Genomic DNA, 144,179 nt, shown 5'->3' with positions numbered 1-144,179 from the left:
AGTATCCTAAGACATGACGTCTAGGTGAGTATCAAAACACGATAGATATACAGATTCATTTTATAACTCAGAAGTAGGGGCCCTAATTAGTTTGTCTACTAATTTTAAGCCTGTTAATCATTAAGCAGTACACACAAAGGGGCAGTTTCCAATTTTATAAGAAATTGGATTATCGAAGGCTTGCCTAGGCGTAAGATAATACACAATTATTACCAGAACTATTAGAACAATGAACGAGTTATTTTACCTAAAGTGTACTATTCTAAGTGTTACAAAATGCAGGGATTATTACCACTTATTTCAAACAGGATAATCAAATGTGAAGCTGTTTTTACATCTTCCATAATCAGTAGTTTACACTAGGTATGACTGCGCAAGTACGAATGAGATCCTAAAGTATGGTATCTAAGATGCATGTATTAAGTTCATAATGGTTTATATGCAGAATTCCTAAAACAGGATTTCTAAATGCACAGCAGGTTAAAACATGATTTCAAAACTCATAGGTGACAGTTTATCTTTAATGTCATTTATCCTAGAAACAGGATTTCTAAGTGATAATAGAGATGTCAAAATGAAATGCTGAAGGTAGTAGACATGGAACCTAGGAGCATGGTTTCTAATACATGATATGCTTTGCATGCATGGATTCTATTGCACATACAGGAAATATAGACCTAAAACATGGTTTCTACCCTTTTGATATCTATAACATGCATAGCTACCCTCTCATTTCACTATCCAAACCCCAATGTTCGTTTACAAATTATTACAAGCCAATATCGAATGAATTACATAAGTAGATAAGAAAAATAAGAAATTACTCTATAGGGAGCCTACCAATAGGCCCAGATTTCCAAATTTTCCAATGCTAGATTGCCTTATAGCCTTTCATATAATTCGGGTGTGTCAGAGTTCCCTAAGGACCTCAAGGGATCCCGGGCAGTGCTCACACCTAGATTTCATGAGTAAGTGCATGGACGGGCCAACTTTAATGTATCAGAGTTCATAGGGATCTCATAGGGATCCCTAAGCAGTCACACATTAGAGGGGCAGAACTTAAAACCTAAGAGTAGAGGTGAGAGTGCTTGAAAAGATTTGAGTAGGGAAACAATTTGAAAAAGGGACTTGTTTGAAATAGTTTTGTAAAAGACAACAAAGACAATTTTGAAAAGAGAGTGGAGTAGTAAACAATAGTCGAAACACAACACTCCCAAAACAGGTTCATACACAGCCAGAGATCATAGAACCAAGGTAGGTTCAACAGCCACAAACATGGGTCAAGGGATTTGGGGACACATAAGTCATGTAGGTAAACACATAGTTACAGGAGCATAGCAATCCTTGTAAGGGTTTATGGGATTAGGAAATAGCTAGTGATATCAACACAATATAGATTTCAGAGACAATCATTGAATCAGACATCTAAAGTGACAATTCAGTTTGCAAAGTAAATGCATGTCAAAACTGGACAATAAGTAGACAAGTATTCAAAGCAGGACAGGGTCATATTAAAACAGACTACCAGGAGAGTATACCTAGCATGCTAGATGAAGCCATAATGCAAGCATGTCAATTACACATTGAAAAACATAACCATAGATATAAACAAATCAGAAAGATGATAAGCTGAAGCAGTAAATGAAGCATATTGGTTTTGGAACTTGAATTGAAATCAGGACATACCAGTAAAGTGACAGTAAGCAAAAAAAGTGAAGAATATGAGAGTACAATAGTTAGCCTTGGCTTGCAGCCGACTAACTTAGAACAATAGTAAGTAATCACAAAAGAGGGTAGAGAGATTTTAGTGTGAGAGAGAGAGTTTTGAACCAATGTGTTCCGTCTATGTGTGTTAATGAGAGAGCGTATATATAGCTTGAAACTATGGAACTAGGTATCAATTATTATAAAATCAGCATAAGTACTCCCTTAATTAAGGGAGTTAACTTCAAACTGTGCAAAAAAATAAAAAATAAGGAAAGAATCAATGTGAGATTAAACATGAAACATAAGGAAATAAGCATAGTATAGAGCATGTAATAGAGGCTAGGTTCGACAAATTCAGAGCAGGTAATAGAGGCTAGGTTCGACAAATTCTAATTAAGGAGAATGTCTAAGAATCAATTTGATAACATAATCCAAAACAAAATAAGGCAAGAAAATATTTAGATTGAAATCAGTAGGGAATAAAGTATACCAATCACAGGGAATCAGGGATTCCATTAGAAGGTAACACTGACCAAAGGAAAGTATCACAACTGAACGAAGCAAACATAACACACATAAGAATAGTGTAAAAGAATCACATAAATCCGGGGTTTAAAGTAAATGATGGAATTGATGAGATGAAATAGCCACAAATTTTATGGGAATAAACACATAAAAGGCAGGCATAGTCGAAGTCAAAAAACCTAACAAGAAAACATAGGGTAAAGATCTCAGAATCATGGAGTGTTCATGAGAAACTTACAGATTAGTTGAACATATTATCAAAAACAAACTTAGAAACCCAGGATCAAAACTAAGAAATTAGGGTTTTCGACATAATGAATTGGATAAAAGGAAAACTTAAACAAAATTTTTAAACATAGTAGAAATTATAGAATAATACTAAAAATCAGAGGAGAAGTCATGTTGAAAAGGGGTTAAGAAACCCTAGTTTTGAAGATGAAGAGACGTTTTTGAAAAATCGGAAAGATTATCAAGAAAATAGTAAAGATCACTCAAAATATACTCAGATTTGTTACATATCTAAGAAATCGTGAGCTAGTAGTTAGGGCTCCATAGAGACAACCCAGACAGAAAGAGAACCGGCGTAGAAAGCACAGGCTCTAGCCGAAGACGGTAGAATCTTACTCGGGCGGCCATGGACGGCCTGAGAACGACATAGAAACCATGGGAGGTGAGTGAACCGCCTTCTAGTTCCTTTGAGAGCCTCAATGTAGAAAGTATCCGGCATGTGAGGGAGCCAGGAAGTCTAGGGGTGGTGGTGGAACCACCATTGATACCGGCGAGCTAACGATAGTAGAAGCTTAGGTTTAGCAGAGGGCTTGAGAGAGAATGAATGAGTGAACAACAGAGTGAAAGAGAGGAAAATGAGGGTTTTGGGGGTGGGGTGTAGTCGACTAGGTTAAATTACGAAGGAATTAACCTCGACCGTTGATAAAAAATGATCAACGGCCAGGATCTGGGCGGACTTGGGTCGGGTAGAATTTAGGTTTGGGCCTGGGGTATTGGGCTGATTTAATTGGGGTTTTGGGGCTGGCTTAGTTGGGTTAAAATTGAAATAAAATGAAGCTATTTGTTAAATACCCAATTAATTGAATAAAATAATTTATAAAAATAGCTAATAATTGTACAAAATGATTTTTATGCATAGAAAATAGTTGAAAAAGATTACTTGGTATTTCAAAATACAAACGATTAATTTTCGGTCAAAAAATAGTATGAAATCATATGATTGGGCTATAATTGCAAAGTTATTGCAATTATAGCCAAAAGATGCCAATTTGGCCAATTATGCAATAATTTGTTTCAAATAAGACCATAAATAATAAGTTAAATCAAAAGATGCTTCTGAAATCATTTGTAATGCCATTTTGTAATTATTTATTGGAAACCAAAATGCTGGATAAATTAATAAAAATATAGAAAAATTGTAAAAAAATACTAATTGCTATTAATACATGGTTTTGAAGGTATATATGCAATTTTAAATATTTTGGGAAAAATTGGATAACAACAGTTGGTCGTCCTCGACCCTGAATTTTGATTGATATCAGTTGTGAACGTCCGACCAGGTCACAACGGGATATTCAACCAAATTCTGTTTTAGCTGCTTCGAAGCCACAGAGCTTCTTTCATTCAGACCTTGCGTGAAGGCCTGTACTTTCCAGTAGTCTGAGACTGGTGGTAGTTCCATTCGTTCCATCTGAAAGCGAGATATGAATTCTCGCAGCATGCCATTCTCTCTCTGCTTGATCTTGAAGACGTCGGATTTCCTTGTTGCTACTTTGATGGCACTGGCATGTGCCTTTATGAAATAATCTGCCAGCATGGTAAATGAGTCTATAGAGTTAGGAGCTAGGTTGTGATACCACATCATGGCCCCTTTCGAGAGTGTTTCCCCGAACTTCTTTAGTAAGACAGACTCGATCTCGTCGTCCTTTAGGTCGTTGCCCTTCTCTGCACAAGTGTAAGCATTAACGTGCTCATTGGGTCTGAGATTCCATTGTATTTTTGAAGGTATGGCATTATGAACTTCTTTGGAATGGGTTTCGGAGCCACTTCCTCTGAGAACGACCTTTGTATGAACTTTTTCGAATCCACACCTTTTAGGATCGGGGGTGCGCCCGAAATTTGGTCGACCTTGGAGTTATAGGTCTGACCTTTTTGTCATTGGCTTCTATCTTCTTCTTGCCCAATTCGATCCTCTTTGTGAGGTCCTCAAGCATATTTATGATGGCGGGATCGTCTATCGACCCGTTGTTGCTTGATCTCTCCAGTACCTGCTCGGCTGTGGGAGCCGTCCCCGGCGCTACCTTGCTGGGAGGTTTTTGGTGACTTTGCAGCTGAGAAATCACTAGCTGTTGTGCCTGCATTATTTCAAAAATAACGTGAAGGCTAACCTCCCGTTCTTCCCTAGCCAGGGTTTCTTGAGCTTATTGCTGGTCTCCTTGGTGCACGCTTCTGTTAGTGTGGGAGCTTACATTGACGTGTTTAGCATCACGTGAGACCGCGTCCACGGGAATCAGTTCTGGTGCGTTCTCAGGGTTTCGCGGTGGTACACCAACACCTGGAACATCCACACCATTTTCTCCATGATTCTCAAGATTGTTGTTTACTGAGTTAGACATTTTGACCTGAAATCAAAGATCATGGGCAAGAAAAAGTGTGAAAGATAACTTGCGTTATGTAGTTAAACCAACAAGAAAATAATCACTATTATTTTTATCCCCACGGTGGGCGCCATACTGTTTACCGTGAAAATGTAATAATAATTAAATTTGATTTAATGGTTCTAAAAATACATGATCTATTTTTATGCTAGTTGTTAGGCAGTTGATGCTATATGAAAGACTTATAAACGAGATAAGAGCTTTAGAGTAAGGCGATAACCAAACTGAATGATCAATAATCGGGGCCTCGAGCTTGCCTATTCGAGGGTCTTATGGTCGAGGCTGATGCTCAGTTATGAGCTATCGAGGGTGGTCTATGGAGACTAATAGTTTCAAATAAATCAATAACGGCTCTTTATGGCCAATAATAATCAATAAATGAAGAACAATAAATAGAACACAATAAATATGAGCAATAAATGAATTAATGAGATCAAGAGAATGTGTTAGAGAGCAGAGAGGACGTTCTTGTGTATTTAGTATTGAGAAACAGATATCTATAAAATGACAAGGATCCCTTTTATATATGAGGGGAAATCCCAACATAGTACAAGTGCATTTATTACAAAGATATGGAGATGGTACAACTAGTTGATGCCATGATGCGGGCTCAGACTAGCCTGACAGACTTTATCGGCTCTAGCTACATGCCTTGGGAACTTCCCACTTTCTCCCCCTAATAGTCAGTCCGTGCTGCTCCGAGGTCGAGCGTCGATGGACCTCGAGGGATGAAATTTGACCATGGTCTTGAGCCTTTGAGACGTGCCTACGAGGCATTGTAACGAAGGAAAATTGGACCCTCCAATTTTACCATACACAGTAATATTGACGCATATGCGACAGTATAAGGCTATGGTTTAATGTGCATTCGGTGGCATAAGGTGAGACTTATGCGCGTGTTGCTTGTAGGGGAACTACGTGCAGCCACGCGACATCGTAAAGTGGGCTAAAGTGCGTGTAGCTATTTTGGTAAAAATATTTTAAAAGCCTATTTAAATATAAGGCTTACGCAGCGGTATAAGGAAATATTATGATTGAGATTGTGAATTGTGATACGAGGCGGTACCTCCGTTGAGAATCTTATTGTACATGAGGCGGTACCTCGTTGTGATTCTTGTTTTTTATATCATGTTAAAAAGGGTTTCTTAGTGGGAATACTTCTTGTTGTTTTGTTCTTTCTTGTTCTATCAATCATTGTCCGTATATGATCATTGTGGTTTTCTTTAATTGATTTATTCATGTTATTTCCATTCTTAAATTCTAGTATTGTTCATGCTATTAACTTGCTTCGTATCAGTTATTTCTCCGCCTTCCATTATTTATCCTTATTATATTTCCATAAATAATAAGTTACCGCCGTATCAGTTATTTACTCTACCAAGGTTAGGCTTGATACTTACTAGTTACCATTGTTGTGTACTCATACTACGCTTCTGCACATCTTTTTGTGCAGATCCAGGTACGGCTGCTCATGCCGGACCTTAGTGATCGACTGTCACCTGCTTCCGGAGACTTCAAGATATATCTGCTCGGTGCCCGCAGGCCTCGGAGTAAACTTCCTTTACCTTTACTCATGTTGTATTTTTCATTCAGGCAGTGATGTAGTAGACATTTTAGCGTACTATGTAGAGCTTATGACCCAGTTCCACCGGTTTTGGGGAGTGTATTGTTGAGATTCTGTTTCAGGAGATGTTATGAGTTTATTTGACTTGTTTTAGTGTTTCTGTTAATTATTTCTTTCAAGCTATTTTTGAATCTTAGGCTTACCTAGTCGAGGACTCGGTGCCATCACGACATCCCACAGAAGGTAATTGGGGCCGTGATATATCTCCTTCATTTGGGCAGTTTACTGAGACTACCACTGGGCCTGAGGGTTCTTCCAGAGCTGCATCAGGGCCATATGACTTCATTAGACCACTTCCATTCGAACCTCCCACTATGTGCCACCTCTCCAGTCAAATCTACAGCCTCGATGCACATATTCGCTGATTTGTAGTTGGCCTTCCTCCTTGTCAGTGTAGGGAGGACACTTCTACTAGGACCGAGGACACACCATATCTAGGTGATTTAGTTAAAGAGCAAAAATCGATCAAAAGCAGGTTGGAGGACATAAGCCAGAGGCATTGAAATATTGAGAGGCAACATCTAAAGTTCAAAGAGCATGAGAAAAAAGAGAACAAATTTCAGACCAAAACGATGAAAAATCTGAGTTCATTCTGTGGTACACATGACTCAGATGATGATGAGAAGGAGGTTTTGGAGCTCAAATTTTCCTCCACATCCATCTCCGAGTGATACCGATTTCAGGGAGCACCTCCCACCATTTTACCATATTTTGTTTTGTTGCATTGAGGACAGTGCAACACGTTTTGTTAGGGGTGGCTGATTTATATGCAACGGATGTATGTGGAGCATGGCTATTTTTTGAACTTAATAGATTAGTTAAATTTTGTAGTTTATTGGTAATATTTTGTAGTTTATTTCTAGCATGTTAGTATAGTTTTTTGTAGCATGTTAACTCTAGTTTTTCACTTTTTCTTACATTCTTTACTTGTTAGTAATATTAATGAAACTCCTTAGTTTTTCTTTATGTTGCGGTTCTTTTCCAAGAAAATAATTTACTTTAAACCGGGTGACTTTCCTTATAATGGATGGCATGACAACTTTCTTAAGGGAATTAGTCTTGTTTATTTTTTATCTCTTAAGAATTATTTTTAGTTAGTGTAGTAGCTAGTAGTGAATAAAATCATTATTGGGTGTGATCTTTTTGTCCACAAACTAATGTTTGACTTGTTTGGTACCGACATATTTACACTTTAGCATATGAATTTTTGGTGGTTTGAAATGAAAAATGATTAAAGTGATAATCCTTTTTGTGACTATTAGGTTCTATTTTTGGCTCCTTGATTCATTGAATAGTCTTTTAGGCTATATGTGAATTTTTTGCATTCGTTTGTTTCAATTGGACCTTGAATAAGTATTTTACTTGAGCTTTAGATGTGCCATGAGTGGTGTGAATTTTTGTGAGTTCATTTTCTTCTTTTGTGGTATAGAACTTGCCCTAAGTATGTTTTCAAGCAAAATCCTAGTTTGCACTTGGTTTAAAAAATGATATTAGGATTTCCTTTGATCGTTTGAGCTTTTTAATTGCCTACCCTTATACATGTTCCCTAGTCAACCCCTTTGAACCTTTAGTCCTTTTATTTGACAACCATATTACAAGCTCTTTCCCATTTGTTTTTATCCTCGTTCCATGCCTCAACCTTCTCAAGCAACTTGAAGTTACAACCTAAGCTAAGAGCATAAGTTTGGGGGAAGAGATGAGAATATTGTGATGTGGAAGTTAAAGGATAGTGATGCAACAAGGTGATGTTAAAAAAAGATGTATATATACTTCTAAAAACAAATATTGGTGTTTCAATGTTTGCATTGTAAGAATGAGTATCCCCCATGATTCTTTTGGTGGGAATCGTTTTGGTGTAAAATAAAGGGAAGACTAGAAGCAGAATTAATGGAGACTAATAGCATCAACGACAAGGATAGAGTTTTGGAAGCTCCAAGAAGGCCAGTTACGAGGTATTAAGTTAAAGAATTGCAGACTATGGTTGCTGGACTTCAATCGCAAATAAAGAAGCTTTTAATTGTATAGGAAGAGCTCAAGCCCCAAAAAGATAAATTGTTCAAGTTTTTTATTTATTTGGTGGCCAAATTAAAGTCAGAGAGGAGGACGATCTGGGTCTCAAAATTAACCTTTGTAGTCCACCAAAAGGACACCCAGGAGAGCTCAAAATGAAATTTAAAGAGGTCCAAAAGAGGTTGTTTCAAAAGGAGCCCAATTAGAGTCCTAACTAATATCCCAAACTAGTGGGTTTAAGGCTCAAACCAGCCAAAGAGATTTGGCTGCACACCCTCTTATTTTTATTAGTTTTTATTATGTTTTCTAATCTTTAGCTTAGCGTCCAAGTTTGGGGTTTTATTCTAGAATAATCTTTTAGGGTTTCTTTTATACCTTGGCATCCAACCTTCTTATTTTTAAGGAATTTTTGCTCCTATAAATAGGAGTTCTTTTCATTCATTGTGTATTGCACTATTGATTAATAATATTATACTTTGAGAGTTCTTTTGAACCTGTGTTACTTATGCTTTGAGATTTATCTTTCAACCTTTACTAGTTCCTAGTTCAAGGTAATAAGATAACTTCTTTGTTGTGATATCATTATAACTTCTTTATTGTTATATTATTGATTCCTTTGTGGTATTCTTAGAAGGCGATTAATACTAGTTATTAATTGTTGTCTCATGTTATTCGTGAAGCGGTCAAGATCTGAATCTATTATTTTGATTAGTTTTTAAGTAAAGGCGTTTGATTTCTTCAATAAATCAAAAACGCTTGTTTACCGTGAAAATGGTAATAACAATTAAATTTGTTGATGGGACTCTAAAAATACGTGATCTAATTTTATGCTAGTTTGTTAAGCAGTTGATGCTAGATATGTGAGACTTAGAGACGAAATAAATTAAAGAAGAGAGCTATAATAAAATCGATAGGTCAGTTACTTTGGGTCTCGGGCTTGTCGATTCCGGGCCTCGAGATCGATCCCGGAGCTTGATTATGAGCTATCGAAGGCAATTGCTATGTGACTAACAGTTATAATAAAATCAATGGAGGCTCTTTATGGCCAATGATATGCAATAAATGATGAACAAACATGGAGATAATAAATGAAAGCAATAATATCAAGAGAGTGTATGAGAGCAAAGAAAAGATTCTTGTATATTTCGTGTGGAGTAGCTGAAGCAACCAGAGAGATTACAAAATGCCAAAGATCCCCTTTATATAGGAGGGGAATCCCAACATAGTACAAAAACATTAATTACAAAAATAGGGGGATGGAACAACTAGATGGCGCCAGGCTCTGCCAGTACTAGCTGCATGCCTAGGGAACTCCCCATTCCCGTCATGACCGTGGCCAACATTGTCCTTAGGTCGGGCGTCAACAAACCTCGAGGGAGGGAGCTCGACCACAGCCTCGCAGCGTCAAGTTCTCGAGATGATTTCTTGAAATGCCTTAATAATGAGAAATTGGACCCTTCGATTTCTCGGTATACAACGTTGTTTCTTGGATCTTGTCAAAGCTATAGATCTTGAGTTCTTGGAATTCCTTCCCTGAATTTTCCGATATCCTTTATTTTCTGTACTTAAATTCTAGTCATTGAATTACTTATTGTTATTCCTTCCACATATACTTTTCAAATTCTAAATCTTGTTTGAATTCCCGACCCTGTTATTATCAAGTGGTATTAGAGCAGTTATGTCAAGATTTTATTTTTGATAATTCTTGAGATTTCTTGAACATTAAGAGCAAAAGAAAAGAAAAAAATGTTACTGTTGCATCATGAATAGTAACTTGAACAAAAAAGTAAAAAAAAAAAAATGAAAATTAGTTTAAAAAAAAGATTGTTTGCTCTCCAAGAAATTTCTTTTGTATATAATTTATTTCTAAAAATTAACTAAGGAAACAAGAGGGGGATCCTAGATTTCAAAGATAAGAAAAAATTTAATTTTTCTTACTTTTTCTGATATAAATATATAATCCTTTTCTCTTTGTTCGTGTCTTGTTTCAAACGAGCCTACTAATGCCAGGATTTGGTTCTTCTTTCATTCATTCCCTAAAAATCTATATTTTACAACTAAGAGCTTCATACGAGTTGGGTTTAACTATAAATCTACAATGTCTTTTGTTGAAACCAACTTGTCACGATCCAATTTTTCCTCTATTAGGTATCATGATGGCACCTAGCCTTAAGGACTAGGTAAGCCTAATATTTACTGATTATCAACAATAATAAAGAAAATCTAACAATCTTGATATAGAAATCTTTACAGAATTTACAATATCACAAAACTAGTAGTACAAGTTATAAGCTCTACAAAGTTTACTACAACTTCTAAATACAACTGTTTGGAATTAAGTAAAACAGTGTGAATGCCAAAAATAGGAAGGTGACTCCGAAGCCTGCGAACATCGCAACAGGTTTACCTCGAGTATCCACAACAACGATCCGCACATCTACTAACGAGCCAAAACCTGGATCTGTACAAAAATGTACAAAAGTATAACATGAGCACACCACAACGGTGCCCGGTAAGTACCAAGACTAACCTCAGTAGAGTGGTGATGAGGAAAAGTCAAGACACCTACTTGTCTAATAAACGGAACAAGTATGAGTATAGAACAACAATTTATGATTTCTACATAAAGGCTACACAATATGACTAACGATACAGTTATTGCAATAGAAAGGAAACAACAAGTAACAACGGAACACTATAATAATAATACAAAAGAGTGAGCGAAAATGCAACCTAAATTCGAAATCACAGATACAACAAGGACAAGTAATAACTCTGCAAGTACGACAGTTTTCACATCAGGTCTTATTCAACAAACTCCACGAATTAACGAACCTCGGACAAATCATAACTTATGGGTCTCAATACCTGAACCCTAACACTTGGCATCATGTGCCCTCATCACACCTCATAATCATGCTGACAACTCACATGCCAAATAGAACCGATCTCACATAGAGGTCAAGTAAACAAGGGTGTACATCTATACTCAACAATATCAACAAAACTTCTTATTCGGTAAGAGTGTTAACTACGTGTATGATTGTGCAAGTGTCCTAACATGATTCATACCAGCTGGTAAGCATAAGGAAAAGAATGGACAACACGTAGAGTGTTTTCTCACAACTTCCAAAAAATAAAGCTCACATAGGTACGTACCACTACACAGATATCAAAAACAAGAATGCCCCCAGGCTATCACAAATCATCACAAATCAATCCCTGACATAGCCCATGTCACGACCCTAAACCTGGACCCGGTCATGATGGCGCCTCTCGTGAAGACAAGGCCAGCCGACACTTCCCCATTCCAGTTTTAAACGATTAACAATAAGAATTAAGTCTAAAACGTCATAAATAATCCAAAAGGAAGAAGTTAACAAAATAGTTTGCGAAAAATAAACCCAACACAGCCCGATACCGGGGTGTCACCAGTCATGAGCAACTATCAATACACTACAAGTCTGAAATGCCTACCAAACTATTACAGAATAACTGAAAAGAGATACAAATGAGATAAAAAGGGGAGAAACACGGGAGTGCGGACGCCAATCAGCTACCTTGTGGACTCCGAAGTCTGCTGGGAGCTCTCAACTCTCGCTAGCAGGATCAATAACGCCTAAATCTGCACACGAGGTGCAGGGAGTAAAGTGAGTACTCCAACTCAGTGAGTAATAATCATAAATAAAGACTGAGAGCAAGAAATCATGTAAGGCACATTACAGGCTATAATGAAGCAGTAAAAAACCAGTAAAATAGTGAATCAGTAAAGATATGTAAAAATCACTTCAGTTCAGTTTAAACTTCATAAAAGGCCTTTTTAACAATTAAGCAGGTAAATGACATGCAACAAGGAAGATAAGCACATAAGGTTCGCCCCTCGGGCTCAATGTCAACAAATCCGCCCCTCGGGCAATATCTCAAAACAATACCAGCCCCTCGGGCTATATCTTACATCACAATGGGTAACCGCGCTCAATGGGGGTGTGTAGACTCCTAGAGGGGCCCCTTACGGCCCAAGTGCAATATTAAGCCATCTCGTGGCATCATCACTAGGCTCTCGGCCTTATATCAACAAACCACCTCATGGCGTACAAATCTCAGGCCCTCGGCCTCTTAATCATAATCAGGTGCTTCCTCACAACGTAGGCCCTCGGCCTTACTCAGTCAAAATCCTCACAAGCCACTCGGGTAATAATAAAACATGACTTTCAGCCCAAAATATCATTTAAAGATCATTTAAGTGTTAAAATATAGTAAACATGGCTGAGTTATGAAAACAGTAGAATACAACATGATTGAGTTCAAGTATAAAGTTAAAACAGTGAGGAAATATCAATAAAAATCCCCTAAGGGTTCAAATAGTTGGCACGAGGCCCAAATATGACATTCAACCCAAAACATGACGATGACAAATATTTTTCAGTCAAATACGCGGTAAAATAGTCATTCAGGACGGACTAAGTCACAATCTCAATAGTGCACGACCCTACACTCGTCATCTAGCGTGTGTGTCAGCTCAATATAGCACAACGATGTGCAATCCAGAGTTTCATACCCTCAGGACATTATTTACAATCATTACTCACCTCAATCTGGTCAAATCTCTAGCCCGCGACATCTTTGCCCCTCGAATTGGCCTCCACTCGCGTTGAATCTATCCAAAATCAGAATCACGACGTCAAAATATGCTAAGGGAACGAAGCCCAAGCGAAAACAATCAATTTACAACTTAAATCCCAAAATTACCAAAACCCGACCCCCGGGACCACATCCCGGAAGTCGATAAAATTCACATCAATGGATTTCTTATCATTCCCCGAGTTCATTCATACCAAAAGCACCAAAATCCAACCACAAACGACCCCTCAAATCCCAATTTCTTGGTTTCCAATTTCAAACCCTAGTTCTTCAATCCTCGGCTTAATTTCCATGATTAATTAGGTACATTTCACATTAGAATCGAGTATTAAGTTCATGAATCTTACCTCCAAGTGATTCCCCTTGAATCCCTCTTCAAGCCTCTTCAAAAAGCTCCAAAAATGCTCAAAAATGATAGAAATAAACCCCAAAATTGCGGACAAGACGACTATTTAAACATTCTGCCCAGGCCTCATTTCCTTCTTCGCGAACGCGGTCAACGCCTCGCGTTCGCAAAGTACAAAATAACTTTGACCAAAAAATCTTCTTCGCGATCGCGACCTGCACATTGCGAACGTGATGGCTCCTCAGCTTGATCCTTCACGACTGTGTTACCTCTCTCGTGAATGCGATGAATAAAATACCTCAAGCCTAACTGACCAAATTCCTCTACGCGAACACGGAGCTTTCCCCGCGAACGCAATGCATAAACATCCAGCCCTTTGCGAACGCGGATCCTTCCTCGTGAACGCAAAGGCCAAAATCTCAGCCTTCTCCAGCTAACCCTTCGTGAACGCGAGGACCTACTCGCGAACGCGAAGGTCAAATTCTGTGCAACACTTCAGCAGTTTTTCTGCAATTCCAAACATCATGAAATGGTCCGATTGACCACCCGAGACTCACCCGAGGCCCCTGAGACCTCAACCAAACATACCAACATATCCCATAACATCATTCAAACTTGTTCCAACCTTCAGAACTCTCAAAACAAGATCAAAACACCAAATTCGCATCGGATTCAAGCATAAGAATTCCAAAATCTTCTAAATTACGCTTTTGATAAAAAACCCAACCAAACGACATCCGAATGACCTGAAATTTTGCACACATATCCCAAATGACACAACGGAACGACTACAACTCTCGAAATTCCATTCCGACTCCTATATTAGAATCTCACCTATCAACCAAAAATTGCCAAAAATCCAATTTCGCCAATTCAAGCCTAAATCTACTCCAGACCTCCAAAACTCATTTCGATCATGCTCCTAAGTCTCAAATCACCTCACGAAGCTATCCAAACTATCAGACAGGTGCAATAATAGTACTGGTACACACAGTCTGCCATAATAGTACCGGGGTAGATACATGAACAGGTGAAGCAAGAAACTCACAAGGCATACCCAAATAACGAGTAAAGTATGATGACACATAAGAAAAGGTGGAACCGGGATCAAATAATACAGAGGCATCTCTGTGGTAGACTGAAACAATACCTGTGATAACAACATCAGCAGCAATAGCATCAGGTCTAGCTAGAAGTGCATAGAAACGGGCATGACCGCCACCTGATCAACCTTCTCCTCTAGGGCGACCCTAGATGACTGACCTCCACCCCTAACTAGCTGGGCGGGTGGTGGTGAAGTAACTGGCGCTGAAGCCAATGACTGACCCCTCTACTAAGATGAACCTGCAAGACGACGAGGACACTGCCTCCACATATGGCCCACTCTCTACACTCATAACAACTCCAGGTGCTGGAGAAGGGGACTGAAGGGGACCCCTAGCACCAGAATGATTAGCAGATGCACTCAGCATAGAAGAGCCCGAAACTGATGGACCATGGGACGAACTCTGATCTGGAAGGGCAATAAGTGATGACTGACCCTGATGAAAACTGTGAGAACCATGACCCGATGACGCCCCACGATAACCTGGGCGAGCTGGATGAGCATGCCTGAATGGATGGCCTTTGGCATGCTGAAACTGACCTCTCAAAGGAGCACCACTATAACTACTAGATCCTCAAGGCCTCTTGGCCTCCCTCTCCTTTCGCTCCTGGATACGAACAGACTCAATCTCACGAGCAATGTCTACAACCTCCTCAAAGGTAGCACCAATCACCCTCTCCCTGGTCATGAGAATACGAAGCTGATAGGTAAGGCCATCAACAAACCTCCTAATCCTCTCTCTATCTATCGGAACCAACCAAATAGCATGATGAGCTAACTCGGAGAACCTTATCTCATACTGCGTCATAGTCTTCTCTTCCTAACGCAACCACTCAAACTGCCTGCGAAGCTCCTCTCTGCAAGACTACGACACATACTTCTCCAGAAAGAGAATGGAGAACTGCTGCCAGGTAAGGGGTGCTGCACCAACAGGCCTACGCCTCTCAAAAGTCTCCCACCAAGTGAAGGCAGCTTCCGAAAACTGATAAGTAGTGAAAGCGACCCCACTGGTCTCTAGAATACCCACTGTACGAAGCATCCTCTAACACTTATACAAGAAACTCTGGGCATCTTCGCCCTCTGCACCACTAAAGGTCAGAGGCTGAAGTCTATCAAACCTCTCCAACCTCCGCTTCTCGTCCTCTGGATCAGGAACTACATAGTCTTGAGCAGCTGCAACCGGTTGGGCTGGATGTGCCCCCGACATCTGAAGTCCCTGCACAACCTGCTCAAATGTGCGAGCGGCGGGAGTCTGAATGCCTCCGCTGGTCTGAGAAGTAGCTGCGGTTGTAGTAACTGAGACCGCCTGAGCTAGGCTAGTGCAAACTGATAGGATCTGAGCCAAGGCCTCCTGAAGACCCGGAATCACAACGGACACAACTGGTGCCTGAGCTGGTGCTGTTGGAGCATCCACAACTGGGACCTGATCCTGAATTGGGGAGGCTGGTAGATTTGTAGGTGCTGCCCTAGCTGCTATGCGAGCCACACCTCTGCCCCTACCGCGACCACGACCGCATCCTCGGACTCTAGTGGCCATAGCTGGTGGCATTGGTGGTCATCCATCCTGATCGGTAGCGCATGACCTCACCATCTGTGAGAGAATAGAATAGCAAAAGTTTAATACTCGGATCAATAAAGTCGCACGACAAGAATTTCAAGAATATGAAGTTTTTTCCTAAAGGTTCTATAGCCTCTTAAAGATAAATACAGACTTCTCTGTAGCGATCCACGAAACTCTACTAAACCTACTCATGACTCGTGAGACCTATGTAACCTAGGCTCTAATACCAACTTGTCACGACCCTAAACCCGGACCCGATCGTGATGGCGCCACTCGTGAAGACAAGGCCAACCGACACTTCCCCATTCCAGTTTTAAACAACTAACAATAAGAATTAAGTCTAAGATGTAATAAATAATCCAAAAGTAAGTAGTTAACAAAACAGTTTGCGGAAAATAAACCCAACACAACCCGATACCGGGGTTTCACTAGTCATGAGCATCTATCAATATACTACAAGTCTGAAATGCCTACCAAGCTATTATAGAGTAACTGAAAAGAGATAGAAATGAGATAAAGGGGGAGAAACATGGGACTGCAGATGCCAAGAAGCTACCTCGTGAACTCCGTAGTCTGCCGGGAGCTCTCAACTCTCGCTAGCAGGATCAACAACGCCTGAATCTACACACAAGGTGCAGGGAGTAAAGTGAGTACTCCAACTCAGTGAGTAATAATTATAAATAAAGACTAAGAGCAAGAAATCATGTAAGGCACATTACAGGCTATAATGAAGCAGTAAAAAGTCAGTTTAAACTTCATAAAAGACCTTTTAACAATAAAGCAGGCAAATGATAGGCAATAAGAAAGATAAACACATAATGGTTCATCACTCGGGTTCAATGTCAACAAATCCGCTCCTCGGGCAATATCTCATAACAATACCAGCCCCTCGGGCTATATCTCACATCACAATGGGTACCCGCGCTCATTGGGGGTGTGCAAACTCCTGGAGGGGCCCCTTACGGCCCAAGCGCAATATCAAGCCATCTCGTGGCATCATCACTAGGCTCTTGGCCTTATATCAACAAGCCACCTCGTGGCATACAAATCTCAGGTCATCAGCCTCTTAATCATAATCAGGTGCTTCCTCACAACATTGCCCCTCGGCCTTACTCAGTCAAAATCCTCACAAGCCACTTGGGCAATAGTAAAACATGATTTTCAACCCAAAATATCATTTAAAAGATCATTTAAGTGTTAAAATAGAGTAAACATGGCTGAGTTATGAAAACAGTGGACTATAGCATGACTGAGTTCAAGTATAAAGTCAAAACAATGAGGAAATATCAATAAAAATCCTCTAAGGGTTCAAATAGTTGGCACGAGGCCCAAATATGGTATTCAGCCCAAAACATGACGATAACAAATAGTTTTCAGTCAAATACGTAGTAAAATATTCATTCGGGACAGACTAAGTCATAATCCCCAATAGTGCACGACCCCACGCTCGTCATCTAGCGTGTGCGTCATCTCAATATAGCACAACGATGTGCAATCCGGGGTTTCATACCCTCAGGACATCATTTACAATCATTACTCACCTCAATCCGGTCAAATCTCTAGCCCACGACATCTTTGCCCCTCGAATCGGCCTCCACTCACATCGAATCAAACCAAAATCAGAATCATGACATCAAAATATGCTAAGAGAACGAAGCCAAGGAGAAAATAATCAATTTACAACTTAAATCCTGAAATTACCAAAACCCGACCTGCGGGCCCACGTCTCGGAAGTCGATAAATTCACATCAATGGATTCCTTATCACTCCACGAGTTCATTCATACCAAAAGCACCAAAATCCAACAACAAATGACCCCTGAAATCCCAATTTCTAGGTTTCCAATTTCAAGCCCTAGTTTTTCAATTTTAGGCTTAATTTACATGATTAATTAGATATATTTCACATTAGATTCGAGTATTAAGTCCATGAATCTTAGCACCAAGTGATTCCCCTTGAATCCCTCTTCAATCCTCTTAAAAAAGCTCCAAAAACGCTTAAAAATGGTAGAAATAAACCCCAAAATTGCGGACAAGACGACTATTTAAACATTCTGCCCAGTCCTCATTTCCTTCTTCGTGAACGCGGTCAACGCCTTGCGTTCGTGAAGCACAAAATAACTTTGACAAAAAATTCTTCTTCGCGATCATGACCTGCCCATCGCAAATGCGATGAATAAAACACCTCAAGCCCAGTTGACCAAATTCCTCTATGCGAACGCGGAGCTTTCCTCGCGAACGCGATGCATAAATATCCAGCCCTTCGCGAATGCAGAGCCTTCCTCATGAATGCGAAGGCCAAAATCCCAGCCTTCTCCAGCTAACCCTTTGCGAACGCGAGGACCTACTCGCAAACACGATGGTCTAATTCTCTGCAACACTTCAACAGTTCTTTTGCAATTCCAAACATCATGAAATGGTCTGATTGACCACCCGAAACTCACCCGAGGCCCCCAAGACCTCAACCAAATATACCAAAATATCCCATAACCTCATTCAAACTTGTTCCAACCTTCAGAACGCTCAAAACAAGATCAAAACACCAAATTTGCATCGGATTCAAGCCTAAGAATTCCAAAATCTTCTAAATTAAGCTTTTGATAAAAAACCCAACCCAACTACATTTGAATGACCTGAAATATTTAACACACATCACAAATGACACAACGGAACTACTGCAACTCTCGAAATTCCATTCTGACCCCTATTTAAAAATCTCACCTATCAACCGGAAATCGCCAAAAATCCAATTTCGCCAATTGAAGCCTAAATCCACTCCAGACCTCCAAAACTCATTCTGATCACGCTCCTAAGTCCCAAATCACCTCCCGAAGCTATCAAAACTATCAGAAATCACTTCCGAGCCCTCTAATACGTAAGTCAATATCCGGTTAGCTTTTTCCAACTTAAGTTTCCTCAAAAGTGAGTAAGTGTCTTAAACCTTACCAAATCCTTTCCAAACTCGAGCCAACTAACCCGATAAGATATAAAATCGATAAACAAAGTAAATAAGAAGAAAAAATGGAGGAAACAGAGTGGCAACTCATGAGACAACTGGCCAGGTCATCACAATCCACCTTGTCTCGCCATGTGTGCAATAATAATGTCGTAAGTGCCTGCCTTGTCTCGCCACATGTGCATTTTAATGTTCCCACCTTGTCTCACCACATGCACAACCCACACACACACATACACACACACACACACACACACACACATATATATATATATATATATCCCGCCTTGTCACGACGCATGTGCAAATATCAATAGAAACAAGGGCACGATAGAAACCTCGTGCAACCCCAATAATACTTGTACAATACAACAACAACAATGACAATAAATACAAGAGTGCGGCAATTAAATCAACTCGACAACTTTAGATCACAAGAAATGGTAGAACTAGCTCACAAGGAATAGCCACACTAGATAATGCTAGGCGTAATCAGAACAACTCAATAAGGAAGAGAATAATATGTAACCATGATCCCACAATATACAATTCAACAATAATAAGGGAGCTAACACGAATCGAACAATTCCAAATAAGGACATGTGAACTAAATATAGGATATCTAAACTTCTTTTAAGATTGGTTGAATTCAGTAAATATACAATAATTTCAAATAAGGATAGGCAGAGGAAAGATAATTATAACTTCAATTAAGACTAAACAATTTTAGGAGAGATAATAATGATTCCCAAATAAGACAAACAATTATGAAAAGATAGCATGACAATAGGATAGGTAAAAATCTTCAGTTAAGTCAAATAAGAGTCAAATGAGCAATAAGAGTGAATCATAAAGGAATTAATTCCAATTAAAGCATGTAGAGGTGAATCCAGTAGATAAAAACTCAATCATATCAAGAACAACTTCATACTTAATGAATATAAGGATCTAAGAATGCTAAAAGGCCAACTTTCCACAGATAAGTCCGAGCACGCACTTGTCACCCCGCGTACACGGACAACAATCAACATAGAAGACTCAAATTCTAAGGAGAAATCCCCCACACAAGTTTAAGCAAGAGACTTACCTTAAAGAAGATAAACCGATACTCTAAAATGAACTTCTCAAATGAAAAGACCTCCAGACGACTCAAATCTAACCAAAATAACTTTAAACTATAAATAAAACTCATAAGAAACTATTCTGGATCATGAAGTCTCAATCTTTAATAAAATTCAAAATCGGTTCAAAAGTCGACCCCCGGGCCCGCACCTCAGAACCCGATAAATTTTACAAAATCCGAACACCCTTTCCGATACGAGTTCAACCATACAAAAATTATGAAATTCCAATACCATTTCGTTCCTCAAATCATGATTTTTCATTTGGAAAACTTATATTATGCCTAGATGTTAAAGCATCACGAACCAAAAAAGGAAAGTGTGTGTGAGAACAATTGAGGGAAAAGCCAATTTTTTTGATACATTTTAATTATTTTATTTAAGATGTCATGTACAGGTAGTGATGATGAACAAAGGGTTCTCCAAGAGGCCGAAATCAAATCAAGAAATGATTTTACCTTGCAAGCTATTCATCAACAATTCAAAAGGTGAAATTTGCAATTCCAAGTGATGAGGGACACCATTGCTGAACAAAATGATACAATAGCTTGGCTTACGAGGGGAAATAATGTTAGGCCCCAAAGCTAGGAGAAATGTACCCCTTATTCCATTGTAAATCAAGAAAACCCTATAGATGATTTTAGTGATATTGATTTTGATAGGGTGGGAAGAGATAGGAAGGGACAAAAAGGTAGCCTAGAAGATTATAATATAAGTAGTATAAAGATGAAGATGCCATCTTTCAAGGGAACAAGGGATATAGACTTGTACGTTGATTGAGAGAGAAAGGTTGAAGCCATCTTTGACTGCCACAACTACTTTGAGGGTAAGAAGGTTAAACTTGTTGTAAAGTTTTCTGACTATGCTATTATTTGGTGAAAAAAGCTTACCAGGAACAAATTGCAAGAAGGACAAGCACCAATTGCTACTTGGGCTGAGATGAAGAGGGTTATGAGGAAGAGATTTGTGCCATCACACTTTCAATGAGGATACAATAACATCTTCAAACATTGAAGCAAAGGTTCATGTCTGTGGATGAATAATTTATATCTATGGATATGGCTATGATCCAAACTAATTGTATGGAGGAAGAGAAGGCTGCAATGTATAGGTTTTTAAATGGTTTAAATAAGAAAATAGCCGACGTAGTAGAATTACAACAATATGTAACAATAGATGAGTTAGTTGACTTGTCTGTAAAGGTAGAAAAGAAAAATAAAAGAAAACAAACTATCTCGTGGAAAGGTCAGTCAAACACCATCTCCCAGAAGCCATGGCCGAATCAAGAGATGAATAGTTCTTCTAGACCTTAAGAAGACAAGGGTAAAGGTAAATTTAAGAACAAAGAGGGAGGTAAAACCTTTAACCCTTAACCTTCTACACCTTCTAGTTCTATTCATTGTCATAAATATAAAGGAAGGGTACACTTGATGCATGAATGTCCAAGTAAAAGAAATATCATTCTTAGAGAAGATGGATGATATTAGAGTGAAAAAAGTGAGGGAGATGTGAGTGATCAAGGCGATATAGAGATACCTCATACTGGTATGATTGGGTGGATAGGAAGATTATGAGCGGAGAATACGAGAGTAAAAAAATGAGGAAGATGAGAGAAGTGTGAGTGATGATGAAGATGAAGTAGAACTACCTTTTAATGATGTCATGATTGGCGTAGCTAGGAGGATTATGACTATCAACTTGGGAAGCAATAGTGAAGAAAAAAAGGAGAATATGTTTCATACTAGGTGTGGGATAAAGGAAAAAACTTGTTCTATGATCATTAATAGTGGTAGTTGTCCTAATGTTGTGAGTTCATACTTCATGAAAAAAATTGGGACTTGCATGCATGAAGTACCATACTCCATATAGACTCCAATGGTTAAATAATAGCAGTGAACTAAAGGTGAAGAAACAATGCATGATTTCATTCAATGTTGGTAGATATAAGGATGACATTCTTTTGGGACATAATCCCTATGCAAGATTGTCATATCTTATTGGGTTGTCCTTGGCAGTATGATAGGAATATTTTTCATGATAGAAGGAAGAATAGATATTCTCTTGAGCTTAATGGCATGAAATATTCTCTTGCACCTTTATCTCCTTCTCAAGTATTTTAAGATCAAAAGAGATTATGGGAATGAATGGGAAAACCAAGGGGAGGGATAAAAGTGAGCTTGAAAGAAAAGAAAGGAAATGATATCAAGAGTTAGAAAAACAAGAGATGGCTAAGAGAAATAGAGAGAGAGAGAGAGAGAGAGAGAGAGAGAGAGAGAGAGAGAGGGCAACAATTTGAGAAAAGAGATAAAAAAGGGTTTGAGTAAAAAAATAGAAAGTCCTGGTGAGAGGAAAGAAGCTAAGGAAAGGGAAAAGAGAGTTTCTATATAAAAGCCAAAGAGTGTTTAAATGAAAGAAAGAGGGGTTGCCCATAATACTACTTACTTACGAAGAAGTTTTGGTTAATTCTGAGTTACTAACTTCTTCTCTACCAAGTAGTATTTCTTCTCTTTTGCAGGATTTTGAAGATGTCTTTCCTAAAGATATTCTTAATGTATTGACACATTTATGTGGAATTAAGCATCAAATTGATTTTGTACCTGGATCACAAATCCCAAGTAGGCTTGCTTATATGAGTAATCTAGAAAAGATAAAAGAGCTTCAAAGGCAAGTTGAGGAGTTGCTCGAGAAAGGATTTGTGATAGAGAGCATGAGCTTTTGCACTGTTCCCGTCCTATTGATACCCAAAAAGGATAGAACATGGAGGATGTGCATGGATAGTTAAGCAATCAACAAGATAACAGTAAAGTATCGCTAACCTATTCCTCGTTTTGATGACATTTTGGATCAATTACATGGATCCAAAATCTTTCTTACAATTGATCTAAAAAGTAATTACCATTATATTTGATTGAATCTTGAAGATGAATAAAAAACTGCATTTAAGACCAAATATGGGCTTTATGAGTTGTTAGTTATGCCTTTTGGCTTAATTAATGCACCTAGCACTTTCATGAGATTAATGAATCATATCTTTAAGGATTTTCATGGAAAATTTGCGGTGGTGTACTTTGATGATATGTTGATCTTTTCTAACACTTTAGAAGATCATGTAGAACACCTAAAACAAGATTTTGAAGTTCTTAGAAATTAAGTTTTATTTTGTAATCTTAAAAACTGTCCCTTTTGTATGTATCGAGTGATTTTCTTGGGTTTTGTAATTAGTTCTAAATAAGTTGAGGTTGATGAAGAAAAAATCAAATAAAGGAATGGACTAAACCTAAGAGTGTAACTGATGTTTGGAGTTTTCATGGCTTGCTAGTTTTTATAGGAGATTTGTGAGAGACTTTAGCACCATTTCTTCTCCTTTAACTGAAGTTATTAAAAAGGATAAGACTTTTACATAGGGAAAAGAACAATATGATGTTTTTAACTTGTTGAAAGAAAAGTGTTGTACTCCTTTGTTACAATTGCCTGATTTTTCTAAATCTCTTGAAATTGAATGCGATGCTTTTGGCAAAGGAGTAGGTGCTGTTTTGATGCAAAATTCTAAATCTATTGCCTACTTTAGTGAGAATTTGAGTGGAGCCATATTGAACTATTCCACTTATGACAAAGAGCTATATGTTTTGTTAAGGGCTTTAGCCACATGACAACATTACTTGTGGCCAAGAGAGTTTGTTATTAAAACTGACCATGAATCCTTGAAATACTTGAAAAGTCAAGGTAAACTTAGTAGGAGGCATTCTAAGTGGGTTGAATTCATTGAAATTTCCTTATGTAATTTCTTACAAACAAGGGAAAAAGAAAGTTGTTGCTGATGCGCTTTCAAGAAGGTATATCTTAGTTTTACTCTGACTTTTAAATTGATGGGTTTTGATCAAATCAAGGGGCTCTACACTAATGACATTGATTTTGGCAAGATTTTTGCAGATTGTAAGTTGGGTCCTTTTGAACGGTTTAATCTTGAAGATGGTTTTATTTTTATGAAAAATAAGTTGTGTATCTCTAATTGCTCTTTACGTGAAGTATTTGTAAGGGAAGTACATTGTGGTGGGCTTATGGGTCACTTTGGAGTTCCAAAGTCGCTAGACATACTTGCTAAAATTCTTTTGGTCTGGCATGAGAAAGGATGTTGAAAGAGTGTGTGCACAATGTTTGGAATGTAACCAAGCTAAGTCTAAAGTGTTACCACATGGTATTTCCATGGCATTACCTGTTCCTATTACACCTTGGATTGATTTTTCTATGGATTTTGTGTTATTTCCTAGAACAAGGAATTGTAAGGATATTATATTTGTTGTGGTAGATAGGTTCTTCACATGTTGCTGACCTATTTGTAAAAGAAGTTGTTAAATTGCATGGTATACCTAGAACTATTATTTGTGGTAGGGATGATATGTTTTTTAGCTACTTGTGGCATGTATTTTGGAGGAAGTTAGGTACTAGATTGTTGTTCTCTACTTCTCATTACCCACAAACTAATGGACAAACTGAAGTAGTTAATATAACCTTATGAAACATGTTGAGGGCTATTTTGAAAGGTAAGTCAATTTCTTGGGAATATCACTTACCTACTATTGAATTTGCTTACAGTAGAACAATCCATTCTTCTACAGGTATGTCTCCTTTTGAGGTTGCTTATGGTTTTAATCCCCTTGTTCCCCTTAATTTATTAAAATTATCTACTAGTGATATTGATAATCTTGATGGTAGGACAAAGGCTGAGATGATGAAAAATAATCATGAGCAAACAAGGCTTGCAATTTAGAAGAATAATGAGCAAACTGCCTTGAGAAAGAATAAGGGTTGAAAATAAGTTATTTTTAAACCTGGAGATTTAGTTTGGGTTTACTTTAGAAAGGAGAGATTTCATTCCAAAAGGAAGTCAAAGTTGGATCCTAGAGGAGATGGCCTATTTCAAGTCCTTGATAGGATTGGAGACAATGCTTACAAGCTGAACCTTCCTGGTGAGTTTCAAGTAAGTACTACACTCAGTGTTGCTGACTTGTCTTTGTTTGATGTAAGATCGAATTTGGGGACGAATTCTTTTCTATGAAGAGAAGAATAATAGCATCAAGGACAAGGATAGAGTTTTGGAGGCTCCAAGAAGGCTATATACAAGATCTCAACCTAAAGAATTGTAGACCAAGATTGCTGGACTTCAATGGCAAATAAAGAAACTTTTAAATGTAGAGGAAGAGCTCAAGCCCAAAGGAGATGAATTGTCCAAGTTTTATAATTATTTGGTGGCCTAAATTGAAATCAAATAGGAGGAATATTGGGTCTCAAAATCAGCCCTTGAAGGCCACCAAAAGGTCACCAAGAAGAGCTTAAAATGAGCTTAAAAGATGTCCAAAAAGAATGTTTCAAAAGGAGCCCAATTAGAGTCCAAACAAATGGCCAAACTAGTAGTTTTAAGCCCCAAATCAGCCAACGGGATTTGGCCTCCCACACTCTTATTTCTATTGTTTTTTATTAAGTTTTCTAGTCTTTAGCTAAGCTTCCAAGTTTTTCATGACCCAAATCTCGCATGCCGTGATGACGCCTAGCAATACTAGGCAATTTAAAAATTACAATAAACCACACATCTTTAAATTTGAAAACATAACAAAATAAGTTTAAGAGTGAAACCTCATAAATACTGATAAGAAAATACTGTGACATAATACAATATCCCCCAAAATTCGGATGTGACAGAGTACATGAGCATCTAAATAATAACATAGCTGAATACTAAAAACGCTATCTAGAAAGATAGAATAGTACAAGTAAATGAAAAGAAGAAGAATCAAGGTATGCGGACGCCAAGGCAGCTTCCTCAATAGTCTTCGTGTGACGACCCGGAGTGTCGTCTCATGAGTTACCACCCCATTTTCCCTATTTTCTATTTCTTCATGCTTCGTTATCCGTATCTTGTGTGATCGAGTTGATTTGGAGTGATTTTGGTAGGAAATGAGACACTTAGTCTCTTTTAAGAAGGCTTAAGTTGGAAAAGTCAACCGGGCATTGACTTATGAGTTAGAGGGCTCGGATGTGAATTTCAATGATTCGGTTAGCTCCGGTAGGTGATTTGTGACTTAGGAGTGTGATCGGAAGTGGTTTTGGAGGTTCGGTGTAGAATTTGGCTTGAATTGGCGAAGTTAGTATTTTGGCGATTTCCGGTTGATAGGCAAGATTTTGATCCGGGAGTCGGAATGGAATTCCGAGAGTTGCTGTAGCTTCGTTAGGTGATTTGGGATATGTGTTCAAAATTTAAGGTCATTCGAACGTGGTTTGGTTGGGTTTTTGATCGAATGCATGTTTTGGAAGTTTTAGAAGAACTTAGGCTTGAATTCGATGTAATTTGATGGTTTTGGTATTAATTGAGGTATTTTGATGATTGGGACAAGTTTGGATGATATTTTAGGATGTGTTGGTGCTTTTGGTTGAGGTCCCAGTGGCCTCGGGTGAGTTTCGGGTGGTTAAACGGACTATTTCATCATTGGAAAGTTGCAGATTTTTGTTTAGCTTCAGCTGTGCACCAGAATATTTCTGGTGCGAGGAGTCCAGTTTGGAAGCTCATATCTTGAAATATATAAGGAATCAGAAAATGTTCAAAACATGAAAGTTGTAGCTCTCGAATTCTAGTTTTCATAAAGTTAAACCATTCATGATTTGGATATTCTATCAGAAAGTTATGTTAAATTGAATATGGCTGGTGGATCAGTTTTGACAGAATGTTCTGATGCATTTTAGAAGCTCATATCTCGGAATATATAAAGAGTTATATGGTGTACAACCTATCAAATGAAAGATCTTCGAGTGTAGTTTTTAAATATTCCAACTGTTTGTCATTTGCATATTTTCACAAGGAGTTATAGTCGTTTTAACAGAAGGTGTACAACAGGGAAAATGGTAAGAGGATGTACAACCTGCACAGCGCAAGGTACACCTCGATGAAGCCTGGGCAGAATGTTTTTAAGTACTCTTGTCCGCGATTTGGGTCCATTTTTCAGCCATAGTTGATAATTTTGAGAGCTTTTTGAAGGAGATTGAAGAGGGATTCAAGGAGAAACGTTTGGAGGTAAGAATTTCGGACCTAAAACTCATTTATATTGTGAAATCCACCTAGAAAATCATTGAATTCTTGCTAAAAATGGAAGAAATAGGGCTTGGGATTTTGAAATTTTGATTGGGAATTTGGAGGACCATTTGGGGTCGGATTTGATAACTTTTGGTATGTATGAACTCGTGGGGTGATAAGGAACACGTTGATGTAAAAATTTCTGAATTTTGAGAAGTGGGCCTGGGGCTCGGGTTTTGCCAATTTCAAGAATTTTGATATTTTTCGATTGGGTATTGTTTCTCTAGCATAATGTGACATGTTCATTGTGATTTTGGTCAGATTCAACGCGCGATGAGGCCAATTTGAGAGGCAAGGGCATAGCGAGCTAGAGCTTTGGCCAGTTTGAGGTGGTAATGATTTTAAATGATGTCCTGAAGGTTTGAAACCCCGGATTTTGCACAACGTAGTGCTATACTGAGATGAGACACACGATGCATGATGAGCGTGGGGTTCATTGCTACTGGGGATTGTGACTTGGTCCATCCCAATTGATATTTTCACTACATTTTGACTGAGACTTATGCATTGTCAGCCTGACTTGGGATAGTTGCCATGTTTGGGGCCTTGCGCCGACCTGTAGAACCCTTATGGGATTTTTGACTGGTTTTCCTCACTTATTTGCTAAAAATCATATCCTCAGTCATGTTTCTAATTGTTTAAAAATGATATGAACCGGGTTATGAAATGTTAACCATAAATGAGAGAAATATGTGGGCTGAGATCCCTACCTTATATTATTGTGCCCGAGAGGCTGTGATTATAATGACTAAGAGGGGTTGAGGACCCAATAGTGAGGATATTATATATGATATTGGATCGGGCTGCACGCCGCAGCAAATACATATATTGGATCGGACTGTACGCCGCAACAAATACTTATATGGACCAGGCTGCACACCGCATCAACTATGCAAATACATATATTGGATCGGGCTACACGCCGCAGCAAATACTTATATGGACCGGGCTGCGCACCGCGGAAAATATGTAAATATATATATATATATATATATATGGATCGGGCTGCACGCCGTAGCAATATAGCGCTTGGGCTGTAGGAGCCCTCCGGAGTCTGCACACCCCTAGTGAGCGCAGTTGACTATTATTATTATGGATCGGGCTGTGCGCCACAGCGATATACGGATCGGGCTGTACGCCGCAGCGGTATATATATATGTTTCGATTTCGGTTATTGTGAGAAGTATATGAATTGAGTATTGAGGGTAAGAAATAAGTAAATGAACAGAAATGCTCGAGGAGCGAATTTATACTGGATTAATGCCTGTCAAATTACCTGTTTTCACCTGGTTCAAAGAGTTTCATTCAATTTTTTTACTACTTGCTCTTTAAATGGTTTTATTGCTTTGATATAGAACTGCTTAGTGCCTTTACGTGATTTCATACCGTCAGCCATTATTTATTGTTATTACTCACTGGGTCGGAGTACTCACATTACTCCCTGCACCGTGTGTGCAGGTACAGGTGTCCCTGAGGTGTAGAGGGAGCTTTCCTACCGTTCAGTTTTTCATCAGAGTTATTGAGGTAGCTGCATGGCGTCCACAGACCCGATTTCTCCCTCTATCTTTCTTTACTATTCCGCATTTTAGACATATTTCTGCATTAGGCTGTTGAAACCTTGTATTAGAGGCTCATACTTGTGACACCAGATCATTGGGCATTTGTAGAGATTTCATGTCACGACCCAAACCGATGGACCGAGACGGGTACCCGGTACCTTACTCAACTGAGTACCAACATAACGTATCTTTCTTAATACATCATCATATACATATGCATATAGGCCTAATAGGCCAACATGATCCTTTATAAACTCAAAACATAGGCCGACAAGGCCATACAATCTTTTATGTACACGACATATGTCTACAAGCCTCTAAGAATACATAAATATCATAAGGGTCGGGATAGAGTCCCGCCACACCAAACAATACAAGTCTAAATCATACTAACCAAACGAGCAACTCCGAAGCAAATGGAGCGCACCAACATCTTTCGCTGAGCTGATAGCCTACTTGGAGGGCTCTCGACCTGTCTATCGGGACCTGTGGGCATGAAACGCAGCGTCCCCAGACAAAAGGGACGTCAGTACGAATAATGTACTTAGTATGTAAGGCACATAAATAAATACATGAGAGATATAGAAGACATATAGAGTACATGACTCAACGTGTAAATGTGAATAACTTTGTAAATCATAAATTACTTTTAACGTCATGCATATGCGTATGAATGTCATGTCATGCATAGGTACATATTTCATAATATCATCAGCCTATGAGGGCATCCCATCATATCATATCGGCCACTGTGGGCAAAATCATCATCGTATATCAACTGATCAGGTGGTGGTGCGTATATAATGCCATAACCTTTCCCATATCCCATATACATATATACATACATATATACGCATATATAATGCCGTTTGAATCATACTTACATATATATGCGTATATAATGCCGTTTGAATCATATTTCGGCCACTGTGGGCAACATCATCATCATATACCAGCTGATCAGGTGGTGGTGCATATATAACGCCGTAACCTTTTCCCATATCCCATATACATATATTTACATATATACGCATATATAACGCCATCTAGTCATGGGTCAATGCATATGAATGCAGTACATAAAAAGTACGTCAATAAAATCATTCGGAATGTCATAAGACCATTTTGCCTCTGAGTAATATTATAAAGTAAACTCTTTTCAACTTTCGTATTTTTCTGAGACCCATGAACAGATGATAAGATATTATCACACACGGAAATTCAAGAACAACGATATCTCTAATACTTCTATGAATAGAGTCATTCATGGAATTTGTGCATTTACACGTTCCGTTCGTATCGTATAGATCATGCCAAAAGAAAGAAGGGATAGCCTTAACATACCTGTTCCCGGAATTATTTGAATAAAATTCTGCTTCTATGAAATATGTTGAACACAACAGGATGAAGCTTTTGGTTCTTTAATTGTTGAACGAAATTGTGCTTAATTTTGTTGAAGCTTGGACGAGAATTGCTTCTAAGGGGTTGAAATGAAATGTTTCTGCTTTTCTCACGTTATTGGTCTTAAAGAATGGGTTCAAACTCAACTGCTTTCCAACGTTTTGAAGCTTGGTGGAAGCTTTCAGAATGGGGTTTTGATCTAACAAAACAAATTCCTTATTAAACTTCAAGACTTATCTTGTAAGGTCACATTAGCCACCTATACCTATGTTTGATGATTCACCTTCTTCAATTAGTGGCCTTGTGCCACGTTTTTGGGCATAAGTAGTTAAATTTTGTCCGCTTATTAGTTAACTGGGTAATGTTCTGTTATCCGGTAATTAATCAATTACCCGTATAATTTAAAAATTGTCTCAATTTAATTAAATACTACTCTCTTTTAACATGCTTTGAATCCCTTACTATCATGGCATTGTAGTACTTTGTATGACACTAGTCCATAAATATCGGGTATTTTAGCTCATGCCGTATTTTATCCCAAAATTCCAAACTCTGACCAAATTCATTTTTCTTAGACTTGCTCCCCCTTTCACCTTCATGAATTTACTAATCACTTGTGAAATAGCATAATCCTTATAATCCCCAAATAATATTTTCCTTGGACTGATGTCAATTACCTTACAACGAATTTGACGTAAAATACTGGAGCGCGCAACATTGTCATAACTTAATACTGCAAAGCATAACATCACCGTAATGTAATACTGCAGGACGTAATATCGTCAAAATATACTACTGCATAGGGTAACATCATCGTAATATATTATTGTAGATCATAACGTCAACGTAATACTGCGGGGCGTAACATTATTCCCCCCTTTGGGACATTCGTCCTCGAATATTGATTGATGCACTTATCATTTTTATAACTTATATCTTCCGAATACTTTTAGAACTTCCCTTGCCATCTAGGTGACTGTTCTATGAATAAGTCCAAAGTCCAGGGCATTCCTCCCTTAGGCCTCCTTCTCACACCACAACTTGTAGTCGAAATCCTTTCAATCTCGTAACTGTTGCTACCTTTCATCATGCAGCCTCTACGTTACTGACCTTGTAAGTGTGCCTATGCGACTCTCCTCTCATTTTTCTTCAGCTTTTAGTCAATCTCTAGGCCTTACTTTGTTAACATATACAAGACTTAATAGGATGCCTCTCTGGGCATCTATAGGTGTACTGAAGTTCTTCGCTCGATACTTTGTAGAACTTGCGAATATGGCCATATCTTATTTCATAAATTCGGTTATCCATTCGTATGGCTTTACTGCATCTACATGGGTCATACTATACCATAATAGTAATTTTTTTTCAATTTATCGTTATTGAGGTATGCTTACCAAACTCCCGATTACTTTTGTTGCCTATCCTTTAGGTATAAATCTCAATCCTTTAATGCTCCTTCATTACTGTTCGTCTTAAGAAGGATGGTGTAATCTCATGTCATACATTGTAACTTGTATCTGTCCATTATTGATTCACCTCAATGTTGATCTATGATTCTCCACTTGAAGATTTGAAGCTTCTTATGTAATACATTGCCGCTAGGGCTTACCTTGCATTGAGGAATATTTGAAGTGATTTCGATAATCGTATTTCATAGTGTCTCAATGTAATTCCCCTTATGGAAGGTATCCTAATCTTATGCCATCAGTGAAATCTTTTATCCTTTTTTTTTAAAAAAAAAATCATTATTCAAACGAAGGTTCAAATGTCATTCTTTATCTACCACAATTACACCCTCATCTCTTTCAAATGATATTAGTCTTAGACTTCTTGGAGTTCATTCAGGCTATACTGAGCTTTCTATGACTTAGAGAAACCATTAGCTCAGTTGTTTTCATGGGTTTAATCCTGAGGACTTATCCATTCTCGTCACCTTCTCACTCGCCCTTTCGTATCCTTACTCTTGCCTTCCTAAAACCTTGTCGTTTTGCAATACTTAAGCTTGCGATCCACACATATATATTTATACTTGTTCGCAACCTTCCTTCCTCTTGCTTGCACCATAGATTTCCTTATGTTATTCTAGAACATCAAGCAATACGTCACATCATCTCTAACTCTTCTTTACTCTCTTGACTAGATCTCTCTATACTTAGAAACCATAGGTTGGAAGGTACGACATTGACTACTTTGCTATCATTCTTGGATATTGAGCCCTAGTGCTTTTAGCCTTTTATTCGAGGCATGGACTATTCACGGTCTTCGTCACCTTAGTATCGCGTACGTTGTTCACCTTGAGCTTACTTACCTTAAAATCTCACATCACATCTTCTATCTCTTTCATGACCTCCGTTCCATATAGGTATAATTCATGTTCACAACTTGAAGCTCTATTATAATACTTGCACCTCTGGGTATACACAATTCGGTGGGAGCTTCATACTGACTTCTTATGTGGCGAGTACTTATTCTAACTGCCTTTATTTTAGAGCCGTATAGAATATGGTTGTTGTAATACCTCCCTTGTACCTTTGATAGTAAGAGTACTTCTGCAATATTCTCAATCACAATTTCTATAACTTCTAGGTCCAATAATGTATGCTATTACTTTTCCTAGTCTTTCTGCCCCTTGTTGCGTCCACACTTAGCTTATCGTAGTGCCCACCATGCCAGAGTTTTCGTGTAACTCATATGATCTCGAATATTACTTTTATTTTTACTTCCCATTCATTAGCCATGATAGGCGCCACTTTATTTTTGATTGCTTACAATGTTGTTGCGAGACTGTTGTTACACGACCATTTTTTCTTTAGGTCGTTGTGCTTAGGTTGAAGCCTTCTTCCTTATTTCCTCAGCTAGTCTTTCGTTGTAGTACTTAGGGAGAAACCTTGACTCTCATAAAGTTGTGGGCTTATTACAGACCTTTTTTTGATGTCCTTACTTGTCTATAATCATCCGTAGTTGCTTACTTCCATACCCTTGTGCTTGTATGGTTGCTTCTGAACTGATATTTTGACTGCCTTCCCAGTGGCACTTTCTTTTATCCCCATAACCCTCATACGGTACCTTTAACTATCCCGACTCTTGTTTGAATATATCTCAAGTATTACAATGATATTCTTTGATGCTGAATTCTCCATGTTGGGTTTTACTATGTTTATCTTACACGATCTGATGACTCGTCTGTAACCTCCTATTTAGCCATAACTGGGATCTTCCTTACCAAGTACTAACTACTCGTTGGCCCATTTTCATATCAATATTCCTCATAATCTTTCTTGGGTTATTTCCTTTGCCGTGACTTACGTCTCGCACTGGCTCCTTATTTGTCAAAAACATCTCGGGCAGGAACCCTTACTTCCTTTTCTTGGTGCCGCGCTTACATAATGTTCTAGAATTATAGCATATTTTTAACATTTGAATAAGTACAATCTCACCCCTTTCTCATTCTTATCGCATTCTTCCTTTATCATTCCATAGTTACTAGATCCATTTAATTCTGACTTAATACCACACCATTCCATATTCCCTCTTTAGGGCTGTACTAAGAGTTGGAGCTATGACGACCTGCCTATAGATGTTTTACCTTTTTATCTTTGGCGTCCTCTTACACCATCAATGATCCTTACTCGCCTTGTGGTAATCCTTATGTACCAAAGATAACAAAATTTACTCACTAATTTCTATTATTATGGGGTCTAACTTTTCCTTCTGGTAGTTGTGTTAGAGTCACAAACTTATTTCTCAAAGTGACGATATGACTTTATGGCCTATACCCTTTTGTTGTCTCAAGGCTTGTCACCTCTTGTATTTCCCTTCACTTGACTATAAACTCTGTAATATTGTCATTTTTTTCCTTTTGATCTACCGTTGTCATTCATGTATCAAATTTTACTCATAATGCTTTTCTTGCTAACATTTCTATCAATAACTTTATTCTGAAAACTCGAACAAGACATTCTTTTGCCTTTAACTTCCCTTTGCTCCATCCGTTGGCTCTTCAAGTTACTTAATGTTCTCGCTTTACTAGGGACGCGAGCCACACTAAGGTAATATGTATCCCTTCAAGGCTTATAGTGCATGTCTTTGTAGTACTCATATCTACCTACACTATTTTAAAGTGTACCATCTGGGTGTCTCACAAGGAGATCTATTAGCACATTTGCAACATCCTTTGGAAATGTCAACTGACACAAACAATTCATCCATCCTATCTTCTTATACTACATTGGTTAACCCCTATAGGACATATCTGGAAAGGGTGCGACAAATTATATATACCTCTATTACTATTGAATATAACTCAAAAAGCTTATGTTCCTCTGCCTCAATTATTAATGTTGTTAACCTTTATTAACTGGGCGCCTCGTACCCTTCTTTATCTTGCTTCTTTTGCTTGTAGAAACTTGTATTTATCTTCTTAATCTCTCATTGTCTTTCACCATAAAGATGGATAAGAATTCTTACCTTAAGGCTTCTTATCAGGAAGCTTACACCTTTCAGTACACCCATGATCTGCTAAAGACCTCACATTTACTTATCGTAGACATCATAAAAAAATCCAATTCCTCTGACTTAGCTTTTCCACAACAATCTCTCTTTCCAACCTTTTTTTCGGATATAGGCATCGTCTTATTACGAATAAAATAGAATTTCAGAACTTGGATTCTTATAAGTGAGCTCTACACAACGATCTAGAGTAAGAAGAAAGAGTGACAATCCTAAATGCCCTGTAGCCTCCTGCTTATAAGTGTGGTGCATGACACACCCATAAACAAGACTCTACTAGACACGGCTTGTAGACTCCCTAGGACAGAACTGCTCTGATACCACTTTTGTCACGACCCAAACTGATGGGCCGCGATGGGCACCTGGTGCCTTACTCAACCGAGTACCAACATAACATATCTTTCTTATCGTACTATCATTATACACATGTATACGGGCCTAATAGGCCAACATGATCATTTATAAACTCAAAACATAGACCGACAATGCCGTACAATCTTTTATGTACACGACATATGTCTACAAGCCTCTAAGAATACATAAATGTCATAAGGGCCGGGACAGAGTCTCGCCATACCAAACAATACACGTCTAAATCATACTAACCAAACGAGCATCTCCGAAGCAAATGGAGCGCACCAACATCTTTCGCTGATCTAATAGCCTACTTTGAGGGATCTCGATCTGTCTATCGGGACCTGTGGGCATGAAACACAGCATCCCCAGGCAAAAGGGACGTCAGTATGAATAATGTACTAAGTATGTAAGGCACATAAATAAATACATGAGAATATGGAAGACATATAGAGTACATGACTCAACGTGTAAGTGTGAATAACTTTGTAAATCATAAATTACTTTTAACGTCATGCATATGCGTATGAATGTCATGTCGTGCATAGGTACATATTTCATAATATCATCAGCCTCTGAGGGCATCCCATCATATCATATCGGCCCTTGTGGGCAAAATTATTATCGTATACCAGCTGATCAGGTGGTGGTGCGTATATAACGCCATAACCTTTCCCATATCCCATATACATATATACATACATATATACACGTATATAATGCCGTTTGAATCATACTTACATATATATGCGTATATAACGCTGTTTGAATCATATTTCGGCCACTTTGGGCAACATCATCATCATATACCAACTGATCAGGTGGTGATGCGTATATAACGCCGTAACCTTTGCCCATTCCATATACATATATTTACATATATACACGTATATAACGCCATCTAGTCAAGGGTCAATGCATATGAATGCAGTACATATAAAGTACGTCAATAAAATCATTCAGAATGTCATAAGACCATTTTGCCTCTGAGTAATATTATAAAGTAAACTCTTTTCAACTTTTGTATTTTTCTGAGACCCATGAACAGATGATAAGATATTATCACACACGAAAATTCAAGAACACCGATATCTCTAATACTTCTATGAATAGAGTCATTCATGGAATTTGTACATTTGCACGTTCCGTTCGTATCGTATGGATCATGCCAAAAGAAAGAAGGGATAGCCTTAACATACACGTTCCCGGTATTATTTGAATGAAATGAAATTCTGCTTTTATGAAATATGTCGAACGCAGCAGGATGAAGCTCCTGGTTCTTTAATTGTTGAACGAAATTGTGCTTAATTTTGTTGAAGCTTGGACGAGAATTGCTTCTAAGGGGTTGAAATGAAATGTTTCTGCTTTTCTCACGTTATTGGTCTTAAAGAATGGGTTCAAACTCAACTGCTTTCCAACGTTTTGAAGCTTGGTGGAAGCTTTCAGAATGGGGTTTTGATCTAACAAAACAAATTCCTTATTAAACTTCAAGACTTATCTTGTAAGGTCACATTAGCCACCTGTACCTTTGTTTGATAAGTCACCTTCTTCAATTAGTGGCCTTGTGTCACGTTTTTGGGCATAAGTAGTTAAATTTTGTCCGCTTATTAATTAACTGGGTAATGTTCTGTTACCTAATAATTAATCAATTACCCGTATAATTTAAAAATTGTCTCAATTTAATTAAATACTACTCTCTTTTAACATGCCTTGAATCCCTTACTATCATGGCATTGTAGTACTTTGTATGGCACTAGTCCATAAATATCGGGTATTTTAGCTCGTGCCGTATTTTATCCCAAAATGCCAAACTCTGACCAAATTCATTTTTCTTAGACTTGCTCCCCCTTTCACCTTCATGAATTTACTAATCACTTGTGAAATAGCATAATCCTTATAATCCCCAAATAATCTTTTCCTTGGACCGATGTCAATTACCTTACAATGAATTTGACGTAAAATACTAGAGGGCACAACATTGTCATAACTTAATACTGCAAAGCATAACATCACCGTAATGTAATACTGCAGGACGTAATATCGGCAAAATATACTACTGCATAGGGTAACATCATCGTAATATATTATTGTAGATCATAACGTCAACGTAATACTACGGGGCGTAACATTATTCCCCCCTTTGGGACATTCGTCCGAATGTTGACTGATGCACTTATCATTTTTATAACTTATATCTTCCGAATACTTTTAGAACTTCCCTTGCCATCTTGGTGACTGTTCTGTGAATAAGTCCAAAGTCCAGGGCATTCCTCCCTTAGGCCTCCTTCTCACACCACAACTTGTAGTCGAAATCCTTTCAATCTCGTAACTGTTGCTACCTTTCATCATGCAGCCTCTACGTTACTGACCTTGTAAGTGTGCCTATGCGACTCTCCTCTCATTTTTCCTCCGTCTTTTAGCCAATCACTAGGCGTTACTTTGTAAATATATATACAACTTAATAGGATGCCTCTCTGGGCATCTATAGGTGTACTGAAGTTCTTCGCTCGGTACTTTGTAGAACTTGCGAATATGGCCATATCATATTTCATAGATTCGGTTATCCATTCATATGGCTTTACTGCATCTACATGGGTCATACTATACCATAATAGTAATTTTTTTTCAATTTATCGTTATTGAGGTATGCTTACCAAACTCCCGGTTACTTTTGTTGCCTATCCTTTAGGTATAAATCTCAGTCCTTTAATGCTCCTTCATTACCATTCATCTTAAGAAGGATGGTGTAATCTCATGTCATACTTTGTAACTTGTATCTGTCCATTGTTGATTCACCTCAACGTTGATCTATGATTCTCCACTTGAAGATTTGAAGCTTCTTACGTAATACATTTCCTGTAGGGCTTATATTGCATTGAGGAATATTTGAAGTGATTTCCATAATTGTATTTCATAGTGTCTCAATGTAATTCCCCTTATGGGAGGTATCCTAATCTCATGCCGTCAGTGAAATCTTTTCTTCTTTTTTTCTTTTCAAAATCATTATTCAAACAAAGGTTCAAATGTCATTCTTTATCTACCACAATTACACCCTCACCTCTTTCAAATGATAATTAGTCTTAGACTTCTTTGAGTTCATTCAGGCTATACTGAGATTTCTATGACTTAGAGAAACCATTAGCTTGGTTGCTTTCATGGGTTTAATCCTGAGGACTTATCCATTCTCGTCACCTTCTCACTCGCCCTTTCGTATCCTTACTCTTGCCTTCCTAAAACCTTGTCGTTTTGCCATACTTATGCTTGCGATCCACACATATATATTTATACTTGTTCGCAACCTTCCTTCCTCTTGCTTGCACCATAGATTTCCTTATGTTATTCTAGAACATCAAGCAATACGTCACATCATCTCTAACTCTTCTTTACTCTCTTGACTAGATCTCTCTATACTTAGAAACCATAGGTTGGAAGGTACGACATTGACTACTTTGCTATCATTCTTGGATATTGAGCCCTAGTGCTTTTAGCCTTTTATTCGAGGCATGGACTATTCACGGTCTTCGTCACCTTAGTATCACGTACGTTGTTCACCTTGAGCTTACTTACCTTAAAATCTCACATCACATCTTCTATCTCTTTCATGACCTCCGTTCCATATAGGTATAATTCATGTTCACAACTTGAAGCTCTATTAAAATACTTGCACCTCTGGGTATACACAATTCAGTGGGAGCTTCATACTGACTTCTTATGTGGCGAGTACTTATTCTAACTGCCTTTATTTTAGAGCCGTATAGAATATGGTTGTTGTAATATCTCCCTTGTACCTTTGATAGTAAGAGTACTTCTGCAATATTCTCAGTCACGATTTCTATAACTTATGGGTCCAATAATCGGATTCCTGATTTACTTAGTTGATGTAACTCTTTAGTTTCCTCCTGCTGATCGGCCTTTATGTCGGCATAAGTTATCTCCCGATCTGTGGTTCATGGTATTAGTTATCCTTTTTAACCTTTCATGGCCGCTGAGAAATATGCATGATACAATCCTTTAATAATCTAATCCTTCATTTATGACCTGGGCTCAGTTCTTTCTTTTAACGTATACCAGAATTTTCTATGGTTGTATATGCTGCATGCATAAAAATCCGAACCCTTAAGTGTGTTCATAACGTAACCAACTTTGGATCATTGATCGAATAATTTCTTTCGTTCCATTCTAGCTTTCTTTTAATGTATGCTATTACTTTTTCTGGTCTTTCTGCCCCTTGTTGCGTCCATACTTAGCTTATCGTAGTGCCCACACATGCCAGAGTTTTCGTGTAACTCATATGATCTCGAATATTACTTTTATTTTTACTTCCTGTTCATTAGCCACGATAGGCGCCACTTTCTTTTGGATTGCTTACAATGTTGTTGCGAGACTGTTGTTACACGACCATTTTCTCTTTAGGTCGTTGTGCTTAGGTTAAAGCCTTCTTCCTTATTTCCTCAGCTAGTCTTTCGTTGTAGTACTTAGGGAGAACCCTTGACTCTCATAAAGTTGTGGGCTTATTACAGACCTTTTTTTGATGTCCTTACTTGTCTATAATCATCCGTAGTTGCTTACTTCCATGCCCTTGTGCTTGTATGGTTGCTTTTGAACTGATATTTTGACTGCCTTCCCAGTGGCACTTTCTTTTATCCCCATAACCCTCATACGGTACCTTTAACTATCCCGACTCTTGTTTGAATATATCTCAAGTATTATAATGATATTCTTTGACATTGAATTCTCCATGTTAGGTTTTACTATGTTTATCTTACACGATCTGATGACTCGTCTGTAACCTCCTATTTAGCCATAACTGGGATCTTCCTGACCAAGTACTAACTACTCGTTGGCCCATTTTCATATCAATATTCCTCATAATCTTTCTTGGGTTATTTACTTTGCCTTGACTTACGTCTCGCACTGGCTCCTTATTTGTCAAAAACATCTCGGGCAGGAACCCTTACTTCCTTTTCTTGGTGCCGTGCTTACATAATGTTCTAGAATTATAGCATATTTTTAACATTTGAATAAGTACAATCTCACCCCTTTCTCATTCTTATCGCATTCTTCCTTTATCATTCCATAGTTACTAGATCCACTTTATTCTGACTTAATACCACCCCATTCCATATTCCCCCTTTAGGGGTGTACTAAGAGTTGGAGCTACGACGACCTGCCTATAGATGTTTTACTTTTTTATCTTTGGCGTCCTCTTACACCATCAATGATCCTTACTCGCCTTGTGGTAATCCTTATGTACCAAGGATAACAAAATTTCCTCACTAATTTCTATTAGTATGGGGTCTAACTTTTCCTTCTGGTAGTTGTGTTAGAGTCACGAACTTATTTCTCAAAGTGACGATATGACTTTATGGCCTATACTCTTTTGTTGTCTCAAGGCTTGTCACCTCTTGTATTTCCCTTCACTTGACTATAAACTCTGTAATATTGTCATTTTTTTCCTTTTGATCTACCGTTGTCATTCTTGTATCACATCTTACTCATAATGCTTTTCTTGCTAACATTTCTGTCAATCACTTTATTCTGAAAACTCGAACAAGACATTCTTTTGCCTTTAACTTCCCTTTGCTCCATCCATTGGCTCTTCAAGTTAATTAACGTTCTCGCTTTACTAGGGACGCGAGCCACACTAAGGTAATATGTATCCCTTCAAGGCTAATAGTGCATGTCTTTGTAGTACTCATATCTGCCTACACTATTTTAAAGTGTACCATCTGGGTGTCTCACAAGGAGATCTATTAGCACATTTGCAACATCCTTTGGAAATGTCAACTGACACAAACAATTCATCCATCCTATCTTCTTATACTACATTTGTTAACCCCTATAGGACATATCTGGAAGGGGTGCGACAAATTGTATATACCTCTATTACTATTGAATATAACTCAAAAAGCTTATGTTCCTATGCCTCAATTATTAATGTTGTTAACCTTTATTAACTGGGCGCCTCGTACCCTTCTTCATCTTGCTTCTTTTGCTTGTTGAAACTTGCATTTATCTTCTTAATCTCTCATTGTCTTTCACCATAAAGATGGATAGGCATTCTTAGCTTAAGGCTTCTTATCAGGAAGCTTACACCTTTCAGTACACCCATGATCTGCTAAAGACCTCACATTTACTTATCGTAGGCATCATAAAAAAATCCAATTCCTCTGACTTAGCTTTTCCACAACAATCTCTCTTTCCAACCTTCTTTTCGGATATAGGCATCGTCTTATTATGAATAAAATAGAATTTCAGAACTTGGATTCTTATAAGTGAGCTCTACCACACAATCTAGAGTAAGAAGAAAGAGTGATAATCCTAAATGCCCTGTAGCCTCCTGCTTATAAGTGTGGTGCACGACACACCCATAAACAAGACCCTACCGGAAGGTTATAGAATCTAGTTGGAGCGCTAGCTGGCTTGTCACGACCCAAACCGATGGGCCGGGACGGGTACCCGGTACCTTACTCAACTGAGTACCAACGTAACATATCTTTCTTAATACATCATCATATACACATGCATACGGGCCTAATAGGCCAACATGATCCTTTATAAACTCAAAACATAGGCCGACAAGGCCGTACAATCTTTTATGTACACGACATATGTCTACAAGCCTCTAAGAATACATAAATGTCATAAGGGTCGGGACAGAGTCCCGCCATACCAAACAATATACGTCTAAATCATACTAACCAAACGAGCAACTCCGAAGCAAATGGAGCGCACCAACATCTTTCGCTGAGCTAATAGCCTACTTTGAGGGATCTCGACCTGTCTATCGGGACCTGTGGGCATGAAACACAGCATCCCCAGGCAAAAGGGACGTCAGTATGAATAATGTACTAAGTATGTAAGGCACATAAATAAATACATGAGAATATGGAAGACATATAGAGTACATGACTCAACGTGTAAGTGTGAATAACTTTGTAAATCATAAATTACTTTTAACGTCATGCATATGCGTATGAATGTCATGTCGTGCATAGGTACATATTTCATAATATCATCAGCCTCTGAGGGCATCCCATCATATCATATCGGCCCTTGTGGGCAAAATCATTATCGTATACCAGCTGATCAGGTGGTGGTGCGTATATAACGCCATAACCTTTCCCATATCCCATATACATATATACATACATATATACACGTATATAATGCCGTTTGAATCATACTGACATATATATGCGTATATAACGTTGTTTGAATCATATTTCGGCCACTTTGGGCAACATCATCATCATATACCAACTGATCAGGTGGTGATGCGTATATAACGCCGTAACCTTTGCCCATTCCATATACATATATTTACATATATACACGTATATAACGCCATCTAGTCAAGGGTCAATGCATATGAATGCAGTACATAAAAAGTACGTCAATAAAATCATTCGGAATGTCATAAGATCATTTTGCCTCTGAGTAATATTATAAAGTAAACTCTTTTCAACTTTCGTATTTTTCTGAGACCCATGAACAAATCATAAGATATTATCACACATGGAAATTCAAGAACACCGATATCTCTAATACTTCTATGAATAGAGTCATTCATGGAATTTGTGCATTTGCACGTTCCATTTGTATCGTATGAATCATGCCAAAAGAAAGAAGGGATAGCCTTAACATACCTTTTCCTGGAATTATTTGAATGATATGAAATTCTGCTTCTATGAAATATGTTAAACGCAACAAGATGAAGCTCCTGGTTCTTTAATTGTTGAAAGAAATTGTGCTTAATTTTGTTGAATCTTGGACGAGAATTGCTTCTAAGGGGTTGAAATGAAATGTTTCTGCTTTTCTCACATTATTGGTCTTAAAGAATGGGTTCAAACTCAACTTCTTTCCAACGTTTTGAAGCTTGGTGGAAGCTTTCAGAATGGGGTTTTGATCTAAAAAAAATAAATTCCTTATTAAACTTCAAGACTTATCTTGTAAGGTCACATTAGCCACCTGTACCTATGTTTGATGAGTCACATTCTTCAATTAGTGGCCTTGTGCCACGTTTTTGGGCATAAGTAGTTAAATTTTGTCCGCTTATTAGTTAACTGGGTAATGTTTTGTTACCCGGTAATTAATCAATTACCCGTATAATTTAAAAATTGTCTCTATTTAATTAAATACTACTCTCTTTTAACATTCCTTGAACCCCTTACTATCATGGCATTGTAGTACTTTGTATGGCACTAGTCCATAAATATCGGGTATTTTAGCTCGTGCCGTATTTTATCCCAAAATGCCAAACTCTGACCAAATTCATTTTTCTTAGACTTGCTCCCCCTTTCACCTTCATGAATTTACTAATCACTTGTGAAATAGCATAATCCTTATAATCCCCAAATAATCTTTTCCTTGGACTGATGTCAATTACCTTACAACGAATTTGACGTAAAATACTGGAGGGCACAACATTGTCATAACTTAATACTGCAAAGCATAACATCACCGTAATGTAATACTGCATGACGTAATATCGTCAAAATATACTACTGCATAGGGTAACATCATCGTAATATATTATTGTAGATCATAACGTCAACGTAATACTGCGGGGAGTAATATTTCATTATGGCCTTCCACATATTTCAATCTTTTATTTCAGACTTCTACTTATATTAAATTTGTATCTATTTCTGAAAATTGGTAATGAATTCTAATAAGAAGGGATTGTGAGTGGTAATTGCTCGGGCTTGCCTAGCATCGTGTTGGGCGCCATCACGACCGAGATTGGGGTCGTGACAAGTTAGTATCAGAGCCTAGGTTACATAGGTCTCGTGAGTCATGAGCCGATTTAGTAGAGTCTCGCGGATCGGTACAGAGACGTCTGTATTTATCCTCGAGAGGCTGCAGAACCTTTAGGAAAAACTTCATATTATTGAAATTCTTGTCATGCGACTTTGGTTGATCCGAGAACTAAACTTTTGTTATTCTATTCTCTCGCAGATGGCGAGGACTCGTGCTACTGGACGAGGTGGACGACCACCAGTGCCATCCACTGAGGACACCAGAGGCCGTGGACGCGGTCGTAGTCGTGGCAGAGGCAGGGTAGCGAGGGCAGCACCTGTTGATCCACCAGCTGCCCCAGTTCCAGTCTAGGCACCGACAGTGCCTATTATGATTCCAGGTCTATAGGAGACCTTGGCTCAGATCCTGACAGTTTGCGCTGGCCTAGCTCAGGCAGTTTCAGCTACCACAACAGCGGCTACTTCATAGGCCGGGGGAGGCAACCAGACCCCCGCCGCTCGCACACCTGAGTAGGTGGTACAGGGATTGCAGACCCTGGAGGCACCTCCAGCTTAGCCAGTTGCACCAGCTCAGGAGTTTGTAGTACCAGTTATGCCAGATGATGAGCAGCACCGTCTTGATAGGTTTGGCAGGCTCCAACCTCCATCATTCAGTGGTGCTGAGGGAGAGGATACCCAAGGTTTTCTTGACAAGTGTCAGCGGATGCTCCATATAGCAGGGATACTTGAGACTAGTGGTGTGGCATTTACTACTTTTCAATTTACTGGGGCTGCCTTCACTTGGTGGGAGGCATATGAGAGGCGTAGGCCGGTTGGTGCATCGCCCCTTACTTGGCAGGAGTTCTCCACTCTCTTCTTGGAGAGGCATGTACCGCAGTCCCGTAGGGAGGAGCTGTGTAGGCAGTTTGAGTGGTTAAAGCAGGGAGATATGACTGTGTTTCAGTATGAGGCAAGGTTTTCTGAGTTGGCTCATCATGCTAGTTGGATGGTTCCGACCGATCGTGAGCGGATCAGGAGATTTGTTGATGGCCTTAATTACCATCTCCGTATCTTGATGACTAGAGAGAGAGAGCTTTGGGTGTTTCATTTGAGGAGGTGGTTGATATTTCTCGGGAGATTGAGACAGCTAGCCGGCAGGATAGAGAGGAGAGGGATGCTAAGAGGCCTCGAGGTTCTAGTAGTTTCAGTAGTGCTCCGTCTAGGGGCCAGTTCCAGCATGGAAGAGGCCGTTCTTTCAGGCCCACTCAGTCGGCCCGTCCAGAGTATCGCGGGGGATCTTCAGGTCGTGGTTATCATGGTTCTCAGCAGGGTCAGCCTTCACTAAGCGCCCTCCCAGCTCAGAGTTCATCTCGTGCTCCATCAGTACAGGGTTCTTCCGTGGCAGGTCATTCTACTGGTCCTTCTGGTGCAGAGGTTCCCTTCAGTCCCTACATCCAGCACCGGGTAGTTGTTACGAGTGTGGAGAGTTTTGGCATATGAGGAGACAGTGTCCTCGACTTCATGATGTTCAGTATTAGCAGAGGGGTCAACCCTCGACTTCCGCTCCAGTTGTTTCACCACCCGCCCAGCCAGCTAGGGGTGGAGGTCAGACAGTCAGGGGTCACCCCAGAGGGGGAGGTCGATCAGGCGGTGGTCAGGCCCGTTTCTATGCTATTCCAGGTCGGACAGATGCCATTGCTTCAGATGCTGTCATCACAGGTATTTTCTTAGTCTGCCACAAAGATGCTGCTGTATTATTTGATCCCGGTTCCACCTATTCTTAGGTGTCCTCATATTTTGCTCATTATTTGGGTACGCCCCGGGAGTTTCTTTCTTTACTTGTTCACGTATCTACCCCGGTGGCCGATACTGTTATTGTGGACCGTGTGTACCAGTCATGTGTTGTGATTATTGGGGGTCTAGAGACCCGAGTTGATCTATTTCTATTGAGTATGGTGGACTTTGATGTTATTTTAGGCATGGATTGGTTATCTCCGTGTCATGCTATTCTAGACTGTCATGCTAAGACAGTTACTTTGGCTATGCCGGGTGTACTGCAGATCGAGTGGCGTGGTGTGACTGATTATGTTCCTAGTATGGTGATTTCTTTCTTGAAAGCCCAGCGTATGGTTGGCAAGGGTTGTCTGTCTTATCTATCTTTTGTGCGAGATATTGGAGCTGAGACTTCTAGTATTGATTCTATCCCAACTGTGAGGGACTTTCCCGATGTGTTTCCTACTGACCTGTCGGGCATGCTGCCAGACAGGGATATTGATTTTGGTATTGACCTGGTACCGGGCAGTCAGCCCATTTCCATTCTGCCATATCGTATGGCACTAGTAGAATTGAAAGAGTTGAAGGAGCAGCTTCAGGAACTCCTAGATAAGGGGTTCATTCGGCCTAGTATGTCACCTTGGGGTGCTCTAGTTTTATTTGTGAAAAAGAAAGATGGCACAATGAGAATGTGCATTGATTACATGCAATTGAATAAAGTAACAGTGAAAAACAAGTATCCTTTGCCTCGCATTGATGACTTATTTGATCAACTTCAAGGAGCGAGTGTGTTCTCCAAGATTGATCTCCGTTCGGGCTATCACCAATTGAATATCAGGGATTCAGATATTCCTAAGACTGCTTTCAGGACTAGATATGGTCACTATGAGTTTCTTGTCATATCTTTCGGGCTGACCAATGCCCCAGCAGCGTTCATGCATTTGATGAACAATGTATTTCAGCCTTATTTGGATTCATTCATTATTGTATTCATTGATGATATTCTGGTGTACTCGCATAGTCAAGAGGAGCACGTAGAGCATTTGTGTGTAGTGTTGCAAAGATTGAGGGAGGAGAAGCTTTATGCGAAGTTCTCCAAGTGTGAGTTCTGGCTCGGTTCAATGGCATTCTTGGGACATATAGTGTCCAACGAGGGTATCCAGGTTGATCCAAAGAAGATAGAGGCGGTTCAGAGTTGGCCTAGACCATCCTCAGCCACAGAGATTCGTAGCTTTCTTGGGTTAACAGGATATTATCGCCGGTTTGTTCAGGGATTTTCATACATTGCATCGCCTTTGACCAAGTTGACTTAGAAGGGTGCACCATTTGTATGGTCGGACGAGTGTGAGAAGAGCTTTCAGAAGCTCAAGACAGCTTTGGTCACAACTCTAGTGTTGGTTTTTCCATTAGCTTCAGGTTCATACACCGTATATTGTGATGCTTCGAGAGTTGGGATTGGCTGTGTATTGATGTAGGAGGGTAGAGTGATTGCTTATGCTTCTCGTCAGTTGAAACCCCATGAGAAGAACTACCCTGTTCATGATTTGGAGTTGGCTGCCATAGTTCATGCATTGAAAATTTGGAGGCACTATCTGTATGGCGTATCTTGTGAAGTATTCACGGATCATCGCAGTCTTCAGCATTTATTCAAGCAGATGGATCTTTATTTGAGGCAGCGGAGATGGATAAAGTTGCTTAAGGATTATGATATTACTATTCTGTATCATTTGGGAAAGTCCAATGTAGTGGCCGATGCTTTGAGCCGAAAGGCAGTAAGTATGGGGAGTTTGGCGTACATTCCAGTTGGGGAGAGAACATTTGCAATTGATGTTCAGGCTTCGGCCAATCGGTTTGTGAGACTAGATATTTCGGAGCCCCGTCGGGTGTTGGCTTGCGTGGTTTCTTGTTCTTCCTTATATGATCGCATCAGAGAGCGCCGATATGATGATCCACACTTACTTGTCCTTAAGGACAGAGTTCAGCATGATGATGCCAGAGATGTGACCATCGGTGATGATGGTGTGTTGTGGATGCAGGGCCAGATTTGTGTGCCCAATGTGGATGGGCTTAGAGAATTGATTCTAGAGGAGGCCCACAGCTCGCGGTATTCTATTCATCCGGGGTGCCGCGAAGATGTATCAAGATTTGAGGCAGCACTATTGGTGGAGAAGAATGAAGAAAGATATTGTGGGATTTGTAGCTCGATGTCTCAATTGTCAGCAGGTGAAATATGAGCATCAGAGACCGAGTGGCTTACTTCAGCAGATGGTTATTCTCGAGTGGAAGTGGGAGATGATTACTATGGACTTTGTTGTTGGACTTCCATGGACTTCGAAGAAATTTGATGCTATTTGGGTGATTGTGGATCGACTGACCAAGTCTGCGCACTTCATTCTTGTATGTACTACCTATTCTTCAGAGCGGTTGGCAGGGATTTATATCTGGGAGATTTTTCAGTTGCATGGTGTTCCAGTTTCCATCATCTCAGATAGAGGTACTCAGTTTACTTCACAGTTTTGGAGAGCCATTCAGAGAGAGTTGGGTACTCAGGTGGAGTTGAGCACAACGTTTCATCCTCAGACGGACGGACAGTCCGAGCGTACTATTCAGATATTAGAGGACATGTTGCGTGCTAGTGTCATCGATTTTGGAGGTTCATGGGATGAGTTTTTGCCGCTTCCAGAGTTTGCCTACAATAACAGATACCAGTCGAGTATTCAGATTGCTCCGTATAAGGCTTTGTATGGGAGGCGGTGTAGATCTCCAGTTGGTTGGTTCGAGCCCGGCGAGGCTAGGCTATTGGGGACAGATTTGGTTCAGGATGCCTTAGAGAAGGTGAAGGTGATTCAGGAAAGGCTTCGTACAGCACAGTCGCGCCAGAAGAGTTATGCGGACCGAAAGGTTCGAGATGTATCCTACATGGTTGGTGAGAAGGTCTTACTGAAGGTTTCACCCATGAAGGGTGTTATGAGATTTGGAAAGAAAGGAATGTTGAGTCCACGATTCATTGGACCTTTTGAGGTATTTTGGAGGATTGGGGAGGTGGCTTATATGCTTGATTTCCCACCCAGCTTGTCGAGTGTGCATCAGGTATTTCGTGTTTCTATGCTCCGAAAGTATGTTGGGGACCCGTCCCATGTTTTGGATTTCAGCACGGTTCAGTTGGATGATGATTTCACCTTTGATGTGGAGCCAGTGGCTATGTTGGGTCGTCAGGTTTGGAAATTGAGGTCAAAGGATATATCTTCGGTAAAAGTGCAGTGGAGAGGTCGGCCCGTGGAGGAAGCTACCTGGGAGACCGAGCGGGAGATGCGGAGCAGATTTCCTCACCTGTTTGAGGCTTTAGGTATGTTTCTTGACTCGCTCGAGGACGAGCGTTTGTTTAAGTTGGGGAGGATGTGACGACCCGGCTCGTCGTCTCATGAGTTACCACCCCGTTTTCCCCATTTTCTGTTTCTTCATGCTTCGTTATCCGTATCTTGTGTGATCGAGTTGATTTGGAGTGGTTTTGGTAGGAAATGAGACACTTAGTCTCTTTTAAGAAGGCTTAAGTTGGAAAAGTCAACTGGACATTAACTATGAGTTAGAGGGCTCGGATGTGAATTCTGATGGTTCAGTTAGTTCCGGGAGGTGATTTGTGACTTAGGAGTGTGATCGGAAGTGGTTTTGGAGGTCCGGTTTAGAATTTGGCTTGAATTGGTGAAGTTAGTATTTTGGCGATTTCCGGTTGATAGGCGAGATTTTGATCTGGTAGTCGGAATGGAATTCCGATAGTTGTTGTAGCTTCGTTAGGTGATTTGGGATATGTGTGCAAAATTTCAGGTCATTCAGACGTGGTTTGGTTGGGTTTTTGATCGAATGCGTGTTTTGGAAGTTTTAGAAAAACTTAGGCTTGAATTCGATGTAATTTGATGGTTTTGGTGTTAATTGAGGTGTTTTGATGATTGGAACAAGTTTGGATGATATTTTAGGATGTGTTGGTGATTTTGGTTGAGGTCCCAGTGGCCTCGGGTGAGTTTCGAGTGGTTAAACGGACTATTTTATCTTTGAAAAAGTTGCAGATTTTTGTTTAGCTTCAGCTGTGCACCAGAAAATTTCTGGTGCGATGAGTCCAGTTTGGAAGCTCATATCTTGAAATATATAAGGAATCAGAAAGTTTGGATATTCTATCAGAAAGTTATGATGAATTGAATATGGCTGGTGGATCAGGTTTGACAGAATTTTCTGATGCACTTTAGAAGCTCATATCTCGGAATATATAAAGATTTATATGGTGCACAACCTATCAAATGAAAGATCTTTGAGTCTAATTTTTAAATATTCAAACCGTTTGTCATTTGCATATTTCCACAAGGAGTTATAGGCGTTTTAACAGAAGGTGTACAACAGGGAAAATGGTAAGAGGATGTACAACCTGCAGAGCGCAAGGTACACCTCGATGAAGCCTGGGCAGAATGTTTTTAAGTCCTCTTGTCCGCGATTTGGGTCCATTTTTGAGCCATAGTTGATCATTTTGAGAGCTTTTTGAAGGAGATTGAAGAGGGATTCAAGGAGAAACGTTTGGAGGTAAGAAATTCGGACCTAAAACTCATTTATATTGTGAAATCCACCTAGAAAATCATTGAATTCTTGCTAAAAATGGAAGAAATAGGGCTTGTGATTTTGAGATTTTGAGATTTTAATTGGGGATTTGGAGGACCATTTGGGGTCAGATTTGAGAACTTTTGGTATGTATGAACTCATGGGGAGATTACAAACCCGTTGATGTAAAAATTTCTGAATTTCGAGAAGTGGGCCTGGGGCTCGGGTTTTGCCAATTTCGAGAATTTTGATATTTTTCGATTGTATTCGATTGGGTATTGTTTCTTTAGCATAATGTGACATGTTCGTTGTGATTTTGGTCAGATTCGACGCGCGAGGAGGCCAATTTGAGAGGCAATGGCATAGCGAGCTAGAGCTTTGGCCAGTTTGAGGTGAGTGATGATTTTAAATGATGTCCTGAGGGTTTGAAACCCCGGATTTTGCACAACGTAGTGCTATACTGAGATAAGACACACACTGCGTGATGAGCGTGGGGTTCATTGCTACTGGGGATTGTGACTTGGTCCATCCCAATTGATATTTTCACTACATTTTGACTGAGACTTATGCATTGTCATCCTGACTTGGGCTAGTTGCCATGTTTGGGGCCTTGTGACGACCTGTAGAACCCTTATGGGATTTTTGACTGGTTTTCCTCACTTATTTGCTAAAAATCATATCCTCAGTCATGTTTTTAATTGTTTAAAAATGATATGAACCGGGTTATGAAATGTTAACCATAAATGAGAGAAATATGTGGGCTGAGATCCCTACCTTATATTATTGTGCCCGAGAGGCTGTGATTATAATGACTAAGAGGGGTTGAGGACCCAATAGTGAGGATATTATATATGATATTGGATCGGGCTGCACGCCGCAACAAATACATATATTGGATCGGGCTGCACGCCGCAACAAATACTTATATGGACCGGGCTGCGCGCCGCAGCAAATATGCAAATACATATATTGGATCGGACTACACGCCAATGGAACACAAAGAATAGGAATTTAAGAACAATAGTACTGTAGTTAAAAAAAGGGACGTAAAAAGATCATTGAATTAAAAGATTTGTACAGAGAAAATGTTCTGGATGCTGGAAATCGGGGGTACAAGATTATGACAGAAACTTATTGCAATATGCTAACTGATATGGTTGGAATGACAGCACAAAATATCATGAAAATAATATTTCTTATTTTTTGAGTCCGAAATCTAATTGTGATATTGAGTATTGAGGGTAAGAAATAAGTAAATGAACAGAAATGCTTGAGGAGCGAATTTATACTGGATTAATGCATGTCAAATTACCTGTTTTTACCTGGTTAAAAGAGTTTCATTCAATTTTCTTTACTACTTGCTCTTTAAATGGTTTTACTGCTTTGATATAGAACTGCTTAGTGCATTTACATGATTTCATACCGTCAACCATTATTTATTGTTATTACTCACTGGGTCGGAGTACTCATATTACTCCCTGCACCGTGTGTGCAGGTACAGGTGTCCCTGAGGTGTAGAGCCAGCTTTCCTGCCGTTCAGTTTTTCATCAGAGTTATCGAGGTAGCTGCATGGCGTCCGCAAACCCGATTTCTCCCTCTATCTTTCTTTACTATTCCGCATTTTAGACATATTTCTACATTAGGCTGTTGAAACCTTGTATTAGAGGCTAAGACATGTGACACCAGATCATTGGGCATTTGTAGAGATTTCATTATGGCCTTCCACATATATCAATCTTTTATTTCAGACTTCTACTTATATTAAATTGGTATCTATTTCTGAAAATTGGTACTAAATTCTAATAAGAAGGGATTGTGAGTGGTAATTGGTCGAGCTTTCCTAGCATCGTGTTGGGCGCCATCACGACCGAGATTGGGGCCGTGACACTTTGATAGATAAAGCTCCAAAAGCTAGCAGCCGCCGTACCCGGAAGTACCTGGATCTGCACACAAAGTGCAGAGTGTAGTGTGAGTACAACCGACCCAATGTACTCAATAAGTAACAAGACTAACCTTGGGCTGAAAGCAGTGGCGAGCTCAATAGGTACAGTCCAAATACAGAATTTTGGTAGTACAGAAATGTAGACATGCTTTCAAGTTCAATAGTTAAGCTCAAAACAGATAAAATATGCCAAGTGTGACTGAAATGAGGAATGATACATCTTTATATCTACATGTCGATTATGCATGCCAACTATAATACAACACAGTGAAAAAAATCTTATGCATACTCTCGGAGTATCAATTTACTCAATCCTCCAATTCACTCAATCCTCACAGTCACTCATTCCTCACATCCACTCAGTTTTCATACTCACTTAGTCCTTCCAATCGCTTGGCACTCACACTTAGTAGGTACCTGCGCTCACTGCTGGTAAGTCAGACTTCGGAGGCGCAGATCCTGCCCAAGCGCTAAAATAAGCCAATCATGGCATCAATAAAGCCTGTTGTGGTATGCATCCTGATCACATAAGCATCCTCACACTCTGGCCATCGGCCTCACACAGTCATCATCTCTCCAGTCTCTCAGGCTCACGAAAATCATGACAATCAGTCTAAACAATGATGATATGATATATCAATATATGGCAATAAAGACTGAGATATGATATGCAAATGATAGATGTGACTGAGTATATAATTACAAATTAAGCAAGTAGTTCAACAACAGCTCGACCTTTATGGGTCCCAACAGTACCAGCATATAGCCTAAGCATGGTTCTAACATGAGTCACAACTTAATTTCTCTAACACATGGAGAATATATGGATAATAACAAGATTATTTGACTACAAAATTCCACGGAATTGATCGAGTCACAATTCCAACGATGCACACCCACACGTCCGTTGCCTAGCATGTGTGTCACCTCAACACCAACACGTAACATGTAAATTAGGGATTCATACCCTCAGAACCAAATCTAGAAATGTTACTTACCTCAAACCGCGAAAATCTCTACTCCAACAAGCCCTTGCCTCGCGAATAGGCCTTTGAACGACTTGAATCAAGCCACAAACAACTCGATACAATCAACACAAGCTATAGGAATAAATTCACAATGATAAAGCTAGTTCTTAAGAAAAAATCAACTAAAAAGTGAACCTCGGGCCCACATGTCGGAATCCGACAAAATTAATCGAATTCGAACACCATTTAACAACGAGTCCAACCATACAAAAATTACTCAATTCCGACCATAACTCGACCTTCAAATCCTCAAATTCAAGCCTATGAAGTTTCTATAATCTTCCCCAATTTTTCTAACCCAAAACATTAATTAAATGATGAAAATGATATATTAACATGTATATTTACCAAATTCGAGCTAGAATCAGTTATTCCAATCAATCCCTCCAAGAATCGCCTCAATCCGAGCTCCTAAAATAAAATTATGAAATATAACTCAAAACCTTGTTTTTTAAAACTTATATTCCCCCCGAGATTACACATCGCGATCGTTGAATTTCCTTCGCGATCACGAAGAACAAAATCTGCAGTAACCCAAAAGCTTTCTACGCGAACGTACAAATCAATTTGCGAATGCGGTCACAAATTATCCCTGACCTACATGATCGTGGACAGCCTCGCAAGATCGCAATGAACAATGCGTGGAGCCCATGCGTCCTCTTCCTTCTTCGCGATTGCGCCCCCTACCACGCGATCGCATAACAATGCTTCCCAAGCTACACGATCACGAATACCTTCACGCGAACGCATAGCACAAAAATCCCTGCTGCCCAAAATACTCTTCACGATCGCGATCGAATATTAGGAAATCAGAAGCACAAGCATCAAGAAACGTCAGCAACTCTTCAAGTCATATTTCAATCCGAAAACAACTCGAGGCCCCCAGGACCTCAACCAAACATATCAACAAGTCCGAAAACTTGATACGAACTTAGTCGTGGCCTCAAATTACATCAAACAACATCAAAAACACGAATCACACCCCAATTCAAGCCTAATGAAACTAATGAATTTCCAACTTTTACACATGATGCCGAAACCTATCAAATCAACTCTGATTGACCTTAAATTTTTCACACAATTCATAAAGACATAACTTTCGAAACCAAAATCCGAGACTAGTAACCACAAAAGTCAACTCTCCATTAAACTTCTCAACTCTCCAAACTTCTAATTTTTCAACTTTTGCCAATTCAAGCCAAAATCATCTACGGACCTCCAAGTCAATATCTAGGCACACTCCTAAGTCAAAAATCACCATACGGAGCTATCAGAACCATCAAAACTCTATTCCGGAGTTATTTACTCAAGAGTCAATATTCGATCAACTCTTTCAACTTAGGCTTCCAACCTTGGGACTAATTATCCCAACTCATTCTGAAACATTCCCAGAATCAAACTAACTATCCCAACAAGTTACATAACAACAAACAAACATAGAACAGGAAATAAATGGGGGAACGGGGCTACAACATTCAATATGACCGGCAAGGATGTTACATCCTCTTCCTCTTAAACAAACGTTCGTCCTAGAACGGGTCTACAATAATACCTGGAGTCTCAAATAGGTGTGAATATCTACTCTGCATCTCCCGCTCGGTCTCCCAAGTAGCCTCCTCGACTGGCTGACTTCTCTGCTGCACCTTCACTAAAGCTATGTTCTTTGACCTCAACTTTCGAACCTGCCAATCTAAAATGGCCACGGACTCTAAATCATAAGTCACCATTCAATTGAACCGCGCTGAATCCCAAAACAAGTGACAGATCGCCGACATACTTCCAGAGCATGAAAATTGTTGATACCCAATTTTTCCCTATAATATTTTCAAAACTATGCATTGGCATCAATTAGTATTTCTCATACAATTATTGCATTTTTAAAAGATTTTAATTAATTTATCCCAGTATTTTATTTATAAAAAAATCACTGATTGCATCACAAATAGTTTTATAATAATTTTGTGGCTTAATTTTATCATTTGCATTTGTACTAAGTTTCAATTATTGCATAAATAGCCACATTTTTATTTTTAGGTTACAATTGCCGTTACTTCGCAATTATAGCCTATGCATGCATTATTACATTATTTTACCAGAAAATAGCCTTTTATTTTTTTAAAATATTAAGAAATTATTTTAAAATATTTCTAGGCATGAAAATCATTTTTTTACAATTTATTAGCTATTTTTAAAAAATTGTTTTAGCGATTAAATGTGTATTTAACAAATAGCCCCTTTTATTCGGACCTAGCCAATTAGACAGCCCAATTTCAATCCCAATTCAATTAGCCCAAACACACCCAGACCCAAAGTTTATCTTACCCTAACCCAACTAGACCTACCCGACCCAATAACCCCATTAAATCGTGGCCGTTGATCTTTTAGATCAATGGTCCACGATCAAACTTTCCATTTTAATTCCAAATGACCCTCTAACCTAGCTCATTTGTTCACCTCCCCTGACCTTCGTTCCCTCATCTCTTAAACTCTCTCTGAGACCTAGACCTAACCCTAGACGCTGCCACCCAAAACCAGCCCTAATCCCTCCGATCCTCACTCGATCCATTGGTTTCCATGGGTGTTTGAGACCCATGCTGATATTTTACGTCTCCTGGTTGCTTGTTCTTATGATTTCCTGGAAAATATCGAAGATATCTAACTAGATCTGGTTCAATACTCTCTGAGAGTCCGTCTATGGTTGTGATTCTTACTATTCCGATGCTTTTACGGTCCAAACCTCTTGTTTGAGACTGGATTTCCCTTTACCCTTTCATTATTTCTTCAAAACCCTAATTTTAAACACGGATCCTTCCAGATCTTTTAGGATCTGGAGAGATTCCGAGTTCGTCACCAATTTTTTATTTAATGTTCTCCTGTTTCCCTACTGATTAACCAATTTTAGCACTATATTACTTTATATTTGGGGTTTTTTGTTATCTGTTGTTCGAATCTCTGCATATTTAAAATGTTTTCAAGTTTCTGTGATTTTTCTTTAAGTTTCTCTTATTCCTTTACTACTAACTGATTTTTAGAACTATGATACTTTAGGTTTTTGTTTTCTCTGATTTTTGTTGTTCGAATCTCTATATGTTTGAGATGCTTTCTGTTTCCATGGCTATTTCTTTAAATCTCCCCTAATCTTCCTACTACTAATCAACCCTAAATATCTTTTTAAAACCCAGGGTTTACACTCTGTCTTCGCAAAAGATTTATCTAAAATGTCTTATGTTTGTGTTCAACCCTTTCTTGCATGGTTATGTTTCTGGTTCGATTGTTTAACTATTTATTGTTTTATTTCAACATCTTGTCCGTTATTATTTGAATAATAGATTGATTAATCTAATTATCTAAGGTTTCCTTTGTTTACTAAACTAATTTACAGATCTTTGATTGTTTTCCTTAATCCCTAATTCTTAATTGACATCTCTTGTCTATTTATGGGTTGATTGACCCTTTGATTGTTTTTCCTTATTTGTGAAACCGATTACTGGATTTAAGGGTTCTAACCCTAATTGACTGATAAACCTACCTCTTTCCTTATTTGAAATTCAATTAGAGTTATTTATGGTATAATTCCCTAATTTTCTATCCCCAATCAAGCTTGATTTGTTATTTGGTTACAGCCCTTACCTTATTTACAATATTTACCTGATTTGCCTTAGTAAACTATCCGTATGGTTCAAAGATTCTTACTGATTCCCTATTTTGAGTATGATTTGGATTCTTTACCCCAATTAGTTTTGTTTGTTGTGACCGTTAAGTAGCTATCCCTAATTAAGGGGTCTACTCCGGATTCCCTTACCTGATTTGATTCTATAATTATTTGATTGCCCCTAATTGATTGACTTCTAATTCTCTTTACATTATTTTCTCTACTGTCTAAGTTCTATATATATACTCTCATTCTGATTCTTCTAAAAAAAATAATTCATAAGCACACACACACACACACACATACACAAATTCTGCTCTCATCTCTCCGCTACTTGTGTTCACCTGTTTGTTTAGTCGGCTCAAAGCCAGGACTAGACTGTTGAATCCTGCTACATTACTTTCTGCTTTTGTTTCTCTAACTGGTATGCCCCCACTTTACTATCACGCAAACCTTTATATGAATTTAATTTGTGTACTTCCAATTCCCAGCATGTCTCTTTATGTTACTAAACTAGTAGGATCTTCTAGATTAGCCTGTCTATCTTTAACTAAACCTATGTGTTTCATGCTTCTTGTTCTTAGTCAGCATATGTATTGTCATTCAATTATGTTGCATGCAACCTACTATTCGACTTAACCTGTATGATTCCTTATAATTAAGCATGCCCTTTTGTCTGTCTTGATCGAACCTATATGTCTACTACCATCACAAATTTGCTTCTATAACCTGCCTGCCTCTATCTGGTTAAATCTATAAGTGTCTTGCTCTCAATCTGTTCTTTCTTACTTTAGTGAGACTTTGGTGTATCCATATGAACTAGACTCATGCTTATTTCTTATGACCAATATGATTCCCTAACCCCTGCTTCCCTCTCTGTGTGGTTGTTTGTTCTCAATATGCTATATGCCACCTAGTGTTAACTGATGAACTAAGCTAAATCTGAGTAGTGGGAATCTTTGCTTTGAAACTTTGTGATCATGTTTTCTGCTTGCTGTTTGATGGATGAAACCTTTGCTTTAGAGTGCTGCAACAACTCTGTTTACTTCTAAACTATTTTCTTAAAACTACTTCTATTTTCAAACACTACTCCTATTCTTAGAACACCTAGGGTCTTGTCCCTCTAGTGTAAGCATTGCTTAGGAGTCCCTGAGGCTCCTCTGAACTTTGTCACACTGGAGTTTTATTTCCAAGGTTGCTCACAAGGGGTTACTTTGAACGTTTTCCTGGTGTGAGCATTGCTCGGGGTCCTTGAGGCCCTTGGGAACTTTGACACACCAGGATACTATTGGGTGAACTATGAGATTATGACATTTGTGGACTGGTTGAAGGCCTGGTCTACCAGGTGTACCTTTTGGGCATATATTCAGGATCCCTATAGTTGTAGTAATTCCACTTATGTAATTCATTATTAGTGTTGGTTTGTAATAATAATTTCTTGTAAATAGATATTGGGGAAATTAGTAAAAGGGAGGGGCTTTTATATATCTTTTGTGGGAGTCGGGTAGAAACCATGCTCATAGGACCGTTATGATTGTCTATGTGCATTAGAAACCATGCTCATGGGACCATTTTAATTGTCTACATGCATTAGAAATCATGCTCATAGGACTGTTATGGTTATTTGTATGAGTTAGAAACCATGCCTACCAGATTGTTACGTGCATTAGAAAACATGTTTATAGGATCATTACACTATCTGTTCTAAACTTCCATTATGCATTCTCTTACTTGCATTAAAAATCTGGTTCTTAGGTCTTTTATCTATTATGTCTTAATAATCACGTTCAACAACTGCTCTATCTACATTAGAGACCATGTTTCTAGGTTTTTACTGCAATTGCTTAAAACCATGCCTATAGTTTGAACACGTAAAAATCAGTTGTCACCTAGCCTATAAGGAATATGCATAAAAACAACCTCAACACTTAAACATCATACTCTTAGAGATGAAAGTATGAAACCAGTTCTGTAATGCCTGTGATCGTTCTTCAGCACCTAGACAACATATAGGTTCAATAAAAAACAAAACCTGTCTGCCAATTACTGATTCAGAATTATGGTCTTTCATTAATGTATAGATGACATGTTACTGCTAATCCATGCCTAGGAAAGCCTATAGCTAATCAAGGTGTAATAAACTGGAAATTATGCTGTGCTTATTTGTGAACTACCCAGATTCAACAGATCCTAAAATTAGTAGGCAAACTGATTAGGTCTTTAACACTTTTGCCTTAATTCAGCATTGCATATTCTCTTCTTGTCATGCTCACCTAGATATCCTATTCTAGGGATTTTTTCTCAAATATCTGAAATCTATTGTTTGAGACATGCACTTATTTGCTCTATTTGTGGAGGTAAAATATGAGCCTCTTAATTGTTCTATCTTTGGTCAAATCTTATATGTTTTGTATGTCGCCTAGAGTTTCTCCTTTTAATTAATATAGGAGAGTCTAGATCCACCCTAACTAGAAGTCCCAAATACCTCCGGATTACATAAGTAAAGCGATGAGAAGTGCACGCATAGGATACATCTTAAGGTTGCTAGAACGCTTTAGGCCATGACGAAGGGGATGGTAATGGGGTAGTAGAGGATATGATGACATGTGCACTAATGCCACGTGTAACCCCTCTATTTGTGGAAGGGTTATCGGGTATTGTACAGATGTGATCCTAAAGGCTAACAAACCTAGGACTTCCCTCACCTTATTTACATATATGTGCTTAGACTGCCTATCTGTTAAACTTTCTTTATTTGCAAATGTGTGCTTAGATTGCTTATTTATTAAATGACTTATTCACATAATTGAGTTCGGTTGGGACCCACCGTTATGGACTACGAGGGGTTCCTAACAACTTTCTCTCAAGATTATTTCAAGCCCTTTACCCTAATCTCTGGTAATGCAAACTAGTTATATGAGTTAATTGCTCTAGGTGCCCTAGTGCACCTTAATCCGTTAGGTAGCAACTCTTCAAATACCCAAATTATTTACCGTGAAAATGGTAATAACAGTTAAATTTGATTATGGGACTCTAAAAATATGTGATCTATTTTTATAATAGTTGTTAAGCAGTTGATGCTATGTATGTGAGACTTAGAACGAAATAAGAGTAAGGAACAAAGTGATAACCAAACCGATAGGTTAACAATCGGGGCCTCAAGCTTGTCAATTCGGGGGCCTCGAGGTCGATTCTAGAGCTTGGCTGGGAGCTATCGAGGGGGACAAAGTATGGCTAATAGTTATAACAAAATCAACGAAGGCTCTTTATGGCCAATGATAAGCAATAAATGATGAACAATAATGAAGATAATAAATGAAAGCAATAATATCAAGAGAATATGTTAGAGAGAAAAGAGAATGTTCTTGTATATTTCGTGTGAGCAGCTGAAGCAACTGAGATTTACAAAATGACAAGGACCCCCTTTATATAGGATGGGAATCCCAACATAGTACAAAATGAATTAATGACAAAGAAGCGGATATGGGGCAGCAAAATAACATCCCGATTCAGGGTTAGGGTAGTCCACTAGGCTCTGTCAGTCCTATCCGTGTACCTAGGGAACTCCTCATTTCTGCCATAGCCGTGGTCAACATTTCCCCGAGGCCAAGCATCGACAGCCCTCGAAGGAAAACCTCGACCCCAGTCTCGAGCCTTGGGAAGTATGCTCGTGGGGCATCATAACGACGAGGAAATTGGATCCTCCGATTTCACCGTGCACAGATAGTCTCCATGTTTCTTAGAGTGAAAGTTATAAGAAACGACCTTGAATCTTTTCCCCTTCGATATTCTTGTAATGATGGTAGTCATGAGGTACAAAAAGACGGTGCACACACAGCCCTTAAAGGCCTCCGCATTGATTATGGTAGTTAGCTGCCCCTTGGCCTCCTTCAATGCGCACGCAGAGATTCTATAAATACTCCCCTTCTTGTTCTTCCAAACTCATTAAATTTCCAAACCCCAAAAAGGTTCCTTCTTCCTTTACCCTTGTTCTTTCCTTGGAACACGACTCCCCTTTTTCTTCTGGAATTTTCTAGTAATGGCGAAAACTTTTGCCTCTGTTTCCCAGGAGAATGTGGCCTCATCCTCTTCTATTTTATCTCAAGGTGAAGCGGCAATGCCTCCTTATGCTGAGGAATGCATTCCAAGATTTTTCAAGATGGCTTCTAATTTTAAGGTCGTGAGGCCTTCTTCGAAGTCGGGGCGCAGTGAGCTTGTGACTCAGTATATTAGCTCGATAACGGATGTCGAAAGAGTGAGAGCTGATTGCCGCTGAGGGACGCGGTGCTTGTCGATATCCCTACTTGGGAGAAGGATATTACAACATACAAAGCCTGTTTTCTCAGTGTATATACTTACCCATTTACCCTAGGGCCGGTGGGGTCATCTTCCCCCCCAATCTACCCCGTGATTCTTGACTTATGACAATGGTATCAAGTGACCCTTGGCCAAATTCATCCTTTATTCTTGTGTGTTGTTTACATGCTCAGGTACTACATGAACATGATCCAGGAGATGCCCTTTACCCTCGATCTTCTGATCAGGATGTACAGCCCCCGTCTCTTCCGCAGGGGTCTAATCAAGCCCCGCTATTGAGCCTTGAGGGCCCTCTTCGCCTATAACGAGGAGCTGGGGAATGGGGGATGGATAAGCTTCTTTGTCCAATAAGGACCTCTGACCTGATCCCGGTGGAAAAGATGTCGTTTCCCGAGAGGTGGAACGTGGAACGTTAGTATACATGTTACCTAGTTATTTCCTCGCTTCTTTTTGACTACATTCCCTCAGGCGCTTAATTTATCTTACTAATACAGCTACAACAATTTATCCTGGCGCGGTCACGGACCTCCCAAGATGGGTCGGTCGCCTGGACTCGATTTGCCCGTATGCTGACGAGTGTGGCGTGATTTTTCCCAGGCTCGGTGGAAGCTGAGGATCATGGTGAGCCTCTACCCATGCCGTAGTCATTCTTCTTGACCCAAATTACGACTGACAGCTCTCTCGTTCCGTGTGCTTACCTCTTACATTTGTGCAGGTATGGGGGAAGTCCCCTTGATAAAGGGAGCATTACCTGGCAGGGAGGATGATTTGGTACTCGATGAAGGGAAGAAAAGACAAAGGGATCTGTCAGACAGACCTTTAAAGTCCAAGAAGGTTAAGGCAGAGAGATTTAAGTCCGACCCGACAGCCCTAACTTCGGAAACAGCGGGAAACCCTCGAGTTGAAGGTGAAGGGGAAAATAGCCTCTCGACAATGCCCGAGGGAGGGATAAATCTAGCCGATCCTGGGGCCATAGAGATAGTGGCTTCCGAGCCGGAGTCTAATGTCATTGTGGTCCCACTTCGTAGTAGAGAGGCAACTGTGGGGGTATCGGGTTCTGCCCCCGAGCTGGTCGGTGGTTAGAGTTCCCCTCGGCCTGGGGTGCCTTTGTTAGGTGGTTTGGAGGGGCATAGTTCTGGGGCCCTGAATGGATAGGAGATGGTCTTGACTGACCCTGCCATTGAAGTGGTCATGATTGATTCCCCTTACGTAACGATCCTACCTCCTAAGGGAGTGCAAGATGCCCCGCATGAAGAATCTCCCGATGTGGGAATGCCTATCAAAGATGGAGAAGTGCTCGAAAGGCTTCCAACCATTCCCGAGGGAGCCCTTGAGATTGATGTTTCCCTCTTCTTTGGCGAGATGGGAAGGCTTTGCGAGCAGGTAATCTTTGTGAGCCCTGTCTGTTGCTCGTGCCTTGGTTGCACTAACCTTTGTCTTTCTAACTTGTCTTTTTTTGTGGCTTCAGGCCAAGGCGCTTCACAATCAAACTTTCACTCGGTATTAGGCCGAGGTGACCCGCCATGAGTGTGAGAAGGCTCTTTACTGAACAGGTTATCTAGTTCCCATTTGCCATTATTTGAATGCTTTGCTAGATCCAAGTGTTTTAACATCTTGGATCTGATTTGTGTAGTTTGAGAAGGAAGGTGCCCTGCAGAGGGAGAAGCTCTGGGCCAGAGACTCCGAAGTCTCCGAACTCAAACGACGTGAGAGAGCGATTACTTCCTAGAGGGATGCCCTCCAGGAGAAGGTGACCTTAGTTGGGAGTCAGCGTAGTGACGCAAGGGAAGAATGTAATAAGTACATTGGTCTCCATTTTGAGTTGGTAGCTGCATTATCCGAGATCAAAACTGAAGCAGGGGCGCTTATATCATTGCATGGACAGGATGGTATTACAACAAGCGCTCAAGCCGGGAGGGCTCCCAAGGGGGCCGAGACGAGATTAACTTGGGCAGTGGAGTGTGGTCAATTATGATCTCAGAGGAAATCTTTTGGGGACATACATGCGGGAGATATCATTTTGCCTGCCGAGCCCGAGAGGGTGAAGACCCTAGAGATGAGAGATGCTGCCTTGCTTGCTTTCGGAGGTGCACCTAGCAGTGGCTCATAAGGTGATAAAAATGAAGGCGGAGCCCCCGAAGGGGAAGAGGCCATCGAAGAGGGGCCGCTGAAGGACCCGTAGTTGTTGGGGTGCAACCTTTGGTGGAGACATAGAAGATGTAGGCTCGATAGTAGATTAGGATTCTGTTCGGTTCTCTCTTTGTAAGGGTTTTTTCAAGACTTGTAAACATTCCCATGGGGGTCATAAAAAGGCTTTTTATTTCCTATCCCTTCTTCCCCTTTTGTTTTTCGGAAATAGTCTGTGATGTACTTTGACTTTCGACCTAAGGTCTTAGACTTTGGGTTAGACCCTCGGGCTTTGATATTGTCGGGTGACCTGGCTTTTATGTATCCGATCGACACGACCTATGATCTTAGCACTGGTGACAGTGACTCATACGTATTAGGTCGGTACACCCTTTTAGTGTAAGCTGGCCCTTAGGCTCTTACGCGTCGGGTTAAAGCGACCTTATACGTGTGGCCCTGAGGCTCATTAGGCTGGCGGCAATCGCTCTTATGCCTTTCCCCAAGGCATATTTAGTTAACTATTTTGGGTTCAGTCTTCGAGTCGGGTTTCCATTCGAGCTCATTCGACCCTCAAGTTTTGGATTTGTGTGGGCTGGCGACAATGGCTCTTACACCTTGGGTCGAAGCGACCTTTTACGTGTGGCCGTGAGGCTCATTAGGCTAGCAACAATGACTCTTATGCCTTGGGTCAAAGCGACCTAATGTGTGGGTTGGCGACAATGGCTCTTACGCCTTGCCCTTAGGCATATTTAGCTAAATATTTTGGGTTCAGTCTCCGAGTTGGTTTTCGACTCGAGCTTATTCGACCCTCAAGTTTTGGATTTGTGTGGGCTGGCGACAATGGATCTTACGCCTTAGGTCGAAGCGACCTTTTACATGTGGCCCTGCGGCTCATTAGGCTGGCGACAATAGCTCTTATGCCTTCGGTCGAAACAACCTTTTATGTGGGCTTTATTTTTCCCTCGATAAGTATTTTTTGAAATAGTGTTTGCCTGACTCTTCGACGGCTTAATAAAAAGCCTTGATTGTGAGTCATTATATGGCGATGATCGAGCACCTCAGAAGGTTTGGCTCGGAGGCTGAGTATCTTGAAGCCGATGTTTAGGAGCTGACATGGTCGAAGCTCTTTTGACTGTATTGAGGGTAGCCTGTTTAACCGGTTCTTTTCAATGTAGATTCGAAGTAATTGAAGGCCTGTGATTTTGTAGCGACAGTCGGGCATCCCCGAGCCGCGTTAGTTCGGCTGGTACAGCCTTGTGACCGGAGTCATTTGTGTTTGGCCGTAGCCTTTAAGTACCGATGAAGTAGTTTCGTCATCTATATCGAGGGTATGCCTTTTTAGGGATCTTACAAGTTCAATATATAGCCGAAACTTTGAGATCGAGTTTATGCCTTTAGTAAGGTCTTACAAGTTTTACATGCCTTTGAGGTCTTACAGTTTTAAATACTTGGTACAAGTATTGTTCATGCCTTGCTTGAGGTCTTACAGATATTTTTGTTGCCTTATGTATGTCTTACGAGATCGAGGCTGCCCGCATCTGGCCTTACGATCTTGGGTTTTGATAAGTCGATGGATGTGGTGCTTGACAACAGTCCCCGAGAGTTTCTTGACTCGGGAGCCATTACTTGTAAACTTTGTATTGCCTCATCGAGGGCTTAAGATTTTGGCGATTCCGACCCTGAGGTCATGCGATTTCTGAGATTTTGGCGTCAGTCTCTGGTTGTCCGGGACACCTTCAATTTCGGAGATATTTTATAATTTTGATGTTGCCTTATTAAGTCTTATGAATTTGGAGTTTCGACCTAGGGGTCATTCAGGTATCGAATTATTGGCACCAGTCTCCGAGTGTTTGGGACATTTCTGACAGATGAGTCCTTTTCGCTAAAATGTCGAGTTTCTTTTGAACCGTGAAATGCTTTGATGAAAAGTTTTCTTCGATTACTTGGTACAAGTATACATGTTTTTGCCGTTAAAACCTTGGTTGCTCTATATAGGCACGGTTCATTCGATCGTTTGGCCCGGTACATTACTTTTCCTATCGAGGTCCCATTTTGGGTGTCTTCGCTTTCTTGTGTAGGTGACCTTCCAGGGGGATGCCCCCAAAATTCGAGGTGGATTGTAAAAGAAATCTTTAATACCTGTTGAGTCTCCTTAGGTGCCGTATGGCTGTTGCCTCATTAAAAACCTTACCGGTAAAACCCTTCTAGGGACAAAATCCGGTCGAAGGAAAAGAGTGCAACGCGTGCTCGAGGGTGTTCTCAGAATTTTTAGTCATATGCCCTAGTAATAATATCGTTTTAGCATTGATATGTTCCAGTTACTTGGAAGTTGTTCGCCCTCCATGGTACCGAGCTTGTAAGACACTTTGCCGACTACTCCGAGGACGCGGTACAGTCCTTCCCAATTGTGGCCTAGCTTTCCTTCATTAGGGTTTCCGGTGTTAAGGGTGACTTTCCTCAGAACCAAGTCCCGAACTCCGAAATGTTGGAGGTTTGTTCTCCTGTTATAATACCTTTCGATCCTTTGCTTTTGGGAGACCATTCAGACCAACGAGGCTTCTTGTTTTTCATCTATTAGTTCGAGGGCCGTTGTCATGGCCTTGTTGTTTGAGCTCTCAGTGGTGTGTTGGAATCTGGCGCTCGGTTCCCCGACCTCTACTGGTATCAAAGCCTCGACACCGTATACTACAGATAAAGGTGTTTCCCCTATGCTAGACTTTGAAGTTGTTCGGTATGCACACAACACTTCGGGCAACATCTCTCTCCATTTTCCCTTGGCGCTTTCCAGCTTCTTTTTTAAGTTTTGGATGATGGTTTTATTTGTGCACTTGGACTGGTCGTTTGCACACGGGTGGTATGGCATCGATAGGATTCTCTTGATTTTGTGATCCTCAAGGAATTGTGTTAACTTGCTCCCGATGAACTGTCTCTTGTTATCGCATGTTATCTCGGAAAGAATCCCGAATCGGCACATAATGTGGTCCCAGATGAAGTTAATGACTTCTTTCTCTCTTACCTTCTCGAAGGCCTGCCCTTCTACCCATTTTGAGAAATAGCCAGTCATAAATAAAATGAATTTAGCTTTACCTGGTGCCGTCGGCAGGGGCCCGACGATGTCCATTCCCTATTTCATGAATGTCCATGGCGATAAGACCAAATGTAGTTGTTCACCAGGTTGGTGAATCATAGGGGAAAATCTCTGGCATTTATCGCATTTTTGGACAAATTCCTTAGTATCTTTTTCCGTGTTGTCCCAGTAGTAGCCTACCCTGATTATCTTTCGGACCAAGGAATTGGTGCCGGAGTGATTTTTGCAAGTACCCTCGTGAATTTCTCAGAGTACATAATCTGTATCCCCCGGCCCAGACATACTGCTAGGGGGCCATCAAAAGTTCTTTTGTACAGAGTGTTGTTTTCATCGGGCGAGAACCGGGCTACTTTGGTTCACAGGGCCCTTGATTCCTTTGGATCCGCGGGCAGCTTTCCGTCTTTCAGATAATCAATATATTTATATCTCCAGTCCCATATTAGGCTAGTGGAATTAATCTCCGCATGACCTTTCTCGATCACTAATTTAGACAGCTGAATAACAGCCCCGGGGAGTAGGTCATCTTCTTCAACAGATGATCCTAAGTTTGCGAGGGCATCGACCTCGCTATTCTTCTTCTCGAGGTACATGGACTAAAGTCCATTCTTTAAAGTGACGTAATGCGACTTGGATCTTGTCCAAATACCTCTGCATCCTGTCTTCTCGGACCTCGTAGCTCCCATTCACTTGGTTCACTACCAGGAGTGAATCGTATTTTGCTTCGATGGTCTCAGCTTCGAGGCTTTTGTCCAGTTCTAAACTTGCAATCATAGCCTCGTAATCGGCTTCATTGTTAGTCAATTTTGTAGTTTTTATAGATTGTCTGATCACGCCGCCCGCAGGTGGCTTTAGGACTATACTGAGTCCGGAACCTCTCATGTTTGTGGCGCCGTCAGTGAACAGGGTCCATACCCTGTAAGACGTGCCTAATTTCAGTAAAAGTTTCTTTTCTACCTCGGGCACGAGGGAGGGCGAGAAATAGGCCACAAAGTCCGCCAGAATCTGGGACTTGATGGCCATTCGAGGTTGATACTCGATATCATATCCCCCGAGTTCGATGGCTCATTTGGCCAATTGACCCAATAGCTCGGGTTTGTACAATATGCTCCAGAGGGGGTATGTCGTTAGAACGCAAATATGGTGGCATTGAAAATAGGGTTTGTTTACAGTGAAAGTGGTAATAATAATTAAATTTGTTGATGGGACTATAAAAATACGTGATCTATTTTTATGCTAGTTGTTAGAGCAGTTGATGCTAGATATGTGAAGCTTAACGGCAGAATTACGAACTAAAGCAGAGTTATAATCAATTCGAGGGGTTAACCGTCCGGGCCTCGGGCTAGCCGATGAAGGGCCTCAAGGTTGATGCCCGGGCTCGGGCTTGAGCTATCGGGGGTAACCGAGAAGGGACTTACAGTTAGGATATAATCAAAGTAGGCTCTTTACGGCCAATATCAAGCAATAAATGAAGAACAAGTATGAAAGCAATAAATGAAAATGGTAGTCTCGAGCGAGCAAGTTAGAGAGAAAAGAGAGTGAGAGTTGTTATTGATCTTGTGTAGAATAGTTGCAACAACAACCTTACAAGGAGATGAGGATCCCCATTATATAGGAGGGGAAATCCAACATAGTACAAAGTATATTAATTGTAAAGGAATGGAGATGTGACGGCTAGAAGTGACACCTTGATACAGGTTCCGGATAGGCCGGCTTTGCCAGACTTAGCCAGACTTAGCCACGTGCCTTGGAAGTTTCCCATTCTACTCTAGCCTCGATTAATATCCTTTTTAGGTCGAACCTCGATGGGCTCTGAGGGAGGGAACTCGGTCATAGCTTCGCACCCTCAGGGTCTCGAGGTGCTCTTCTGAAGTGACTTGATAGCAAGAAATTGGACTCTCTAATTTCGCCGCATACAGATAGTCTTCGCGTTTCTCAGAATGAAGCTATGGGAAATGATCCTAATACCTGACCCCTCGGGCTTCCCGTGACGATGTCATACCGATGATGCGACCTATGGCATGAGCTTTTACGATAACCGGGACATCTCATGGACTTGTCTTTTCGACACCACTCAATGCGCTGTCGATTCCCATTCTTCAAAGTGACAATACCGCCGTCGATTCGATTCCTCAAGAAAACATTAATTATACCTGCTGGTCAGTCTTCCAAGGGCATTGATGGTCGTGTCATTATCCCCTATACATGGGGGCGTTCTGGCATCATTTTTCTATCTTTGTGCCTTTCTCCATTCACTTATGCCCTCCTTCTCGCCATCTTTCTATATTGTGAATCACCATGTTTGAATTTCATGGCCTTAAGGTTGTTTGGCTACATTCCCACCGACCAGGAAATGGCCCTTTGCTTGGGTTTCCCTTTGTCGAGAAAGATTATACTTTCTTGTCATCGTTGTCGAGGTTCTTACGATTGCTATTGCTGTCCTTACTGGCTCGGGATGACGATAGATGAGGAATCTACTTTCCTCTTTTCATGAAATTTATTCAGACTATACACAGCTGCTCACTCTCCTACCTTGGCATGGTGTGGCACTTCATCCCTTGGGGTTTTTCTTTTCTGAGGGATAAAATGGCAAAACCGGCCATTGAGGCTGGGGCTCGCCGAATCTTTAACCTTTGGCTTCGGCTGGCTATGTCTCTTTTTTTTGCCTCTTCTGCAACCCCCCCTTTCCTCTTCTTTATCTTCTCCCTCGGTGGGGTTGTGTTCCGCGGGATTTAGCTGGGAACCTAGAGGAGATGGCGGTCGAATGAGTTACCTTCGAGGATGCGAGCTCGATGAGGCGCCGCTTGGAGATGCTGATACCGGAGATGAACCTTCGAGGATGGACTAGGTTCTTAGGTTTTCACTATGGGTGTATACCCCTTTGTTTCTGTGTACGGACCCCTTTAGGGCCACTGTAAGCCAATGTTTATGATATAGAAAGACATCTTCTTTACTTCTGTTTTTGATATTTGCCATATTCTTATATATTCTTGTGCATTTGCGGGGATTTTTAATGTATGCCTCTGTTGACGATCGTCAATATTCTTTTCGGTTTTTGGTCAATAGAAATGGCTCCTTTCCGAGCTCATCGTTGTTCCCCGGATCAAGCCTGGGGCGGTCCGATAGATTTGGGTCACGGGTCCCTCGAGTCTCGTGGAGATAGAGCACCGAACATTGAATTTTTCAAGAGTGGTCTCTGAGTGAAGGTCAACTTCGGCCACCTGGAGATTTACTTTGAACTTAATGTAGATAATCTTTTAAGGCATTGTAGATAGGTTCCTATGGAGAGGTCACTCATATTTAGGTGATTTCCTGAGGTCGATCCCTAATGGACAGGGCTCGAAGTGCTTATCTTTCTCCTTGAGAGGAAACCTCGAGGTCGGGTACCACCTCGAAGCTGGAGACGACATGGCTGGCCTTTCAAAGCCTTACTTCCTTTTGATGGAGGTCCTCGAGGTCGGGTACTACCTCAGAACCTGTACTGAAGTCGTTGGCCTTTCGGGGCCTAACTTGGGTCGGCGGATCATTGTTGTTTCCCCGCATATATATGAGGTTGCTCCCGCTTCCTGGAAGATCCCATTATTTTAGATTGCTATCCTTACGTTTCAACATCGAGTCCTCCGTTACCTTAGTGCCAAAGCGTTCGTGTAGGTTTGAGGGTATCACGAACCTTGCCGATGGATTCCTGAACGTGCAGTTGTAACCTTTCGCACTAGGCCCCCTTGATAGGGTCGTGCTCGATTTATGTTTAAAGTATAGGGTTACTTTGGCGCAGATACATCTGTCGTTTTGGCGAATAGTGTTGATGATGAGGTTCTTTGCGGAGAAGGAAAGGCTTGAATTCATGCTCAGTCACCTCGTCAGGCTGTACCGCCCTTTTTATCATTGAGGTCTGCTAACCTTGCGGTGTTATTCGTCCACGCCCTTTGTTGTCGATGATGAGGAAGATAGAGATCGAGAGTGGGTCAGTCAATTCGTTCGGGTTCGGACGACTGACGTTATACCCGTGGAATTTACACCATTCCCTGAGGAATGTAATTACGTGCACGAGTGCAGCGTCTGGTGCTTTCTCAAATTTGCTCATGGTGGAAGCTAGTTTAGTAATCATGTTTCCTTCTTTTCTGCAGCAATTTCATGGGCGCTCGACGACAATGGCTTTTATGCCTTGCCCTTGGGCACTTGTATTTTAACTATTTTGGATTCAGTCTCCGAGTCGGGTTATGACTCGAGCACAATTGACCCTCAAGTTGTGTATTTTTGTGGGCTTGCCACATCGGCTCTTACGCCTTGGGTCGAAGTGACCTTTTATGCGCATGTCCTTGAGGCTCATAAACCTGGCGACGATGGCTCTAATGCTTTTCCCTTAGGCATGTATTTGTTAACTATTTTGGGTCCAGTCTCCGAATCGTGTTACGACTCGAGCTCACTTTGACCCTCAAGCTTTCAAAATTTTTTTAGATAGCAACAATGTCTCTTACGCTTTTGGTCGTTGTGACCTTTTGGTGTGCGGCCTTGAGGCTCGTGAGGCTGGCGACAATGGCTCTTATGCTTTTGCCCTTGGGCATATATAGGCTTTACTTTCCTCTCGTTAAGGACTTTTGAAATGATTTTCCCTGACCCGTCGTCGGTTTGGGAAGAACCTCGATTTCAAATTATTTGCAGAGATGTTCGAGCACCTCAGAAGGTTTAGCTCGTAGGTTGAGTAGCTCAAAGCCTTTTGATTTGGAGCTGACATAGTCTAAGCTCTTTTGCCTGTCGAGGGTAGCATGTTTAACCAATTCTTTTTGAAGTAGATTCGAAGTAATGACCTATGATTTTATAGTGATGGTGGGGCATCCCCAAGTCACGTTAATTCGGCTGGTACAGCCGTATGACCGTAGTCATTTGTGTTTGGCCGGAGCCATTTTTGATCCCGAGTGTAGTAGTTTAGGCATCTATATCGAGGGTATTCTCTTTTGGGAGTCTTACAAATGCGACATATAGCCTAAACTTTGGGATTGAGTTTATGCCTGTAGTAAGGTCTTACAAAAATTTCATGCCTTTTACAGTATTTTCATGCCTATTGAGGTCTTACAGTATTTTCATGCCTGTTAAGGTCTTACAGCTTTTCATGCCTATTGAGGTCTTACATCATGTCTATTGAGGTCTTATAGTTTTTCATGCCTGTTGAGGTCTTACAGTATTTTCATGCCTGTTGAGGTCTTACAATTTTTCATGCCTGTTGAGGTCTTACAGCTTTTCATGCCTGTTGAGGTCTTACAATAATTTCATGCCCGTTAAGGTCTTATAGTTTTTCATGCCTGTTGAGGTCTTACAGTATTTTCATGCCTATTGAGGTCTTATAGTTTTTCATGACTATTGAGGTCTTACAGTTTTTCATGCCTGTTGAGGTCTTACAGTTGTAGTTGCTGATACTCAGTGCAAGTTTTTATTCGAGACCGTGTCTGCCCGCTTAGGTGTCTTATTGCCCCGGGATTTTTAACGAGTGGCAATTGGTGACAGTCTCAGAGTCATCGAGTTTGCTTAGGCTCGGAGGCTGTTACTCGTGAGTTCGGAGTTGCCTTATTTAGGGCTTATGATTTTGGAGATTTCGACCCTGGGGTCATGTGCTTTCTGAGTTTGCGATGCTAGTCTCTGAGTGTTCGGGACATTTTTCCCTTTTGGAGATGTTTCATGATTTACGTGTTGCCTTGTTGAGGTCTTATAAGCATGGAGTTTTGACCCTGAGGTCATGCGGGTGTCAAATTTGTGACGCTAGTCTCCGATAATTTTGGGGTGTTCCCGATGGAGGGATCCTTGCTGTAAAAATGCTAAATTTTTTTTGAGTAGGAGATGCTTTTGGTGAAAGATATTCTTTGATTGTTTGGCATAAGTACATGTTGTTTTGTTACCGCAAGCCTGGCTTATGTAGACACGGTTCATTTAACCATTTGTCCAGGTACACCATTTCTTATTGGAGCATCGTTGGTCGTTCCCTGGTTCTTCTGAGTGGATGACCTCTATAGGGGTGCCCTCTAGTGTTTGGGGTTGATTGCAAAAGAGGCCTTGTAAGCTTGTTGGGTCCTCCTTAGGTAGCGAGTGGACGTTGCCTCATTAAAAACCTTGTCGATGAAACCCTCTTCGGGATAAAAGCTAGACCGAAAGGAAAGAGTGCAATGGATGTATATGGGTTAGTGTAAAATAATGAAAGAGGGAGGTGGTCTTACCTCATCGTGGGGTTCGCAGGCGATGTTCCGAGGCCTGATGTGTCCTTGTTGTTTGGAGCGAGGTCTCGGTACGTTCCTCTGCCGTGTTTAATCGGGCTTAGCCGAAGACGTAATTTGATTACCCTTTGACTCTTTCGAGAATAGAGATATTGGTGCCGGTACTACATTACGTAACGGGAACACTTCCCTTGTCGCGTGTTGTTCCCCGTAAACGGTTTTAATTCCGTCCATTACTAGGGGTTTCATCATTTGGTGAAGAGGGGATAGTAGCACTCTCGTGCAATGTATCCTTTGTCGCCCAGATAAGGCGTAGTATTTCATGTCTCCTTTTGGTGACATGGAAATTTGATATTTTGGGCTGCACCGGCCATGCTGATTGGGAGAGTGGTCTCTCCTTTCGTTGCTTCGATCACCGTGTTGGATCCATTAAGGACTCGAGAGACAGGCATGATTTGGCCTAGCAGTCTGAGGTGCTCTACAACCCTCGTCCCGATAATAATGGTCGAGCCACCTGGATTCACGAGCACATGTTTTATTTAAAATGAACGAATGAGAAAGAAGGTTACTAGTGTGTTGTTATGAGGTTGAGGCGAGGTTTCAGAGTCTTTCACACCAAACGTGAGGGCATCTTTGGGTACGTATCCCTGGGTCCATTTTTCTCTGGTGATAGATATTTTTGTCCTCCTCATCACAAGTTCCTGGAGGGTGTCGACACCCCTCTAATATCATGGTAACGTGTCGTGGCTCATTTGATTCATTCTTCTTGGCTGCCATTCTTTTTCGAAATTGAACTTGAGCCCGATTGCTCAAAAATTCTCGGCGGTTACTTTTATTGAATAGCTTGGCTATTTCCTTTCGAAGCTTGTGGCAATCTTTGGTCCTATGGCCGCGCTTATTATGAAGTTCACATACCAAGTTGTGATTCCTCTGGGAAGGGTTCGACTGAATAGGCCTGGGCCATTTGGTGTCCTTGGTTTTGTTGATCATGAACACGATGTCCAATACAACGACGTTGAAGTTATATTCTGATAGGCGAGGTTCCCCTGTTGGCCTCGCGTCTTCGTCGAACCTAGCTTTGTTGATGAGCCCTCGAGGATATTGTCCTCAATCCATTCTTCTACCATTGTGAGGTAGGTTGCTTCTCGGGGCATTCCTTCTATCTTTGGTGTACGACTGATATCTTTCTTTGTTTGGTTTTGGTTCCTTTGCTAGGAGCCTGCTTGGGTATACTGAGCCCGAGGGCTTCCAACTGGTCGTCCTCGACCCTAATTTTTGATCGGTACCAGTTGCGGATGTCTGACCAGGTCGTAGCTGAATACTCGATCAGGTTCTGTTTCAACTATTCTGAAGCCACCGAGCTTCGTTCCTTCAGGCCTTTAGTGAAGGCCCTCACCGCCCAGTCGCTAGAGATCGCGAGTAGTTTCATTCGTTCCATTTGGAGACGAGATACAAATTCTCGCAGCATTTCATTCTCCCTTTGCTTAATCCTGAATACATTGGACTTCCTTGTTGCTACTTTGATGGCACTGACATGTGCCTTTATGAGGGAATCTGCTAGCATGGCAAATGAATCTATGGAGTTGGGAGCTAGGTTGCGATGCCACATCATGGACCCCCTTCGAGTGCGTTTCTTCGACTTCTTCAGCAATACAGACTCGATCTTGTCGTTCTTTATATTGTTGCCATTTACCGCACAGGTGTAGGCAGTAACGTGTTCATTGGGGTCTGTGGTCCCATTGTACTTAGGAAGTTATGGCATTCTGAACTTCTTTGGAATGGGTTTTGGGGCCGCTTCTTCGGGGAACGACCTTTGTATGAACTTCTTTGAATCCACATCCTTCAGGACCGGGGGTGCACCTGGGATCTGGTCGACCCTGGAGTTGTAGGTCTCGACCTTCTTGTCATTGGCTGCTATCATTTTCTCTCCCTATTCGATCCTTTTGATGAGGTCCTCGAACATTTTTACGATGGTGGGGTCGCCTATCGATCCGTTATTGCTCGATCTCTTAGGTACCTACTCGGCTGGGGGAGCTGTCCACGGTGCTACCGTGTTGGGAGTCTTCAGGTGGCTTTGTAGCTGAGCGATAGCCAGCTGTTGTGCCTGCAACATTTCAAAAATAACATGAAGGCTAACTTCTCGTTCTTCCCGAGCTGGGGTTCTTTGGGCTTCCTGTTGGTCGCCATGTTGTATGCTCCTATCGGTGTGTGAGGTTTCGTCAACCTGCTGTATGTCTTGCAAACCCACGTCTGCTAGAATTGGTCTAGGCGCGTTTTCGGGGTTTTTGGTAGCGCGTCAATAATTGGAACAACCACACCATTTTTTTCATGGTTTTCAAGGTTGTCGTTCTCAACTATATTCATTGAGCCGGACATTTTGACATAAAATCGAAGATCTTGGACAAGAAAATGTATGAAAGATAACTTGCATTGTGTAATGAAACCAGCAAGAAAATAATCACTATTATTTTTAGCCTCATAGTGGGCGCCAAATTGTTTACCGTGAAAATTGTAATAATAATTAAATTTATTAATGGGACTCTAAAAATATGTGATCTATTTTTATGCTAGTTGTTAGAGTAGTTGATAGATATGTGAAGCTTAATGGCAGAATTACGAACTAAAGCAGAGTTATAATCAAACTGGGGGGTTAAACGTCTGTGCCTTGGGCTAGACGATGAATGGCCTCGAGGTCGATGCCTGGGCTCGGGCTTGAGCTATCGGGGGGTAACCGAGAAGGGACTTACAGTTAGGATATAATCAAAGGAGGCTCTTTACGGCCAATATCAAGCAATAAATGAAGAACAAGTTCGAAAGCAATAAATGAAAATGGTAGTCTCGAGCGAGCAAGTTAGAGAGAAAAGAGAGGAAGAGTTGTTATTGATCTTGTGTACACTAATTGGAGCAATAGTAGCCTTACAAAGCGATGATGATCTCCTTTATATAGGAGGGGAAATCAAACATAGTACAAAGTATATTAATTGTAAAGGAATGGAGATGGGATGGCTAGACGTGACACCTTGATACAGGTTCCGGATAGGCGACTTTGCTAGACTTAGTTGCGTTCCTTGAGAGTTCCCTATTCTACTCTAGCCTCGATCGGTATCCTATTTAGGTCGTACCTCGACGGGCTCCAAGGGAGGGAACTCGGTCACAACTGCGCACCCTCGGGGTCTCGAGGTGCTCTTCTGAAGTGACTTGATAGCAAGAAATTGGACTCTCTGATTTCGCCGCATATAGGTTTCACTTTTTGCAATGTGCTTATTAACGCAAGAGCTAATTTATCAAGGTGTGGATACCTAGTTTTGGCATACCCTAGGGTCCGACTTACATAATAAACAGGGAATTGTGTACCTTGCTCTTTTCGAACTAGCATGCCGCTTACCGCTATCTCGGATACGACCAAGTATAGATATAGTGTTTCATCCTCTTTTGGCGTGTGGAGCAGAGGTGGGCTTGTTAGATATCGCTTCAGCTCTTATAAGGCACGTTGGCATTCTAGAGTCCATTCAAAATTGTTTTTCCTTTTGAGTAAAGAGAAGAAATAATAGCTCCTGTTGGATGACCTTGATATGAATCTGCCTAGAGACGCTATTCGCCCTGTTAGCCGTTGCACAACCTTTACATTGTTTACCACCGTGATTTCTTCGATGGCCTTGATTTTATCGAGGTTGATCTCGATCCCCATGTTTGATACCATGAAGCCTAGGAATTTGCTCGAACTCACTCCGAAGGCACATTTCTCGGGGTTGGGCTTCATGTTGTAACTTCTGAGGATGTCGTATGTTTCCTGCAAATGAGTTTAATGGTCCTCTGTGCGCAGGTACTTAACTAGCATGTCATCAATATAAACTTCCATGGATTTACCTACTTGAATCTCAAACATTTTATTAACTAGACGCAGGTATGTAGCCCCTGCGTTTTTAGTCTGAAGACAATATTCAGGACTAGATATGGGCACTTTGAGTTTCAGGTTATGTCGTTCGGTCTGACCAATGCCCCAACAGTATTCATAGATTTGATGAACTGTGTGTTCAGGCTTTTTTTAGATCTGTTCATAATTGTATTTATCGACTATATATTGGTGTATTCACGTTCAGAGGATGAGCATGCTGATCATCTGCGAACTTTGCTTAGAGCTCTACAAGAAGGGAAGTTTTATGAAAAAAATTTCTAAAAATGATTCTGCTTGAACTTTGTAACTTTCCTTCGATGTATCATTTTGGGTGAAGGCATCTGGGTGGATACATAAAAAAGGGAGGCGTTGAAGACTTGGCCTAAACCCACAACATTGATGGGGGTTCGTAGCTTCTCCGTTTGGCAGTTTATGACAGGAAACTTGTAATTGTCTCGCTTAATGTTCCGGAATAACATAAGGAAATCTATGATGCAATTAAGTTGAAGAAATATTTCGAATAAGTATAAATAGATATAAGTAAGTCGCAAGCTAAAGTATGGTAGAGCAACAAAGTTTAAGGAAGACACGAGGAAGGATAAGAAATGATGAGTGAAAAGGTGCCGAGAATGGATAAGTCCTTGGGATTAAGCTCATAAGAGAGCTGATGGCTTCTCTAAGTTATAGAAGGCTCAGTATAGCCTGAATGAACTCAAAAAGAGCCTAAGACTAGTAACATTTGGAATAAATGAAATGTTACCCTGGCAGTGGAATAAGGGCGTAATTGTGATAAATAGAGGATGAAGTTTGGGCCTTCGAAAAGGGGAAGTTCACGAATTATAAAAGATTATAATACCCATGTAAGTTAACTTAGAAGGGAGCTAAGTTTCAGTGGACCGATGCTTGCGAACGGAGCTTCCAGGCATTAAAGGACAGATTAACTTCAGCACCGGTTCTAGCACTCCCAAAAGGGACTAACGATTAGGTTATCTACTATGACGCTTCAGATGTTGGATTGGATTGTGTGTTGGTTATTGTCGTTGGTCATGTGAGTCCATTGTCGTTATTCATAATTATGGTCCTATGTGTCGTTGGGTTATTAAACTTATACTAGGAGAGTTGGTAGTGGTGTTGTTACAGATACGACCTTGATGAAGTTATATAGATCATGGGGAGTTGAACATTCGAGGATGAATGATCCTAAGGGAGGGGGGAGGATGTTACATCTCGCATTTTCGTACGTTAAAATTTCATTTTCAGTTAAACGACATAAACTCGGGGATGAGATCACCTTGACATTAACGTACTTACGCAATTTATAACAAGCGATAAATAAGTATAATGAAGGACAAAGGAGTATACGGATTAAAGAAAATGAGTTTCGTTGAAAATGGACAATTTGGAATAAAATACGGGTCGTGTGATAATACCCGATAATTAGGAAATAGTACCATACAAGGTACCATATGACCACGGTACTATAATATATAAAGTATATATGAAGTATTTTAAAAAAAACAAAATTTTAAGTAATTCGTGGTAATTTTAAAATTATGCAGGTAATTAATTAATTACCGAGTAATAGGACATTACCCAGTTAACTAATAAGTGGATAAAAAATTAATATCCCACCCCCCACCCCACGTGGCAAGAAGCCACAAGATTAAAATAACTAAGTAGCCACTCTTGCTAGATGGATAATTAGGAACATGACTAAGACAATTTAAGTCTTAGCAAATAAGTCTTGGGATCATTTTTAGAGACTTGTTAAGCAATTCAATAGAGGGACATATTCTGTCTTTGGTTTGATACCAAAGACATTAGAAGCAGAAGCCTTGTTCCTTCCAACATTTCAAACCAAAAATATGATTTCTTCCAGAAAGTTCAAGGAACCAAAATCAATTTCGTCCGTGAATTTCTAAGAAGTAGGGGCAAATTTTGCTCAATTAACAAGGGTTTTCCAACGGAGTATTATACGGAGTTTTCCCTACTCCAGGTATGTTTAGACCCTCCCTTCTTTCTTTTGTTATGGTCCAAATTATACTGAAGAAACGAGCAAACACATAGTTTCCATAAACTACTCTATTCATAGAATTATTAGGGGTGTCTATATTATTGATTCCCCATGAAAATTATTATTACTTTCTGTTCATGGGTCTCAAAATAATACGCAGTTGAAAAAATTTATCAGGAAGGAATATTGAGATTATTACGTATTTTTCATGCATTTCATATATGTGCATTGACCCATGACCAGATGGCGTTATATACGCGTATATATGTAAATATATGTATATAAGATATGGGAAAAGGCTATGGCGTTATATACGCACCACCACCTGATCAGCTGGTATATGTTGATGATGTTGCCCATAGTGGCTGAGAAGATATGATGGGATGCCCTCAATGACTTGATGATATTATGTACACCCATACCTATACATGGCACAACATTTATATGAACATGCATGGCATTATGAACGTTTCAGAATTTACAAAGTTATTCAGATTTTAAGATGTGTTTTTGTATTCTATGTTTCATCTATGTTTTTACGTACTAATTTTCATGCCTTACATACTCAGTACATTTTTCATACTGATGACCTATTTCACGGGGCTTGCTTTTCATGCCCGCAGGTGCAGGTAGGCAAGCTGATGGTCCCCCTCCTTAGGATCCCTGATCAACGAGAGTTGGCGTGCTCCACTTGATTCGGAGCTGCTTTATTTTTGGTACGATACATTTGTGTGTGTATATATATATATATATATATATATATATATATATATATATATATATATATATATATATGTATATGGGTATGATGTGGCTCAGTCCTGTCTTTGTACAATTATGTTTCTATTAGAGGTCTGTAGACAGTATGTCTAGTTGAGTTGTATGTGGCCTTGTTGGCTTTCAGTTATTGGATGTATAGTTGTCTATTGCAGCCTTGCCGGCTCACCCACTGTATTCTGCATGTATACGTACATATGACTTGTTGGCAGGTTTCCTTCATATATGTTACCTTCGTTATTCAACAGATGACATATAGGTTCATATCCTAGACGCATGCTTAGGGGTGTTTGATAGGTAGGACTCAGGCACCCGTCGCGGCCCATCGGGTTGGGTTGTGACAATTAATATGTTGTCCTTATAATAATCCATTAAGACAAGCCTCACCCAAAAGTACATCGGGTTTTCCATAATCCCAACAGACGCAACCACGATTGTGTGCACTAATTTTGGAGAAATAAGTGCCAATATGCTAATCATTGTTGTATAAATAGACAAACCTGGATGGGGAAAGGGCCTAACCTATATTTTGTTTTGCAGAAAATGAGGCATGAAGTCCCCAGATTCGGCATGGTTGGTATCATACCTTCACTTTTGCTAGATTGGTGGAGGGATCTTCCTTCAAGTGACAAAAATCATGTGAAACGAGTCTTAGAGAATTTGCCTTCTCTATTGGATCTTCAGCAAAACAAAATGTTGATCGAGGCTGCCACTATGTTTTGTAACAAGGAAAGGGCCGTGTTCCGCTTTGGGGATATAGAAATGACTTCTCTTCTAGAAGAAATAGGGGGATTTGCTGGGTTGCCTTGGTTTATTAGCGCCTGAAAATTGCACCACTAGAGGATTTTTTAATATGATGGGGCTGAAGAAAAATGATGACTTGGAGTGCCTGAAAAACTCCTACATACCTTTTGACTTCCTCTATGAACGATACGGTCACACTAGCTCTTACCGTATTTTTGATGATGAGTTCTCAATCACCTCTTTGGCCTGGGTTCATCATAGAGTCTTCGTGTTTATTGCGTGTTTCTTGGGCTTGCTGGTATTCCCGATCCAAGGGGATAGAATCCATACCAGGCTGACCATGGTGGCCAAAACTTTCATAGACGGGATCGAGGGGAAGACGTATACCATTATCCCTATGATCATTGCAGATATGTACCGAGCCTTGGAGCGCTGCCAGAAGGGGCACCTATTCTTCGAGGGTTGCAATTTGCTGCTGCAGGTTTGGTTGTTATAGCATCTCCAAAAGGGTCAATACCGTCAGGAATTTCCACGAAGGCCATGGAATGACCACATAGCCTTCCATAATCCAAAAAGAATGACTTATATTCCGAACATGTTTGCTCAACCTAAGGATGTTGTAGGATGGGTGCCGTTTTTCAACAAGTTAACTGAGGACCAGGTTCAGTGGATGTTCGAGTGGTTCCCTACTGACGAGTTCATCATCAGATCCAGGGATATCCACACTTGGTATTGATTGGGTTAAGGGGCATATACCCTTATGCTCCCCTCAAGGTTATGAGACAGGTAGGCAAGAGATAGGTCATACCACGAGTCGCTAAAATGAGTCACTTCATAGCTGATTTTCGGGGTGACGCCATCCCACATAAGAATGAAGCACAACATATGTAGACTTTTAAGATTATCGTGGAAAAGGATACCATCAAGCCGGAACGATATCATGCGGGTCACTCATACCTTTAACCCTCATGGTTGGATGATAACATAGCAGGGATCTTCGAACCAAGGGTTGGTCCAGGAAATAGGGTCATAGACGAAGTTGTCGAAGTAGAGGTGAAGTATAACAAGCTAAGAAAAAGAGTTCGTGAGTCTGAAGCTGAGCATATGGAGAAGCATAAGGTCGACATGGATATGATCAACGAGTGGAAAGAAAGAGCTGTTAAATCCAGCGAAAGGTTGGAATATCTAGAGTACAACCTGATGGAATTGGAAGGGAAAATAAGAAAGAGAGTCACCGATTGCCAGAACGCCGAGGGAAACGAAGGAGGACATTTGGGAAGGGCATTCTTACTGTTGAACCTGCGTGAACTGGGGGAATTGATCGACAATAGCATTCAGTCTAGAGAGGGTCCTTCTGGGACCAAGTAGATTAGGTTTACTTGCTTTTCTTTTAAATGTAATAAGGCCAAGTGCCATTAGTAATATTATCTTATTTAGTGTCGTTTGGGTTGTCTATTTTAACATTAATGAAACGAGGCAATTATTTCCACTAAATTTTTCTAAATCTACTTGTCGCTAGGCTTGCCTTGGGCATAACGAGGCTCCCAAATTAGGACACAAATTTACATTCCCACAATATGTGTTTAAATGCTGCAAACATTTCAGAACCCTTACTGACTTGTTTACCTTTTGTTTTTCTTTATTCTTTATTCCCATCCCCTAAGGTTGGTTCACACATACTGGCATCATTAGCATATCACACAAGATATAGAGTCCTTCTACCTCCTCCTCCTCCAAGTAATACAAAGAGAAAATGGAAAGCTAAAATGGATGACTTAAGTGGTATTCGAAAGGAAAATGCGAAGAACGCGGAAACTTCAGAGGGTTAGAGTACTCCAACACCAAATGATTTGGTTTTATGGTTGGAACAAAAGATACTGGAGTTACAGGGAGAACTTGAGTAGGTCCGCAACTTAGCAAACCTATCCCTCACCCTGAACGTCCCCGATATCAACCAACAAAATACCAAAAACCCAGCACCTCCCCAAAATACACCAAACCAGCATCCACAAAACCCTCCCGCACCGCATCAATATGCAACTCCACCTCCAAATCCCAATCCCTTACCAATACCAACTCCACCACAACACCATTATCTAACAATCCAATACCCACCAACCGCTACCTATCACACTCCATAGAATACACCACAACCCATTCCCGATCCTCAAAACTCAACCAACGAACACCACTATACCCAAGTCCCTAGCACTCACCAAAACAACCCTATATATGTGGAAACCGTACCTCACTCTACTCAACTAATCTCCTATGCACCAAAATCCACTGAGAAGGACCTGCTCATCAACAACATCATTGAAGAACTCAAGAAATTGACAAGTCGAGTACAGGGTGTCAAAGGAGGCAAAGGAATAGAAAGTTTGAATTATGAGGATTTGTGCATTCAATTGGACATGGAACTACCGGAGGGTTACAAACCTCCCAAGTTCGAAATTTTTGATGGAACAAGTGATCCCAAGGTTCATTTGAGAACTTACTGTGACAAGCTCGTAGGGGTCAGAAAAGATGAAAGGATCCAACTAAAGCTCTTCATGATAAGTCTTACTAGAGATTCCTTGTCCTGGTACATAAGCCAGAACCCTAAGAAGTGGGTCGATTGTCTTAGTATGGCATCAGAATTTATGGACCGGTTCAGGTTTAATACGGAGAATGCACCGGATGTCTTCTACATCCAGATTTTAAAGAAGAAGCCAACTGAGACCTTCCATGAGTATGCTACCCGGTGGAGATCAGAAGCAGCCAAGGTCAGACTAGCACTAGAAGAAGAACAAATGAACAAGTTCTTTGTCAGGGCACATGACCCACAGTATTATGAAAGGTTAATGGTTTTGAGAATCACAAATTCTCCGATATCATCAAACTCGAAGAAAGGATTGAAGAAGGTATCAAAAGCGGAATGGTGACAAATTTTGAGGCATTACAGGCCATGAACAAAGCATTGCAATCAGGAAGCACATCAAAAAAGAGAGATGTTGGGGCAGTAATGGTGGCTCAAGATGCAAAATCTCCACTCACATACCGAACACCTCCACTTACATACCAAACACCTCCACCCACATACCAAACACCTCCACCCACATACCAACCCTTATCTGCCAGATATTCCCAACCATCCACTACCTATCACATATATAGCTCCCAACCATCTCATTTTCAGTCACCTCCGACTTGCCAAAACTACCCAAGACCCCGACCTAACTTTGATCGCAAACCCCTAGATAATATACCGCGATTGCTGAACCCATCGACCAACTGTATGAAAGGTTGAAGGCCGCTAGTTACATCACTCCTATTCCTGCTGTGGTAGTGGAGAACTCATCTCAATGGGTAAACTCAAACAAAACCTGTGCATATCATTCTGGTATGAAGGGGCACACCATCGACGAGTGCCGAACATTGAAACATAAAATCTAGACATTGATTGACAACAAGGTCGTACAGACAAAAGAAGCTCCACCCAATGTCCGCAACAATCCTTTCCCAGATCATAGGGGCGGTGGAATATATGTGATAAAGATGGATGAAAAATGGGATCCTAATGGATCAATCGGGCTTATTCGAGAAGGCGATGACTTTAAACTTGCAGTCACACTCACTCCTATTGTAGTATAGACATAGTCACCAATCGAAGTTGAGGTAGCCGCATCAGTTCCATTTGAGGTAGAGGTAGCTCCACCTGCAGCCACACCTATTCCATTTGACATAAAAATGGCCACACCTTTCATAGTGACATTATCAACCACACCTCCTTTCGATTCAAAAGCAATACCCTAGGATTACGTTGCCGAAGCTAGGCGAAAGGGAAAGGCAAAGTTGGAAGAATCTGATGCTGCACAAGGAATGACAAAGGATGGAAGGGTCTATACACCTGAACACTTGGGAGGATCAAGTAAGGAGGCCACTACCAAGCAACCTGTCATTGAAATAGAGCTGGATGATCTTTGGAGGAAAGTACAAGCGAGGGAATACTCTGTCATTCATTATTTGAACAAAAGCCCCGCTCAGATATCCATCCTATCACTGTTGCAAAATTCAGAGGCGCAGAAGAATGTTTTGATGAAGGTGTTAAATGAAGCTTATATACCCAGCAATATCACATGCGGAGAGATGGAAAACATGGTAGGGCAGGTGCTGAAAAGTCATAAGATAACCTTCCATGTGGATGAATTACCTCCTAAAGGGTTGAATCACAACCGAGCATTGTATATCACAGTACAATTTGAAGACAAATTCATTGCCAAAGTCTTGATCGATGGAGGTTCAAGCCTCAACATTTGTCCGTTGGCTACTTTTGAAAGATTAGGCAAAGGTTTCCCTGAAATACGGGCAGGAAATATGAACGTGAAAGCCTTTGATGGGTCTCAAAGAGCCACGATTGGGGAGATTAATCTTTGTCTATAGATGGGGCCAACTTGGTTCGATGTTGAATTCCAAGTGCTTGACATATCAGCCACATACAATCTTCTGTTGGGAGGACCTTGGAGACATGCCACTGGAACTGTGGCTTCCACAATACATCAGGCCGTGAAATTCGAATGGAACCATCAGGAGGTGATCATTCACGGAGATGGGAGTAACCCCATTTACACCAGTCAAACCATCCCGGTTATCGAGAATAGAAGAAGGCTGGGAGGGGAAAATTATCACCACATTGAACATGTCAATGCCATTGAGAAAGACAAATGGTGGAGTAACTAAATAGAAAGCATACTAGCATGGTCTGGGTATGAACCCGACAAAAGGCTTGGGAAGAATCTCCAGGGCATTAGCAAACCAATACAGCCGAAACGTGATGGTTCTACCTTCGGGCTCGGATACCAGTATACATGGCAGGAGTATGATGAATGGTCGCCTCCATGGCGTGGACCCTATTACCCTCTCGAGCAACCAGTGCCATATGTAGACATGTGATTTATGACCCTCCCCAAGATTTTTTATATTTTAGCATGTAAATATTTAGTTTAGGCCTAATATCTTTATTTCAACTAATTTGACTCTTTTACTTTATTTCGTCACAAAAAAATAAAAATTTCAAAAAAACATTTTAGTTTACGTATCTTTCATAAATTTAAATTAAAAAAAATATACAAAAATAGTACCTTATCTTTATTTTCATATAATCTTGAAAACACAAAAAATATTTTCATGTTTTAAGATAGTTTAGTTTAATAAATTAAGATTAGTTTTATATTTTTATATCATAAATTGTATATAAATTTAGAAGGAGAAATTAGTTTTGGGTTGGTTTATCCCGTCTTTATGAATTTTATAGTTTTTTGTTAGTCTTTGGCCCAATATTAAGGCCCAATAATACAAAACCCATACCCCATTAACCTAAAATCCCTTCTATATAACCAAAAACTAGTCTGAAAAATACCCTAGACTTTAGGCCCTAGACCTACGCCTAAAAAACCTTACACTCTATCAGATCCCTACCCGCCGTCTTACAAAGAGGGGCTCCTCGATCTGCTTCTCCAGAAAAGGGGCTACAACCGCAGGACCCTAGTGAAAAATCCCAGCCTTTCTCTTCATCTTCCTCACAACAACGACCCCAGCGATGCTCCTCTCTAAGATCGGAACCAGTCGACCACCAAACTTGCCAGAAAAACTCCAGCTGACATCGCTCCCTCACCACCATAACTGGCCAGAATCTGACGAGCATACACACACATACAGCAGCAGGGAACAGACAAACATGAGAGGTAAATGAGAAATTCACAAGAACAAAAAAAATCTGGGCAAAAAAGGATTAAAGAAAAATGGGGGGTTTTGGCTCTTTGATTTCGACTTTTCATTTTCTGATTTTCAGTTGCGTCTAGCTTTGTTTTTTCTTTCAAATGCAAAATACGCAATGAAATTTAGGCTGTTCTTTTAGTTTTGTTTTCCGAAATAAAGTTTGAGTTGAAACAGGTGTTTGATTGTTGGAATTGCCATCCGATGTGGGGTCCACTGGTTTTGTTCGAATTGGATTTGTTGTTTTGAACTCCATTCGTAGTTGCAGTATTCTGTCCATGAACCACCAAATTAGATTGATTGTAAGACCATTTTCAGGTCCATATCCTTTCATCCCTCTTGTTAGTCAATGAATATAATTCTTTATTTCAATAAATTTGAATCTACTTATGATTTATTTAACCATGGTTAGCTTCATTGTTATTTTGTTTAATTTGTTTTCTTTAAAGTTTGTTTTATAAGATATGTTCAATATGAATGAAGACATCAAGTTGAATGGAAATGACAAACAATGAATTGTTTTGAATCGTGGGGTTGATCAAAAATGGGTTTGGGTCAATTCATTAAATTGATGTTGGGTATGCGGGTCTAGGCTCGAGGCAATCTTATTGTTTTACTTTTAATTCATTTGGGGTTCGCTAGGAGCATATTTAGGCCGACCACACCCGGGTAGGTGAACCTTTAGGCGTGTTTCGAATTTATTATTGTGATTATGTACACGTTCGCATGACATCATTAAGGTTTCTAAAATAAACATCATAGCTGGCTTTAGGTGCGACTTAATCTATCATCATGATTGTGTACACGTTCACGTGACATAATTACGATATCTAAAAAATTAATTGAGGTATGCGTTCGCGCAACTTCGGACAAACTTTCTTAATAATAAATAAGCGTTACTAATATTAGATACGTTCGCGTGACATGATTTTTGATGCGCCGAACAAATGGGTACACGTACGCGTGACTCATTTTAGGATGATTTTTTAATTGAAAGAGGTAAATGCACATAGGTTCTAAAATAAGTAATTAGACAATTTGATTAAGCCAAGTATGATCAAAGCGACCATGCTAGAACTACGGAACTCGGGAATGCCTAACACCTTCTCCCGGGTTAACAGAATTCCTTACCCAGATTTCTGTGTTCGCAGACCGTAAATAGAGTCAAATTTCCTCGATTCGGGATTTTAAACTGGTCACTTGGGACACAATAAATTATCCCATGTGGCGACTCTGATTTTAAATAAATAATCCCGTTTCGATTGTCACTTATATTTGAAAAAACTCTGTTATACCCTTCCGGGGGTAGTGAAAAGGAGGTGTGACAACTATGGCGACTCTGCTGGGGAGAAGAACCTAGAATCTCTGGTTCATGGTTCAAGAATTCGAGCTTGTTAATATGATTTTTACTTGGCTTTATTTTTTGTTGATATTACTGTATTTTGTGAACCTTTTGTGCTAACTGTTGTCTATTTACTACTTTAATATTATTTGAATTGTATATAACTGTCTTCTTACGTCACCCCTCTGAGTCTTCTTAAAATGGTGCACATGTTCGCGTGGCCCGCTTTTTCTGTAGAAGTTATACCAAAATAGAACGAGGCTAGGCCAGCAACAAAGCCGAGTAGACTTCAGTGCTCCTGGTACGCTGTCCCCTCTTCGGCTCGAGTTGTCCACTCGGGTAAGCCAGGTCAAGAACAGAACCCAATGTTTTAAACCTAGAATAACATAACTTCATGTCGTATCCCTAGTACGAATGTTTGTTTGCATCACGTGCATTTGACTTAGGGAACTCAACACAGGGGTTGGGTCCATCTAGGATAAGTGTATCCCAAAATAAAAGACAATCCTGATGCATCATAATGTGCTACATGTTGCAATCTTCAAGGGTAAAAGGGGTCATTTGACGGACCAATGAGGTTTGAGGGTAAATGAGAAAGAAAAGAGGTTGAAGTATAATAATGAGGCAAGTAGGGCCCAATTATAATTTTCTTTGACACTTTTTCAAGAAAAAAACAAAAAAAAAGGAAAATGAAAAAATCCGAAAAGATTCTGCACTTTCCCCATCATTTTTTCCAAAATCAATAAAATAAAAAAAAGAAAAAGAAGATCCAAAAAGATTTTACATGTGTCATCATTATTCCAAAAAAAAGACAAAAAATATTTTTTTTCTAAATGTGTTGTTTTTTTCAATTCTCGCCCGTATCCAATCTGCCCGAACTACACATAACTGATTCTCATTTTTCGGGGCATGATACGTAGGCAACCCACATAGGGTCCGGTCTTCCTAGTAAATCTTAGGTTCTTCACTTCGCGGGGTATTGGCCAATCTTGTATTTTTAGCCACTTTTAGCCATATAGGTTAATTATTTTAAAAAAAAATAGCCTTAATCGTGTCTTGCATGTTGTCCAACAGGATGTGTTATTATCTCACATAGTGTTCTAGGTCTTTAACTTTATTTGGTCTTAATTTTCTCATACAGGTGTGGATCTACTTACCGGGGTTTGGGCATGACAGACGCCCTAGGACCATCCAGTCAGAGTCGCTCATTTAGGAGTTTGCTTAAGGAGACTGTTGTTCTTTTTATGTCATCTTTTACTTTCAAGTTTTGTATAGTAATGTCGAGTCTTTTGTTATTCTACTTTCTATTTTGTATTTGAAAAAGTTGTTATAACTCAAAAATACAAAACAAAAAAAAGATATTTTTGTGTTTTTATATTTCCGTTAGAATTTTCTTTAGAAATACTATTCCTAGAAATTAAAAAAAAATAAAAAATTTTGAGGTGGTTTTTCCTTTAGAAAATTAACATCTAGAACTCAAAAAAAAGTGCTTTTTATATTTCCTTTAGTACATTAAGACTAAAAATTCAAAAAAAAAGAGAATTTTCTTTTAGTACCTCTTTTAAAGTTTTCTTTAAGATATTAATTCAAAAAATCCAAAAAGATTTTCTCTTGAGGTTCTTTGTAACGACCTGGCCAGTCGTCTCATGAGTTACCGCTCCGTTTTCCCCATTTGTGATTTTTTATGCTTTGTTGTCCGTGTTATGTGGTATCGGGTTGGTCGGATCGAATCCGGAATGATTTTAGTAAGTTTGAGACACTTAGTCTCTTTTAAGGAAGCTTAAGTTGGAAACGTTAACCAGATGTTGACTTATGTGTTAGAGGGCTCAGATATGAGTTCTGATGGTTCGGTTAGCTTCGAGAGGTGATTTATGACTTAGGAGCGTGATCAGAATGAGTTTTGGAGGTTCAGAGAAGATTTAGGCTTGAATTGGCGATGTTGATATTTTGGCGATTTCCAGTTGGTAGGCGAGATTTTGATATAGAGGTCGGAATGGTATTCCGAGAGTTGCAGTAGTTCCATTGTGTCATTTGGGATGTGTGTGCAAAATTTCAGGTCATTCAGACGTGGTTTGGTTGGGTTTTTGATCAAAAGCGGAATTTGAAAGATTTTAGAAAATTTGGCTTGAATCCGATGTGTTTTGGTTGATTTGATGTTGTTTGAGGTGTTTTGAATATTGGTACTAGATTGAATAAGGTATTAGGATATGGTTGTGCCTTTGGTTGAGGTCCCGAGGGCCTCGAGGAGATTTCGGATGGTTGACGGGGAGTTGAGATATTGTTGAAGCTGCAAAAATTTTCTGCTTCTGATATTTCCGCACCTGCGGATTGGGGACCGTAGGTGCGATCTCGCCGATGCAGGGAAAGAAACCGTAGAAGCGGAATTAGGCTGGGGAGTCAGGAAACCGCAGAAGAGGAATTAGGCTGGGGAGTCAGGAAACTGCAGAAGCGGTTAATGGACCGCACCTGCGATGGTGCAAGTGCGGCTGATGCATCGCATATGCGGATTGGGGCTGAGTTAATGAAAAGCCGCATAAGCTGTTGGATGACCGCAAATGCGGTACCGCAGAAGTAGTGGACTGGTCGCAGATGCAAAAATCCCTGGCCAGAAGGTATATATTGTTTTCTTCGTGAATTTTTGCAAAATACTCCATTTTTGAAGACGAGAAAGAGGCTAAGGCATAGGATTTCAAGAGGAATCAAACGATATCAATTGGGTAAGTTCCCTAAGCTTAATTACTTGGGTTTTAGATCATTTTTCCATTGCTTAATCATGGTTTTAGTGGAGATTAAGGAAGAAAAATTGGGGATTAGGGCTTGAGATTAAGAGATATTTAAATGTGGATTTGTAGGGTCATTTGGACTCCGATTTCACTGTTCTTGATATGTATAGACTCGTGGGAGGATAAGGATTCCGTTGATGTGATTTTTATAGAGTTTAGAGACGTGGGCTCAGGGGTTGGGTTTTGGCCAATTTCGAGATTTTTGATATTATTTGATTGTTTTCGCTTGGGCTTCGTTCCCTTAGCATATTTTGACACCGTGATTCTGATTTTGGATAGATTTGACACGAGAGGAGGACGAATCAAGGGGAAAAGGCATCACAGAGTAATATTTTTACCGGTTTGAGGTAATTAACCATTGTAAATCTGGAACTGAGGGTACTAACCCCGGTATTTGACTTGTTTTGATAAATGCGGTGACGCACATGCTAGGTGACGAGAATGTGAGTGTGCACTGGTAGGGATTGTGACTTGGTCCGTCCCGTAGCGACTATTAAGCCACGTATTTGATTTGGAACCTTATGGTATTCTGTACTTTAGCTATTTATACTATATTATGGGCTGTATGCCGTATTTGGGGCCTTGTGCCGACCTATTGAGACCCTTAGGGGCATTTTTACTGTTTTTCCTCACTTTACTTGTTGAAGGCATATCCTCAATCATGTTTTACCTGTTTAAATGTTTAAAAACTGGTTTTATCACTACACTTCTAATTGTGAGGACTGTTTGGGCTGAGTTCCCTAATTTCTATTATGGTGTATGTATAGCCAAAAATGGACCGCCCCTCAAATCGGGTCAAGACCTAATAGTATGGATATTATATGTATATATTATGGATCGGGTTGCACGCCGCAACGATACTTATATGGATCGGGCTGCACGCTGCAGCGACATATATATTGGATTGGGTAGCACGCCACAACGATATATATATTGGATCGGGCTGTGCGCCGCAGCGATGTGACGCTTGGGTTGTAGGAGCCCTTCCGGAGTCTGTACACCCCCAGTGAGCGTAGTCAACTATAAATTATGGATTGGGCAGCACACCACAACGGTAACTATGATTTCTATTACTATGAGATATTAATGAGCCTGAGTGCTGAGAGCAAGTATTGAGAGATGAGAGTTGAGTCATGAGTGACTGAGAGGCTACCCGAGAGGCCATATTCTGAGTGATATCTTGCCCGAGGGATCTAGTTATGATATTTTTACTGATTTCATTCGTCTTTTAAAATAAGTCTATGTTGGAAAAATTGCTAAGTATATGATTTCAAGTGTTTAAACTGAAATTTGATGATTTTACGACGAAACTGGTTTTAAACTGTGAAGTTGACCGTTTTCCTGTTGTTTTCTTCAGTTATATGATTTTTTGAACTGCTCGTCACTATTTTCAGACCTTATTTACTTTAGTTACTTACTGAGTTGGCATACTCACATTACTCCCTGCACCTTGTGTGCAGATCCAGGTGCCCGAGCGGCAGAGTGAGGGTCCCCAGCATTGTCAGAGTTTGCCGGAGACGGCAAGGTAGCTGCATGGCGTCCGCAGCCCTACTTTCTTCCTCTTATCCTTGTTTTTCCCGCATTTTAGACATGTTATGTATTAGACAGTCAGACTTGTATATTTAGAGGCTCTACACTCGTGACACCAGATTATGAGGCTGTGTAGTTTCCTGTTATTTGACTTCCGCATATTTGTCTGTTGATTTAAACGTTTATAATAGAATTTGGTATTCAAAACCTTTGTTAGAAAATGGCTTATTGTTAAAGGAAAAAGGGTTGTGATTCATTGATTGGTAGGCTTGCCTAGTAATGTGATAGGTGCCATCACGACCGGGTATTTGGGGCCGTGACATTCTTCTTTGGGAAATTAATGAAAAATGAATGAAAAAGAAAAATTCTTTTTATTTTTACTAGAACTTTAGGATATTGTACATAGAAGAAAAAAAAGCATACTTTATCTTTGGTTTATCTTCAGAATTTCTCTTTTAGGTAATCAAAACTGAAATCCAAAAATATTTTTTATCTTTTTTCATTTCTTGTTTCGAAATCTTTCTTCAGGATATCAAGTGAAAATTCGAACTATTTTTCTTTGCTTCATTTTTTAGATTTCCTCCCAAAGAAATCAAAAAAAAATTCTCTTCTAGGGTTTTTCCTTAATAATTTCCAATAGAGTATTTGTTTCAAAAATAAAGAAAAATAAATATATGCTCGTTAAGCTTGAGTTTGGAATAGCTTATAGAACATTAAGTCTAGAAAATTCTGAGAAAAAAAACGATTTTCTTCTTTTATTTTTCTTTTCTCATCAGAGTAGTCATTAAGGTAAAAATAAGAAAAGAAAAAAAAAAGAAAAAAAAAGAGAATGTTATTTTGTTTGCTTTATTTCCAATCTTCCCGAACTATGCAAAGATCTGATTCATGCGGCGTCATGATACGTAGGCAACCTACATAGGGTTCGATCGAATCATTTTTTTTATTTTAATTAAAATAAAAAGGAAAAAAATAGGAAAAAAAAAGAAAAAAAAGACAGAAAAAGAGGTGAAATTATGGGATGTGAGGAATTAGAGGAAAGAAAAGAGCGATAATCAGTAAGAAAAAGAAAGGAAGGAAAATGAGCAAGCCAAGAAGTGCTAGAAAAGAAAAGAAAGAGAAAATTGAAATGAATAAATTGGGATGATGCCATATGACCTTCATACCCTCGAAGTCATGTTAGAACCGATAACTATGACTAAGTGCATTGCACATAATGTGAGATTATCTTATGTTAAATACCCTAACGCTAACGTGATGACTTCATTTTGTCATCTTTATCAATAGAAAGGTGGTTGGTTTGTGGTTCTTAAAGTGGTAACTCTTCTCTACAACATAAGGTCGAAAGGCAATGACAGACGACAACAGAATCAAGTCGGTTGATACTGGTGCCCAAAAGCAATTGGTTGAACAGGGCAATGTGTTTGTTGAAGAGGTAAGGATGTTAAGACAACACATGACAAACATGTATCAGACTTGAATGACTGGGAAGGCACCACCCCCACCACCACCTAGCTATGCTACCCTTACCCAAATTCCTGTCATAGTGCCAGATGATCCCCCGTACTCTCTATATCCACCCGCTTATCACGGATTTTCAAACCACCCTAGTAGCTCCATCACCTATCCTCCAATTACTTTTCTCCAGAATTGCCCTCCTGTCATATCCAATATCCCCATGATCACAACTTCTCAACAATCTTCCCTTCATAGATCCAACAATGAACATCCACTCTAAGCTCATGATGTCCAATATTACCCCTCAGAGGTTACCTACAAGGTTCCTGACTCATACAATCAGAGCCCTCAGAATGAACCTCATGTTGAAAATGAAATGTTCACAGGAAACGAAGGGCGAGATGGGATATACAGGAAGCTGAAAGGTATAGAACAGTCCTTAAGGAGCATGCAAGGGATGGGAAATCAGATTAACATGTTCCCGGATGTTCATCTTCCCGCGGGGTTTAAAATGCCAAAGTTTAACTTGTATGATGGGCATGGAGATCCAGTAGCCCATCTGAGGGGTTATTGCAGTGAAATGAGAAGTGTTGGCGGAGAAGATGATATGTTGATGACATATTTCAGTGAGAGCTTGACTGGGGCAGCCTTGCAATGGTATACTCGTCAAGGTACCAATAAGTGGCAGGCATGGGATAACATGGCTCAAGATTTTGTTCGACATTTTCAATACAATATAGATGTTACCCCAGACCGCTCCTCCCTATCTAATATGGAAAATAAATCGGAGGAAAGCTTTAAGGAGTTTGGGCTCAGATAGAGGGAACAAGCTGCTCGGGTCAGTCCCCCGATTGGTGAAGAAGAAATGGTTGAGCTTTTCTACAAGCCTAAGGGCCCACCTACTTCAGTCATTTGATCCCGGCCTTGGGTAAACCTTTCAATGATGTGGTAAAAATGGGGGAGATGGTAGAAGAGGGAATCAAGTCAGGCAAAATCATGAGTTATTCTACATTGAAAGACACTACAAAAGATGCTCAGAACATCTCAGTAAGTTTGGATGGAAGAAAAAGAAATAGAAAAGATGTTGTTGAGTCGTGTCAACGACAGAATCAAGCGGGCATTCCTGCTCAACGCTTTCAGCCTCGACATCAACCCCACGGATATCCCTGTACTCCAGATAATCCTCCCTAATGCTACTTCTATCCACAAAACCCCAAAAGTCATACATCACCTTCCCAGTACTCCGTCCACAATGAACCACCATATGCTCTACACATACGAGGCCCGCGATGGCCTGCACCACCTTCATAAATGTCTTACCTGACCCCTCAAGCATATCAACCACCTACCCGCAAAAGGTTCCAACCGAGGCTAGAGTACAAGATGAAAAGGCAAAAGCAAAAGAAAAGACTTTCACTCCCATTGGAGAATCATATGCCAGTTTGTTCCAAAGATTGAGGCAAGTAGCATGTTGAAACCGATTTAGATAAAAATGTCGAACCCTCTTCCAAAGAATTTTGATTATTCTCAAAGGTGCGCACATTGCTCTGATGCCTCGGGTCACAACACAGAAAAGTGTTGGTATATGAAAAAAGCAATTCAGAAGCTTATTGATGCATGTGACATTTGCCTCTTTTAATTAAAAAATCATCCTAAAACTAGTCACGCATATGTGTACCCATTTGTTTGGCGCGTCAAAAATCATGTCACGCGAACGTATCCACAATCAGTAACACTTATTTACTATTAAGAAAGTTTGGCCGAAGTTGCATGAACGCATACCTAGATTTATTTTTTAGATATCGTAATTATGTCACGCGAACGTGTACACAATCATGATTATAGATTAAGTCGCACCAAAAGCCATCTACGATGTTCATTTTAGAAACCGTAATCATGTCACGCGAACGTGTACATAATCAAAATAATAAATTCAAAACGCGCTTAAAGGTTCGCCTACCCGGGTGTGGTCGGCCTAAACATGCTCCTAGCAAACCCCAAATGAATTAAAGGTAAAACAATAAGATTGCCTCGAGCCTAGACTCGCATACCCAACATCAATTTAATGAATTGAGCCAAACCCATTTTTGATCAACCCCCGATTCAAAACAATTCACTGTTTGTCATTTCCATTCAACTTGATGTATTCATTCTTATTGAATATATCTTATAAAACAAACTTTAAAGAAAACAAATTAAACAAAATAACAATGAATCTAACCAAGGTTAAACAAATCATAAGCAAATTCAAATTTATTGAAATAAAGAAGTATATTCATTGACTAACAAGAGGGATGAAAGGTGATGGACTTGAAAAATGGTCTTGCAATCAATCTAATTTGGCGGTTCACGGACAGAATGCCACAACTACGAATGGAGTTCAAAAGGACAAATCTAATTCGAACAAAACCAGCGGACCGCACCTCGGATGACAATTCCAACAATCAAACACCCGTTTCAACTAAAACTCCATTTCAGAAAACAAAACTAAAAGAACAGCCTAAATTTCATTACGTATATCGTGTTTTGAAGCAAAAACGAAGCTAGACTCAACTGAAAATCAGAAAATGAAAAGTCGGAATGAAAGAGCCAACCCCCCCCCCCCCCCTTTTAATCCTTTTTTGCCTAGATTTTTTTTTGTTCTTGTGACTTCCCGTTTCCCTCTCGTGTTTGTCCGTTCCCTGCTGCTGTATGTATGGGTATGGTTGCCAGATTCCGTCCAGTTATGGTGGTGAGGGAGCGATGACTACTGTAGTTTTTCCAGCAAGTTTGGTGGTCAACTGGTTTCGGTCTTAGAGAGGAGCGTCGCTGGGGTCGTTGCTATGAGGAAGATGAAGAGAACGGCTGGGATTTTTCACTAGGGTCCTGCGGTTGTAGCCTCTTTTTTGGAGAAGAAGATCGAGGAGCCCCTCTGTGTAAAACGACGGATATGGATCTGATAGAGTGTATGGTTTTTTAGGCGTAGGTCTAGGGTCTAAGTCTAGGGTATTTTTAGACTAGTTTTTGGTTATATAAAAGTGTTTTTAGGTTAAGGGGGTATGGGTTTGGTATTATTGGGCCTTAAAATTGGGACAAAGACTAACAAAATATTACAAAATTAATAAAGACGGGATAAACCAACCCAAAACTAATTCCTCCTTCTTAAATTATATACAATTTATGATATAAAAATATAAAACTAATCTTAATTGATTAAACTAAACTATCTTAAAACGTGAAACTATTTTTTGTATTCTCAAGATTATATGAAAATAAAGATAAGGTACTATTTTTGTATATATATATTTTTTATTTAAATTTATGAAAGATACGTAAACTAAAATGTTTTTTTTGTAATTTTCATTTTTTTTACGAAATAAAGTAAAAGAGTCAAAATTAGTTGAAATAAAGATATTAGGCCTAAACTAAATATTTACATGCCAAAATATTAAAAATCTTAGGGAGGGTCAAAAATCACATGTCTACACATATCCGGGTCAAACTTTTCCCCAGGCTGAAACAATATGGGGAACGGAAGAGGAAGAAGCTTTAGTTGGGCTGAGCAATTTGTTCCTAGAGGATGAGGATATGGACTGCAGTGCGATAATTGAGGAGGAGAAGGAAGAAGGCCTCACCATTCAGACTATGAAGAAGGGAGCTATTCTCAGGAACTGGACTGCCACACTATCTCGGGCCCGCCAAGTCTCTGGGTAGCTTGGCAATCAGCCTAATTTTATTTCTATAGCCATACTAGACATCTAAGATATTTCAGTAATTTTTTTTAAAGACTAACTTGTTTCAAAATAATTTCTCGATTCATCGAGCCGTACTTGTTTAGGATGTTTTCAATTTCTAATCAATGCATTACTATTTATTATTCATTATTATCTTCCACATTTTTCTTTTTACAGCGTTATTATTACTTTTTGTGATGAATCGGTGACTATAACATGTAATGAGACAATGCAATATAAGGATAATGACTCGGAGGAAGAAGATGAAATACTTGAGGAAGTTGTCAGAGAGGTTGAGAACTTTGAGAATAAGCCTAAGTCCAACCTAGATGAAACCGAAGCAGTAAATTTGGGAGACGCCGAAACCGTCAAGGAGACTCGCATAAGCATTCACTTATCACAAACAGAGAATGAAGAATACATTCATTCTTTGAAGGAGTATGAGGATATATTTGCATGGTCATATAATGACATGACCGGTTTGAGCACATCCATAGTGGCTCACAAGCTGCCTACCAATCCAATGTGTCTGCTGGTGAAGCAGAAACTTAGAAAATTCAAACCAGATATGAGCCTGAAGATCAAGGAGAAAGTTACTAAGCAGATCAAAGCCAAAGTTCTCAGGGTAGTTGAGTACCCAACCTGGTTAGCCAACATTGTACCAGTTTCGAAGAAAGATGGGAAAGTCAGAGTATGTGTTGACTATCGAGACTTATGTCATGCCCCAAAAACCAAGGAGCGCGACTGGCGCTCAACCGAGTAAACCCAACTGAGCAAGCCCGTTAGGTTTCCTTCTATCCAAACTAATTCATGAATACAGAGGAGATGAACTCAATTAATCATACTTTGCATATATATCATTAACGACTTCCTTTTCATTTCCATTAGCAACTTCATTCATAATTTTCAAAATATTACAAGTTTTATACATCTTTGCCAAATATTAATATTTCTAATTCAATTCCCCATTATCAAACACCACCCACAACCTGTCTACGGAGCCTCTAAATATAACTGAAGAATAATATAGAAATGCGGGCAACCAGGCTCCGACTATACCTCAAAATACAAACGTATATGATAAACAAATGAAACAGGACACCGAAATGAAGTGGGGATCACCAAGTCAGCTGAAAGGAAGATGCATCACTAGCTACGACCAACACTACCTGCTATGGAAACACCTACATCCATTTAAAGACGTAGCGTCCACAGCAAAAGGGACGTTACTGCCATCGAATAACACTAGTATGTATAACTAAATACCATCTCATTAGAAAGAACTATCTTACAAGAACAAAGAAATCATAAACACCATCTCAATAGAAGGAACTATCTTACAAGATCACGGCCCGATCGGCTAAGCCATCTTACCAAGACGTTACCTCAATCACAATTTTATTCTCACTTTCCGATTTCAATATCAGCACAATACCACAATGTGTGTAGCATGGCGTCCGATCACGGTCTGATCGGCTAAGCCATCTTACCAAGACGTTACCCTTTTCCATTAATCATCTCACTTAAATTTTTGTTTCACATATATTAGTTCATAGGCACTTAGGGCCACAATTATCACATCATACTTGGCAATAGGCCACATTTCATAACTCACATTCCACATCACTGTCACTTTCAACATCAAACTTGCAATTTAAGATAATGAGCACATACATGAGCAATTCAAGTTATAAGCATAGAGGGGAATTCTCATGATTCGGCATAATAATCACAATTTAAACTTGACTTGAAATCTAGGCAATTTAGCATATAGTTCACATTCTTCACATATCCCCAATTTACCAACAATAGCACATTGAACACATTGAGACACACCTTTCACATATATTCTTGCAACACCAAATCCTTCCAAATAACAAATACTACATAAATCAGATTCCGGACTTACAGCATATGCGGGGACACCATGGGAGCTCAATTTCTAAGAAGATGGGGTTTTAGCCATACATACCTTGTTTAAGCTTTCCTTAAGTTACTACAACGTTCCAGAAATTCTAGCAATCCCAATATACATCGAGACATAACAAAATTGAACACTAATTAGGAAGATATTCTTGGTTTTGGCTCATTTGAGCATTTTATCTAACAGTAGTTGTGCATCTTGATTTCAAGGCTCTTTTACAAGATTTTCTTCATTACCCAACCCAATCTTTACTTATTTGTGTTCAACAATATTCTCACAAACCTAATTTGTATATGCATGTATACATAATACTATTACACCCAAGAATCATACCTCAGTAACCCATCTTATACCCCAAACTTGAAATTAAAGTCTAATGTATAGAACATTACCTTCTAGATGAAGAACATATGATTGGGTTCTTTGATTCTTGAAGACTTGAGCAAGAGATGGGTGATTATGAAGCTAGGCTCCTTCTCTCTCTTTCTCTCTCTATATGCTCTCAACTCTCTCTAAAATCAGTAGAAAATGACCCCAAATAAAGCCCCAAAGACTATATATTAAAATGGGGTCGGGTTATAAAAATAGGAAAAATAATCCTCCGAAATCGGGTCTGCGATCGTAGAATGGACCGCAAAACAAGAATGTAGGCTGCAGAATGCATCGCGAAATAGGTGCCCAAAATTGGGCCACACTGTCCCAATCTGTGACAGATCTGCGATCGCAGAGTCAAAATGCGACATATTTGCGATCGTAGATTCGACATAGGATCGCATTTTTCCAGCCTTTGGTAATTTGATCATAACTTTGTGTAGGAATGTCCAAATGACGAACAGTTTGAAGCGTTGGAAACTAGACTCGAAGACCATTCATTTGATATTTGTTCATCATATAAAACCTTATATATATATAGATATGCTCGTTCAATGTAGGGACTTGTGCGAACTCATTTGGAATCTTAGCCTATTACACAATTTTCCAATTTGACTTAGACTTAGGCCCTTCCATGGACCCCAAATTACTTATCATAAGATTTGTACACTTATTTACCAAATCCAATTGATGTCCATTATGTTAATAGCATGTAAAATATTATAATTAGCCTACCTGGTACCACGAAATCCTAAATTACTTAGCGAAATTTTCCGGGTCATTACACTTAAACAGAGCAAGCCCCAAAGATGACTTCCCACTGCCAAATATACACATCTTGATCAACAATTGCGCCAAGTTCCAATCCTTTGTAGATCGTTTCGCGGGTTATCACCAGATCAGGATGGATAAAGAAGACGCAGAGAAAATAACTTTTATTACACCATGGGGGTATACTGCTATAAGATGATGCCATTTGGTCTAAAGAATGCTGGTGCTACTTACATGAGAACCATGCCAACCATCTTCCATGATATGATACACAAAGAAATAGAGGTGCATGTTGACGACGTCATTATCAAATCCTAGAGGGCTGCAGATCACATAGTAGACTTGAGAAAGTTTTTGACAGGTTAAGGAGGTACAACTAAAAATTGAACCCCGCAAAATGTGCATTCGGGGTTCCCTCAAGGAAGTTATTGGGATTCATTGTCAGTCATCGAGGAATTGAGTTGGACCCGTCCAAAGTTAAGGCAATTCAAGAGTTACCACTAGAAAGAAGCAAGAAAGATGTGATGACTATCACAACCCAAACCGATGGGCTGCGATAGGCACTCGGTACCTTACTCGACCGAAGTACCAACGTAACATATCTTTCTTATTACATCATCATATATATGTGACATACGGGCCTCATAGGCCAATATAATCATTTATAAACTCAAAATATAGGTCGACAAGGCCGTACAATCTTACACGTATATGACATATGTCGACAAGCCTCTAAGAGTACATAAATGTCATAAAGGTCCGGATAGAGTCCCGCCATACAAAACAATACACGTCTAAATCATACTAACCAAACAAGCAACTCCGAAGCAAATTGAGCGCACCAACATCTTCCGCAGAGCTGATAGCCTACTTGGAGGGTTCTCGACCTATCTATCAGGATCTGCGGGCATGAAACACAGCGCCCCCAGGCTAAAGGGACGTCATTAAGAATAATGTTTTGAGTATGTAAGGAACATAAATAAGTACATAAGAGACATGCAAGAAATATAGAGTACATGACTCAACCTGTAAGTCTGAATAACTTTGTAAATTATAAATTGCTTTTAGCTTCATGCATATGCGTATAAATGTCATGTCGTGCATAGGTACATGTTTCATAACATCATCAGCCTCTAAGGGCATCCCATCATATCATATCGGCCACTGTGGGCAAAATCATCATCGTATACCAGCTGATCAGGTGGTGGTGCGTATATAACGCCATAACCTTTTCCATATCCCATATACATATATATACATACATATATATGCGTATATAACGCCGTTTGAATCATATTTCAGCCACTGCGGGCAACATCATCATCATATACCAGCTGATCAGGTGGTGGTGCGTGTATAACGCCGTAACCTTATCCTACATCCCATATACATATATTTACATATATACGCGTATATAACGCCATCTGGTCATGCGTCAATGCACATGTATGAAATGCATGAAAAATACGTAATAATCTCAATATTCCTTCCGGATAAATTTTTCCAACTGCATAGTATTCTGAGACCCATGAGCAGAAGATAATAATATTTTTCATGTGGAGTCAAGAATATAAACACCCCTACTATTTCTATGAATAGAGTAATTTATAGAAAACTGTGTATTTGCTCGTTTCTTCAGTATAATTTGGAACATGGCAAAAGAAAGAAGGGAGTGCCTTAACATGCCTGCTTCTTGAATTGTTTGAACGAATCTGCTTCTGCAAAAATATGGACAAAATTCTGCTTGAATCTCTTAAAATTTTGAAACAAAATTTGGTGGCTTCTTCTGAAATTTCAATAGAATTTTTTGAATTGTTGGAGGAAATGATTCTGCCTTTCATGTTTTGTTGGTTTTGAATTTTTGGAAGGAATTTGGATTTTCACGTTTTTTCTTAAAGGCAAAAGATCTTTGAAACATATCCAAGAGTCAGACCAAGTGACTTCCTATTCATTTGTCCAAAATGAATTCAATACGTCAAGTCTTTCCTTTAAAAAAATGACTTATCTTCATGAGTCATAAATGACTTTCCACGTTGGTATCATACTAAGAAGATATGACTCTTAGTCATATGCTTAAATGGTGGTGTACTGCCACGTCTTGGTTTGGGGGATAAGTTTATTAATTTTATCCACTTATTAGTTAATCGGGTAGTGTTTCGTTACCCAGTAATTATTTTATTACCCGCATAATTTAAGAATTATTACAAATTACTTAAAATTCTATTTATTTTCAAAATACTTGATATATACTTTATATATTACACTACCGTGGTCATATGGTACCTTGCATGGTACTAGTTTATAATTATCGGGTATTATCACTCGACCCGTATTTTATTCCAAATTGTCCATTTTCAACGAAACTCATTTTCTTTGACTTGCTTCCCCTTTCACCTTTACGAATTTACTTATTACTTGATTGAAATAGCATAATTCTTATAATCTCCAAATATTTTTTTCCTTGTACTGATGTCAGTTACCTATGACAAATTCAATGTACAACACTACAGGGTGCAACATCGTCGTAATATGACTCCTCACTTCCAGGCTCTCATTAATTTATTTATGGAGTACTTTCATGTACAAAAATATGGGGTGTAACATCATTCCCCCCTTTGGAACATTCGTCCTCGAATGTTGATTGATGCGCTTATTGTCCTCATATCCCATAGCTCTTGCGAATACTTTAGAAGTCCTTTCTCCATCTAGGAAACTGTTATGTGAATAAGTCCAAAGGCTAGGGCATTCCCCCCTTTTAAACCTCTTTCTCACACCACGACTTGTAGTCGTAATCCTTCTAATCTCGTAATTGTTGCTACATTCTATCATGCAACTTTTAAGACTCTAACTTTGTATGCGCGCCTATGCGACTCTTCTTTTCTCTTTCCTCCAGCTTTTAGCCAATCTCTAGGCTTCACTTTATGAACATATACAAAATTATGTCAAGCTATCCCTTTGGGCATCATTAGCTTTACTATATCTAAGTAGGTCATACTATACCATAATTCTTACTTCGATTTATCGTTACTGAAGTCTGCTACCGAACTCCAGGTTACTCTTATTGTTTATCTTATATGCATAAATCTAAATCCTTTAACGCTTCTTCATTACTGTTTATCTTAAGGTTGATGGCCCAGTCTCATCTCGCACTTTGCAACTTTTACCCATCCATTATTGATTCACCTCAATGTTGTTCTACAATCTGCTATTTAAAGACTTGAAATTTCTTACGTAATGTATTGCAGTAGGGCTTACGTTGCATTGAGGAATATTTAAAGTGATTTTCATAATCGTATTTCATAGTGTCTAAATGTGATTCACCTTATGGTGGTATCCTAATTTCGTGCCGCCAACGAAATCTTTTCTCCTTCTCTTCTTCTTTTTTAAAAATCTTTATTCAATCGAAGGCCCAAACGTCATCCTATACCTATCACAATTATACCCTCATTTTATTACCAGGTCAGTATTTCATTCCTTCTAAATGCTATTAATCTTAGACTCCTTTGAGTTCATTAAGGCTATAGTGAGCTTTGTATAACATAGAGAAACTGTCTTCTCTTCTTGTTTTCATGGCCTTAATCCTAAAGACTTATCCATTCTCGTCACCTTTTCACTTGCCTTTCCTCATACTCATGTTTCCTTAAAACTTTGTCGCTCTACTATACTTTAGCTTGCGACCCATACATATTCATTTATAAACTTTCCTTCAACTTGCTTGCACCACATATTTCCTTATGTTATTCTGGAACGTCAAGCGAGACATCACATCGTCTCCAACTTTTCTATATTCTCTTAACTATATCTCTTAGTACTTAGAAACCATAGGCTGGAAGACATGTCGCCGACGATGCTGCTATCGTTCTTGGTTATTGGATCCCCGTGCTTATAACCTTCTATCCGAAGTATGGACTATTTACAACTTTTTGGATTAGAGTAGCTCGTACGTTGTTCATTTTTACCTTACTTGCTTAAAATCCGGTATCATATCTTTTATCTCCTTTATAACCTCCCTTCCACCTAAGTGTAATTCACGTCAATGACTTGAAGCTCTATTATAATACTCGCACCTCTGGTATATACACAATCCGGTGGGAGCTTCGTACTGACTTCTTATGAGGCTGGTACTTCTTCTAACTGGCTTCCTTGTAGAGCCATTATATATTATGGTTGTTGTGTTATTTCCCTTGAACATCTGATATTAAGAGTGATTCTGTCATGTTTTCCATCACAACTTCTATAATTTTTCTAGGTCCAATAATCAGACTCTTAATTTACTTAAGTGATCTAATCCTTTAGTTTTCTCTTCCTTCTGATCAGCCTTTACGTAGGCTTAAGCTATCTTTCGATCTGTGGCTCATGGTATTAGTTATTACTTTAGCCTTCCATGGACACTATGGAATATCCATTGACACAATCTTCTAACAATTCATTCCTTTGTTTATGACCTGGGCTTAATTCTTTCTTTTAGCTTATATCGGAATCTTTTATGGCTGTATGATTGTCAACATATATGCTGTATGTATAAAAATCCTAACTCTTGAGTGCGTTCATAACGTCACCAACTCGGGATCATTGATCAAATAATTCCTTTCGTCCCGTCTCAACTTTCTTTTAACATAAGCTATTACCTTTCCTTATCTTTCTTCCCCCTTGTTGCGTGCATACTTAGCTTATCTTAACTCCCAAACATGCCAGAATTTCCGTATAACTCATATGATCTTCGAATACTTCTTTTGATTTTTACTTCTCGTTCACTAGCCACAGTAGATTCCTCTTTCTTATGGAGGATGTACAATGTTGTTGTGAAACTATTGTTTTAAGACTATTTCCTCTTTAGGTCGTTGTGCTTAGGTTGAATCCTTCTTTCTTATTTCCTCAGCTAGTCCTTCACTGTAGTACTTAGGGAGGATTCTCTGACTCTTGTAAAGATGCGAGCTTATTATATCGTATTCCCGATAGAATTTTTGATGTTCGTGCTCACTTGTAATTATCCTCAGTTATTTACCTCCACACTTATTTGCTCGTACGGCTGCTTCTGAACTGAGGTTTTGAATGTCTTCCCAATGAAACTATCTTTTATTTTCGTAACACTCAACCTTTAACTACTCCGACTCTTATTTGAATATATCTCAAGTATTATAATGATATTCTCCGAGGCTGAATTCCCCATGTCGGGTTCTACTATGTTTATCTTACATGATCTGATGATCGTCTGTAGTCTCCTGTTTAGCCATAACTGGGATCTTCCTTACCAATTACTAACTACTCGTTGGCCCATTCTCACATCAATATTCCTCGTAATCTTTCTTTGGTTATTTTTAACTTACTGCTTGTACCAACTCCTTATCTATTACTAACATTTCAGGAAAGAACCTTTACTTCCTCTCCTTGACATCGTATTTGCATAATGTTCTGGAACCGTAACATATACGTAGGCCTTAGATAATTTTAATCTCATCCCTTTTTATCATTTTTTTTGCATTCTTCCTTTATCATTCCATAATTACTAGAACCACTTAATTCTGGCTTAACGCCATATCATTCCATATTCCCCCTTTTTAGGGAGTACTAAAAAGTGGAGCTTTGATGACCTACCTATAGATATTTTAACTCTTCATCTTTGGCATCCTTTTACATTATCGATGACCCTTACTCGCCTTGGGGTAATCCTTATGTACCAAGGATAACAAAATTCCTTAATCGCAATGGTGACACTTACTGTAACTAGCACATACATTCCCTTAAGCTTAACTTTGCTCCCCTTGCTTGCTTTAGGGAAACGTCTTCCTGAATGACCATCCTCTAACTTTCCCATAAATCTTCTTTTATTGTCCTTTCTATTATCGCTGGAACGCGATCTGAAATTCTCATGATGCCGACCGTTATCAAATCACTCAGTCCTCAATTCATGTTTAGTTTATCTTGTTCACTTGCCCATACTGATTTCTATCATTCTGGGGTTTAATTCTCCCTTCTTGTAATCACATTAGAGTTGCGAAATTATTTCTCAAAATAAGGACATGATTGTATGGCCTATACTCTTTTGTTGTCCTAAGGCCTGTCGCTTCTCGTTTCTTCCTTCACTTGACTAAAGATTTTGTAATGCTGTCATCTTTTGATCTACCATCGTCATCTATGTATAACATCTTACTCATAATGCTTCATTAACTCTTTTCTTATTGCCCGCTAACATTTATGCCTATCACTTTATTCTGAAAACTTGAACAAGACATCCTTTTGTTTTTAGCTTCCCTTTGCTCCATCCAATGGCTCTTCAAGTTGCTTAACGCTCTAACTTTACTAGAGATGCGAGCCATACTAAGGTAATATTTATCCCTTTAAAACTTATAGAGCATGTCTTTATTGTACTCATATCTGGCTGCACTATTTCAGAGTGCACCATCTAGGTATCTCATAAAGAGATCTGTTAGCATATTTGCAATATCCTTCGAAAATGTCAACTGCCGTAAACAATTCATCCATCATATCTTCTTATACTACTTCTGTTAATCCCTATAGGGCATATCTGGAATGGGTGCGACCAATTCTATATACCTCTGTTACTATTGAATATAACTCAAAAATCTTATGTTCCTTTGCCTCAATTTTAAACGCTGTTAACCTTCATTAACTGGGCGCCTCGTACCCTTCTTCATCTTGCTTCTTATGCTTGTGGCAACTTGTATTTATCTTCTTAATCTCTCATTGTCTTTCACCATAAAAATGGATAAACATTCTTGCCCTAAGGCTTCTTATCAGGAAGCTTACACCTTTTAGTACACCTATGATCTGCTAAAGACCTCACATTTACTTATCGTAAGCATCATACAAAAATCCAATTCCTCTCACTCAACTATTCCACAACTATCTGTCTTTCCAACCTTCTTTCCGGATGTAGGTATCATCTTATTATGAATAATAATAAAAAAAAGAAATCTCGGAATTTGAATTCTTATAAGTGATATCTACCACACGATCTAGAGTAAGAACAAAGAGTGACAATCCTAAATGCCCTGTAGCCTCCTGCTTATAAGTGTGGTGCACGACACACCCATAAACAAGACTCTACTAGACATGGCTTGTAGACATCCCTAGGAAAGAACGGCTCTGATACCACTTTTGTCACGACCCAAATCGATGGGCCGCGATGGGCACCCGGTACCTTACTCGACCGATGTACCAACATAACGTTATCTTTCTTATTACATCATCATATACACGTGACATACGGGCCTAACAGGCCAACATAATTATTTATAAACTCAAAACAAAGGCCGAAAAGGCCGTACAATCTTTCACGTATACAAAATATGTCTACAAGCCTCTAAGAGTACATAAATTTCATAAAGGTCGGGATAGAGTCCCGCCATACAAAACAATACATGTCTAATTCATACTAACCAAACAAGCAACTCCGAAGCAAATAGAGAGCACCAACATCTTTCGCTGAGCTGATATCCTACTTAGAGGGCTCTCGACTTGTCTATCAGGACCTGCGGGCATGAAACGCAGCATCCCCAGGAAAAAGGGACGTCAGTACGAATAATGTACCGAGCATGTAAGGCACATAAAATTAGTACATAAGAGACATGGAAGAAATATAGAGTACATGACTCAACCTGTAAGTCTGAATAACTTTGTAAATCATAAATTACTTTTAGCGTCATGCATATGCATATGAATGTCATGTCGTGCATAGGTACATATTTCATTACATCATCTGCCTCTGAGGGCATCCTATCATATCATATCATCCACTTTGGGAAAAATCATCATCGTATACTAGCTGATCAGGTGGTGGTGCGTATATAACGCCATAACCTTTCTCATATCCTATATACATACATATATACGCGTATATAACGCCATTTGAATCATATTTCAGCCACTGCGGGCAACATCATCATTATATACCAACTGATCAAGTGGTGGTGCGTATATAACGCCGTAACCTTTTACCATATCCCATATACATATATTTACATATGTACGCATATATAACGCCATCTGGTCATGGTTCAATGCACATGTATGAAATGCATGAAAAATACATAATAATCTCAATATTCCTTCCGGATAAATTTTTCCAACTGCGTATTATTCTGAGACCCACGAGCAGAAGATAATAATATTTTTCATGTGGAGTCGAGAATATAGACACCCTTACTATTTTTATGAATAGAGTAATTTATAGAAAACTGTGTATTTGCTCATTTCTCCAGTATAATTTGGAATATGCCAAAAGAAAGAAGGGAGGTCCTTATCATACCTGCTTCTTGAATTGTTTGAACGAATCTGCTTCCTCAAAAATATGGACGAAATTCAGCTTGAATCTCTTAAAATTTTGAAATGAAATTTGGTGGCTTCGTCCAAAATTTCAATAGAATTTTTTGAACTGTTGGAGGAAATGATTCTGCCTTTCACGTTTTGTTGGTTTTGAATTTTTGCAAGAAATTTGGATTTTCACGTTTTTTCTTAAAGGCAAAAGGTCTTTGAAACCTATCCAAGAGTGAGACCAAGTGACTTCCTATTCATTTGTCCAAAATGAATTCAATATTTCAAGTCTTTCCTTTAAAAAAAATGACTTATCTTCATGAGTCATAAATGACTTTACACGTTGGTATCATACTAAGAAGATATGACTCTTAGTCATATGCTTAAATGGTACTGCCATGTCTTGGTTTGGGGAAGATGATTTTATTAATTTTATCCACTTATTAGTTAATCTGGTAATGTTTCGTTACCCGGTAATTAATCTATTACCCGCATAATTTAAGAATTATCATAAATTACTTAAAATTCTATTTATTTTCAAAATACTTGATATATACTTTATATATTACACTACCGTGGTCATATGGTACCTTGAATGTTATTAGTTTATAATTATCGGGTATTATCACTCGACTCGTATTTTATTCCAAATCATCCATTTTCAACGAAACTCGTTTTCTTTGACTTGCTTCCCCTTTCACCTTTACGAATTTACTTATTACTTTATTGAAATAGCATAATCCTTATAATCTCCAAATAATCTTTTCCTTGGACTGATGTTAGTTACCTTATGACAAATTCAATGTACAACACTAGAGGGTACAACATTGTCGTAATATAGTACTACGGGACGTGACACCTCACTTCCAGGCTCTCATTAATTTATTTATGGCGTATTTTCATGTACGAAAATATGGGGTGTAACAATGATCTCCCTAGGACGTCTCAACTATACCAGCCGCTTCATAGCACAGTCCATAGTCATATGTGAACCCATCTTCAAGATGTTGAGGAAAGATGCTGAAACAAGTTGGACCGAAGATTGTCAGAGGGCTTTCGACAAAATCAAGGAGTACCTGTCCACACCACCAGTCCTAGTCCCTCTATAACCTAGGAGACCTTTGCTACTCTATCTATCTGTATTAGATGGAGCTTTTGGATGTGTTTTGGGACAACATGACAAGACAGGGAGAAAAGAGCAAATCATGTACTACTTGAGTAAGAAGTTCACACCTTATGACGCATGATATTCTCTGTTGGAACGCACTTGTTGTCCTTTGACTTGGACGGCTCAGAAATTGAAGCATTACTTATATGCATATACCACATATCTCATATCTAGGATGGACCCTCTAAAGTACATCTTTTCGAAGCCCATGCCGACAGGAAAATTAGCCAAATGGCAGATACTGTTAAGTGAGTTCGATATGGTCTATGTAACTCAGAAGGAGGTCAAAGGACAAGCATTGACAGTCCATCTTGCTGAAAATCCTGTGGGAGGAGAATACGAATCCTTGAATACATATTTTCCTGATGAAAAAGTGTCATTCGTAGGAGAATATATTAATGAAACATACGACGGTTGGAGGATGTTCTTTGATGGAGTTGAAAAATTCAAAGGAGGGGGCATTGGAGCGGTTTTGGTATTAGAAACAGGTCAACACTACCCTGTATCTGTGAAGCTCAGGTTTCCATGCACCAATAATATGGAAGACTATGAGGCTTGCATCATGGGGCTCAATCTGGCCATCGATATGAATATACAAGAGTTATTGGTGATTGGAGATTTGGATCTTCTGGTACATCAGTGTATGCGGCGAAATCAAAGGGTCTGATTTCTTGCTTTTAGTTCATTTCAGGAGAATGCCTCGAGGCCTCGAGGATGCAAAGCTGTGATCGAGTTCCCTCTCTCGAAGCTCGTCAAGGCCCGACCTAAAGGGGATGCTGATTGAGGTTAGAGTAAAAATGGGGAATTCCCAAAGCACGCGACTAAGACTAACAAAGCCGGCCTATCCACAACATGTATCAAGGTGTCACGTCTAGCCGTCCCATCTCCATACCTTTACAATTAATGTATTTCATACTATGTTGGGATACCCCTCCTATATAAAGGGTATCCTTACCACTTTGTAAAGGGCGACTGTTGCTCCAACTATTCCACACGAAATATATAAGAACTCTTTCTTTTCTCACTAATATATTCTCTCGGCACTATTGTTATTGCTTACTACCTTCGTACTCATTCTTCATTTATTGCTTGTTATTGGCCATAAAGAGCCTCCTTTAAATATATTCTGGCTGTTAGCCATCTCCCAATTATCCCTGATAGCTCGAGCTCGAGCCCGAGCCCCAACATCGACCTCGAGGCCCCTCATCGGTCGGTCCGAGGCCTGAATAGCTAACTCCTCGGTTTGATTATAACTCTGTTTTATTTCGTATTTCATCTTTAAGCTTCACATATCTAGCATCAACTGCTTAAACAACTAGCATAAAAATAGATCACATATTTTTAGTGTCCCATCAACAAATTTAATTGTTATTACCATTTTCACGGTAATCAGTTTGGCGCCCACCGTGGGGCTAAAAATAATAGTGATTATTTTCTTACTGGTTTCATTGCACAACGCAAGTTATCTTTCACACTTTTTCATGTCCAAGATCTTCGATTTCAGGTCAAAATGTCTGGCTCAGTGAACAGAGTTCAGAACGACAACATTGAAAACCACGGAGAAAATGATGTGGTTGTTCCAATTGTTGGCATGCCACCACAGAACCCCGATAACGCACTTTGACCGATTCCAGCGTATGCGAGTTCGCAAGATGCACAACAGGTCAACGAAACCTCACACACCAATAGGAGCATACAATATGGTGACCAACATGAAGCCCAAAAAACTCCAGCTCTAGAAGAACTGGAAGTTAGTCTTCATGTTATTTTTGAAATGTTGCAGGCACAACGACTGGCTATCACTCAGCTGCAAAGCCACCCGAAGACTTCTAGCACAATAACACCGGAAGCTACTCCCCAAGATGAACAGGTACCGAAGAGATATAGCAACAACGGCTCGGTAGCGGATCCTACCATCGTAAAAATGCTCGGGGACCTCTCCAAAAGGATCTAGTCGGGCGAGAGAATGATAGCATCCAATGACAAGAAGGTCGAAACATATAACTCCAGGTTCGATCAAATCCTGGGCGCACCCTCGGTCCTGAAAGGTGTAGATTCGAAGAAGTTCTTGCAATGGCCGTTACCAGAGGAAACGGCTCCGAAACCCATTCCAAAGAAGTTCAGAATGCCAGAACTCCCAAAATACAACGGGACCTCAGATCCCAAGGAACACATCACTGCCTATACGTGCACAGTAAAGGGCAATAACATAAAGGGCGACGAGATCAAGTCCGTCATACTGAAGAAGTTTGGAGAAACGCTCTCAAAGGGAGCCATGATGAGGTACAACAACCTAGCTCACAACTCCATAGACGTATTCACCATGCTAGCGGACCCCTTCATAAGGGCACACGCCGGTGCCATCAAAGTAGCAACAAGGAAGTCCGATGTATTCAAGATTAAGTTGAGGGAGAATGAAATTCTGTGAGAATTCGTATCTCGCTTCCAAACGGAATGAATGGAACCACCCCCGGTCTCTGACGATTGGGTGGTACAGGCCTTCACTCAAGGCCTGAATGAACGAAGCTTAGTAGCCTCAAGACAACTAAAAAAGAATTTGATCAAGTATCCCACCGTAACCTGGTTGGACGTCCACAACCGGTACCAGTCAAAGATCAGGGTCGCGGATGATCAACTGAAAGCACCCTCGGGCTCAGTATACCTGAGCAGACTCCTGGTGACGGAGTTGAAACTAGACAAAGAGAGGTATCAACCGTACCTCGAAGATAATAGGAATGCCCCGAGATGCAATCCGCCCCGCAACGATCGATTGGTGAACCGAGAATAGAACACTCGGGGACTCATCAACAGAGGCGTATTCGACGGGACCACGGGGCAAATGGGGGAACCTCGCCTATCAGAATACAACTTCAACGTCGAAGTATCTGACATCATACTCACCATCAGCAAAACCAAGGACAGAAAATATCCCAAGCCTAATACGCATAATACGCATGGCCATAGGACCGAAGATTGCCACCAGCTCTGAAAGGAAATAGCTAGGCTACTCAATAAAAGTCACCGTTGAGAATTTTTGAGCAATCGGGCTAAAGTTCAGTTCTAATAAAGAGAGACGGCCAAGAACAACGAAGAAAATGAGCCACAACATGTTATCCACATAATATTAGAGGGGCGTCAACACTCCCCAAGAACCTGTTATGAGGAGAACAAAGGTATTCATCACTAGAGAAAAATGAACCTGGGGATACATACCCGAAGATGCCTTCACATTCAGCGAGGAAGGCTCTGAAAGCTCTCCCCAACCTCATAACAACACACTGGTAACCTCTTTCTTCATTCATTCATTTTGAATAAAACATGCGCTTATGAATCCAGGTTGCTCGACCAACGTTATCAGGTCGATAGTAATAGAGCAGCTCGGACTTCTAGACCAAATCGTGCCCGCCTCTCGAATCCTTAACGGATTCAACATGGCTATCGAAATAACGAGGAGAGGCCACTCTCCAAGTCAGCGTGGTCGGCACGGCCCAGAACGCCAAATTCCATGTCACCGAAGGAGACATGAGGTATAACGCCTTATTCGGATGGCCATGGATACACTTCATAAAAGCGATACCATCCACTCTTCGCCAGATGGTCTGCGAGGAACAACACGCGTCAAGGGAAGTGTTCGTGGGACATAACATAGAGCCGGCACTAATATCTCCACTCTCAAAAGATCCAAAGGATAATCGAACTACATCTTCGGCTAAGCCTGATTAAACACAATGGAGGACCGTACCGAGTCCTCACTCCAAACATTAGGGACACATTAGACCTCGAAATATCGCCGGTGCATCCCATAATAAGGTAAGACCACCTCCCCCTTTCATTATTTTGCACTAACCCATATGCAGACGCCCAATTAGGGCAGTCGAAAGTGCTAATCCAACCCGAATATCTCAAGGCCTTAACGACATCCATTGCACTCTTTTTCTTTGACCGAGCTTTTGTCCCAAAGAGGGTTTCACCGGCAAGGTTTTTAATGAGGCAACGTCCACGCGCTACCTAAGGAGGATCCAACAAGCATACGAGGCTTCTTTTGCAATCAACACCGAACACTGGAGGGCACCCCCTTGAGAGGTCATCCACTCAGAAGAACCAGGGAATGACAAACAAGGTTCCAATAGGAAATGATGTACCGGGCCAAACGGTCACATGAACCGTGTCCACATAAGCCGAGTTCACAGCGACGAAACAACATGTACTTATGCCAAACCGTCAAAGAATATCTTTCTCCAAAGCATCTCGTACTCCAAAAGAAATTCAGCATTTTCACAGCAAAGATCCCTCCACCGAGAACGCCCCGAAGTACTCGGAGACTAGCGTTAATAACTCGGCACCCGCAAGACCTCAGGGTTAGAACTCCATACTTATAAGCCCTCAATGAGGCAGCACGGAAATCACAGAACATCTCCAAAAGGGAAAATGTCCCAAACATTCGGAGACTGGCATCGCAAACTCAGAAACCATATGACCCTAGGGTCGGAATCTCCAAGATCATAAGCCCTTAATGAGGCAATTCTGAGTTCGCGAGTAACAACCCCCGAGCCTAAGAAAACTTGATGACTCGGAGACTATCGCCAATCGCCATTCATTTAAAAACACAAGGCCATAAGACCCCAAACGGGAAGACTCAATCTAGTAAGACCTCAAGAAAGGCATGAATCATACTTGTACCAAGTATCAACAAAACTGTAAGACCTCAAGCAAGGCATGAATCATACTTGTACCAAGTATCAACAAAACTGTAAGACCTCAAAAGGCATGAAAATTTTGTAAGACCTTACTATAGGCATAAACTCAATCCCGAAGTTTAGGCTATATATCACATTTGTAAGACTCCTGAAAGGGCATACCCTCGATATAAATGCCTAAACAACTACACTGGGGATCAAACATGGCTCGACCAAACAAAAATGACTACGGTCATACGACTGTACCAGCCAAATTAACGCGACTCAGGGATGCCCAATCGTCGCTACAAAATCATAGGCCATTACTTCAAATCTACTTCGAAAAGAACCGGTTAAACAGGCTACCCTCGACAGGCAAAAGAGCTTTGACCATGTTAGTTCCAAATCACAAGGCTTTGAGCTACTCAGCCTACGAGCTAAACCTTCCGATGTGCTCAAACATTGCCGCAAACAACTTGAAATCAAGGTTCTTCCCGAACCGACAACCGATCAGGCAAAATCATTTCAACAAGTCCTTAACGAGAGGAAAACAAAGCCTACATATGCCTATGGGCAAAGCATAAGAGCCATTGTCGCCATCCTAATGAGCCTCATGACCACACACTAAAAGGTCGCAACGACCAAAAGCGTAACAGCCACTGCCGCCAGCTGAAAATTTGAAAGCTTGAGGGTCAAAATGAGCTTGAGTTGTAAACTAATTCGGAGAACGAACCCAAAATAGCTAACTATACATGCCTAAGGGCAAGGCATAAGAGCTGATGTCGCCAGCCCACGCAGAAACAAAAGCTTGAGGGTTGAATGAGCTCCAGTCGAAGCCCAACTCGTAGACTAAACCCAAGATAGTTGAGCAAAAGCGTAAGAGCTCTAACGCCAGTTTACACTAAAGGTTGCATCGACCAAGCGCGTAAGAGCCTCCCGGCCTGCCGAATGAGCCCCAGGACCATATCACGAATCTAAGAATTCTCACCATCTCTGAAACCAGTCCACCTTGTCAGAAGAAAAGCAGGAAGTGGTACAGAAGAAATAAAACCTCAAGTTTTTCTTTTATTTACAAATGTGGAAAAATGCATTCTCCGTCTACAAGTGCGCTATGAAGTTATCGCATACAAAATGGCAAAGTTTATGCCCCGCCCCTGAGGTCTACGACCTACCCGCCTCATTTTCACTCTCTTCAGTGCCGGAAAGAAATGATCGAGCATCATGCTCGTCCGCCCTCGCTCGCGCCTGCTCTTCCAGGAGAACAAAACCCCTGGCACTGATCTCCTCGAGAACCCTTCTTCGATATTTACGATGAGCATATTCTTTGATCCTCTCTTTACGATCGAGGATCCTCTTCAACTAGACTTGGGCATCGGCAGCTTCCTTCAAATAAATTGCCATCTCCTAATCGGCCTTAGTCCGACTCAGTGCTGCTTCAGTCCGAGCATCAACGATCTTAGCCCTGACCTTCGAAAGTTCAGATTTGAGCTTTGTGATCATATCCTCTTGGACTAAAGCATTATCACGAGATAAGTAGAGTTGGGCCTTGACGGCAGGAACTTTAGCCAATGTACTTTCCTCCTCCAAAGCTTGAGTCTACACTTGAGCTCTTAGCTCGCCATAGTCGTTCCTGATTCGATCTGCTTCACCCCTAAGGCATTCCAGGGCCTTCGTCTTTTTTTGCAGCTGGGATATACGAAGAGTTAACCTGAGAAGTTAAAAGGCGAAATGCATACCTGCCCGGGATGGGAAATTACCTACTCCGTCAAATAGCTCTAATAATTTGATCTCCGGTACGCCCTATATCGCCAGTGTGTCAACTCAACTTCCTTCTCCTCGCAAAGGAGCCCAAAGTACCTACCCTCATCCAGAGCTTTCCGGAGTCTAGCCCCATGATGAAGCAGCTCAGACCTAATCCTGTCAAAGGCCTACAAAAGAAACACTCGATAAGGAAGGGAAGACACAAGATTTGGAAGGCATGCACGAAAGCTCACTGCAAAGTGAAGTCGGTGGACTTCCTCGAAGGTCGAGCACACCTCTGTCAATCTAGTCCCCTCGTCCATAGAAGAATCAACCCCGGCCGAAGCACGATCACTCGGAGTAACCACCTCTCCACAACCGGAAACTTCGACCGCAGCAGGCTCGGATGATGTTTTCTCCTAAAAGACTCGGCCCTGTTTCGCTCTGTTGAGAGTACCATCGCACTACAAATGCATATCCCGTTTATTATTGTCGTCTTTCATCTCAGAAGCTGGCAACCCCTCCCCCAATCCAGAGGAGCACAACCTCGCCTTTGGAGACCCTTCCGATACCTACGACGACAAGGTTAATGCATGAAAAGGGGTAAATGTCCTCCCAAATGTACGAGGGACAAAGAAAAAGCAGCATACACACATACCATGGTATTTTGCTTCCCATCTACCCCTGGCCACAGCTAGCCACCTACGCTCGTCACAGGTCGAATGGGTCGTTAGCTTTCAGACCCAACCAGGCAGATTAGGAACTTCGCCCGGCGCCCATGAAATTGCTGCAGAAAAGGAGGAAAACATGATTACTAAACTAGCATCCGCCACGAGCAAATCTAAGAAAGCACGAGATGCTCCACTCACACGTATAATTCCATTCCTCGGGGAAAGTCATAAGCTCCACAGGGATAACGTCAGCCGTCTGGTCTCGGACGAACCGACTAATCCACTCTCGATATCCATCTTCCTCATCATCAACAACAAAGGTCGTGGACGAACTGCACTATAAGGTTAGCATACCTCGATGATGAAAGGGCCGGTACAGCCAAACAAGATAATTGAGCATGAATTCAAGCCCTGACTTCTCCGCAAAGAACCCCAACATCAGCACTATTCGGCAAAACGACGGATGTATCTGCACCAAAGCAACCCGATACTTTAAACATAAATTGAGCACGACCCTATCAAGGGGCCTAGTGTGAAAAGGGTACAAGTACACATTCAGGATGAGTCCGTGATACCCTCATCCGGGGGATCCACAGTCTTTCCTCACTAGCTCAAGGTGCTCCTCTCTTATCGAAGACATAGTCTTCAAAGTGAACTCCCGTGGATCCTGAGCACTGGGAGTGGAACTCTCCCCTCTCTGCCGGGCAAACCCTGAAGTAGCAGTCATGGCTATGGCAGAACTAGCAAACTAGAGCGGGAACCTACGCAAACGCTTTGGTGATAAGGTAACAAAGGCTTCGATACTGAAACAAAAGGATAGCTATTTAAAAATGGGATCTCCCACGAAGCGAAAGAAACCCCATATATATGTGGGGAAACACCAACAGTCCACCTACCTAAGTTAGGACGCGGGAGGCCAATGACTTCAATACGAGTTCCGAGGTGGTACCCGACCTCAAGGATCTCCATCAAAAAAGTTAGGCTTCAAGAGGCCACAATCCTGAGGTGATACCCGACCTTGAGGACCTCCATCAAAGAGAAGTCAAGCTTCAAAAATCAACCACGTCATCTCCAATCCCAAGGTGGTACCCAACCTTGAGGGTTCCTCTCAAGAAGAAAAGTAAGCACTTCGAGCTTCGTCCATGAGGGCTCGACCTCAAGACATCACCTAAATATGGGTAACCCCTCCTCAGGGACCTACCTTCAACACCTTAAAAGGTTATCTACATCAAGTTCAAAGTAAATCTCCAGGTGCCTGAAGCTGACCCTCACCTAGAGACCACTCTAAAAAATTTCAAGGTTCGATGTGCTATCTTCATATGACTCGAGGGTCCCGATGACCCGAGTCTATCAGACCATTTTAGGCTTGGTCCAAGGAACAATGGTGGGCTCGGAAAGGAGCTATTTCTATAGACCAAAGATCGGAAGGAACACTCGCATCCAAGTGAGATATTGACAATCGTCAACAGAGGCATACATTCAGAACCCCTGCAAGTGCACAAGAATATGGCAAGTATCAAAGGCAAAAGTCAAGAAAATATCTTTATATTCACAAACATTTGTTTACAACGATCCTCGTGGGGTCCTTACATATGATTTCAAAAGCCCGCAAGGGGTCATTACACAGAAATGAAGAAACAAAGGGGGGCACACACATAGTAAAAGCCTAGAGCCTAGTCTACTCTCGAAGGTCCACCTCTTGCAACAATGCCTTCGAAAATCCTCTCTTCGGGCATGCATCATCAAACACAATATCTTCCGAAGTGATGTCTCCTCAGAAGCCTTATCTCGGCCTTCCACACTGATATCCCCAAAGGATATGTCGAGAAGAGGGAGGGATCAAAATATGCCGTAGCCCGCCAAAGGTCGAGGACCCTCACTGGCCAAGAAAAACTCGGAGAGACAACAGACCTGGCGAATGTCGGGCTCACTTACACGGCTACTTTAAATCCACTTCTTGGGATATTAAGCCGTGCAAACTACTAGCCCGGGGCGAAGCGCCACGCCGAGCCGGGGTATGGAGGTGAGCAATGGTGTATAATACGAGCCCCCTCTTGAGAAGCGGTGTATAATCCAAATATTTCCTCAGGTCGGAGGAAATCATTCCTCTGCTTCATTGTCCCAAGCGGAGGAGATGACAATAACAAGAACATGAAAACAACATAATCTCGCTCGACCAGAGAAGGTCCGAAAGATAGGCCACCACGCGGCCGATGGGAATGCTTCCAAACAACCTTAAGACCGTGAACCCTAAACATGGTAATCAACAATAGAGAGAGATGGCGAGAAGAAAGGGGTGAATGAATAGAGGAAGTCAATTGGATAGAAAAATAACGCCAGAATGCCCCCATTTATAGGAGATAATGACACTGTCATCAATTCCTTTGGAAGACTAACTGGCGGGTGCAATTACTGCGTTCTTGAATAACTGAATCGATGCCAGTACTATCACTTTGAAGAACGGGAGTCGATAGTGCATTGAATGGCGTCGAAAAAACAAGTCCCTAGGATGTTCAACTTATCATGAAAATTCACGCCATCGATTGCATCATTAGCATGACATCGTCACGGGAAGCCCGGGGAGTCAGATATCAAAATTGTTTCCCATCGATTCGTAGTAGGAAACGCGAAGACTATCTGTATGTGGCGAAATTAGAGGGTCCGATTTCTTGCTTTTAGTTCATTGCAGAAGAATGCCTCAAGGCCTCGAGGATGCAAAGCCATGACTTGGTTCCCTCCCTCGAAGCTCGTCGAGGCCTGACCTAAAGTGGATGCCGATCAAGGTTAGAGTAAAAATGGGGAATTCCCAAAGCACGTGGCTAAGTCGGACAAAGCCGGCCTATCCAAACCCTGTATCAAGGTGTCACGTCTAGCCGTCCCATCTCCATACCTTTATATTTAATCTATTTCATACTGTGTTGGGATTCCCCTCCTATTTAAAGGGGATCCTTACCACTTTGTAAGGGGCGGCTGTTGCTCCAACTATTCCACACGAAATATACAAGAACTCTTTCTTTTCTCTCTAATATATTCTCCCGACACTATTGCTATTGCTTACTACCTTCGTACTTGTTCTTTATTTATTGCTTGTTATTGGCCATAAAGAGCCTCCTTTAATTATATTATGGCTGTTAGCCCACTCCCGATTATTCCCGATAGCTCGAGCGCGAGCCCCAGCATCGACCTCGAGGCCCCTCATCGGTCGGTATGAGGCCCGAATAGCTAACTCCTTGGTTTGATTATAACTCTGCTTTATTTCGTATTTCATCTTTAAGCTTCACATCTCTAGCATCAACTACTTAAACAACTAGCATAAAAATAGATCATATATTTTTAGAGCCCCATCAACAAATTTAATTGTTATTACCATTTTTACGGTAAACAATCAGGTTCAAGAAGAATGGGCTACAAAGAACACCAAAATACTTACATACATGCACCTCGTATAGGAATTGATGAAAAGATTCACAAAAATAGAGTTCAAACATGTGCCTAGAATTCTAAATGAGTTTGCAGATGCACTGGCCACTTTGTCATCAATGATTCAACATCCCGACAAGAATTTCACTGGTCCCATCCCTGTAATAATTCACAATCAGCCAGCATATTGTGCCCACGTTGAAGAAGAAATAGACGAGAAGCCTTGGTTTCACAATATCAAAGAATATTTGGCGAAAGGAGAATATCTAGAGCCTGCGAACTAAACTTAGAAATGCACACTTCGGAGGTTTTCCAATCATTTCTTCCAAAGAGAAGGAAACCTATATAGAAGAACCCCTGATTCAGGATTGCTAAGGCGTGTCGATGCAAAAAAAGCTTCTAAGCTACTTGAGGAAATACATGTTGGGACCTGTGGCCCCCATATGAATGGTTTTGTCTTGGCCAAGAAGATTCTTAGGTCCGGTTATTTTTGGATGACCATGGATACAGAGTGCGTCTAGTATGTCCGAAAATTCTACCAATGTCAAGTACATGCTGATATGATAAAGGTGCCGCCAAATGAGCTCAATGCAACAAGCTCACCTTGGCCATTCGCTGTCTGAGGAATGGTTGTCATCAGTCCGATCGAGCCCACTGCTTCAAACGGGAACAAGTTTATCTTGGTAGCTATGGATACTTCACCAAATGGGTCAAAGCAGTATCTTACAAGGCAGTAACTAAGAAAGTCGTGGCAGATTTTGTCCGCGACCAGATTGTTTGCTGGTTTGGAGTTCTAGAATCAATCATCACTGACAATGCCTCCAATCTCAACAGTAATCTGATGAAGACCATGTGTGAGCCTTTCAAAATCAAGCACAAGAACTCCACAGCATACAGACCTCAGATGAATGGAGCCGTAGAAGCCACCAACAAGAACATCAAGAAGATACTAAGGAAGATGGTAGAAAACCACAAACAATGGCACGAGAAGTTACCCTTTTCCCTGTTGGGATACCGCATTACAGTCCGCAAATCAACTGGGGCAACTCCCTACTTACTGATTTATTGTACAGAAGTTGTCATCCCAGCAGAGGTAGAGATTCCTTCTTTAAGGATCATGCAGGAAGCCGAACTCAGCGATGCAGAATGGATAAGGAATTACTTTGAGAAACTGGCCCTTATAGATGGAAAAGAATGAATGCAATACACCACAATCAGCTTTATCAGAACAGAATGTCCAGATCTTTCAACAAAAGAGTCAAACCAAGACAATTCGCACCAGGACAGTTGGTGTTAAAGAAGATCTTACCGCATTAAGATGAAGCCAAATGGAAATTCTCTCTCAACTGGCAAGGTCCTTACATGGTTCACCCAGTGCTAACAGGAGGATCACTCATACTCGCAGAAATGGATGGAGAAGTCTGGCTGAAACCAATCAATTCAGAATCAGCAAGAGATACTATGTCTAACTACTTACATTTCTTCACATGATGCAATTGAACTATGCTTGACCTGATTCCTGTTTAAGAGGGGATACATAGGCAGCCTTGTGGGTTCGGTCATATCATAATAAAATTTTCATTTCCCCCCCACCAGAACTAGAAACTGGGGTAGAATTTTGAGGAGCAAGTCCAGCCGACGCCATCGCATGCCAGAAAGTCAGAAATTGGTTAAGAAACTAGGGCAGAATTTTGAGAAGGATTCTCAAAATTCCAATGAAGGTTCAACAAGTTTCGTCACTCGCAAACGGCCGAAAGATCATTTACCAAACTGAGATAGAATTTTGAGGAGGACCCTCAAAATTCTAATACAAAAAAGTTGTAATATCTTTGAAATGTGTTACAATCATCAGTTCATCTAAGCTACTTGATATTTCACTATGATTCCTGAAAATAAATCTATTTTAATCAATAATTGCATATTTTCAAAAACTCTATTTCTGTAATAGCCAGGTGCTACCCAGGCCAACTCAAATAAGGCCTCTAGAGCAGAGCGGAGCAAAGCCAGCATACAGTGGCACGAACCATCCTCCCTTTACAAAACTCATAATTTTCCTTTGGATGTAGGCATGGTGAATATAACAGAAGTATTCGCAAACATACACATATCAAAGTCACCATCAATCAAGCTGCCAAACGCAAATATATCTCCAGCTAAGAAATACCCTACTCTTATTTGCTATATGTTCGCTGCGTAAGGCTAAGCACTACCTTCTCTTTGCATGAGACTAAGCTCTGTCTATATTTTTGCATGAGACTAAGCCCTGCCTCCATGTTTGGATAAGGCTAAGCACTGCCTTCTCTTTGCATGAGACTAAGCCCTGTCTCAAATTTTGCATGAGGCTAAGCCCTGCCTCCACATTTGCATAAGGCTAAGCTCTGCCTTCCACTTGCATGGGACTATGCCTTGTCCCGCATCTTGCATGAGACTAAGCTCCATCTCACATCTTGCATGAGGCTAAGACCTGCCTCCATATTTGAATAAAGCTAAGCATTTCCTTCCCTTTGCATGGGACTAAGCCTTGTCCCCCATCCTGCATGAGACTAAGCTCTGTCTCAGATTAGGCTAAGCCCTGCCTCCATATTTGCATAAGGCTAAGCTCTGCCTTCCACCTATATGGGATTAAGCCCTGTGCCGCATCTTGCATGAGACTATGCTCTGTCTCACATCTTGCATGAGACTAAGCCTTGTCTCCATCCGCATGAGGCTAATCCCTGCCTCCATATTTGCATAAAGTTAAGCATTGCCTTCCGTTTGCATTGGACTATGCCCTATCCCGAATTGTACGTGAGGCTAAGCCCTGCCTCCCTACCTGCATAAGGCTAAGCACTGCCTTCTCTCTGCATGAGAATAAGCCATGTCTCCATCTGCAAGAGGCTAAGCACTGCCTCCATATTTGCATAAGGCTAAGCATTGCCTTCTCATGGGACTAAGCATTCCCTCCTTGCATAAATGTTGTTCTATTCCGGCACTATCTATTTGCTCCCCTTTCGGGCTAAGCTCTACCCTCAACCTCACAAGACTATGCCTTGTCTTGTTTATTTTAGCATTATATTATTATATCTCATGGGCTAAAATATGGCCAACTTGTCCAAAGGCGTTATTGTCTAAAGGCATCATCCTCATAGACAGAAGACACCATGCCATGGCCTAATGATCTCCCAAATTTACATATCATTATTCAAAGGCGTCATGGTTTAGAGGCACCATCCTCATGGCCCGAGAACATCATTTCATGGCCTGCGAATCTCCTATCTCACAATTCATGGCCCAGGACATCATAGTCTAAGGACATCATCCGCACCGTCCAAAGGCAATCTTTCATGGTCCAAAGGGAACTTTCATCACGTTTAAATTCTCGCAGTAATCTATGTACTTGCATTAATCGTATTTTGAGTTTGCAGGTGATCCCGGAGGTAACAATTTTTCAAATAGGAGCAACCTTTGCCCTGGTTTCTTCTCGTACCATTTTTCACTTTGCCATTCATAACCGATTCTCATCAGTTACCCATCCTACCCCGTGATATCCAGCTATCTTCCCTATAATACATCCGATACATTCTAGATTCGCAATCATAATCCATCAGACATTACCCTTCACAAAAGAACCTTTGTGGGAACTGTCTGTCATTCTTATAACAACTCCATCGGCTTCCGCTCGTCATTGGGTCCGGAACTACACACGACCTGATTCCTGTAAAACCAGGGATATGTAGGCAGCTCAAAGACCAAATTTTGGCGTCTATTTTTTTTCTAAAACATCCCATTCGATCAAAATTGGCCATCATTTCTCGACCCGAAAACTCTTTCATCTTTCCCGGGTAAAGAGAGGCAGCTGTTGATATCCAATCATATGCATTGGCATCAATTAGTATTTCTCATAAAATTTCTGCATTTTTAAAATATTTTAATCAAGTTATCCCAGCATTTTATTTATAAAATAATCACTGATTGCATCACAAATAGTTTTATAATAAGTTTGTGGCTTAATTTTATTATTTGCATTTGTATTAAGTTTCAATTATTGCACAAATAGCCATATTTGTATTTTTAGGTTATAATTGCAATTACTTTGCAATTATAGACTATGCATGTATTATTACATTATTTCACCAGAAAATAGCCTTTTATATTTTTAAAATATTAAGTAATTATTTTAAAGCATTTCTAGGCATGAAAATCATTTTTTACAATTTTTAAAAAAATTGTTTTAACGATTAAATGTGTATTTAAAAAATAGCCCCTTTTATTAGGACCTAGCCAATTACACAGCCCAATTCCAATCCCAATTCAATTAGCCCAAACACACCCAGGCCCAAATTTTATTTGACCCTAACCTAACTAAACCTACCCGACCCAATAACGCCATTAAATCGTGGCCTTTGATCTCTTAGATCACTGGTCCACGATCAAACATTCCTTTTTAATTCCAAATGACCCTCTAGCCTAGCTCATTTGCTCACCTCTGCCTCCCTTCGTTCCCTCTTCTCTCAAACACTCTGTGCGACCTAGACCTAACCCTAGCCGCCGCCACCCAAAACCAGCCCTAATCCATCCGATCCTCACTCGATCTGTAGGTTTCCATGGGTGTTTGAGACTCTTCCTGATCTTCTACGTGTCCTGGTTGATCGTTCTTATGATTTCCTAGAAAATCTCGAAGAGATCTAACCAGATCTAGTTCAAGACTATCTGAGTGTCCGTCTATGGTTGTAAGTGTTACTATTCTGATGCTTTTACGGTCCAAATCTCTTGTTTGAGACTGAATTTCCCTTTACCCTTTCATTCTTTATTCAAAACCCTAATTTTAAACACGGATCCTTCCAGATCTTTGTGGATATGGAGAGATTCGAAGTACGTCACCAATTTTTTCTTTAATGTTCTCTTGTTTCCCTACTGATTAACCGATTTTAGCACTATATTACTTTATATTTTGGGTTCTTTATTATCTGCTATTGTAATCTCGCATACTAAAAATGTTTTCAAGTTTCCTTGATTTTTCTTTAAGTTTATCTTATTCCTTTACTACTAACCGATTTTTAGAACAATGATACTTTAGGCTTTTGATTTCTCTGATTTTTGCTATTAGAATCTCTGTATGTTTGAGGTGCTTTCTGTTTCCATGGCTATTTCTTTAAAGATCCCCTAATCTTCCGGCTACTAATCAACCCTAAGTATCCTTTTAAAATCCAGGGTTTCCACTCTGTTTTCGCAAAAGATTTTTCTAAAATGTCTTATGTTTGTGTTCAACCCTTTCTTGCATGGTTATGTTTCTGGTTCGATTTTTTGACTATTTATTGTTTGATTTCAACATCTTGTCCATTATTATTTGAATAATTGATTGATTATCCTAATTATCTAGGGTTTCCTTTGTTTACTAAACTAATTTACTGATCTTTGATTGTTTTCTTTAATCCCTAATTCTTAATTGACATCTCTTGTCTATCTATGGGTTGATTGACCCGTTGACTGATCTCTGATTACCTGTGTTGCCTTACTTGTGATACTGCTTCTGGATTTAAAGGTTCTAACCCTAATTGACTGTTAAACCTACCTCTTGCCTTATTTGAAATTCAATTAGAGTTATTTATGGTATAATTCCCTATTTTTCTATCTCCAATCAAGCTTTATTTGTTATTTGGCTACTTCATGTTGGCCATGTAGAGGTGAAGTTTTGAAGACTGACAAAAGAACTCAGACTTGGACCAGGTCCATTTTGTGAAGCGCAATCATGATCAACCCAAACATGTGAGATGCATGTGAAGGAGATAAATCTAACTTATCAGAAGTAATATATCGAAAAGGTTGCCTATTGGATAAGGAGAGAAAGACTCATTACCCAAATATAACGTAGTTTAGGAAGAGGATAGTGTTAGAGTATGAGATCAACTAGAACTCTTCTACGATAGAAGAGTAGCATCTGAATCCCAGTCAATCTCCAATTACTAACCCATTAAATATTAGTGTTGTTCTCTTTACAAGTAATGCACATAAGCAGAAGTTAAACTTAAATTGAGAGAAAAAGAGCAAGGCGATTTTGCAAGCAATTTATGTGTGATTCAAGCATGCAATCCTGAAGCTACTTGAACAAGATAGAAGAACCAGTTCTAAGTGTCTATCTTTTATTCTAGTTCAATTGTAGTAGGTGATTTTACATTGTACCTTTCAGCTTTTATAGAAGCAATTGTATTAGGTACCTAGAGTCTTCGAGTTAGAGTTAACTTGAAGTTGTTGCAATAGTTGAGACTGCGTGCCACAACAAGATTAGAGTTAATCCTAAGTTTACAAAAGAGTTTTTGTAAATGCAGTTTTTGGCTTAGTGATTTTAGTGGAAGTTTGGGAAAATCCTACTGAGTAGTAGGTCGTGGTTTTTTCACATTTTGAGCCAGGTGTTTTTCACGTAAAAATCTCTGTGTTCTTTATTTTCTTTATTTAATATTCCGCAAACAGTAGTAGTTGGAACACATAGAAGAACCATGTCCTTCTATAATTCAGTTAAGTGAAAATTGGGTACCACAGAAATCACCCCCTTCCCCTTGTGTGGTATTGAAGTATAAAACATCAATTGGTATTAGAGCGGGTTATCCTTGAAGAGGTTAACACCTTAGGAAAAGATCAAGATGAGTGCACCACCTGGAAACTGGGAAGGGCAATCCACTGCTAGGCCCCCACTCTTTAATGGTCAGTACTATTATTGGTGGAAGAACAGGATAAGAGACCACATCATAGGAAAAGACTATGAACTCTGTGACATAGTCACTGATGGTCCCCTGGCTACTACAAAGAAGAATGTTGAAGGAGTGGACGTGCCAAAGACAAGAGCTGACTGCACTCCTGAAGACATGAAGAAATGGGAAAAGAATGCAAAGGCCAAGAAATGGCTTGTGTATGGACTGGGTCCAGACGAGTACAACATGATTCAAAGTTGTACCACTACTAAGGAGATATGGGACACTTTACAAGTGGCTCATGAAGGAACTCCTCAAGTAAAGAGATCAAGAGGAACACTGCTATATTCTCAATTTGAGAATTTCACTATGAAGGAAGGAGAAACGATCCAGGAGATGTACACAAGGTTCACAACACTAAAAAATGAACTTAAATCTATTGGGAGAATTATCCTTGAAGAAGACAAGGTTGAGAAAATCTTGACAAAGGTCTTACAAGTAACTTGGGAAAGCAAAATCACTACTATTCAGGAATCAATGAACATTGCTACTCTCAAGTTGGATGAACTGATTGGAAATCTCATTGCCTATGAACTGAGAAGGCAAACCATGAAAATGGATGCACCCAAGAAGGAAAGAAGTCTGGCTCTCAGAATAGCTGAAAGTGCAGATCTAGAGGATGATGAAATGGCCATGATCACAAGGGATTTTAAAAAGTACCTAATGAGAGGAAATGGTTTTTCAAGAGGTACAACCTTCAACAAACCAAGGACTCCCGAGAAACAGACCAACGAGGGTTGCTAAATATGTGGCAAGACTGATCACATGATCAAGAACTGTCCTTAGTGGAAAATTGAATGGAAGAAGGAAAGGGCTGAACGAAGGAACAAGAAGAAGGAACTGGTTCAACCCAAAAGGAACAAAGGATCAACAAAGGCTGTGGTTACTGCTTGGGGAGAAACATAAGATGAGGTTTCAGAAGATGAAACTGGAGATGAACAAGCACTTGTGGACATCGAAGAATCAGATGATGAACAAGAGGTAAGTGTGATTCATCTCAAAGACAAGATTAAATTTCTGTCTAAAGAAAGGCTATCTAAACTATTGCTAGACTTCATCGATGAGTCTGAAATAATTAACAATGAGAAGAAATAGTTTTCTAGGGAGTGTGTGATCTTAAAAGCCAAGTGCAAGAATCTAGAATCTAGAATATATGAAGAACCAAGTTCTTGAACTTAACACCAGTGTCTTAGAAGAATACCTAGGGAATACCTAGGGAACAGGTAAGAAGAAAGCTGATCACACACATCTCACCTTAGAAGAAAATCTAGGAAAGATGAAGGATGAGTTGTATAAGAAAGATGAGCAGATAAGATTCTTAAAAGAATACCTAGGGAAGGTAAAGCATGAACTAGACAGAACTTGCAAATGGAATAAGGCTTCTGATACACTCTCTTGGCTACAAGTACATCATAGTAACAACAAAAGAGGACTTGGCTATAGGACCCCAAGCACCTAAGTGGGACCCCAAAAGGAAGTACATCACTCTTCCTTAAAACAAAATCTGCACACTGTGGCAACACTGGTCATTACAAAAATGAATGTAATGCAAAAGAAAAGGCCAGTCAAAAGAACAAAACTTTTGTTCAAGAGAAAAATAGGCTGCCTGGGTAGGCCAAAAGGAATTTAATTTACCCTTTTGCCTATACAAAGGGACCCAAACTAGTTTGGGTTCCTAAGACTAACCTCTGATTTCTTTTTGCAGGTCCAAGTGAAGGGAAGTAGCCAAATATGTTACATGGATAGTGGCTGCTCAAAACATATGACTGAAAGCAAGAACTAGTTCCTTTAACTTGAGGACTTAAAAGGAGGTAATGTGTCCTTTAGAAATGGGAAGAAATGTAAGATTATTGGGGTTGGAAAGGTAGGTAAGACAGACTCACATTCCATTGAGAATGTCTACTTGATAGATGACTTGAAATATAGCCTAATCAGTGTATCACAACTGTGTGACAGAAGTAACCTTGTATAATTTACCTCTACCAAATGCTTTGTAATTAATCTTACCACTGATAAGATTTTTTTTTGCAGGGAAAAAGAGTTAACAATATTTACATTATAGATTTGTCCACTCTTTCAGAAAATAAACTCACTTGCCTGAGTGTGTTGGACAATGATCCCCTCTTGTGGCACAAAAGACTTGGTCATGCAAGTCTGAATCAACTCAACAAATTAGTCTCTAAGGACCTGGTGATAGAGTTACCTAACATCATGTCCAAGGAAGACAAAGTTTGTGGGGCCTGTGCAGGAGGAAGCAGGTAAGATCATCCTTTAAAAGCAAGAAAATGGTAAGCACAACCAGGACGATGGAACTGGTTCATATGGATCTCTGTGGTCCAATGAGAACTTTGAGCAGAGTAGGTAAAAAATATGTGATGGTACTTGTTGATGATTACTCTAGGTTTACCTGGGTACTATTCTTAACATCTAAGGATGAAACATTTGACATGTTTACTACCTTTGTTAGAAAAACTCATAAACAATTAGGTAATCAGCTTGCATCAATCAGGACTGATCACGGAACTGAATTTGTGATGAGCATGGTATAGATCATAATTTTTCTACCCCTAGGACTCCTCAACAAAATGGAATAGTTGAAAGAAAGAATAAGACTCTTGAAGATATGACTAGGACAATGCTTCTATCTAGTAAACTGCCCCATAACTTCTGGGCAGAGGCTGTAAATACTGCATGTTACATCATTAATAGATGCATGACTAGACCTCTTGTAGAGAAGACTCCCTATGAGCTACTTAAAGGGAGAAAACCAAATATATCCCATCTTAGGGCATTTGGATGCAAGTGATTTTTGCACAATAATAGAAAGGACTCCCTAGGTAAGTTTGATCCCAGAAGTAATGAGGGAGTATTCTCGGGATATTCTTAACATAGGAAAGCCTATAAAATGTTCAATAAAAGAACTTTGTGTGTAGAAGAAAGTGTACACGTAGTTTTTTTATGAAACTAACATTCTTTCTGAGAGAAATGAACATGAAGATAAAGTTATTGGGCTGGTAAAAGATTTGAGTGAAGTCTCAACTAAAGCTAAATTTGCACCAAAAGAAGGAACATGTGATGGAACATGTTCTTCCATCTAGGGCAACCTGATAGGGGGAACTGAACAAAGAGGAACTGAAACCAATCTCATAAAGGAACCTGTTCATGACCCAGTTCCTCAACAATAGAACATGGGAGAAACATCAAGTAGAAATCAGTTGGTTGTGAAACCTCACAAGTATCAAAGTTCTCATCCCATTGAAAACATAATCACTAATCCAACCTCTGGAGTTTAAACTATATCACAATTAAAGAATCTATGTGCTTTTGATGCTTTCCTATCTCTTATTGAACCTAAAAATGTTGTTGAGGCTTTGTAGGATGCAGATTGGGTAAATGCAATGCAAGATGAACCCAATCAGTTTGAGAGAAGTCAAGTTTGGCATCTAGTTCCAAGACCAAGAACAGATTAGTAATTGGCACTAAATGGGTCTTCAGAAACAAGCTTGATGATGATGGAACAGTTACAAAAAATAAGGCAAGGCTGGTGGTCCAAGGTTATTGCCAAGAGGAGGGTATAGATTATGATGAGACCTTTGCTCCAGTTGCAAGACTGGAGGCAATAAGACTCCTTATAGCCTTTGCAGCACATATGGAACTCACTCTTCACCAGATGGATGTCAAAAGTGCCTTCCTGAATGGCTACCTAAAAGAAGAAGTATTTTTTAAACAACCTCCGAGGTTTGAGAGCAAGGAGTGTCCGGATCATGTGTACAAATTAGACAAGGCCCTCTATGGACTCAAGCAGGCTCCTAGAGCATGGTATGAACGACTATCCAAATTCCTGCTTGAACATGGCTACAAAAGAGGTAAAATTGACATTACTCTATTCCCGAGGGAAAAAAGGTAAGGATTTTCTTGTGGTACAAATATATGTTGATGACATAACTTTTGGGGCAACCACTGACAAACTATGTAAGGATTTTGCCAAATTAATGGGGAGTGAGTTTGAAATGAGTATGATTGGTGAGCTTAACTTTTTCTTAGGCTTATAGATCAAACAAAATCCAAATGGAATCATGATCCATCAGTAGAAATATGCAAAAGAGTTGATTAAAAAGTTTAAAATGGATGAATCAAAGGAAATAGACACTCTCACTGCAACAACTACTAAATTAGACATAGATGAACCTGGTTCATCTGTTGATCAGAAGTTGTATAGGGGTATGATTGGTTCACTTTTGTATCTTACTACTAGCAGACCTGACATAGTTTTCAGTGTAGGGCTTTGTGCTCGTTTTCAGGCAAATCCTAAGGAATCTCACTTGACTGCTGTCAAGAAGATACTGAGATATTTGAAAGGCACTACTGATATGTGTTTGTAGTACTCTAAAAGTAGTAATTTTAGTCTAGTAGGGTATGCTGATGCTGACTATGTAGGTTTCCTTGTGGATAGGAAGAGAACCTTAGGTATGGCTCATTTTCTTGGTTCATGTCTTGTATCATGGGCCACTAAAAAGCATAATTCAGTGGCCTTATCCACTGCTGAGGCTGAATATGTTGTTGCTGCCTCTTGTTGTGCTCAATTGTTGTGGATCAAACAGCAGCTGATAGATTTTGGCATTGAAGTTGGTTGCATTCCTATCTTCTGTGATAACACTAGTGCTATAAGTATGACAAAGAACCTTGTTCATCATAAAAGGACTAAGCACATAGATGTTAGACATCACTTCTTAAGAGATAACTATGAGAAAGGATTGATCACCATAGAATTCTGTGCTACTGATAAACAAATTGCTGACATCTTGACTAAAGCACTAAGTAGAGAAACTTTGAAAGGAACAGTTGGAATTAGGGATGATTAAGATCACCTAATAGGACCAGCTCAGAATGCACAATGAAAAAAAATGAATGAAAAAAAATTGGCTAGGAAATCTGAACTTGTGTAAATATCTAGATTAATTTTTACTCAGCTTCATACTGTAAATAGTATACTCCTGTGACATGTGTTAATATGACTCACTGATCTCTTACAAAATTTTCTCTATTGTGATAAATTGAGGCATGGTCAAGAGAATTCTAAATGAAGAACCTAGTTCATCAGTATTGGTTCATCTGAATGCCAAGGTATGTTTTCTATACTCCACACAATTAGAAATATAAATATTTAAATTATGAGTAGAGTCCTACAATTGTTCAACTCCATAGAAAATCCTATCCTTTTGTTTTTGAACCAGTTCCGTCCTCATTAGAATTCTAACCGCAAAATTGCCTAAAATCTAGGGAAGCTAACCGTTCGTTCAACCTGCAATTTTAGGTTTATTAGACCTCTAATTGACCGCTAAAGCTACCATTATCCATTAAATGAGTCTTTCCCTTAAAATACTCATCATTACTTTCTTCCACCCTCATAATTCAAAACCGTCAAAACCTTCTTCGCTCTCAATTGCTTTTTTCTCCAAAGTTCTAACTTACCAATTATCTCAAGAAATCAACTATAATGACAAACCCACAAGACAACCCTGGAACTCCTCCACAGCCCACTCCCTCTGATTCATCTACCCCTCCTCCACCTCGCACGACTCCCAAACCCAGGCTAAGAAGAGTAAAAATGCTTGCTCGCAAAACGGTGGCATCTGGTGCTCTCTCAAAAAAATTGAATGAGAAATTAAAGATAAGTCAGGCTCAAGACTATGATTCTAACTCTGATTCTGAGTCATACAAATCTACTAGTGAGGGGGAAGGACCTAGGTCTTCTGACTTTGAGAAGGCTCAAGAATCCCCTTCTATGGTAAGTTCTGCTTTGACTGAGAATTTAGAAAATAGATTTGTTTTGGTTGGGGCTAATATGGATGTGGAATTACCTGAGTTAAGAAGGAATGGATATAAAAAGAATCTGAAAAGGAAAAAGAGAGAGATGGTGAATATGGTGACGAGAGGGGAAAAGGGAAAGGAGTGGTTGATCATTCACCCACTGTTGATTTGTCTATACTTGCTATTTGTCGGGTTGTACAAGAAAAATTTGAAGAAAGTGGCAAGAACTCAGGGGGAAGTGGTGTCGCGCCCACTTTTTCTCGCGAAATCGGGTTTATGACATTTGGGAGGACAACTCATCCCCTTTTGGGAATTTGGGATTGCATTTGAAGAGTTGACACCTCATGATTAAGGTGCATTAGGACACCAAGAAGGTTTGATTTGAGTAACCAGAGATTGGGTAAGGGCTTGAAATTATTCCAAGGGGAAGGTGTTATGCACCCCGTAGAATCCACTGGTGTGGTTCCCGGCCAGACTATTGTTGTGAATTTAGGTGCAAATGACATGTAAGCAAATGAAACTTCAGATAAGAGGGGATTTTCACATAATGGTTGACAAATAAACAAAGTTGGAAAGAACTAAAAGAAAGCTGATTTTCCTTAAAGACATAGTTTGAAATCTTTAGAAGAAAACAAAGAAGCAAAGGGAAAGGGGGTCCTAGGTTTATTAATAATATGGATCACCCTCCACAAGGTCCGGTAATCACTCCTCAATAAGGGGCTACACGTGATGTTATCGCGTGGTAATCATATCCATATCTACCCTTCCCAGCCCATTAAGGTATTAAAGTGCAGATCGGTCTCATTTACTTATTGCATGCTATTGCCCGCCCTAATCCTATCAGCCCCGTAGGTACTTGGGACTACAATTCCTAAAAGGGAGGGGGGAGTATTAGGCTTATTTTTAGTTTCAAAGGCAAAATTTTAAGGCGACATACAAAACATGTATAGCGAATTGGGGGAAAGCACATAACAAGCAAAAAGGGCTCAGATACACCTCCTTTAAACAAAGAAGCACATAATTAGCATGACTTACACATAATGTTTAGGGCCTGATTAAATACTAATATGAGAGGACTTAAAGGATGAGGCACACTGATTTATTACGTAATTCAGATAAGAAGCCTAAATCAGGCATGCCTGCTAGTTGTAGTTAATAGAACCGATTCAGTTTATAACTTTACCCTAAGGCTTGCCTAAGTGTTGGTCAAAGATATTATGGGCATGGCATCTACTGAATTCAGAAAGCAATGAAATAACAAGGTCTAAAAAATAAACTGAATATTATAGTTAAAAAGAAAAGGCAAGTTTTAACTAAGGTTATAAGTTTTGCAACTAATGGTACTTATTATTACTGGTTTTAGCTCTATACGTGAATGAAGCGATTCAGATTCGATTAGGAATTCCTATAGACATGCTTTCTACGCGTAGTTGATTTTATGCCTTTTGTAGACATGGTAAAAAATGCAGAAGCCTTATAGACATGATATCTAAATGCATAAGACTGGTTTTAACCTATAAACATGGTATCTAACTGGCAAAAAAACCTATGAGCATGATATCTAGATGTAGCATTTGTTTAAAACCTGTGAGCATAATATCTATATGAATGTAGTAATCCTATGATCATGATTTCTATGTGAAAATGGACATTCAGAATCCCATATAGGCATGCTTTCTATATGCATTTGAATGTGCAGAATTCGAAAACCTATAGACGTGGCATCTATGTGAGAGTGCAGAATTCAGAAATCCTTATAGGCATGGCATCTATGTGAGAGTGCAGAATTTAGAAATACCCGCCCTTTCACTAACCAACCCCAAATGTTTATTACAAAATTATTACAGCCCAGAATAAAGTAAAACACATCAGAAAAAAATAAAAGTACAACCAAAGGAGAGCCTGATTCAGACTTCATGTCTGAACTATAAGGTAAACCAACTCCATAAGATCAAGATCCAAAGCCTTTCTCCCATTCGAGTGTGTCAAAGTTCCCTAAGAGCCTTAAAAGGACTCCGGGCAATGCTCACACCCAAATGTATTATCAGATTAGGACAAATGTAGTGTGCAAGGGCCAGCCCTTAAGTGTCCAAGTTCAGAGGGAACTCAAGGTCCCAAGGCAAGGCTCACAAGAGGGGGGCGAACTTAAAGATTAAGAGGGAGTGCCAGTGCAGAAAAGAATTCTGAGAGAGGGAAAGCTGAGAAAAGTTTTAACTTAAGTCGAGTCACATTGAAATCAGCAAATAAGGAAAGAAATCAATCAAACCTATACAAAAGGAAGTCTGAACTAATCACAAATTTGAAATCCCTTTTAGAGGGAAGTTCAGCACATATAAAGAGCATACAAACATGCTAAGCTGTAAGAAAATGACGTGTCATTGCAAAATCAGTAGACAATATACTACAGGAGCATGGTAGTCACATAGATTAGCAATGTAGAAAAGAAGTAGTATCAAATAGCATACAAAATTTCCAGCGTAAAAGACCTTAGAAGAATTTAGTGGAAAATCAGAATTGCTTAAAGAAACAGAGGTTGAAACAAAGATTTTGAGACTCAGTTGAGAAACAAATTCAGAAACTCGAAATAGTTAGGGTTTCAGACGATTTTAAAGATGAAGAACAAACATATCACATAGCCAATGTTCTCCAACTCAGAGGAACCCCAAATTCTAGGGTTTTACTATCAATCGAGTGCCGAGATGAGAGGACAAGTAATCAAGAAGAAGATACTAGTCGAAAACAAGTTCAAAGATTTCAGAAGTGAATTGGGGCCTTCGACATGCTTTTTTAGTAATGGAAACTCATGAGAAACATAGTAAAAGAGTAACATGCAAATCACAGTAGAAAAGCTCAAATAAACATAGTAGAAAAACTAATAAGAAACATAGTAGTAGAAGACTAATCAAAACACAGTATAAGAAACATATAAAGAAACATGGTAGAAGAAACTAATTAAGAACACAGTGGAAGAAACTCAATAAGAAACTCGCAGAGAACACAGAGAAACCTCTAAATAACTCAGAAACCCTAGGTCGAAAAAAAATAAAGTGTTTTGAAAACATAGGCTTTGAAAGAAATATCAAGAAATCGTTTAAAAACTTAGGGAAAACATGGATCTGGAACAGATCTAAAGAGATCGGAAAAACCTCAAAAGCTAGGGTTTTAGAGGAACCCAAATGGTGAGAAAGGCCTGGATCAAAGAAGGAGGAATCAAAGCCAAGCTTGAAACAGACATAGCTTGCCGGAGCAAGGCCGGAGATGGCCATAAAACTTGAATCAACGAGGCCTGGACAAAGCTTCTTCATGGTCAGGCCATGAAAGCTCAGCAAACGAGCGTGTATGCACCATGGAAGGTTGGTAGGTGGTGAGACCACCATAGATTCAGGCCAGGAGATGGCCGGAGAAGATGGATGAGAGTCATCGGAGAGGAGGGGGAAGAGGAAGGTTCTAGAGAGAACTAGAGATAGAGAGAGAGTCAACTGAGTAAGGGAAATAAGAGGGATTTGGGGGGGAGTCGTTTGGTTTAATTTAGGAAGGGTGAATGGTGGCCGTTGATCATTTTGATCAACGACCTGGATTATATGGGGATCCGAGCGGGTTATTCAAATGGGTTGTGGGTCGTGTAGATTTAGGATTTGGGCTGGGTAATTGTGTTTGAGATTGGGTTTGATTAGGGGTTCAAATATGGCCAAAATTGAAATACAAATGGGCTATCATTTAAATAACCATTTTTTCCTTATTTATTTTATAAAAAATGGTAAAATGATTTCCAAGAAAAAAGGAAAAGTACTAAAATGATTAATAATACATAATTATTCAATTAAAATACTGAAGTTAATTTTTATATATATAAACACCATTAAATCTTAAAAAGGCTAATATCGCAATTACACGCAATTTAGCTTTAAAAATACTAAATAAATTTATAAAAATATGCAAAAATTATGTTAGCTATATTTAATGCAAATATGAGAATCCAAAAGATGAATCACCAAAATGATAATTTTGGAAAAAATTATTGGGTTTTTCTTGCTAAAGTAAGGCAATAAATTGATTTAAAAATCCTTAAAATTAAGAGAAAAAATATTAAAACCTTGAGACATACTTATATATGCTTAATAATGTTTTTTTGAAAGTATTTTGCATATTAAAAATATATAGGAAATATTGGGTATCAACAGCTGCCCCTCTTTACCCGAAAAGGATGAAATAGTTGTCGGGTAAAGATATGATGGCCAATTTTAACCAAACGAAAGGGTTCGAGGACACTTAGGCCGTACTCTAGTTTTTGAGCTGCCTACATATCCCTGGTTTTACAGGAATCAGGCCATATGTAGTTCAGGATCCCTCGGCAGAGTAGGCCTTATAGAGACTTTCAAGAACAGACGCAATATTTAGGTTGGGGTGGATGGCTGAAATCTGATAGGGATACGGGAACTGGAGCGGGATCGTTACTGCTAAGATGTCCGTTGCTCGCCGGTTTACCTACAAATAAACAATACAAGAATATATTGTACGTAAAATTAACACATGATGCAAATTCCCGTCGGACCATGAATGTTTGTCCTCGGACGGTTAGGATGATGTCCTCAGACCATGGTGTCCCATGAAGCGTATAATAAAGGATTTGCAGGCCATGAAATGATGCTCTCGGGCTATGAGAATGATGCCTCCGAACCATGATGCCTTTGAATAATGATATGCAAGAGATTAAAAAGGAAAGGGAGGGGGGTCCTCAGGTCGTGGCATGGTGTTCTCGGGCTATGAAAATGGTGCCTCCGAACAATGATGCCTTTGGACAATTTGGTGATCTTTCAGCCCATGAAATGCAACAGGTTGTGATCTTTTAGCCCATGAGATTAAAATGTAGAGGTGGCGATCTTTCAGCTATGCAAATGTAGAGGTGGCGATCTTTCAGCCATGCAAATATAGAGGTGGCGATCTTTCAGCCAATGTAAATGTAAATAAGGTGGCGACCTTTCAGCCATGCAAATGTAGAAGTGACGATCTTTCAGCCAATGCAGATGTAAATAAGGTGGTGATCTTTCAGCCAATACAAATGTAAAGATGGCGATCTTTCAACCATGCAAATGTGGATGTGGCGATCTTTCAGCCATGCAGATGGAGGTAGAGCTTAACCTCGGAAGGCAAAATGGTAGCCTTATGCAATACAGAAATGCAGATGGAGGTAGAGCTTAACCTCAGAAGGCAGAATAGTAGCCTTATGCAATGCAGAAATGTAGATGGAGGTAGAACTTAACCTCGGAAGGTAGAATGGTAGCCTTATGCAATGCAGAAATGCAGATGGAGGTAGAGTTTAACCACGGAAGGCAGAATGGTAGCCTTATGCAATGCAGAAATGCAGATGGAGACAGAGCTTAGTCTAGGAAGAATGGTAGCCTTATGCAATGCAGAAATGCATATGGAAATAGAGCTTAACCTCGGAAGGCAGAATAGTAGCCTTATGCAATGCAGAAATGCAGATGGAGGTAGAGCTTAACCTCGGAAGGCAAAATGGTAGAATTATGCAATGCAGAAATGCAGATGGAGACAAAGCTTAGTCTCGGAAGGCAGAATGGTAGCCTTATACAGGAAGTAAAGGAAAATCATAATAGAATTTTCTTAGCTGATAGCGGATCGTGATATTGCGACTGCTGGGGATACTGTATCTGTCAGGGACACTGCGTGCGGATAGCAGCTGTGAGTAAGTGCAACGGTTCTAAGAGTCGTATTTCTGAGCAATGTGAATCTCGTGAGCGTATAGTATATTTCATGATTTTGCAACTCAACTGCCTGCATCCAAAGAAGAATCGTAAGTTTTGTAAGGGGGAAGGTTAATTCATATCCCTGTTGGCTCTGCTTGACCTGCTCGGCTTGGATCTAGTGATACTGTTCGTATTATCGGGGTACCGTTGCTAAACAAAGCGATTTCAGAAATAAACATGCATGATTTTGTAAAAAATATGACATAAGTGTATAATCAAGAACAACTTTTAGATGAACCGACGACTGTGACATGGTCCAAGACATTGCAACCTTCCTTGTTATGGAATTTTGAGGGTCCTCCTCAAAATTCTACCCTAGTTTACTAGATTGCTACTTCTGACTGCTGCTAGCGATGATCGGCTAAAATTACCTTCGGAATTTTGAGGGTCCTCCTCAAAATTCTGCCCCAGTTTTCAATTGCGGGGAAATGAAAGTTTTGCTGAATTATGACTGAACCTATAGGGTTGCCTACATATCCCTTCTTAAACGGGAATCAGGCTAGGCGTAGTTCAAATTATAACACAAAGGAAAGCATAAAGATTACACATAGTAACGCTTGACTACATCTGAATTGAACGGCTTTGGTCAGACTTTTCCGTCCATTTCCGCAAGTATGAGGGATCCTCCTATTAGAACCTGGTGAACCATGTACGAACCCTGCCAGTTGGTAGAGAATTTCACTTTGCCTTCATCTTGATGCGGGAAAATTTTCTTTAACACTAGCTGCCCCGGTGTGAACTATCTTGGCTTTACTCTTTTGTTGAAGGCTCTGGACATCCTATTTTGATAAAGCTGACTGTGGCAAACTGCATCCATTCTCTTTCCATCTATAAGAGCTAGATGCTCGTAATGATTCTTTACCCATTCTGCATCGTCTAGCTTTGCTTCCTGTATGATTCTTAATGAGGGAATTTCCACCTCGGCGGGAATGACGGTTTATGTACCATAAACTAGCATATAGGGGGTTGCCCCGGTTGATGTGCGGATTGTGGTGTGGTATACCAATAAAGCAAATGATAGCTTCTCGTGCCACTACTGATGCTTCTCTATCATTTTCCTTAGTATCTTCTTGATATTCTTATTGAGGGGGTTCTACTGCTCCGTTCATCTAAGGTCTGTAGGCTGTAAAATTCTTATATTTGATCTTGAAGGTTTCAAACATGGCTTTCATCGGGTCACTGTTGAGATTGGAACCATTATCAGTGATGATTGATTCCGGAATCCTGAACCGACAAACGATACGGTCGTGGACGAAGTCTGCCACAACTTTCTTAGTCATTGCTTTGTAAGATGTTGCTTCGACCCATTTGGTGAAATAGTTAATTGCTACTAGGATAAACCTGTGCCCATTGGAGGCGGCAGGCTCGATTGGTCCAATAACATCCATTCCACATGCAGCGAACGGCCATGGTGAGCTTGTCGCAGTAAGCTCTCTTGGAGGTACCTTTATCATGTATGCATATATCTAACAACGGTGGCATTTCCGGAAATACTGGATGCAGTCCGTCTCTATAGTCATCCAAAAGTAACCAGTACGGAGTACCTTCTTTGCTAAGACAAACCGTTCATATGTGGGCTACAGGTCCCATCATGGATTTCTTCTAGTAGTTTAGATGGCTTCCTTTGCATCGACACACCTTAGTAATCCCAAATCAGGAGTCCTCCTATATTGGATTCCTCCACTGTGAAAGAAATTGTTAGACAACCTCCGAAGTGTGCATTTCTGAGTAGGTTTTGCAAGTTCTGGGTATTCTCCTTTCATCAAATATTCCTTGATTTCATGAAACCAAGGTTTTATGTCTGCTTCTTCCTCAACATGAACACAATAAGCTGGATGATCATGGATCTTTACCGGAATAGGATCAATAAAGTTCTTGTCTGGGTGTTGTATCATGGATGATAGGGTAGCCAGTGCATCGGCAAATTCATTCTGGACTCTAGGAACATGCTGGAATTCTGTCTTTGTGAACCTCTTTCTCAACTCCTGTACATAGTGCAGATAAGAGAGTATTTTGGAGTTCTTGGTCGCACATTCTTCTCGGACCTGATGTATAAGCAAGTCTGAATCCCCAATTACTAGCAATTCTTGAATATTCATGTCAATGGCCATCTTGAGCCTTAAGATGCAGGCTTCGTACTCGACCATATTGTTGGTGCAAAGAAACCTGAGTTTGGCAGACACCGGATAGTGCTGACCAATTTCTGATACTAGGACTGCTCCTATGCTGACTCCTTTGAAATTTTCTGCTCCATCGAAAAACATTCTCCAACCGTCATAGGATTCTGCAATATCTTCTCCTATGAATAATACCTCTTTGTCAGGAAAGTATGTTTTTAGGGGTTCGTACTCTCCGTCCACGGTATTTTTAGCAAAGTGATATGCTAGTGCCTGTGCTTTGATCGCTTTCTGAGTTACGTAGACAATGTCAAATTCACTCAACAGGATTTGCCACTTGGCTAGCTTTCCAGTGGGCATGGGCTTCTAGAAGATGTACTTCAAAGGATCCATCCTTGATATGAGATATGTAGTATAGGCATAGAAGTAATGACTCAACTTCTGAGCTACCCAAGTCAGAGCACAACAAGTGGGCTTTAACAGAGAATACCAGACCTCGTATGAGGTGAACTTCTTAATGAGTTAATAGAAGGCATGTTCCATCCTCCCTGTTTCATCATGTTGCCCCAGAACACAACCAAATGCTCCATCCAATACTGCGAGGTAGAGTAATAGAGGTCTACCTGGCTCGGGTGGGACCAAGACTGGTGGTGTTGACAGGTACTCCTTGATTTTGTTGAAGGACTTTTGGCAGTCATCATTACATTTGGTAGTGGCCTCCTTCTTCAACATCTTAAATATTGGCTCACAAATAATTGTGGATTGTGCTATGAACCGGATGATATAGTTAAGTCTCCCCAAGAAACTCATCAGGTCCTTCTTGTTCTTTGGCAGTGGCAACTCTTCAATAACTTTGACCTTTGATGGATCCGGTTCTATTCCTCGGCGACTTACAATGAACCCAAGTAGTTTTCCAGCAGGAACCCCAAATGCATTTTTTGCGGGATTGAGTTTTAGGTTGTATCTTCTCAGTTTATTGAAGAACTTCCTCAAATCTTCCATGTGATCAGTGGCTTTCTTGGACTTGATTATAACATCTTCTACATATACTTCGATCTCCTTGTGTATCATATCATGGAAAATGGTAGTCATGGCCCTTATGTAGGTGGCCCCAGCATTTTTTAATCCAAACGGCATCATCTTGTAACAGTACATCCCCCACGGCGTAATGAAAGCCGTTTTCTCAGCATCTTCTTCATCCATCCAGATCTGATGATACCCCACAAAACAATCTACAAATGACTGTAACTCATTCCTGGCGCAATTGTCGATCAGGATGTGTATGTTTGGCAAGGGGAAGTCGCCTTTTGGACTGGCTCGGTTGAGATCCCGGTAGTCGACACAGACTCTGGCATTTCTGTCCTTCTTCGGTACTGGCACGATGTTGGCTAACCACATCAGATATTATATTACCTTGAGAACATTGGCTTTGACCTGCTTAGTGACTTCTTCTTTGATTTTCAAGCTCATATCAGGCTTGAACTTTCTGATTTGTTGCTTTACCGGCGGACATGTCGGATCAGTTGGTAGTTTGTGTGCCACAATAGACGCACTCAGATCAGTCATGTCATCATACGACCAAGCGAATATGTCTTCATATTCCCTTAGAAATTCTATGTATTCCTTCTTTTCTGATGGCGATAAGTGGACACTGATTCTCGTTTCTTTGACGTTCTTTTCATATCCCAGGTTAACAATCTCTGTCTTGTATAGGTTGGACTTAGGTTTGTTCTCAAAATTCTCAACTTCCTTAACAATCTCTTCCGGAATTTCATCTTCCTCTAAATCTGTGTCTGTTTGTTGCATTGTCTCGTTGCATGTCATAGTCATTGGTTCATCAAGATAAGTAATAGTAATGATGTATAAGCAAAGTAATGAGAGAGAATAATAAGAGTAAGATTTATAGGGAAAATTGAAATGCTTTGAAAAATTCCATAACTATTGTGAACATTGAAGATCTTATTGAGAAATTTTAAAATGCGAAAGGAAAGTCAACTAGTAAAATGAAAGATAGTGCATGATGCTTGTTCAGCCTTGCTACCCCGAGGCTTTCCGGGCTCTGGTGGTTCTGATGGTCTAATTATTGAGGCATGCTCCTCTGCTCACTGCCTGAATGGAAGGACCTTCCTCCCCCTCCTCCTCGAAAACAACACAACAATCCCTATCATTGTCTTCCAGGAACAAATTCCTTACTGCTGCAAGTGCTTCCTCTTCTTCTGATCCATAGATAATATTGGCTGGCTAGAAAGTCTGTTTCAAATGTGGTATTGGCTGATCCAGCGGATAGTAAGGACCGTGCCCTGGTGGCGACCAGTTGTTGAATTCCTCCCAAGTGTACTCATATCCCAGACCGAAGGTGGTGCCAAGTTTCTTTAGTTTGATAGGCTTAGTGATTCCTTGGAGGTTCTTGCCAAGTCCCTTGTTAGCTTCGTATCCGCTCCAGTTCAATATGATTTTAATTTTATTGTCCCATCATTTTTCCTTGTCGACGGCGTTAACTCGCTTGATGTGGTGATAGGTCTCCCCGTCTATCTTTCTTCTGCCTTCGATTGCTGGGATGGTCTAGCGACTGTATATGGGATTGCTACCATCGCCGTGAATGATCACCTATTGGTGGTTCCACTCAAATTTCATCGCCTGATGCAGTGATGATGCTACGGCCCCATCGGCATGAATCCACGGTCGTCCCAACAACAAATTGTAAGATGCTGGCACGTCTATTACTTGAAAATCAACATTGAACCAAGTAGGGCCCATTTGCAAACACAGGCTGATTTCACCAATGGTGGACCTTTGGGAACCGTCGAAAGCTTTCACGTTGATGGCCCCGTCCTTGATCTCATGCAGCCCCTTTCCCAATGTCCTAAGAGTTAATAACGGACAAATGTTAAGGCTAGACCCTCCATCAATCAGGACTTTGGTGATAAAATAATCTTCGCATTGCACGGTGATGTGCAACGCCTTGTTGTGACTCAACCCTTCTAGTGGCAGCTCATCTTCATAAAAAGTATTCTTGTGACTTTCCAATACCTACCCTACCATGTTTGCCATATCTCCTCCAGTGATGTTGCTTGGTACATATACCTCACTTAGTACCTTTAACAGAGCATTTTTGTGTGCCTCAGAATATTGTAGCAAAGCAAGTATGGAAATTTGCGCCAGTGTTTTGTTCAGCTGGTCGATGACCGAGTATTCCTTGACTTGTATCTTTCTCCAATGATCGTCTGGACCCGTCTCAATGATGGGCGACCGATTGGAGGCCTGCTTTCTTGACTCATCTAGGTGTTTCGGGGTATAGACCCTACCGGTTCTTGTCATAACCTGTGCGACAACAGTTTCCTCGAACCTAACCTTGCCTTTCTTCCTTGCCTCAGCTGTATAGTCCCATGGTATAGACTTTGTGTGGAATGGCATCACGGCTGACATTGCTACTGGGATTGGTGTGTCTATCTTCATTCCGAACGGAGCATGTTCCTTGGGTGGTAAAACTACAACTTCGAATGGAGTAGGTGCATTTGTTGGTGACATAAATTTGACCTCAATCGGCGATGGCGTCTTTGCAGAGGATGGTGCTTCAAACTTAAGTGGCATGGACATATTTACCTCGGCGTCCCCATAAGGCTGAATCTAGACTACAATCGGATTAAGGGTGACTATTGGCTCCTTTGGATCGTCGCCTTCTGTGATCAAACCGATCGATCCCTTAGGGTCCCAATCATCCTCTTTTTCAATCATGTGAACGTCTACACACTTATGGTTTGGGAAAGGGTTATTGCGGACATTTGGAGCAGGTTCCTTTGCCACAATAATTTTGTTGTCAATCAGAGCCTAGATCTTGTCTTTTAGGGAGTGACATTCGTCGATGGTGTGTCCTTTTATGCCAGAATGGTATGCACAGGATTTGTTTAGATTAACCCACTGAGAAGGGTTATCGGGGGTTATAGCAGGGATAGGGGTGACATAACCAACAACTTTAAGCCTCTCGTACAACTGGTCAATGGGTTCAGCAATGGCTGTATACTGTTTAGGAAGCCTGCGGTCAAACTTTGGTCGAGTTCTAGGGATATTTTGGCATGTAGGAG

The 144,179-nt window shown here is 40.1% G+C and overlaps 1 long non-coding RNA gene across 1 annotated transcript; it reads left to right on the top strand.

The window, feature by feature from the left end:
• The first annotated feature begins 85,363 nt into the window (after positions 1-85,363).
• On the top strand, positions 85,364-88,559 carry LOC142166336 (uncharacterized). The gene is made up of 2 exons (XR_012696672.1): positions 85,364-86,158; positions 88,324-88,559. It is a non-coding gene; the product is annotated as an uncharacterized LOC142166336 (long non-coding RNA).
• Positions 88,560-144,179: the final 55,620 nt, after the last annotated feature.

The sequence above is a fragment of the Nicotiana tabacum genome, chromosome 11 (genome assembly GCF_000715075.1).
Source record: "Nicotiana tabacum cultivar K326 chromosome 11, ASM71507v2, whole genome shotgun sequence".
NCBI classification, from domain to species: Eukaryota; Viridiplantae; Streptophyta; class Magnoliopsida; order Solanales; family Solanaceae; genus Nicotiana; species Nicotiana tabacum.
This window is presented reverse-complemented; position numbering and strand designations above follow the sequence as displayed.